This window comes from Lactuca virosa, chromosome 3 (assembly GCF_052849685.1).
Source record: "Lactuca virosa cultivar CGN04683 chromosome 3, Lactuca_virosa_CGN04683_v6, whole genome shotgun sequence".
NCBI classification, from domain to species: domain Eukaryota; kingdom Viridiplantae; phylum Streptophyta; class Magnoliopsida; order Asterales; family Asteraceae; genus Lactuca; species Lactuca virosa.
Genome location: NC_136428.1, coordinates 404,232,306 through 404,376,484, shown reverse-complemented (window position 1 = coordinate 404,376,484; position 144,179 = coordinate 404,232,306).

The following is a 144,179-nucleotide window of genomic DNA, read 5'->3' as shown; positions in this document are numbered from 1 at the left end:
AAGGGTTTTCATAAAAAACATACCATACCTACTGGGAGTAACCATGGTTTTCATACCAAATATACTATACATATTGGTGATAGCCAGGGTTTTCCTACAAAGATTTTCGTACAGAATAAAACCTACAATACAATGGGTGGTAACCAGACATACAGACTAACATTTTGTTATACAACCATAGAATACGATAACGAACATACATTTTAGTCTTATGGTTTAAGACTACTTTTCATTACTAAAGAAAATATTGGATTTTCTTGAGAACATGCAAACATTTTACAGATTCACAGATAGGTTTTCAATACAAAATTATACTTATGAACGCACCAGCTTTAATGTTGATACTCTTTCGAAACTGCTTGTATTCTCAGGGAACCGGTAGACAGGTACACCCGCAGGTTTTTGAGAAGACGGAGCTTCTATAGTCGCGTCTTTTAATACTTTTTTTTATACTTTTGCTGTATACAAACTATGTATCGAACATATGTAAATATTTTACTTATTCAATGTAATGGTTTTGTTTACTTTGATTACTATGATGCAATTGTTGTGATACTGTACATGACGTCCTCCACCCCCGAACGTTTCCGCCGTTCCGGTTTGGGGGTGTGACAAATTCCATCTCCTAAATGCCCTTTTGAGGGCAACCTGAAAAGGACTTTGTTATTATTCCCAAAATCACACCAATTAGTTATGACATTGGACACCTATTTCCAACAACGCTATCATATTCCTAAAAACTGTATGACTAGAACTTCCTTCCGAGAGACTATTCCCTAGAAGAGCATATCATCTGATCATATTTCCCTCTAAGAGGCTATTCGTGATCATACATACTGTCACATCACAACTAAATATTCCCTCTGAGAGGCTATTCTCTAGTTGGACCGATCATCCTAACCAAACTTCCCTCCGAGAGGTTGTTCGTGGTCGTACATAACACAATTACATAGTCCATATAATAAGGGGTTCATGAAAACTTACTTGAATATTTGATAAGATCTATCCATACAATGAGCTAGGGGGCACAAAAACTTCTTAGAGCTACTACACACACACACACATATAGATATATATATATATACATACATACATACATACATACATACATACATACATACATACATACATACATACATACAAACGTACATACATACATACATACATGCATGCATACATACATACATATATACATACATGCATACATACATACATACATACATACATACATACATACATGCATACATACATACATACATACATACATACATACATGCATACATACATACATATATACATACATACATACATACATACATACATACATACATACATACATACATACATACATACATACATACATAACCTTAATTTAGCAATTAAGGTACAACACTTAACTTTCCTTCCTATCATAGTCTTGGTTAAATTACTCACCCTTTTGGTTAAAAGACCGTTTCGTTCTTCAAAACAACATACAAGACCTAAATCCATTACAAATTACCAAAAGTCAAACTGGTCAAAAAGTCAACAGTCAACGTGCCACGACCTAGAGGTTAGTTGTGTCGCGGTCATGCTACGACTAATTAATCATGAAGCTTCCTTAACTATCACGCTAGGATCAGTCCTTGGTTGCATCGTGGTTCCTTTGGCAGATCAAGGTTCATAACTTCATATCTTATTTTTCCTAATGACTTAATGGATAAAGTTTCCAACTTTATCCATTCGAAGGGCTAGATCTAACCAAATCTAAAATCCTAAGTCCATAATCTTGTGCATGGTTTCGAAATAACACATACACACCCATTTTTCTTCCTCATCAAGACCAGAAACATGACTTCTAATATTCCAGGGTTCTGGATGCTGGAGAATGGAAGAAACCCTAAGGCTAGCATTCCTTAAATATGACCTCAGGCGCGAGATATAGGGTTTTGAGCTAAGACGCCATCGTAACACGGTCCATATTTGACCGCGTCGTGATTTAATTGACGTAGCCACGCTTCGAACACCAAGCAACCGCGTCGTGACCCAACCCAAAGGCCAGAAACTAAAAATTAGGTGTTACAACTGGCCCCTACTTGACATTGATTTCATCCTAAAATTCGCCTTAACTATAATGCAGAAAACAATCCTTAATGTAAATCCTTCATGCTTTTCCCAAAGCTACTCACTGAATTGGTGTATCAACAAATGAGATCCCGAGACCACCCGAAACCAAATCAGTATTGTAATTTCAAACCGATCTATTTGAACTTACACAAACGATGCTAACCACTTTACCTAACAATGGCGGATAATTCAGTCACCTTGCAAATCCACTCAATACAGGAATCTCAACACCGCAACCATAAAACAACCTAAGCGGTAAACCGCACAAGCCCGGAAATCCATCGGACTGTGTGACTATTGCAAAAATTATCACCAAACGTTAACCGAAAACATAAAGAACATCAAATATAATAGACTAAATTTGTGATATTTATCAATCTATGATAAAAATGCAACATTTCATATTCCAAAATATAAGTAAAATCAGTCAAATCGTTCGAAAACTATAAAAATATGTGCTCGAAAGTAGTGTTGTTCCGTATAAATAATAACATATTCCGAAAGTAAACGCCTCCTTTATTCTGAAAATATAAATTTCATAAAAATATGACTTCGTATGGAGAAGTTATGGATTTTCTAAGTTATTAATTCAACCCTACGACAAGGTAGCGTCGTAATTAGCAATATGGAGATTGGTTGTGTTTTAGCCTATACACCAAAAGGGAGAATTGTATTACTCCTCGATATAAGGCCAACAAGGTGAAGAATGAAAAAAATGAAGTCCATATGAGGAAATTATGATTTTTATAAAATCATTTAGAGTACCCTCATTTAGAAATATGGGATAAAAATAAATTCAGAATTAGTCAATACAATCTAAAAGAAAGTTATAGTACTCGTCGATAGCTATACATGGATATAAAGAACGTCAAAAACGGAGCTCGTATGCAAAGATTATGAATTTTTAAAAAATTCAGCAGGCGGCACGCGTGGAACGCTACGTGTGGCCTAACGATTAAGATCGGGGAGATTTCTCCTCCGTGGACCAGCGAGAAGACGACAAGTGTCAACATCTGGGTGGATCCAGTGCGCCGAAGCGCGGTGCACATCTTGTCTATACGTGACATGCTTACTTTTTTATTCACTATAAATAGTTCACAATTCTTCTTTTTTACATATTCAAAGATCACATAAATTGTGACTCTTGCTCCCATTATTTTTAGTTTATTTTCATTTAAATTCTATTTTCATTTTATATAATTTTAATTTTATTTTAATTTTTGAGTTTCCTCATTCCTCCCTAGCCCGATTAATCCCGAGTCTCTGACAACTTTTCGGCAAGAATCAATATCAATTAAAGCACGCTACAAGGGTGAGTTTCACGACCATTTTTCAAAGTTTTTCTCAAATTTTAGGGGGGGGGGGTACATGTCATTTATTGATTATATAAATATCATTCGTTATCAATATTTTATACATAGTTGTTATGCTACACAAAGTTTTAGAATATATTGTACCCTATCGTTACTCTGCTCAATTTTTATGAATATCATTATAACTAGTCGTTAATCTGCCCAACCTTTATGGATAGCACTGTAACTAGTCGTTACTCTGTGTAACACTCGGTTTCGAATTTCTTCATTATTCGGGGTCCTGGCCGATCATCTGTCATCATAATTCTTAGGGCCTTTGGGAAGAAAGGCTTATACCCATTTGGATGTGGAAAAATGTTGGTTATGTGATGAAAGGGTCTAGTTTGTACTTTAGAGCCCAAGGGTATCAGTAAAAGTAGTTGGTTCTAGCCTTTTATGAATATTGGATTTTGTTTCGGTTGGTTTTCAGGCTAAATAAAGTTGATAAAATTTTAGATCTTCTCGTTACCTTTCCGTAGATGTAAATAATGTCAAAATCGTAGTTAGAACGAAGAAGTTATGACCATTTGAAGTTTGTGTGGTTTTTAGCCAAGCTGAGTACGTTGGGCGTACAAGGAGGTGTACGCTGGGCGGACTTAGGGAATCCTGAGTATGCTGGGCGTATGCAATCAGTGCCCAATCCCTATTTTCATAGTTTGAGCCCTATTTAAGCTCCTTAACTCCCCAAACCCACTCCATTATCAGCCTCCACTCCTCTAGCACCCCTTCCATGATACCCTAACCCTAGTTGAGCCTTGTGTGATAAAAGAAGGTGTTTTTGAGTTCTTTGGAGTATGCATGGTGCACCTTGGAGAAGAAGGAACTTCTTGGAGAAGTTTTGGTTGCATTGGAGCTTGTAGATCTGGACTTTGTTCACCTTGATCTATCTTCTAGAGGTATAAAGTTTGAATCTTGATGATTCATGTGTTAGATCTAACTAGTTTTGGATGTTTTGATCTTTTGGTCATTTTAGTGCATAAAGTTCAGATCTTGGAAGTTTGTGACCTTCTTATGGATAAAGTTGGAAACTTTGTCCATCTAAACGTCATTTTGATTCAGATCTGAAAGTTGGAGACTTGTACTTAATGGCTTAAGTTGAAAAAAGATGATCTTTTGGGTCCCTTTGAGACTTAAAGACTAGATCTTGTTTATTGGGACCAATCTAGTGGATGAAGTTGGAAACTTTATCCATTATAAAGCTATTATGAACTATAAAAATATGATCTTGGCCCTTTCCATGCAAGAGTTGTGATGTCTTATTGAGTTAAGAACTAAGGGTTTTAGACATTAAGCACTTTATAACCATGAAAAGTCATAAAGTTGGAAACTTTATGACTTAGAACATCATCCTGGACTTGGATCTGAGTTTTGGATGTAAGAACTTAATGGAATAAGCTCTTAATGGAGTTTGGGACTTGTGAGGGTACGCCCAGCGTACCTCCGGAGTACGCCCCACATACACACCCTAAGTCGACTCGGTCGGGTTGAATCGGATGGGTTGACTCAGTTGACCTAGTTGGTTTGACCAGTTGACTTTGACAAGTTTATCAAGTGTGACCTTGAGGGTATTTTGGGATTTTGATTTTGATTGGTCACTTGGAGGAATAGGTGTCGGTTGGAGCTGAGATTCGGAGTCGGGACCTCATCAGCTTCAGTTCAGTTGGTGAGGTGATTTTTTCTCACTGTACTTATGGATATAAGGCACCAAGGTCGGCCCATTGGTTTGAGAATTTGATATTCGTTAATATGCTGAGTATGGATAGATAGGCATGCTAGATTTGATATGCTAGTCTGGTAGGCCAGTAGGACTACCTGTGATATTGTCTAATTATCTGTATATGATATTATCTGTTATATATCGACATATTGTATGGGTTGGGTTGAGGTTGTACTGCTCTGTGTTGTAGCCAACAAACCCTGGTGCTTACCAGATATGAGCTGAGGGCCAGGGCGGGCATGCCAAATTCATATGGAGGGCTCATGAGCATTCCAGATAGAAGTTGAGGGTCGGGAAGGGCATGCCAGACTTGTACTAAGGGCTAATCATTGGTATTCCAGACTGAGGACTGAGGGAGCAAGCCAGACATAAGTTGTGGGTCAGGGGGCAAGCCATACTTATGTTGTGGTTCGAGAGCAAGCCATATATGAGCTGTGGGCCTGATAGGCAAGCAAGACTCATACTATGGGCTCAAGGGGTAATCCTGTCTTTTAGCTGTGGACCCAATACATGCTGTTATTTGTATATGTTATTCTCTTGTGTGTTGGTACTTTGGGGGAAACTCACTAAGCTTTGTGCTTATAATTTTGTTTATGGTTTCAGGTTCTTCAACTGATTCGTTGCAAGGCGAAGGCGTGACCATATACATCCGTGGTTTTACAACAGATTGGATCTTGGGGGACTACGATTTGAAATCATGTTTTGGAAACAATGGTTTTGTAAACACTTTTATTAGTAACTGGGTTGTTTTGAAAAGTTTAAATTTGTTGAAATTTTTAGGATGTTACAAGTTGGTATTAGAGCCTTGGTTTGAGTGAATTGGAGGAACACTCGTGTGAATCCAATCTCAAACTAAGGAAAAGGGGTTTTAATAAGTAAAGGTTTTAAAAAAAATAACTTTCAAAGTTGTTTTCAAAATAACCGAAAGAGGATGTGATGTGTACGATCAGCCAGAGCCAGTAAGTTGACCCCAAATTACCACACCGTTATTTGATCTTGTGATATGTTAGAACAACATGCTAGTGATAGGCTATGGATCTTCAGGAATTGCATGATATAATTGCATGATTATATGATGCCTGATAGCCTAGGGTTCTTCTTTATATGAAATCGACATCATTAATGTAGTTGCTTTGTGTATGCATCACAGTTGTACATAACTAAGATTCTATAGCCTGATAATATTTGGTTTGGCTTTATTTCCTGTTCCTTGTTTGTTTGACGGATTAGAGTAGGACCAAGTATTCGATTGTCTATAGGATCCAGTGTTATGTATGGATAGCATACACGAGTGTTGTAGGGTTGGTGGAAGTCTCATGAGCGGGTACAGTGTATAGCGGGTCAGCTCAAGGAATGATTAGCCACTCTGGGGAGAGTGTGAGCAGGGAGAAGGTGCACCTGTGGTGCGGGGAGTTGAAGATCGAGGATTTTGCACCAGGATATGTCTGATTTTATTGCATTTTAGTGCTAATCGGCTTCTCTGCTCGAATGCTTCTTGCTTTGTGCTTTGTGGTACCCATGTTGATGGGAGTTAACCATCAAATGAATACATTAAATTATATGATATGAGGGTTAAATAATCTTAGTATAAAGGACTTGGACCTACTGCGCATCTCTTGTCTCAGACCAACCGTTGTAGGGGGGCTGAGTCCTTTAGCCGAAGGATTATTTAAGTCTGGTTGCATGTAATTGTATTTGTGAAGTGGTTAGCTGGCGTTGGTAGGGGTTCTTCAGCAGCTGATGGCTGAGGGGGTGTGGGTGAGTCCTAGGGTAGCCTAGGGAGTATTTAGTATGGTTGTTTCACCGATGAGCATGTTTCAGGAGTATTTTATGACTAGGACATAGAAGACCCGAAATAGTTCTTGAGGAAAGTATGGGTAGGTGTGGAAGGTAGTATTGTGCCCGTACTACTGGAAGCACAAGATCCATACTCAAATCGATGAGGGGTTCGGGAATTCTAAGGGCTGGTTGGGGAAGGTTGCATGGTTGGATACCATGAGTCGTGGCAGTGTTTTCGTTCCTGTCGAACTTTTGGTTGTGACTGCTAAGGCAGGAGGATGGTGTTGGATAAGGTGTCTAAGTCCATAACTATTTCTGGTATGTACTTGACCCGTCCCGACATGGTCCATTTGGGTTGCATGGCACCATGCAATTGGATAAACTAAAATGAGAGAAATAACACTTATGGTTTATTAATATATTATAAGTTCTAATATATTAATAATATTATTTAATTAGTTTCATCAAGACTTAATTTAGAATTAATTAAGTGATCAAAAGATAACTAATTAAATATATGGGTAGATTATGTAAATCTTCCATATCTTATATAGTGGGCTAAGAGGCTCCATGGATTATCAAGTTGGGTTCCACCCATAGGATGCTCCATGGATGCTCCATGGGAGTTACAAACCCATGGGTCATGGAAATGAAGAGTCATGACACATTAGGGTTTACATGGTGTAACCCTAGATGTGTCAACACTATATAAGAAACCCATTCTCCACCAAAATCGGCAACACATAAGAAACAAGAGGGCTAGGCCGATTTTAGAAGTGTGTATTCTCTCTAAAGTCATTCCAAAAGCATTTGGTGTTGTGTGAAGCATTTGAGGCATCACACTTGGGGTGCTAGGCTCACAAGGTTTCAAGGATCATAAGCAACAACAAGGTAAGTTATTCTATCTTTCATGCAAGTTAAAATTTGTTCCCCATGTATGCTAGATAGGAATATAACCTTGGAATTCAACTTTGCATGATAATTAGAAAAACATATATCCAAGGTTATTAGGGTTGCATGTACACTTAGGAAGTGTTAGAATGCTCAAAACCCATCAGTGGTATCAGAGCCAGGTTCGTTTGTTTTTTTTTTGTTGTGCAAACAGCTTGAAAAAAAATCGTTTTTCTGTTTTCTGCTCGTATGAAAGTTTGCACATTTGTTGCTGGAAATGGACTAGAAACATTACCCTAAACTGTTTTGATGTTTTAAAGCTTGTTTTAGATGGTGTAATGTTTATGCTAATCCATTTACAATGGCAATTATTAAAATTACAAGTTTTTTTTTTTAAGTGTAATTTTTGATTCTTGAAAGTGTTCATATTCATGTTCTTGAACTTATGAAGATTAGATGATCATAGGAATTGTTTGTAACCTTCATGGTAGTTTAATTAATGATCATAATGTGTTTTAATGGAGTCCATAACTTGTCCTCAAGTTATGGAAAACCAAAAGTCTCACTTTTATTAAAGCCATTAAAAGAACACAAGTGTTATAAAAATGAAGTGTCTTCATTTTTATTACTCAATTAATTCATAAGTTATAAGAAATGAAAAGTTTTGGAAGTTTACAAAACTTGCCCTCAAGTTTTGGAACATGTAAAGTCTTGATTAAAACTTTAGTTCCAACCCTTAGAATTTTAAAAGTTAAAATTCAACCCTTATACTTTATAATATTATAAGTTACTAATATATATATGTATAACGTCAAGTCGTCTTACCGCTAGTACGCCTCATTCACGAAGCCGGTCTATAAGGTTGTTGCCTATAAAATGGCAACTTAATGGGTGTCCACTCTCACCCACCGCTTCCTTGATCGGTGGAGGGTCGTTAGCCGAACGGGTGGGACAAGGACTTATAAATTCTCATTAAAAGTATGATGAATATTATAAAGTAACTAAATGCTTTTATTAAATTCCCAATCTTAGTTACTTTAGGAAAATGCGAATAAGGTGCTAATCCATGAAATTACACTTTACACTTTGTTTAAGTCGTTAGTGGAGCTCGTGTGGTTAACCGGCACACTAACTTGGACTTAACAAGGTAGGTAAAGGGTGACTTAAAGTTTATTATAGGTCGGTGGAGCTCGTGTGGTTAACCGGCACATCGATTGAGTAATAAACATTGAGTGTACCAAGTGATTTGCATGGTCACTTCACACCTCGTTTTGTGATCCTCGGTATCACAGTCACAAAACTTGGAGGGCACACTCGAGATTGAAACATGCCTTTGAAAAGTTCATTGAATCTCAAAAGAATCTAGGAATTTCTCAGAACCAATTAAAAACCTAATATTTATATTTCGTTTTTCATGGTGAATCGTCATTCACCTACCTTTCAAATATGTTATAGCTTGGATTACGACATACCTCTTCTAAGTTATAATATATTGTGATTGGATCCTAGCCTTAATATTATATTTGGGTGTTTTATTAAGGACTCTCTTAATATCTAAACTAATCTAGTTCTCTTCTTTCAGATGTCTTCAAACAATGCTGCTTCTGGCTCTAATCCTAATGGCTCCTTTACCCTTATGAACTTGTGTGGGAAAGTCACTTTTGATGGATCCAACTTCAATGAATGGATCAGAAACATCAGGATGATTACCCTCTACGAGGACAAAGAATATGTCCTTGACAAGGAGCTTAAGGAGATTGATGAGACACCTGCAACTCCCCAGGAGATCGCTGACTTCCGGGCACATGAAAGGGATGCTACAAAAATGGCATGCATCATGTTGGCTACCATGACAGTGGAACTCCAAAAGTCCTATGAGGACTTCTACCCTTTTGAAATGCACCAAGATCTGATGGAAAGATACCATCAAAGTGCACGACAAGAGAGGTATGAAATCATATGCTCTATCATAACAACCATGATGAAGGACGGGGAATCCGTCACGAGCCACATGCAGAAAATGCAAAGGTATGTGGATCGGTTGCTGAAGCTTAATGTGAACTTCCCTGAGGAGCTTGCAATAGATATCATTTTGCACTCCTTACCATCGTGCTATGATCAATTCCGCATGATATATCACATGAATAAGGAAGAGGTCACACTCAGCAAACTTCAGGGACTCCTCAAGACTGCAGAAACAGGTCTTAAGGGTAAGTCGGTTGTTAACACTCCTACTCCAAACTCCGCCCCGGTTTTGGCAATCGGGAAAGGTAGAGGGAAGAAGAGGAAGAGATCTTCGAAGGGTACCAAGGCTAGGACCCTTGATGGCTCTTCTTCAAGTGGCACCAAGAAAGGTTTTGTCACTCCTTCTTCTGACCCTAAAGAGGCTGAATGCTTCTATTGCCATGAAAAGTCACATTGGAAGCGGAACTGCCCAAAGTACCAGCAAGATGTGAAGGATGGGAAAGTTAAACCCAACTCTGCAGGTATTTACACTATCTTATCTAATAACTCACCCCATTCTAACTCTTGGGTCCTCGATACCGGTTGTGGTATTCATATCTGTTCTGATTTGCAGGGACTAAGAAGAAATGAGAATGTGGAGCATGGAAGAATAAACTTAATCATGGGGAATAGGAAAGCTTTACATGTCACCAAGATTGGAGTTTATACTTTATCGCTAAGTAGTGGGTTTAGTTTAGATTTGAATAAATGGTGTTATTCCCCAGAAATGGCAAGAAATATTATTTCCTTTCATGCATTGTATAAACAAGGTTTCACCTTTTCATTTGATAATGAAGTTGGTTCGATTAATGCTTTCTTTAATAATGTTCTTTATTTTAAAGCATTACCTTGTGATGGTGTGTATGAAACTGTATCTGTGGTTGATAACTTAGGAAATAATGTATTATGTATTGATTCTGTTAATGATAATAACTTGGATAAAGCATCATTATGGCATTGTCGTCTTGGACATATAAGCAAGAAACGCATAGGCCAACTCCAAAAGGATGGAGTATTGGAGTCATTTGACCTAAAGTCAGATGATAGTTGCGAATCATGCTTACTTGGAAAAATGACAAAGTCACCCTTCACAGGTTCTTGTGAGAGGGGTGAAGGTTTGTTGGATCTTATACACACGGATGTGTGTGGGCCCTTCAAACATGCCACAAGGGATGCTAATCGTTATTATTTGACTTTTACTGATGATTACAGTAGATATGGATATGTCTACTTAATCAAGCATAAGTCAGAGACTTTTGAGAGGTTTAAATAGTTTAAACAGGAAGTCGAGAATCAATTGGGCAGGAACATTAAGATGCTTCGATCCGATCGAGGTGGTGAGTATCTTAGTTCAGAGTTCCTCGACTATCTTAGGGAATGTGGGATTGTCTCACAATTGACACCTCCCAGGACACCGCAGTTGAATGGTGTAGCTGAGAGGCGTAATCAAACCTTGTTGGATATGGTTCGTTCCATGATGAGTCGAGCTTCGCTACCAATCTCATTTTGGGGGTATGCCTTAGAGACTGCCGCCTATATCCTTAATCTAGTTCCCACAAACAAAGTTGCCAAAACTCCTCATGAGATGTGGACTGGTAAAGTACCCAAACTAGACCACATTAAGATTTGGGGTTGCGAGGCTTTCGTGAGACGCGAGACTCATGATAAGCTCGAACCTCGAAGTGAGAGGTGTATTTTCATCGGCTACCCACAGAAATCCTTTGGTTACCTCTTCTACAGACCTAGTGAGAATGTGGTCTTTGTAGCTAGGAGGGCTTTCTTTCGAGAGAGAGAGAGTTCATAAGCCAAGGAGACAGTGGGAGGCAAGTTGACCTTGAAGAAATTCAAGAGTCAAGTGCTGAAGGAACTTCAAACCCTAGCACTCAACTTGAGGAGGAAACTTCTGTTGAGCCAATTGACAAGTCTATACCTCTGAGGCGTTCCACAAGGGTTAGGAATGCACCTGAGCATTACTATGGATTCCATATTACTGTGGAAGGTGATACACTTATCAGTGATGAGACACTGATAGGTCTAGATGAACCTAACAGTTACGCGGAAGCCATGGCAGGCCCTGAGTCAGCCAAGTGGAAAGAGGCAATGGACAGTGAGATACAGTCCATGTATGACAATCAAGTTTGGAACTTGGTTGAGAATGTACCAGGTCGTAAGACTGTAGGGTGCAAATGGATCTTCAAGAAGAAGACCGACATGGATGGTAATGTACACACTTATAAGGCACGACTGGTTGCAAAGGGTTTCTCACAAACTCCGGGAGTTGATTATGATGAGACCTTTTCTCCAGTGGCCAAGATTAAGTCTATTAGGGTTCTGTTAGCCATAGCCGCATTTCATGACTATGAAATATGGCAAATGGATGTCAAAACCGCTTTCCTTAATGGAAAGTTGGCTGAGGATGTTTACATGAGTCAGCCAAAGGGTTTTGTCAACACAGAGTACCCTAATAGAGTGTGTAAGCTTGAGAAATCCATTTATGGGTTAAAGCAAGCACCTCGCAGATGGAATCTTTGCTTTGATGAGAAAGTCAAGGAATTTGGCTTTTCTAGGAGTGAAGATGAATCTTGTGTATATGTCAAGGCTAGTGGGAGTATAGTTAGGTTTTTGGTATTGTATGTGGATGACATACTACTCATAGGAAATGACATCCCAACTCTGCAGGAAGTTAAGTCCTGGCTTGGGAAGTGTTTCTCTATGAAGGACCTAGGAGAAGCTGCCTATATTCTAGGGATAAGGATCTTGAGAGACCGAAGTAAAAGACTAATTGGACTTAGTCAGAGTACTTACTTGGATAAGGTGTTGAAGAAATTCGGCATGCAGGACTCCAAGAAAGGAGAGTTACCCATCCAGAGTAATGCTAGATTGAGTAAGACACAAAGCCCTAGTACTGAGGCTGAGATAGCAGAAATGAGTCGAATACCTTATGCTTCGGCTGTAGGATCGATCATGTATGCTATGACGTGTACTCGACCTGATGTAGCCTTTGCTTTGAGCATGGTTAGCAGGTATCAGGAGAACCCTGGCAAGGCACACTGGACTGCGGTAAAGAATATCCTCAAGTACCTACGGAGGACTAAGGACTGGGTCCTTACCCTCGGTGGGAGTGAAGACTTGACAGTTGTAGGGTATAGTAATGCTAGCTTTCAGACTGATAGGGATAATTTCCTCTCTCAGTCAGGCTGGGTCTTTACCTTAAATGGAGGAGCAATTTCTTGGAAGAGTTCCAAGCAAGAGACAGTGGCTGATTCAACTTGCGAATCAGAGTATATAGCAGCTAGCGAGGCAGCAAAGGAGGCGATATGGCTGAAGAACTTCATTGGAGACCTTGGAGTTGTACCAGCTATTAAAGAGCCAATGGAAATTTTCTGTGATAGTGAAAGTGCAGTTGCCTTAGCCAAGGAACCAAGGGATCACGGGAGATCCAGACACATCGACAGAAAATACCATTTCATCAGACATCGAATAGAAGAAGGACTCCTCGTGGCAAAGAGGGTATCATCGGATGAGAATCCAGCAGATCCCCTCACGAAGGGACTGACTCGGGTTAAGCATCTTCAGCATGCTCAGAGCATAGGGCCGAAGGATGATATTAGATTTAGTAGTTAGATAACCTTGAAATTTGTAAAGTGTAATTGACATTAGATGATGAATAAAAGGTGTTTTATTTATGAGTAAAGTGTTGCTATCTCTTGTCGATCGTTTACTATATTTATTTTGCATGTTTTGACTTCCAGAATAATTATGTTTGGGATATCATATTATTCGAACCTCCATAGTCGGTCATATGTCGGAAGTAGGTATGAATCAAGACTGTCATGATTGGTTGCAGAGGTCTAAGTTGTTGGACATGGCTACAACACTCATGAGTGCTCATAAGTTCTGAGCATTGGACTCAACCCACGCTCACTGGAATCACTTCATGGAATTTATCTCGAGTGATCATGAGACGGTAATATCATATAAGTCTTCAAACCTAGATATATGATTTGTTACTTATGATTTGGTTATGCATTGATTGTACGAAAACGCATTGGTAACTCGATGTTATAAAACGTGCTCTCGTGTATAATTCAATGAGTAGTAGAACAAACATATGAGTCGAAGTTTATCTGTTCCTTCTTGGATTAGAAGCTGATATCTGGGCCCCTCGATGTTTTTGTTTTGACCTATGCACCGGGCCCGGTCAGAACTAAGTTGATGTGTTCAATTGAGTTCTATGTCAAACAAGTCGGAAATCGGGAAACAAACTGCTGGACACAAAGTAAGACACTGTTCCATGTATTTGTCCGGCTGATATCTAGAACAGAGGATTATATGATCACTTATCTTAAATGGCGTATCATCATCTTCTCAGTTCTGAGAGACCTTGAAAGAGCTACGATTGTCGATCGGTTCCTGAAGTATTGCAGTTATAGTTATTAGACTTATCCAAGTGGGAGACTGTTGGATAAGGTGTCTAAGTCCATAACTATTTCTGGTATGTACTTGACCCGACCCGGCATGGTCCATTTGGGTTGCATGGCACCATGCAATTGGATAAACTAAAATGAGAGAAATAACACTTATGGTTTATTAATATATTATATAGTGGGCTAAGAGGCTCCATGGATTATCAGGTTGGGTTCCACCCATAGGATGCTCCATGGATGCTCCATGGGAGTTACAAACCCATGGGTCATGGAAATGAAGAGTCATGACACATTAGGGTTTACATGGTGTAACCCTAGATGTGTCAACACTATATAAGAAACCCATTCTCCACCAAAATCGGCAACACATAAGAAACAAGAGGGCTAGGCCGATTTTAGAAGTGTGTATTCTCTCTAAAGTCATTCCAAAAGCATTTGGTGTTGTGTGAAGCATTTGAGGCATCACACTTGGGGTGCTAGGCTCACAAGGTTTCAAGGATCATAAGCAACAACAAGGTAAGTTATTCTATCTTTCATGCAAGTTAAAATTTGTTCCCCATGTATGCTAGATAGGAATATAACCTTGGAATTCAACTTTGCATGATAATTAGACAAACATAGATCCAAGCTTATTAGGGTTGCATGTACACTTAGGAAGTGTTAGAATGCTCAAAACCCATCAGTGGTATCAGAGCCAGGTTCGTTTGTTGTTTTTTTTTTGTGCAAACAGCTTGAAAAAAAATCGTTTTTCTGTTTTCTGCTCGTATGAAAGTTTGCACATTTGTTGCTGGAAATGGACTAGAAACATTACCCTAAACTGTTTTGATGTTTTAAAGCTTGTTTTAGATGGTGTAATGTTTATGCTAATCCATTTACAATGGCAATTATTAAAATTACAAGTTTTTTTTTAAGTGTAATTTTTGATTCTTGAAAGTGTTCATATTCATGTTCTTGAACTTATGAAGATTAGATGATCATAGGAATTGTTTGTAACCTTCATGGTAGTTTAATTCATGATCATAATGTGTTTTAATGGAGTCCATAACTTGTCCTCAAGTTATGGAAAACCAAAAGTCTCACTTTTATTAAAGCCATTAAAAGAACACAAGAGTTGTAAAAATGAAGAGTCTTCATTTTTATTACTCAATTAATTCATAAGTTATAAGAAATGAAAAGTTTTGGAAGTTTACAAAACTTGCCCTCAAGTTTTGGAACATGTAAAGTCTTGATTAAAACTTTAGTTCCAACCCTTAGAATTTTAAAAGTTAAAATTCAACCCTTATACTTTATAATATTATAAGTTACTAATATATATATATATGTATAACGTCAAGTCGTCTTACCGCTAGTACGCCTCATTCACGAAGCCGGTCTATAAGGTTGTTGCCTATAAAATGGCAACTTAATGGGTGTCCACTCTCACCCACCGCTTCCTTGATCGGTGGAGGATTAATTTAGAATTAATTAAGTGATCAAAAGATAACTAATTAAATATATGGGTAGATTATGTAAATCTTCCATATCTTATATAGTGGGCTAAGAGGCTCCATGGATTATCAAGTTGGGTTCCACCCATAGGATGCTCCATGGATGCTCCATGGGAGTTACAAACCCATGGGGCATGGAAATGAAGAGTCATGACACATTAGGGTTTACATGGTGTAACCCTAGATGTGTCAACACTATATAAGAAACCCATTCTCCACCAAAAATTGGCAACACATAAGAAACAAGAGGGCTAGGCCGATTTTAGAAGTGTGTATTCTCTCTAAAGTCATTCCAAAAGCATTTGGTGTTTTGTGAAGCATTTGAGGCATCACACTTGGGGTGCTAGGCTCACAAGGTTTCAAGGATCATAAGCAACAACAAGGTAAGTTATTCTATCTTTCATGCAAGTTAAAATTTGTTCCCCATGTATGCTAGATATGAATATAACCTTGGAATTTAACTTTGCATGATAATTAGAAAAACATAGATCCAAGGTTATTAGGGTTGCATGTACACTTAGGAAGTGTTAGAATGCTCAAAACCCATCAGATGGTTTTGGTGTTTGTTTTGGGCCCCAGTGGTTCTATCGATTTGGGTTGTTTGGTGAAACCTAGTGAGCTTATTGGTTTGTGGCCTCGGAGATTGTACTCGAGGTCGGGTATTCGAGTCGCGGGACTCAAGAAGGGGGAAGTGATCATAATCGGCTTGGGTTTTGCAGCTAGAAGTGGGATGGTTGATTGATGGATTGGGATATTGTTATCCGTGTCTAGGGTTATTTCCTTCCAGTTATTCCGAGTTCAGAGGAAAAGTAAGCAGGCTCAAAATTTCCAGAGTTAGGAAGTGTAACGCCCCGACTCTCAGGTATTAATTTTCATAAATTACAAGGTCTACTCGACGAGTTGGATGCCCTGACTCATCGAGTAGGAGCGGGTTTGGCCACGTGTTAAGTGACCGACTCGACGAGTAGGAGCTGAGGGATGAAACCCTAATTTCTGAGGTTTTTCACCCTATTTAAAGGATCATTAGCCTCCTTTAGCCCTTTACATACTCTTGAAAGTCAAGCAAACCCTAATTCATGTGTGTGCTCCATTCTTGTGTATTTTAAGCTTTGGAAGGTGGATCTTAGTGAGAAAAGCTTAGAGAAACAAGTGGCTAGAAGCAAGGAGCGTGTGGGGATCTGAAATCTACCTCAGTTAGCATCTTCTGAAGGTATCAAGTCGTTACCTTGACCTTATTTCCTATAGCATATTAGGAAGCTGTTCTTGGGTATGAGTTAAGATCTGAAGTTGCAACTTCAGATCTGAACACTCTTTGGTCTCTAAGTCCATAAAGCTTCCAGCTTTAGCAAGTATGAACTTCTCATTAGGTGTAAAACTCCATTAAAAGCTTGGTTTTGACATTATAAGTCTTTAGAGCCTTGCATGCATGTAAAGTTTGCAACTTTACGTGATAAACATGCCGTAGGAAGCTGGATCTGCAATATGGAACCTTAAAATGGCTTAAAAAGCATCTGAATGGATAATAGACTGAAGGGACTCGACGAGTTGCATGGCCAACTCGGCAAGTCCGATGAAGATTCTCGTGCAAGGACTTCTACACGGACTCGGCGAGTCAGTCGGGTGACTCGGCGAGTCAAGTAGGGTTTTCCCGACTTTTGGACACGCATAGACTCGACGAGTTGGTAGGAAACTCGGCGAGTTAGTGAGGGTTTTATGACCTTCTGAACTCTTAAGGAACTCGACGAGTTGCTAGCTGCACTCGACGAGTTGGGTCAACATGGACCGTTCACTTTGACTTGGACCAAGGGTTAACCAGTTTGACCTCTGGGGGTGTTTTGGTAATTTGGAAATTTATGGAAATGGTTTTATGCTAACTATTGGTGGTGGAGTTCGTGTCGGTGATTCGAGTGTTGAGCTTATCACTTCAGTGCGACATTTGTGACGTGAGTTATCCTCATTATATCAACAGGGTCTAAGGCACCAATGCCGACCCTTATCGGATTTGTATCCGGGTTTATTGCCTGATATGCTTATTGATATGTTTATGGCGTTTGTATTTTGGGGGTAACTCACTAAGCCTTCGAGCTTACATTTATCGATTATTGTTTCAGGTACTGATGATGATCGCGGGAAGGCGAAGGCATGATCATACCACTCCTCACACTCTATGATTTTATGTTTTGATTCTGGGATACTCTGAAAATATACTATTTTGAAAACAAGTTTTGTAATAATCATGGGTTTTGAAATGTTTTAAAAAGTTTAAATTTGGCATGATTTTTATGGATGTTACAAGTTAGTATCAGAGCGTTGGTTTGAGTGAATTGGAGGAAACACTCGCATGTCTCCAATCTCAAACTAAGGACAAGAGCTTAAAAACAATTTTCTTAAAATGTTTTCAAAATAATAAAGGAGGATGCAAGTATACGATCAGTCGGAGCTCGCGGATAGACCCCAGAATACCTTACAGATTATTTGATTATGTGATATGTTAGAACAACATGCTAGTACTAGGCTAGGGATCATCAGGAATTGCATGATAGAATTGCCTGATTATATGATGCATGTTAGCCTAGGGTTTCCTTATATGAAATTGACATCATTATTGTAGTTGCTTAGTGTATGCATCACGACCGTACATAATTAAGATCTTATAGCCTGAGAATGTTTGGTTTGGCCTCATTTCATGTTCTTGTCTGATTAAGGGATTAGGGTAGGATCAGGTATTCGAAAGTCTATAGGGTCCAGCGTTATGTATGGTTAGCATACACGAGTGCTGCAAGGTTGGTGGAAGTTTCTTGGATGGGTAGGTTGTTTGGTATGAGTCCGCCGATTATGAGATATATAGCATTCCTCTAGGAGTGAGGACTGAGTGCATGCCATGCTTATGTATAGTTTTAGGGCATTGTGATGATACTTGAGACAAATATGGGTAGGTGTGGAAGGTAGTATGGGCCCGTACTACTAAAAGCATAGGACCTATACGCGTAGCAAGGAAGTCACAACCCCTAGGGTTTTGATTGGGAGTTGGTTCCCAGATTGTTATGTGGAATATTTGATATCTTTTTGGTATGTTTATAGGATGGTGGTTACACGAAGATTCGTGACTGGATCCGGGTCAGGATCAGGAGAGGGCGGACAGGAGGCACCGACAGCGCCCGAGACTATCGGCCATATGAGATGGATGACAGGATCTGGGAGATCCTGCATGATAAGGTTTCTGCTATGTTCCGGCCTCAGTTGGCGGAGATGTTTAGGTCTATCAAGACCGCTATGGTGGAGTATTTCGATGATCGCTATGCAGCCCAAACTGAGGCGGTTGTCGTTGCAGCTACAGCGGCTGTATCGACGGCAGGGTTGGGAGCCGGTTGGGCTTTTCAGTATCTGGACTTCGACAACACGAAGGCCCCTACCTTTGATGGGACTCAGGACCCCATCAAAGCCATGAGGTGGATGTCTGACGTGGAGGGGTGTTTCTTCATGTGCGTATGTCCTACTGACCAGAAGGTCAGATGTGCCCTGAACTTGCTGAGGTCCGGGGCAAAGGACTAGTAGAGGCTGATTACTGGGTCTTACACTGATGATCAGAGAGCTGCGGTTACTTGGGAGCAATTCAGGGATATGTTCCGCGCTCGCTACATCCCACGGGTCGAGCGGGAACGGTTAGCTCAGGAGTTGTTGGAGCTGAGACAGGATGGTGAGATGGTGACGGAGATCACCCGTATGTTCACGGAGAGGGCGATGTTCTGCCCGGAGTTTGCTTCTGAGCAGGCTCAAATGACACGTTATCTGATCATGCTAAACACTGACATCCGTCAGTTTGTGGCGACCCAGGGTTGTGATACGCTTCTGGATCTATAGGGGGGCGCTAGGAAGCGTGAGTTTGAGATTGAGCTACAGATGAGGGAGCAGCGGCAGGCCCCGACACAGTCACACCCGACGCCGAAGTGGTCTAAGACCGCTGATTCCAGACGAGGGGGACAGCAGGGCCGCACTTGTGGCAAGTGCGGGAAGGGTCAATCGAGGGTCTGCAGGTTTAGCAGTGCGTGCCGAAAATGCGGCATGGAGGGGCCTTATGCGAAGGGTTGTCGTCATACGGCCCCGGTTTAGGATATGAAGAACTGCTACCACTGTCATCAAGTTGGTCACGTGAAGACCAACTGTCCTCAGCTCGCAGCCAGGCCAGCGCAGGCTCCACCACCGACTACTTTGAGGATTACTGACGTGAGTCAGGGTCGAGCCGTGCCTCCGAGGGCCCAGGGACGCGCCTTCCAGCTGACACAATAGGAGGCCAGAGCAGCACTGGATGTGGTTGCTGGTATGTTTCTATCCCTTATCTTATTGATTATATCTGTTTTATGCTTATATGTTTGTACCTGTGATTAGGTACGTTTTTAGTCAACTCTTTACCTTCTTTGGTATTATTTGACTCGGGGGCGAGTCGGTCGTTTGTTTCTCAGATTTTCAGTAGGGAGTTCGGATTGTCAGTAGGAGAGTTAGAGTGTCCGTTGCGAGTCTCCATCGCCAACGAACACGAGATTTCTGCTTCTTCGGTCTATCGGGGTTGCGTATTGGAAATTTTCAGAGTATCTTTTCTGATAAACCTGATTCTGTTTCCCATGGGGGATGCGTGTGTGATCGTGGGTATGGACTGGCTTAGTCGTTTCGGTGCCATGATCGACTGCGAGGGTCAGCGAGTTGTAGTTCGAACCCCAAGTAGGGGAGAACTGATTTTTTATGGCGAGGGCACCAGGTTGGGATCAGGGTTTTGTTCAGATGCCAGGGCTCGGCAGTTCAATCGAGGGTCTGCAGGTTTAGCAGTGCGTGCCGAAAATGCGGCATGGAGGGGCCTTATGCGAAGGGTTGTCGTCATACGGCCCCGGTTTAGGATATGAAGAACTGCTACCACTGTCATCAAGTTGGTCACGTGAAGACCAACTGTCCTCAGCTCGCAGCCAGGCCAGCGCAGGCTCCACCACCGACTACTTTGAGGATTACTGACGTGAGTCAGGGTCGAGCCGTGCCTCCGAGGGCCCAGGGACGCGCCTTCCAGCTGACACAATAGGAGGCCAGAGCAGCACTGGATGTGGTTGCTGGTATGTTTCTATCCCTTATCTTATTGATTATATCTGTTTTATGCTTATATGTTTGTACCTGTGATTAGGTACGTTTTTAGTCAACTCTTTACCTTCTTTGGTATTATTTGACTCGGGGGCGAGTCGGTCGTTTGTTTCTCAGATTTTCAGTAGGGAGTTCGGATTGTCAGTAGGAGAGTTAGAGTGTCCGTTGCGAGTCTCCATCGCCAACGAACACGAGATTTCTGCTTCTTCGGTCTATCGGGGTTGCGTATTGGAAATTTTCAGAGTATCTTTTCTGATAAACCTGATTCTGTTTCCCATGGGGGATGCGTGTGTGATCGTGGGTATGGACTGGCTTAGTCGTTTCGGTGCCATGATCGACTGCGAGGGTCAGCGAGTTGTAGTTCGAACCCCAAGTAGGGGAGAACTGATTTTTTATGGCGAGGGCACCAGGTTGGGATCAGGGTTTTGTTCAGATGCCAGGGCTCGGCAGTTCATTCAGCATGGGTGTGCGGGTTATCTAGCGTATGTGGTAGATACACGGGCCAGAGATCAGGTTTCAGTTTCAGAGGTTCCAGTGGTCAGGGAGTTTGATGATGTGTTCCCGGAGGAATTACCCGGAGTGCCTCCGGAGAGGCAGGTCGAGTTTAGGATTGACCTAGTGCCAGGTGCGGCCCCTATCGCCAAGGCCCCGTACCGGTTGGCACCGCCGGAGATGCAGGAGCTGTCATCACAGCTGCAGGAACTGTTGGGAAAGCAGTTCATTCGTCCGAGCAGTTTCCCATGGGGAGCACCGATACTCTTCGCCGGGAAGAAGGATGGTTCACACTGGATATGAATTGATTACCGGGAGTTGAACAAGTAAATGGTGAAAAACCGTTATCCACTCCTGAGGATAGAAGATCTTTTCGATCAGTTGCACGGTGCATATTGGTTTTCCAAGATAGACTTGAGGTCTGGGTATCATCAGGTCAGGGTCAGAGAGGAGGACGTGGAGAAGATCGCGTTCTGAACTTGTTATGGACATTATGAGTTCGTGGTGGTGTCGTTTGGGCTCACCAACGCGCGAGCAGTGTTTATGGACCAGATGAATCGGGTCTGCAGACCGATGGTCGATCGCTCGGTCATAGTATTCATCGATGATATCTTGGTGTATTCCAAGACCGAGAGCAGCATGAGGAGCATCAGCGAGAGTTATTGGGAGTTCTGAGGTGGGAACGGCTTTATGCAAAGTTCTCGAAGTGTGAATTTTGGTTACGAGAGGTCCTGTTTCTGGGACACCTCGTTAACCAGGAGAGGATTTTGGTCGATCGGGCCAAAATCGAGGTGATTATGCAGTGGGAGGTTCCGAAATCTCCCTCGGACATCAGGAGCTTCTTGGGATTAGCAGAGTACTACCGGAGATTCATACATGATTTCTCCAAGATTGCAGTACCTCTCACTCGTTTGACGAGGAAGGGGGTGGATTTTCGGTGGGGCCCCGAGCAGGACAGGGAGTTTGAGACACTCAGACAGCGACTATGTGAGGCTCCAGTCTTGACTCTTCTGGAGGGATTTGAGGATTTTGTGGTGTTCTGTGATGTATCCATCACGGGACAAGGAGCGGTCCTCATGCAGAGGGGACGGGTGATAGCCTAGGCATCGCGGCAGTTGAAGCCGCATGAGACGAGATACCTTACTCATGATCTGGAGTTGGGAGTGGTGGTATTTGTTGGATTAATGTCTAAGTCCATAACTATATTTGGTATGTACTTAACCCGACCCGGTATGGTCCATTTGAGTTGCACTTCACCGGCACAATTTATATGGATAGTCTTTTGAGAATAGTATATTTATGATTTATATTAATATATTATAAGTTCTAATATATTAATATGGAATCATATTATTTAATTAGTATTGATCAAGAATTAATTTAGAATTAATTAAGTGATCAAAAAGAACTAATTAAATATGGACTCTTATATATATGGAATAGGCCAAGTTCATTTAGGTTGGGCTAAGCTTTCATGGATGGTCCATGGAGCTTTTTGATGGGTTTTGAGCATTCTAACACTCCTATCGTGTACATGCAACCCTAGAAACCTTGGATCTATGTTTGACTAAGATACATGCAAATAATTATTTTTCCAAGGTTCTTATCCTAACTAGCATGGCATGGGATACTTGAATCAAATAAGACTAGTAGAATTACATACCTTGTAGTAGTAGTTGTTTGCTTGGAGTTTGAGAGCCTAGCACCAATAATGTGGATGCCTCAAATGGAAGTCACAAATCACCACAAACTTGGAAACTTGAGAGAATAGTCACAAACTTCTTGAAATTGGCCCTCTTGGTTTACACACATCAACTAGTACAATTTCAAGAACCAAAGCCTCCTTTATATAGTGTGGTGGATTAGGGTTACATCCATGTAAACCCTAATACCCATGTCTTTTCATTTCCATGAGATCCATGGGTTAAAGCTCCATGGAGTATCCATGGACTTTCCATGCAAGCCTAGCCCATTCCAAATAAGCATTAGCCCACACTATATAAATACAAGAGCCCATATTTAATTAGTCATACTTTTGATCTCTAAATTAATTCTAAATTAATTATAGATCAATACTAATTAAATAATATGATTTTATATTAATATATTAGGACTTATAATATATTAATAAATCATAACTTATACTATTCTCAAAGGATTATCCACAAATTGTTCGGGTGAAGTGTAACCCAAATGGACCATGCCGGGTCGGGTCAAGTACATACCAAATATAGTTATGGACTTAGACACTATATCCAACAGTCTCCCACTTGGATAAGTCTAATAACTATAGTTGCAAGTATGACTTCAGGAACCGATCAGCAATTGTAGCTCTTTAAACTCTGTTGAACTATGAAGCGTCATTTTAGATAAGTGATCATATAATCCTCTGTTCTAGATATCAGCCGGAAAAATACATGGAACATGGTCTTGCTTATTGTCCAGCATTTGTTTCCCGATTTCCGATTTGTTTGACATAGAACTTAACTGAACACATCAATTTTGTTCTGACCGGGCCCGGTACATAGGTCAAAACAAAATCATCGAAGGGCCCAGATATCGCTTCTAATCCTAGAAGGAACAGATAAACTTCGACTCATATGTTTGCTCTACTACTTGTTGAACTACACACAAAGTCACGGTTTATAACATCGAGTTACCAATGCGTTTTCATGCAATCAATGCATAACCAACTCATAGGCAACAAATCATATCTCTAGGTTTGAAGACTTATATGATATTACCGTCTCACGATCACTCGAGATAAATTCCATGAAGTGATACAAGTGAGCGTGGGTTGAATCCAATACTCAGAACTTATGAGCACTCATGAGTGCTGTAGCCCCGCTTTGTCTAACATCTTAGACCTCTACAAGCCAACCCATGACAGTCTTGATTCATATCCACTTCCAACATATGACCGACCGTGGAGAGTTTGAATAATATGATATAAACCATAACATAATTATTTTGGAATTCAAAACATGCAAAAAGAAATAATAGTAAACGATTGACAAGAGATAGCAACACTTTACTCATAAATAACAACTTTTATTTATCATCAAATGTCAATTACATTTTACAAATTTCAAGATTATCTCACTACGAAAACTAATATCATCCTTCAGCCCAATGCTCCGAGCATGCTGGAGATGCTTAGCCCGAGTCAGTCCCTTCGTGAGGGGATCTGCTGGGTTCTCATCCGATGATACCCTCTTTGCCACGAGGATTCCTTCTTCTATTTGATGTCTGATGAAGTGATATTTTCTGTCAATGTGTCTGGATCTCCCATGATCTCTTGGTTCCTTGGCTAAGGCAACCGCACTATTGCTGTCACAGAAAATCTCCATTGGCTCCTTTATAGCTGGTACAACTCCAAGGTCTCCGATGAAGTTCTTTAGCCATAAAGCCTCCTTTGCTGCCTCGCTTGCTGCTATATACTCTGATTCACAAGTGGAATCAGCCACTGTCTCCTGCTTGGAACTTTTCCAAGTAATTGCCCCTCCGTTTAGAGTAAAGACCCTGCCCGACTGAGAGCGGAAATTATCCCTGTCAGTCTGAAAGCTAGCATCATTGTACCCTACAACTCTCAAGTCCTCACTGCCACCGAGGGTAAGGACCCAGTCTTTAGTCCTCCGTATGTACTTGAGGATATTCTTTACCACAGTCCAGTGTGCCTTGCCAGGGTTCCCCTGATACCTGCTAACCATACTCAAAGCAAAGGCTACATCAGGTCAAGTACACGTCATAGGATACATGATCGATCCTACAGCTGAAGCATAAGGTATTCGACTCATTTCTGCTATCTCAGCCTCAGTACTAGGGCTTTGTGTCTTACTCAATCTGGCGTTACTCTGGATGGGTAACTCTCCTTTCTTGGAGTTATGCATGTTGAACCTTTTCAACACTTTGTCCACATAGGTGCTTTGACTAAGTCCAATTAGTCTTTTACTCCTGTTTCTCAAAATCCTTATCCCTAGGATATAGGAAGCTTCTCCAAGGTCCTTCATAGCGAAACACTTCCCAAGCCAGGACTTTACTTCCTGCAGGGTTGGGATGTCATTTCCTATGAGTAGTATGTCATCCACATACAATACCAAAAAGCTGACTATACTCCCACTAGCCTTGATATAGACACAAGATTCATCTTCACTCCTTGAAAAGCCAAATTCTTTTACTTTCTCATCAAAGCAAAGATTCCATCTGCGAGGTGCATGTTTTAATCCATAAATGGATTTGTCGAGCTTACACACTCTACTGGGGTACTTTGTACTGACAAAACCCTCTGGCTGAAGCATGTAAACATCTTCAGCCAACTTTCCATTAAGGAAAGCGGTTTTGACATCCATTTGCCATATTTCATAATCATGAAATGCACCAATGGCTAACAGAACCCTAATAGACTTAATCTTGGCAACTGGTGAAAAGGTCTCATCATAATCAACTCCCGGAGTTTGAGAATAACCCTTTGCAACCAGTCGTGCCTTATAAGTGTGTACATTACCATCCATGTCGGTCTTCTTCTTGAAGATCCATTTGCACCCAACTATCTTACGATCTGGTACATTGTCAACCAAGTTCCAAACTTGATTGTCATACATGGACTGTATCTCGCTATCCATAGCCTCTTTCCATTTAGCAGCCTCAGGGCCTGCCATGGCTTCCGTGTAGCTGTTAGGCTCATCCAGATTTTCCAGTGTGTTATCACTGATAAGTGTCTCACCTTCTACAGTAATATGGAAACCATAATAATGCTCTGGTGCAGTCCTAACTCTGGTGGAACACCTCAGAGGTATAGATTCTTCAGTCTGCTCAACAGGAGTTTCCTCCTCAGGTTGAGTGCTAGGGTTTGAGGTTCCTTCACCACTTGACTCTTGAATTTCCTCAAGGTCAATTTGCCTCCCACTGTCTCCTTGGCTCATGAATTCTCTCTCTCGAAAGAATCCTCTTCTTGCTACAAAGACCACATTATCATTGGGTCTATAGAAGATGTAACCAAAGGATTTCTGTGGGTAGCCGATGAAAATACACCTTTCGCTTTGGGGTTCGAGCTTATCGTGAGTCTCGCGTCTCACGAAAGCCTCGCAACCCCAAATCTTGATGTGGTCTAGATTGGGAACTTTTCCAGTCCACAAATCGTGAGGTGTTTTGGCAACCTTCTTTGTAGGGACTAGATTAAGGATATGGGCGGCAGTCTCTAAGGCATACCCCCAAAATGAGATTGGTAGCGAAGCTCGACTCATCATGGAACGAACCATGTCCAACAAGGTCCGATTGTGCCTCTCATCTACACCATTCAACTGTGGTGTCCTAGGAGGTGTCAATTGTGAGACAATCCCACATTCCTTAAGATGGTCAAGGAACTCAGTACTAAGATACTCACGACCACTGTCGGATCGAAGCATCTTAATGTTCCTGCCCAACTGATTCTCCACTTCTTGCCCAAACTCTTTGAATTTCTCAAAGGTTTCTGACTTATGCTTGATTAGGTAGACATATCCATATCTACTAAAATCATCAGTAAAAGTCACATAGAACCGATTAGCATCTCTTGTGGCGGTTCTGAAGGGTCCACACACATCCGTGCGTATGAGCTCCAACAAACCTTCACCCATAGCACAAGTGCCAGTAAAAGGTGACTTTGTCATTTTACCAAGCAAACAAGATTCACAACTATCATCTGACTTTAGGTCAAATGACTCCAAGACTCCATCCTTTTGGAGTTGGCCTATGCGTTTCTTGCTTACATGTCCAAGACGACAATGCCATAAGGATGCTTTATCTAAGCTATTGGAAGAGTTAATACACAATACATTATTTCCTAGATTATCTACAACAGATACAGTTTCATACACGCCATCACAAGGTAATGCTTTAAAATAAAGAACATTATTAAAGAAAGCATCAATACTACCATTATTATTATCAGAATAAATGGTAAAACCTTGTTTATACAATGCATGAAAGGAAATAACATTTCTTGCCATTTCTGGCGAATAATAACATTTATTCAAATCTAATGTAAACCCACTATTTAGCACTAAGGAATAAACTCCTATCTTGGTGACAGGTGAAGCTTTCATGTTTCCCATGATCAAGTTTATCTTTCCCTGCTCCACATTCTCACTTCTTTTTAGTCCCTGCAAATCACAACATATGTGAATACCACAACCTGTATCAAGGACCCAAGACTTAGAATGAGGTGAGTTATTAGACAAAATAGTGTATATACCTGCATGGTTGGGTTTTACTTTCCCATCCTTCAAATCTTGCTGGTACTTTGGGCAGTTTCGCTTCCAGTGTGACTTTTCATGGCAATAGAAGCATTCAGCCTCATTAGGGTTAGCAGAAGGAGTGACAAAACCTTTCTTGGTTTTGCTTGAAGAGGAGCCTTCAAGTGTCTTACCCTTGGTACCCTTAGAAGGGTTCTTTCTCTTCTTCCCTTTACCATGCCCGATTGCCAAGACATTGGCCGCAGTTGGAGTCCTTGAAGTTTGCTGAGGGTGACTTCTTCCTTGTTCATGTGATATGCCATGCATAATTGATCATAACACGATGGCAAGGAGTGCAAAATGATGTCCATTGCTAACTCCTCAGGGAAGTTCACATTCAGCTTCAGTAAACGGTCCACATACCTTTGCATTTTCTGCATGTGGCCCGTGATGGGTTCACCATCCTTCATTCGGGTTGTTATCATGGAGGAGATTATTTCATATCGCTCTTGACGAGCACTTTGATGGTAGCGGTCCATCAAGTCCTGGTGCATCTCAAAAGGATAATAGTCCTCATAGGACTTTTGGAGCTCGGCTGTCATGGTGGCCATCATGATGCATGCCACTTTTGTAACATCTCTTTTATGTACCTCATATTCAGCAAGCTCTTCAGGAGTAGCAGTTGGCTCGGGTACCTTCAGCTCCTTGTCGAGAACATATTCTTTGTTCTCATACCGAGTGACCATCCTGATGTTTCTGATCCAATCTGTAAAGTTGGACCCATCAAAGATGACTCTCCCACAAATATTCATGAGAGAGAAGGAGCTAGTAGGGTTTGAGCCAGAAGCATTGTTATTGGAAGACATCTGAAAAGAAGAGGGAATAAATTAGATTAGGTATAGAGATAGTCCTTAACAAAACACCCAAATGTAATATTAAGGCTTGGACCCAACACAATATTTTATAACTTAGAAGAGGGATGCCGTAATCTAAGCTATAAGATATTTGAAGGTAGGTGAATGACGATTCACCAATTTCCACCATGAAAAACGAAATATTTAATTAGGTTTTAATTGGTTTAGAAACTCCTAGATTCTTTGAGATTCATTGAACTTTCTTCAATGGCATGTTTCAATCTCGAGTGTGCCCTTCAAGTTTTGTGACTGGGATGCCGAGGATCACAAAACAAGGTGTGAAGTAACCATGCAAATTACTTGGTACCCTTAATGTATTACCCCTCAATCGATGTGTCGGTTAACCACACACGCTCCATCAATACTATGATAAACATTAAGTCACCCTTTACCTACCTTGTTAAGTTCAAGTTAGTGTGCCGGTTAACCACACACGCTCCACTAACGACTTAAACAAAGTGTAAAGTGTAATTTCATGGATTAGCACCTTATTCACATTTTCCTAAAATAACTAAGATTGGGAATTCAATAAAGTTTAGTTACTTTAGTATTATCATTATACTTTTAATGAGAATTTATAAGTCCTTGTCCTACCCGTTCGACTAACGACCCTCCACCGATCAAGGAAGCGGTGGGTGAGAGTGGATACCCATTAAGTTGCCATTTTATAGGCAACAACCTTATACCCCCCTTATAGACCGGCTTCGTGAATGAGGCGTACTAGCGGTAAGACAACTTGATCTTATACATATATAAATATTATTAAACTTATAATATTATAAAGTATAAGGGTTGAATTATAATTTTAAAATTCTAGGGGTTGGAACTAAAGTTTTTAATATGACTTTACATGTTCCAAAACTTGAGGGCAAGTTTTGTAAACTTTCAAAACTTTTCATTTCTCATAACTTATGAGTTAATGGTTATTAAAAATGAAGACTCTTCATTTTTTGTAACCTATGTGTTCTTTTAATGGTTATTTATAAATGTGACTTTTGGTTATCCATAACTTAAGAACTAGTTATGGACTCCATTAAAACACATAAAGATCAAGAATTAATCTAATCAATTATTAGCACATAATTTCTATAATCTTCTAAACTCATATGTTTATGAATGTTCATATCAAAAATTTCAAGAATCGTAAGAACATATACAAAATTTGAAATTTTGATACGAGCTTTTGAACAAAACTTCGATTTTCAAGTTTTTTTTTTTTTGCATCAAGTATCAAATAAACAAACCAGGCTCTAATACCACTGATGGGTTTTTGAGCATTCTAACACTCCTATGGTGTACATGCAACCCTAGAAACCTTGGATCTATGTTTGACTAAGATACATGAAAATAATTATTTTTCCAAGGTTCTTATCCTAACTAGCATGGCATGGGATACTTGAATCAAATAAGACTAGTAGAATTACTTACCTTGTAGTAGTAGTTGATTGCTTGGAGTTTGAGAGCCTAGCACCAATAATGTGGATGCCTCAAATGGAAGTCACAAATCACCACAAACTTGGAAACTTGAGAGAATAGTCACAAACTTCTTGAAATCGGCCCTCTTGGTTTACACACATCAACTAGTATAATTTCAAGAACCAAAGGCTCCTTTATATAGTGTGGTGGATTAGGGTTACATCCATGTAAACCCTAATACCCATGTCTTTTCATTTCCATGAGATCCATGGGTTAAAGCTCCATGGAGTATCCATGGACTTTCCATACAAGCCTAGCCCATTCCAAATAAGCATTAGCCCACACTATATAAATACAAGAGCCCATATTTAATTAGTCACACTTTTGATCTCTAAATTAATTATAGATCAATACTAATTAAATAATATGATTTTATATTATTATATTAGGACTTATAATATATTAATAAATCATAACTTATACTATTCTCAAACGATTATCCATAAATTGTTCGGGTGAAGTGCAACCCAAATGGACCATGCCGGGTCGGGTCAAGTACATACCAAATATAGTTATGGACTTAGACACTATATCCAACACTTTTAACCCATGGATCCTATGTAAATGAAAGGTCATGGGTATTAGGGTTTACATGGATGTAACCCTAATCCTCCATAATATATAAAGGGGTCCTTGGCTCACAAAATTGGTACAAGTGTGTGAAAATAAGAGTGGGCCGATTTTAGTATGCATACATATTCTCTCAAGTTCTTCCAAGGTGCTTTGGTGATTTGTGATTCCATTTGAGGCTTCCACACTATTGGGGCTAAGCTCTTAAAGCTTGAAGACATCAAGCTACATCAGAAGGTATGTCATCTAACTAGAACTTTGTAGTATAGGTGCTTCATAATATGCTAGTCAGGATGAACCTTGGAATAGTTAATATTTGCATGTATCATAGAGAAAACATAGATCCAAGGTTTATAGGGTTGCATGTACACCATAGGAGTGTTAGAATGCTCAAAACCCAACAGTGGTATCAGAGCCATGGGTTGTTTTCTGTTATATTGATGCAAATGTTTTATTTTCAAGTTGGAAAAAAAAGGAAAAAAAACATGATGTTTGTCAAATTTTAAGATAATTACTTGTTTTTGTGAAAAACTAATTATTTGTAAAATTTGAATCATTTGCTATATGAGTTGAATTAGGTCAAATTTAGTAAAAGATAAAATGATTTGATTATTTTATTACTTTTAAAAGTTTGATCTAAAGAGTTTTTTGAAACCTCCATTAGTTATGGATATGAAAAGGTTTTAAAAAAAATTGATTCAAAGTTTTTTATGGAGTTACAAAACTTGTTCTTAATGTTTTAAAGAATTCCATAACTTGTTCTTAAGTTATGGAATCCAAAAGTTTTCAAGAGTTACAAAACTTGCCCTTAAGTTTTGGAATTTGGAAAAAGTTTTTTTATGATAAAAAAAAGAATTGAATTCTAAAACTCTTGGGTTCATAACTTAAACAATTAATTAAATGGTTTTAATTTTGAATTTAATAATTGGAATTATGATGTTTTTATTGAATAATTCAATTAACTCTTATGGACTTTATTAATAGATAATTAAAGTGTTTAATTAAAAGAGAATTAATAATTCCATAATGACATGGTTTAAATTTAATTAAATTAAGAGTATAGTTTAATTAATAGATTAAACCACCAAGTATTTTAAATGTCTAAAATACACCCTTATACTATTATAATATTAAAAGTTTAATATATTATATGTATAAGAGCAATTCGTCTTACCATTAGTAGGCCTCATTCACGAAGCCGGTCTATAAGGGGGGTATAAGGTTACTACCTATAAAATGGCAGTTTAATGAGTGTCCACTCTCACCCACCGCTTCCTTGACTGGTGGAGGGTCGTTAGCCGAACAGGTAGGACAAGGACTATAATTCTCCCTTAATTAAAAGTATTAATGATAAATACTAAGTAACTAAACCTTTTATTAATTCCCAATCTTAGTTACTTAGGAAAATGTGAATAAGGTGCTAATCCATGAAATTACACTTTGCACTTTGTTTAAACCGTTAGTGGAGCGTGTGTGGTTAACCGGCACACTAACCTGGATTTAACAAAGTAGGCAAAGGGTAACTTAATATTTATCATAGTATCGGTGGAGCTCGTGTGGTTAACCGACACATCGATTGAGGGGTAAATATTAAGGGTACCAAGTATATTTGCATGGTTACTTCACACCTTGTTTTGTAATCCTCGGCATCCCAGTCACAAAACCTGAAGGGCACACTCGAGATTAAAACATGCCATTGAAAATTTCAATGAATCTCAAAAGAATCTAGGAGTTTCAAAACCAATTAAAACCTAATAATACATTTCGTTTATCTTGGTGGAAATTGGTGAATCGTCATTCACCTACCTTCAAATATTTTATAGCTTGGATTACGACATCCCTCTTCCAAGTTATAAAATAGTTTGTTGGGTCCTAGCCTTAATATGTCATATTGGGTGTTATATTAAGGACTTAAATCAACTTTACGTGAATTTCTCCCATTGTTGATGTCTGGTTTAGACAAAAATGATCTTCCCAAACCAAGCTTTCCTAATGAATATGACTTCCCGAGTTTGGCTCATGGAAGTCATACTTCTCTTCCTCCACCTCCTCCAATTATTCTCCCTAACCCAAAAGTTCAAGGTCACTCAAGCCCTAATGGCAAGCAAGGTCTATGTGTGATCACATCTTAGAGATGAAGTCACATATTGACAAGCCGGTAGAGTTGGGTGTCAAAGTCTTGAGAAAGTTGGATGTTCAATCACTTTCTAAGTCACATAGTGAGTTCCTTTGGGACTACTATGAAACAGACTATGACATGAACCTTAATGATCATATCTATTTGCTTGGTGCTGCTGAATCCGCAATGATTTGGAACGATAGTAAAGCAAATTTGATTAGAAGATCAACGTCCCAAAAACTTTATGGACAGTGGCAATGATGACACTGGAAATCCGGAAAACACATTCTCTTCCCAATGGAAAGGGATTGGCCATAGTCAACCCGATTGACCAAATGGTAAAGAGAAAGGCTAAGTCTGAGATAGTCCCATTACCAAAGGGTCCATATGTTTATTTTGCCAAAGGAAGAGGCGTTGATTGCAAAGCTGCCAAATTTACCTAAGGATGTTAAAGTCAATAAGTTTGATTCTACATCAGGTAGAGCCCATTATCTAACTCTGTTAAGTTCTATTCTGAGATCCTCATTACATGATGTGTGACTGGGTCACATGTTGATGTTTTAAGAATCAAAGAATAGAGAGAAATCTTAAAGGAAGTATATGCTGATTCTGATCGCGAAGGTGGATTTCGATCGCATCAGAATTTTGAGCAGTTGCTTAAGAAGTTATGATATATTGCTAAGGAATAGATAACAACAATTTTCCATGTGGATTGTAAGGATAAGTTTTTCCGCAAAGTTTTAAAATAAAAGAAAATTGTTTAATTTTATTTATTTGAAGTATCCTTACAATGGCATTTGTGGAAAATTGTTGCTTATATGAATCCACTGATAGCAATATTGGAAAATGGATTTGATTCTTTCATTTGTGGTAGTGTCTAAATTTACCAAATCAGGAAAGTTCCTCATCACCCAAGTTTCAATTGGACCGAAACTTGGAATCATGCAAGTTGAATAGTATGATGAATGAGAACTTTCAAGCATTGGAAAATCAAGACTAATTAGTTGTTCACATGGATGTGTGAGTCAAGTGAAGGACTAAAGGGATCGAGTACACATTCTTGTGCACTGGTCATGTCCACCACAAAGCTCGTTAAGACTATTTGATTTACTAAAGTTTAGTAAATATGGTTATACTTACAAGTTTAAGTATAATTCTGAAACATTGGAAAAGTCTCAATGTATGGCAGAACGAATGGGAAGAATCAAATTAGGCAGAAAGATAAAAGTTTCTCAAATCTGAAAAGATGGGAGAGTACTTTAGTATCATGTTTGTGATCATCTTAATGATTTAGAAATCATATCACAATTAGTCCTCTAAAGGTCATCTTAGTGCATTCTTATGACTAAGTAGAGGAGTCATGAATTGTTGAAATGGTTAGATCAGGAAGATGAGTCATACTTCGTTCCAAAACAATTCTTAGAGTCATACTCCAAGATTGTAACTTGAGTGACATATCTTAAAGAAAGGTTTAAAACACTTGTCAAATGTAAGAGTAAAAGTGTCCTACTCTTGTACATTTGAAATTGGTAAGTTGTGATGTTTTGGATAAAACAAAGACCAACTAAGGCCAATTGTGTGAAGTGTTTGTCTTGATAAAGAATTTGCACTATCTCTTGAATATTTGGCAAGATAGTCTTACATCTCAAGAGGATAGTGGGAGTCTTAAAGATCCTAAAAAGAATTTCAAGAACTAATCAAGAATAAAACCTGAGGTTCTTCACTAGCATACGACTTGAGGTTTATAACCTATCATGTAGACATATTCTGTGCCCATTCCAGTTAAAGTTGGCTTTGCATAGGAGTTCTGAAAGTTCTCAATTGGTTGCATAACAACTTGGAAGCAATGGCAGGCCCTATACTGCCAGGTGGCAAGAAGTTAAGATTGCATAAGTTCAGTCCATATGAGTTTGGATTTGTCATTATCCTTGTCTTGTGACTATGGTTTTGACGATTCACATGGATAAGAACACATACACCATAAAATCTAAGGGTCCTAAGGTTTCTCTCCGATTCATGAAAATGATGGTGAGGAAACACTTCCACCAAGTAGATTTGAAGCAGATGGCAAAAGGTCTAAACAATTGAGACTATGATTACGGCATCCCTTTTCATAGTTCTGAAATTTTTTAGACACACATGCATGCTATCTAAGGAAAGGTGTATGATTTTGATAAAGTTTTATCAAAGCATCTCGTATCAGAAATCTGAACTTTGGTAAGAAAGTCCATAAAGTATTGATTTCTAGAAGTCCAGCTGATTTCTGAGTACATGTCAAAGCTAGTGGGAGCATAAGTGTTATGCTAATAATCATCATGTTAGTGGGAGCATGATAATTATTGTTAGTGTTGCAAGTTAGCAATGTTAATTATAGAAAACAAAAGTTTCAATTCGTGAGGCTGCAGGGATTGAAAAAGTGGTTTTGCTATAATTAAGAGAGAGGATATACTTCATTTCAGTTCTAAAGGCTTAGATAATATATATATGAATTCCATGTTGGATTGGTTCAACTTAAGGAAATTCTATATATTGCGTTCTCAAAATTCGATTATGATTACGGTATCCCTCTTCATAGTCAAATTTTGAAAACATGGCAAATAAAAATATTGTAGCAAAAGACTGGTCTAGAATCATGTCTTTATGTGAGACATCATGAATCATGTACCATTTGCTTTGGGTACAGGATCGATTGCATGTGCTATAATATTTGTCATTTCTAAATTTTTCCAAATGCCCAGAGGCATTAAGAAGGGAAAAGGTCTAGAATTGGATATGACTAAAATGATTAAGCAATTGTCGAGGACAATCTGAGGTTTACCAAAGATTGGTTGCTCAGGGACAGTTGGAAGTATAGTGCTAATTTTGGAAGGACCATATTGACATATTCTGAAAAGAGGCATCTCTTATTCAGAAGTGATAGTCAAAATGAGAATATGGAGTTGTCTCCATAGGTGGAAGTTATCTGTGTAAGATTAGAAAACTTAATGCAAGAAGCATGTCCAAAGCAATGTACTTTGAATATGAGACTTAGTTTCCATGGAGTTGATCTCCATTGGAATACCTTATAATTACTGTTGACAAGTTTTTGTGACTGTGTACATATTCATTACAGGAGGGTCAGTGCATATAAGTTTAAAATCTAAACAGATTTCGATAAATGATAGGAATTTGAAATTCTCACATTTTTCGATAAGGATTTGGGAGTGTGAAATTAGAATCATTGAAATTATGTTCAATTGGTTTATTTCACAAAGTAAGGATCATAGACAAACATAGAGTGCATACTTGGTGTATGGCAAAGCTATTGTTTAAGAAAAACATAGTGTACATGCTTGGAGCATGGGACAACTAGTGTTTTTAATTCAAGTATAAAGTTGATAAAACCGAAACAATGAATAATGAGTAATCAGTATGGTGATAAATAAAAGTGTTTATTTATATTCATAGGGTTTGATACCATATTTGATTCATTTATTCTTGTGTTTCACTTTGCATGTTTTGACTTCCAGAATAACTAAGTCGCTCTTCCTGAATGATTAAGTTATTCAAACCATCCACAGTCGGTCATATGTTGGAAGTAGATAGGAATCAAGACTGTCATGGGTTGGTTTGTAGAGGTCCAAGTTGGTGGACAAAGTGGTGCTACAACACTCATGAGTGCTCATAAGTTCTGAGTATTGCATTCAACCCGCGCTCATTTGAATCACTTCATGGATTTTATCACGAGTGATCATGAGACGATAATATCTTATATTCTTCAAACCTAGAGATATGAGTTGTTACTATGAGTTGGTTATACATTGATTGCACGAAAACGCATTTGGTAACTCGATGTTATAAAACGTGCCTTTTGTGTATGATTCAACAAGTACTAGAACAAGCCATATGAGTCGAAGTTTATCCATTCCTTTTACCTTCGGGATAAAAGCGACATCTGTGGGCCCCTCGATGATTTAGGGATGACACATGTGAGTGCTTGGCCAAGCCAGGACTGATTTGATTTGTTCAATCAGTCAGTCATCATAAATCGAAAATCGGGAAACAACAAATGGACTGAGAGAATGATTATAATCCATGTCTCAGTCCATATGATATCTATAATGGAGGAATATATGATCCCTTATCTAATGGACAAGTCATTGATAAGGTCAGAGTTCGACAACGGCTTTAAGAGCTACGATTGCCAGTTAGGTTTTGAAGTCATACTCAATAATAGTTTTAGACATATCCAAGTGGGAGACTGTTGGATTAATGTCTAAGTCTATAACTATATTTGGTATGTACTTGACCCGACCCGGCATGGTCCATTTGGGTTGCACTTCACCGGCACAATTTATATGGATAGTCTTTTGAGAATAGTATATTTATGATTTATATTAATATATTATAAGTTCTAATATATTAATATGGAATCATATTATTTAATTAGTATTGATCAAGAATTAATTTAGAATTAATTAAGTGATCAAAAAGAACTAATTAAATATGGACTCTTATATATATGGAATGGGCCAAGTTCATTTAGGTTGGGCTAAGCTTTCATGGATGGTCCATGGAGCTTTTAACCCATGGATCCTATGTAAATGAAAGGTCATGGGTATTAGGGTTTACATGGATGTAACCCTAATCCTCCATAATATATAAAGGGGTCCTTGGCTCACAAAATTGGTACAAGTGTGTGAAAATAAGAGTGGGCCGATTTTAGTGTGCATACATATTCTCTCGAGTTCTTCCAAGGTGTTTTGGTGATTTGTGATTCCATTTGAGGCTTCCACACTATTGGGGCTAAGATCTTAAAGCTTGAAGACATCAAGCTACATCAGAAGGTATGTCATCTAACTAGAACTTTGTAGTATAGGTGCTTCATAATATGCTAGTTAGGATGAACCTTGGAATAGTTAATATTTGCATGTATAATAGAGAAAACATAGATCCAAGGTTTATAGGGTTGCATGTACACCATAGGAGTGTTAGAATGCTCAAAACCCAACAGTATTCACTCTCAAGATTTGGAGACATTACCTCTATGGGGTCCGATGTACCATATACACGAATCACAAGGGCATGAGACACATCATGGATCAGCCGAACCTGAATATGAGGCAGCGCAGGTGGCTGGATGTAGTCAAGGACTACGATTGTGAGATTCTTTACCTCCCCGGTAAAGCGAATGTGATGGCGGATGCTCTGAGCCGCAAGTCAGGTGGGTCTTCCACCCCAACAATGTGTATGAGGATAGCAGTGGATTCTCTGCTTATGGGCTTGATCAGGGAAGCCCATGCTGAGGGTATGCGTCAGGAGAACTGGAAACTCGAGAGGATCAGGGATGAGAACACCCGGTTTGTGCAGGATAGTCGGGGATCATTGACCCGTTGCGGTTGGGTATGGGTTCCGATGTATGGTGGGTTCAGACAGGCTATGTTGGAGGAGGCTGATAAGTCTCGCTTCTCTATTCACCCGGGGGCCACCAAGATGTATCGGGACTTGCGATTGAGTTACTGGTGGCCGTGCATGAAGCGAGAAATCGCTTGGTACGTCGAGAGGTGCTTGACCTGTAGGATGGTCAAGGTCGAGCACCAGAGGCCGAATGGAAAGCTGCAGCCTCTGGAGATTCAAATGTGGAAATAGGAGCAGATCACGATGGACTTCATCACCAAGCTGCCGAGGACGGCAAAGGGGTTCGATGCTATCTGGGTCATCGTGGATCGATTGACCAAGATTGCTCATTTTCTGCCCATTCGGGAGGGCTCATCGGCCGAGAAGCTGGCCGATGTGTATAGACGCGAGATTGTGGCTCGCCATGGGGTTCCGATCTCTATCCTCTCAGACCGTGATGTTCGGTTTACCTCCCGATTTTAGCAGAAGTTCCACGAGGAACTGGGCACACGGCTGCATTTTAGTACAACCTATCATCCACAAACGGACGGCCAGAGTGAGCGGACGATACAGACTCTTGAGGATATGTTGAGAGCGTGCGTTATTGACTTTGGTGGGAGATGGGACTCCTACCTACCACTTTCAGAGTTCTCCTACAACAACAGCTTTCACTCCAGCATTGGTGCTCCACCGTATGAGCTGTTATATGGGCGGAGGTGTTGCACCCCAGTCTGTTGGGGTGAGGTCGGTCACAGGGTGATGGGACGGACTGAGGTAGTCCTACAGACTACCGATATGATTCAGCATATTAGACAGTGGCTGCAGACCGCACAGAGTCGGTAGAAGAGCTACGCTAACCGACGCCGATCTGACTTGGAGTTTTAGGTTGGTGATATGGTACTCCTGAAGGTCTCACCCTTGAAGGATGTGATCCGCTTTAGGAAGAAGGGGAAATTGGGTCCCCAATACATTGGACCGTTTCGGATTATTTCCAAGGTTTGCAAGGTGGCATATAGACTCGAGTTACCAGAGGAGCTTAGTCAGATCCATAGTACCTTCCACCTTTCGCAATTGCGGAAGTGTGTTTTGGATGAGGAGGCGGTGGTGTCATTAGGCGATATTCAGGTCGATGAGCGCCTGAATTATGTCGAGAGGCCGATAGCAGTTCTGGAAAGGAAAGTGAAGGTTCTACGGAACAAGGAAGTACCTTTGGTAAAGGTACAATGGGAGCACTGGAGGGGATCCGAGTGGACTTGGGAGCTGGAGGCTGAGATGCAGGAGCATTATCCATAGTTGTTCACCGCAGCAGACTTCCAGGACGAAGTCTAGTTCAAGTGGGGGAGAATTGTAACGCCCCGACTCTCAGGTATTAATTTTGTGGCTTTAATTTTCAAAAATTGCAAGGTCTACTCCACGAGTTGGATGCCCTGACTCGTCGAGTAGGAGCGGGTTTGGCCACGTGTTAAGTGACCGACTCGTCGAGTCCAAGATAGGACTCGACGAGTAGGAGCTGGGGGAGGAAACCCTAATTTCCGGGGTTTTGCACCCTATTTATAGGATCATTAGCCTCCTTTAGCCCCTTACAGCCTCTTGAGAGTCTAGCAAACCCTAATCCAATTGTGTGCTCCATTCTTGTGTATTTTAAGATTTGGAAGGTGGACCTTAGCGAGAAAAGCTTGGAGAAACAAGTAGCTAGAAGCAAGGAGCGTGTGGGGATCTGAAATCTACCTCAGTTAGCATCTTTTGAAGGTATCAAGTCGTTACCTTGACCTCATTTCCTTCTAGATCTCATTTGGCTAAAGATTGGGCTTTTCTAGCATATTAGGAAGCTATTCTTGGGTATAAGCTAAGATCTGAAGTTGCAACTTCAGATATAAACTCTCTTTGGTCTCTAAGTCTATAAAGCTTCCAGCTTTAGCAAGTATGAACCTCTCCTTAGGTGTAAAACTCCATTACAAGCTTGGTTTTGACATTATAAGTCTTTAGAGCCTTGCATGCACATAAAGTTTGCAACTTTACGTGATAAACATGCCTTGGGAAGCTGGATCTGCAACACAGAACCTTAGAATGGCTTAAAAAACATCTGAATGGATAATGGACTGAAGTGACTCGGCGAGTTGCATGGCCAACTCGGCGAGTCTGATGAAGATTGTCGTGCAAGGAATTCTGCATGGACTCGACGAGTCATATAGGGTTTTCCCGACTTTTGGACACGCATAGACTCGACGAGTAGGTAGGAAACTCAGCGTGTCAGTGAGGGTTTTATGACCTTCTGAACTCTTAAGGAACTCGACGAGTTGCTAGCCGCACTCGACGAGTTGGGTCAACATGAACCGTTGACTTTGACTTGGACCAAGGGTTGACTAGTTTGACCTCTGGGGTATTTTGGTAATTTGGAAATTTATGGAAATGGTTTTATGGTAACTATAGGTGGTGGAGTTTGTGCCGGTGATTCGACAGTTGAGCTTATCACTTCAGTGCGACATTTGTGAGGTGAGTTATCCTCAGAATATCAACAGGGTCTAAGGCACCAACGTCGGCCCTTATCGGATTTGTATCCGGGTTTATTGCATGATATGCTTATTGATTTACATCCTGGTAGTTAGGATGGTGTTATGCTTAGTTACCTGGTTAGGTCGGTATCTTGGTTTTAGGATGTTGCTATGATTGATGATCTGTTAGATCGGTTTTATTGTTATATATGCTAGCGTATGATATTATGTGCACATGTTGTTTGATTCGGGTTAAGTTGAGGCAGACCTGCTTTGTGCTAAAGGCCAACATACCCAGGGCGGGCCGGATAGACTACAGGCCCAGGAGGGCATGTCAGTGAGACTGAAGGCCCGGCGAGCGGTCGGGATAGGCTGTAGGCCCTGCGAGGCGGTCCAGACGTGCCGAAGGATCGGACAACGGTTCAGATAGACTGAAGGCCTGTGAGGCGGTCCAGTCAGGCTGAAGGATCATTATGCATGTTGTTTGTTTATATGTTATTGATATGTTTATGGCTTTGGTATTTTGGGGGTAACTCACTAAGCCTTCGAGCTTACATTTATCGATTATTGTTTCAGGTACTTCTGACGATCGCGGGAAGGCCAAGGCATGATCGTACCGCTCCTCACACTCTATGATTTTATGTTTTGATTCTGGGATACTCTGACAATATACTATTTTGAAATCAAGTTTTGTAATAATCATGGGTTTTGAAATGTTATAAAAAGTTTAAATTTGGCATTATTTTTATGGATGTTACAGGAAGGGTAGTATTTGCTTAATTTGGGTTGAGTTACAAGTTCGTTGAGTTTTGATATGATTTCAGTGCCAGTGGGCGGTAGTGCGAGACCTAAGTGGGGGAGAAGTGGAATTCTCGGGTCGAGTATTTTAGTCGTTGAGGGATCTACCAGTTCGTTGTTTTGAATTGTTGTATTCAGATTAGTTGAGCAGATGTTGATCGAGGGGTCTTTTCCAGAAGCGGTTATGTTCAGTTCCATGTGGGTCTTGATTCTCTGTTTCGAGTCTCAGTGTGTCTTTGACCACTGGTTGTGGGGTTCATCATTCATTGGAGGTCCTTTTGAAGGTTTAATTGTGTTAGCCGAGATTCAGTGGTCGGGTCCCTTGGTCCTTGGGTATGGTTACCCTCAATGGTGGAGAAAGCACTTGTTTCATAGCAGAATCAGGTTTTGGTAACCTTCAGGATCACCTTGGAAGTCTTCACGAGCTAATTGCGTAGTGGTGGAGTTCGTTCATTCTCAATGAAGGATGGGATTTTGTTTCAACTGCTTGTGAGGATGTTCATTGTTATTAGTTTAGGTGTTATTTCGATTATCTCTGGTATTTCTTCTCTCTTGGATGGGATTATGGGTTCCCTAATAATTTGCATGGTTCTTTTGGGTGATAGTTTTCGAATTGGACCAAGAGTGCGGCCATTATCTTATTCTCGGGTCGTGTGCGACCATGTTTCGTGAGGTATTGCTTAGTAGAAATTTTGTGATACTCAGTTGGCGTTTGTGAGGGAGTTGATTAGGCCCCTTCAAGGTAATGGAATGAGGGGGGGTATCTTCAGGCCCAGAGTGTTGTGCGAATGATGCGATGACAACAGTGTCGGTGTGTTATCGGGAGCATTACAGACATGGGTTGAGGGCCAGGGAGGGCATACCAGACTCATGTTGTGGGCTCAGAGGCATTCCAAACCTATGATGAGGACCTTATGGGGCATTCCAATCATAGGCTATGGGCCTAGTGATCATGGTTATTCATTTCTTCTGCTTGTAGCACTTTCGATGTTGACGCGTTGATGGGAGTCAGACGAGTCACAAATCTGTTGGCTAGATAAAGGGAGCATTAAGGGTTATGGGGAGTATCAGTCAGGTATCATAAAGTCTCTGTGGGATGTATGCATTATATTTTCGGTTGTTCGCAAGCTATTATTAAGGTTTTGATTTTCAAGATTGGAAATTGCTTATGAGGTCGCAAATCATAGAGCTCTTTATGATGTACCGAGTGGTTGTTTAGGTGGGGGTAAACCTGAGCCGATAGGAATGGTTGTAACGAATAAATTTTTGGTTGATTCTGGGTGAAGTTCGCATATGGGTTAAGAGATCTATATGTCAAGGCAATAGCTGGAGGGTAATGACATAGTAGAGAGTCAAGGATTATTGAGGTATTAGTACATCATATGGGTTGGTTCTGGGTGAAGTTCGCAATCGATATGTTTTGAGGATCATTTCTTTATGTTTCTAGTAGTGTCTCCAGTCAGGGACTGGGGGTAGATTTATAATTGGATGCTCATCGGTTTTAAGGAAGGGTCTACAAGAAGATATTTTGAGGCACCATTTCCGAGTGGGCTTTTGGTGAAAACTCGCGTTGGGAATCGCGAGTGTATCCATGCAAGGTCTGTATTCAGGAAAGATGTGGGTTAAGAGATCTATATGTCAAGGCAATAGCTGGAGGGTTCAAGATTTAGTTTATGTGTTTGTGCTCCAGTATGGTTCTACCTTTGTGAAGGTCAGGCAAGTGATGAGGTTTCAGGCTCATAGTAGCAGTGTATCGATTCGACAATTGAGGACGTCATTACTTTGTATCTCGTTGTGTTCATGGAATCGTCATCATCAGGATTTGAATAGATATATTGATGAATAAGTGTCATGCCTTTTGACTTAGCAACTGGGCAGGAATCCAGTATTTTGGATAGTTGGTAGACAAGTTGGGATCAGGGAGGTCTCAACTGCTTTTGGAAAGCAGTTAGAAGGCAACACGATGTTTGGGTAGTATTAGCAATCTGCGATTCGTGTGGGCAGAGTAGCTTGTTGTTTGGCAAAGGCTAAGTCATTTGCATTTTGGATTATCTGAGCTTTTTGTCAAGCATAAGTGTTCTACAGCGATAATTGGTCTGCAATTCTATTTTCTTGTGGAATCTGAATGGTAGTGGTTTAGTGTGGGCGGTCTGCCAGAAAGTCAGTGTTGGATTAGGTGTCTAAGCTCGTAACTATTTTGGTATGTACTTGACCCGATTATGAGCATGGTCCTTTTGGGTTGCCTTCACCTTAGCAACTGATAGGATGACTTATGGAGAAAGAGGATTAATTATGATTTATTAATATATTATGTGAATAATATATTAAAAGAGAAATCATGTTGGTTAATTAATATTGATCAAGAATTAATTTTGAACTAATTTAGTGATAAAAAAAGATTAATTAAATCAAGGGGACTGATACTGTAATTATAAGATAATCGCAATTGGGCAGATGGATCACCTTGGAATAAAGGTTGGACGAATTCTATGGGAAGCCCATAAGGAATTCGTCCAAGGGATATTCTAGAAGGAGTCTGTGGGTTGCTTAAGGCTTAAGCAGTCATATTAGGGTTTCCACCTAAAAACCTTAGCAGCCACAAATATAAATAGACCCCTAACATAAGTATTTCGGCCTTATGCTTCTTGATGTTTCCCTAACCGATTTCCTCCCCTCTCGTAAGTCATCTTGTTGCTAGTGGTGCTCGTGACTCCATTTGAGGTGCAACATTTGAGGCACTAGGCTTTTAGAAGTCAAGATCAAGAAGGATTGTGATTCTTATTGCTACATAACAATCAAGGTAATGTTTCTAACCCTAATCATATGTCAATTTCAAATTATATGCTAGTCCATAGGGTTATTGCTTTGGTATTCAATGTTATATGTTCAAATTAGAAAAACCTAGATCAAAGCAATTAGGGTTGCATGTACACCATGGGAATGATGTTATGCTCATAACCCAACAGGGGTATCAGAGCCCAGGTCGCTTTTCTTGTTGAATAGATGAAAAAGTGAACTGCCAAAGGATCAAAAAAATTGAAATTTGCTGTCTGACAGGTCCGACTCGGCGAGTCCATCAGTGGACTCGGTGAGTTACATGAACTCGGCGAGTCGAAGGTTCTGTTGCCGAGAATTTCGATTTTCTGGCCAGATTTTGATGAAGATAACTACCAAAACTCATTTTTCTTGCCTAAAATCGATTTTTTATGAATGGTATGGTTATCCTTATCAAAATTAATAGATTTGGTTAAATATGGATAATATAGGATTATTTTGATTCAAATATTTAACCTAGTAGGTTGAAAAGTTTCAAATTACACCCTTTAGGTTTTGTAGTTTAAATTTGAAATTAAAAGTTTTAGTTTTTGAAATTTAAATAGTTAAACCCTAATATTTTGAAAGGTTTCAAAATTTGTCCTCAAGTTTTGGTACTTAAAATTTAATTAAAAGGTATTAATTTTGAAATATTAAATTCTAGAACCCTAGTATTTTGAAAAGTTCAAATTACACCATTATGGTTTTATTAATTTCATTAAGAGTTTAATTAAAAGAGATAATTAATAAATCCATAATTATATGGTTTAAGATTAATCAAATTAAAAGTTTAATAAATATATATATATATATATATATATATATATATATATATATATATATATATATATGTGTGTGTGTGTGTTAGTATTACTGTTAGTCGGCCTCATTCACGAAGCTGGTCTATAAGGGGTGTTTATGGAAGCGGCCTGTAAAATGACCGTCATTGGGTATCCACTCTTACCCACCGCACTCTTGACTAGTGGAGGGTCGTTAGCCGAACGGGTAGGATAGGACACAAACCTTCCATTATAAGTATAATGAAATACGAAGTAACTAAACACTTATAAATTCCCAAATCCTAGTTACTTTAGGAAAAATGTGGAGTTGGTGCTAATCTATGAAATTGCACATTGCACCTAGTTGATTGTTAGTGGAGCGTGTGTGGTTAACCGGCACACTAATATGGGACCAATGAAGGATGGCAATGGGTAGCTCGTAGATTATCATAGATCAATGGAGCGTGTGTGGTTAACCGGCACGTTGATTAGGTGATTGACATCTTCGAGAGTACTAAGCTAATTTGCATGATTATCCACACCTTGTTTGTGATCCTCGGCATCCCAATCACAAACATGAAGAGCATAATCGAGATTAAACACACCATTGAAAAGTTCAATGAATCTCAAAATATCTAGGAGTTTCAATTCATTTAAAACCTAATTTTTCATTTCGTTTTTCATTGTGGATCTTATGTGTATGGAACATCATTTAAAACCTAATCGTCATTTACCTACCTTTAAATATTCTGCAACTGGATTACGGCATCCCTCTTCCGAGTTGTAGAATATTGTGTTGGGTCCTAGCCTTAATATTTCATTTGGGTTTATATTAAGGATCCAATCAAGTAACTTGAATTTCTCTCGTTTTGTATATGTCAAATTCTAACAACTATGGTCTTCCTGAATCCTTTGGAAAAAGTTTTCCAGATGAAGATGATGTTCCACGATTGGATTGTGGAAATGGAAATCATGCTTCACTTCCTCCACCTCCTCTAATAGTTCTCCCTGACCCACGTGTTTGAAGACTTGAAAAGTTCAAGGTCACTCAAGCCCTATTGGCAAGCAAACACGAAGATGGAAAGTAATATGTGCTCACGTCCTAGAGATGAAGTTGCACATTGACAAGTTGGAAATGTTGGGTTTCGAAATCTCAAGGAAGTTGGATGTTGAATTGGTTATTCAATCACTTCCTAAGTCGTATAGTGAGTTCATTGATGATTACTATATGAAAGACCACGACGTGACCCTCATTGATCTTACCTTTTTGCTTATTGTTGTTCAATCAGCAATGATTTGGCGCACTGGTAAAGAACATTTGACTAGTGGATAAACCTCCCAAACTTCCATGGACATAGGCAATGGTAACGATAGTCCAAAAAGGATTTTTTCTTAGGGGAAGAAATTTGTCATGGTCAAAAAGTTCGACCATAAGAGAAAGGCAAATTCTGAGATTGTCCCTTGTGCCATTCCCAAAGAGTTTGTGTGTTTCTACTGCCAAGAGAAGGGGCATTGGTTACGAAGCTTCCCTAACTACCTGAGAGATCTAAAAGATGGGAGAGTCAAGATTTATGACTCTGCTTCAGGATCGAAGAAAAGAAAGGAAGCTTAAAAGAAGAGTGAGCTGATTCTGATCACAAAGAAATGGATTTTGATAGCATGGTTTGAAGATCGGGTTTTTGAGCTATTGTTTAAGAGTTAGCATAGATTGCTTAGAAATGTTTAGGAACATAGTTTTCATTTGTAATTGCATGGTAAGGATAAGCTTTTCTGCACTTTTATAAATAAAATAAATTTTATCTTATTTATATATCCTTGCAATGCCATTTGTGAAAATTGATGTTTGTATGTTTCTATTGTTAGCAATATTGAAATGGATGTGATTCTTTATTATGTTATTTGTGGTAATGTCGGAAATTTACCAAATAAGGAATGATTCTCATCACCCAAGTTTCAATTGGAGAGAAACTTGGAATCATACAACTTGTTTTGTGTAATGAATGAGAACCTTCGTATTTGGGAAATTTTGACTAATTCCTTGTTCACATAAGTATGTCAAGTGAAGGACTAGGGGATCTAGTACGCATTGTTGTGCACTAGGCCAGGTCCACCACAAAGAACGATAAGAATATTCGTCATGATTTGCTAAAAGTTTAGTAAATGTGGTTATTCTTAGAATATTAAGTATGATTCTGAATCATTGGAAAAATTTTAATGAAAAGCAGAACGAATAAAAAGAATCAATTAGGCAGAAAGATAAAAGTTTCTCCAATCTGAAGAGATGGGAGAGTACTTAAGTATTGTGTTTTATGATTAACTTAGTGATTATGAAACCGTATCACAATTGATCCTCTAAGGACACCTTAGTGCACTAGTATGGCTAAGAAGAGGAATTAGAAATTGTTGAAATGGTTTAATCAAAAGGTGAATCATACTTCCTTCCAAAATCAAGTCTTAGAGTCGTACTCCAGGATTGTGACTTAAATCAAGTCTTAGAGTCATACTCCAAGATTGTGACTTGAGTGACATCATCTTAAGAAGGTTTATAACACTCATCAAAAGTGGAGTAGAAATGTTTCTTACTCTCGCACATTTGAAATTGGTAAGTTGTGATGTCTTGAATAAGACAAAGACCAACTAAGATCAATTGTGTAAAGTGTCAGTCTTGATAAGAATCCGCACTAACTCTTGAATATTTGTTTGTCAAGAAATGATTATTGACAAGAGAATCTTATATCTGAATAGGTCAGTGGGAGTCTTAAAGATCTTGAAAAAGATTTCAAGAACTAATCAAGAGTTAACCTATTGTTTTACAGTAGCACACGACTTGAGGATTGTAACCTATCGTGTTGACGTATTCTTCTTTCTGTGCTATTCCAGTTATGTTGAATATGCGTGTGAGTTATATGAGTTCTCATTTTATTGCATAAAGCAAAGCACCTTGATCAATGGAAAGTACATTCATCTGTAAGGGTGATCTGCTAAACAACTTGGAAGCAATGGTAAGACCTTGTGCTACCAGGTGGCAAGAAATTAAAATTGAACAAGTTCAGTCCATATGAGTTTGGATTTGTCACAACCTTGTCTTATGATTATGGTTATGACAAATTCACATGGAGAGGAACACATACACCATAAGATCTAAGTGATAAGGTTTCTCTCCGCTTCATGAAAATGATTATGAGGAAAAGCTTTCACTAGGAAGATTTTAAGGAGATAGAGATTGTGTAAATTGCATACTCAAATTCGATTATGATTACGACATCCCTCTTCATAGTTTGAATTGTGAGATTTGGCAATTAGTCTGAATATTTGGGACTTATTGATATAAGTTCTGAAATAGTTTAGACACACATATGAGCTTTCTAATAAAAGGTGTATGAACTTAGATAAAGTATTATGGAAGCATCTCATATCAGAAATACGAACTTTTGTTAAGGAAGTCAATAAGTATTGATTTCTAGAAGTAAAAATGATTTCTAAATACATGGTAAAGCTAGTGGGAGCATAAGTGTTATGTTGGTAAGGAAATAATTATCATGTTAGTGGGAGCATGATTATTATGTTAAGTGTTGCAAGATAGCAATATTAATTATAGAAAACAAAAGTTTCAATTCGCAAAGTTGCAGAGGTTGAAAAGGTTTTTTTGCTATAATTAAGGGAGAGAATATTATACTTCATTTCAAATCTAAAAGCTTAGATTGAGAAATTTGAATCAAATTTAGTCAAAGGACATATATAAATGTTATGTTGAAAAGATTCAACATAAGAAAATTCTATATATGGAAATATTATAGCAAGAGACTGGGAAAGTACCGTGTCTTTATGTAAGACATTATGTATCGTATCCCATAGGCTTCGGGTATAGGATCGATTGCATATGCTGTAATATTCAACCGTTCTGTCTATTCCAAATGCCCAGGGTGTTAAGAGGGAAAAGGACAAGAATCAGATATGACTAAAGTAAATTAAACAACTGTCAAGTACAATCTAAGGTTCGCCAAGGATTGGTCACTTGTGGGCAGTTAGAATTATAATATTGGACGGAACTTATCGACATTATTATGAATAGATAGGATTCTGTTTAGAATGAGTTGTCATATGTCAAAAATGGAAATGTTTCCATAATGGGAGTTGGATATTAAGAATCTATGTAGATTAGAAACTTTTATGCAAGAAGGATGTTCAAAGGAATGTACTTTGAATTTGAGACTTCATATCTATGGAGTTGTCTTGTAACAATCTCCAATAGAGCACTTTGTAATTTCAATGGTAAAGTCTTGGTGACTTTGGAGCTATGACATTACAAAAGGATCATTGCATAAAATGTTAGAATCTAACATATTCTACTAGTAGCAAGAATTTGGTATTCTTACACTTGTGATAAGGATTGGGAATTGTGAAATGAGCGTAATTGGAAATGTGTTCAATTGATCTATTTCACAAAGTAAGGACCATAGGTAAACATAGTGTGCACGCTTGGAGCATGGGATAACTATTGTTTTTCAATTCAAGTGTTAAGTTGATTATCCGAAACATTATACAATGGATAATATGTAATCGATATGGTGATTAAATAAATGGTGTTTTATATATACTCAAAAGCTTGAGACCATATTGGATTTGATTATTCTTGTGTTTCACTTCGCATGTTTTGACTTCCCGAATAATAAGATTATTCAAACCATCCACAGTCGATAATACTTTGGAAGTAGGTAATGAGGTAAGACTGTCATGAATCCGACTGCAGATTGTCGAAAGCGTTTTAGACATAGCAAAAGTCTGCTGCAGTGTTCATGAGTGCTCCTGAAATAAGATTTGAGTATTGGATTAAACCCACACTTACTTGAATCACTTCATGGATTTTATTACGAGCGATTAGTGAGACGATAATATCTTATATTCTTGAAACGAAGACATGTGAGTTGTAGTTTGCAAGTCGGTTGCACATTGACATTTGTAAATGCACCAGTAACTTGGGGCTATAAAACAAATTGTTGTGTGTGATTTGATGAGTAAGTACAAGCGAGCATTTGAGTCGAAGTTTATCCGTTCCTTTTACCCTAAGAGGGATAAAAGCGATATCTGTGGGCCCCTCGATGATTTAGTGATGATACCCTAAGCGCTTGGCCAAGCTTGGACTAAGTTGATGTGTTCAATTCTAGTCTGTTGTCAGTCGTCATAAATCGGAAATCAGGAAACAACACATAGACAGAGAGAATGATTATAATCCACGTATCATGTCTATACGATATCCAGAATGGAGGAGTATATAATCCCTTATCTAAAGGACGCGTTGCTGATAAGATTAGAGTTTGACAACGGCTTTTGAAAGCTATGATTGCTAATCAGGTTCTGAAGTCGTACTTGCAAAATAATTATTAGACTTATCCAAGTGCAAGACTGTTGGATTAGGTGTCTAAGCCCATAACTATTTTGGTATGTACTTGACCCGATTATGAACGTGGTCCTTTTGGGTTGCCTTCACATTAGCAACTGATAGGATGAATTATGGAGAAAGAGGATTAACTATGATTTATTAATATATTATGTGAATAATATATTAAAAGAGAAATCATATTGTTTAATTAATATTGATCAAGAATTAATTTAGAATCAATTTTGTGATCAAAAGAGATTAATTAAATCAAGGGGACTGATACTGTAATTATAAGATAAGTGCAATTGGGCTGATGGATCACCTTGGAATAAAGGTTAGACAAATTCTATAGGAAGCCCATAAGGAATTCGTCCAAGGGATATTCTAGAAGGAGTTCATGGGTTGCTTAAGGCTTAAGCAGTCATATTACGGTTTCCACCTAAAAACCCTAGCAGCCACAAGTATAAATAGACCCCCTTACATAAGGATTTCGGCCTTATGCTTCTTGATGTTGCCCTAGCCGATTTCCTCCCCTCTCCTAAGTCATCTTGTTGCTAGTGGTGTTTGTGACTCCATTAGAGGTGCAACATTTGAGGCACTAGGCTTTCAGAAATCAAGATCAAGAAGGATTGTGATTGTTATTGCTACATTACAATCAAGGTAATGTTTCTAACCCTAATCATATGTCAATTTCGAATTATATGCTAGTTCATAGGGTTATTGCTTTGGTATTCAATATTGTATGTTCAAATTAGAAAAACCTAGATCAAAGCAATTAGGGTTGCATGTACACCATAGGAATGATGTTATGCTCATAACCCAACAGTCAGACCATATCGAGACTTCAGATTTCAGATTGAATAGGGGTGGCTATTTTGCAAGGGATTATGGTCGGGTGGTGAGAGGATTCGTTTGTGTTCGGGTTGGAGAGCCCTGCTAGGGTTGGTTTAAGCTGCCTTAAGATGGTAATGGTATGTTCAAGGTTATAGTTATATCCCTCGGGTCATTGAGCGTGCCAAGGATGGCAAGGACTGATTTCGAGGACGAAATCGAATTTAAGTGGGGCAGAGTTGTAACACTCGGTTTCGAATTTCTTCATTATCCGGGGCCATGGACGATCATCTGTCATCATAAGGCTAATGGCCTTTGGGAAGAAAGGCTTATACCCATTTGAATGTGGGAAATGTTGGTTATATGATGAAAGGGTCCGGTTTGTACTTTAGATCCCAGGGGTATCAATAAAGGCATTCGGTTGGTTTTCAGGCTAAATAAAGTTTGTTGAAGTGTAGAGCTTCTCGTCACCTTTCCGTGGATACAAAGAACGTTAAAATCGGAGTTAGAATGAAGAAGTTATGACCGTTTGAAGTTTGGGTAGTTTTAGGCCAAGCGGAGTACGTTGGACGTACAAGGAAGTGTACGTTGGGCGTACTTAGAGAATCATGAGTATGTTGGGCATACACAATCAGTGCCAAACCCTATTTTCGTGGTTTGATTCCTATTTAAGCTCCTTAACTCCCCCAAACCTACTCCATGCTCAGCCTCCACCCCTCTAACACCCCTTCAATGATACCCTAACCCTAGTTGAGCCTTGTATGATAAAAGAAGGTGTTTTTGAGTTCTTTGGAGTATGCATGGTGCACCTTGGAGAAGAAGGAACTTCTTGGAGAAGTGTTGGTTTCATTGGAGCTTGTAGATCTGGACTTTGTTCACCTTGATCTATCTTCTGGAGGTATAAAGTTTGAATCTTGATGATGCATGTGTTAGATCTAACTAGTGCATAAAGTTTAGATCTTGGAAGTTTGTGACCTTGTTATGGATAAAGTTGGAAACTTTATCCATTTAAACATCATTTTGATTCAGATCTGAAAGTTGGTGACTTGTACTTAATGGATTAAGTTGAAAAAGATGATCTTTTGGGTCCCTTTGACACTTAAAGACTAGATCTTGTTTATTGGGACCATTCTAGTGGATAAAGTTGGAAACTTTATCCATTATAAAGCTATTATGAACTATAATAATGTGATCTTGGCCTTTCTATCCCTTCCATGCAAAAGTTGTGATGTCTTTGAAGGGTTTTAAGCATTCTAACACTCCTATGGTATACATGCAACCCTAGAAACCTTGGATCTATGTTTTACTAAGATACATGCAAATTTGCTTTTCGAAGGTTCTTAACCTAACTAGCATGGCATGGGGAACTTTGAAACATAATAAGCTAGTAGAGTTACATAGCTTTTAGTAGTGCTTGATTGCTTGGAGTTTGAGAGCCTAGCACCAATAATGTGGATGCCTCAAATGGAAGTCACAAATCACCACAAACCTTGGAAACTTGAGAGAATAGTAGAACACTTCTAGAAATCGGCCACCCTTAGTTCTCACACACAAAACTAGTGCCAAATCAAGTGCCAAGGACTCCTTTATATAGTATGGTGGATTAGGGTTACATCCATGTAAACCCTAATACCCATGACCTTTCATTTCCATGAGATCCATGGGTTAAAGCTCCATGGACTTTCCATGCAAGCCTAGCCCATTCTTAATGAGCATTAGCCCATACTGTATAAATACAAGAGTCCATATTTAATTAGTTACCTTTTTTATCACCAAATTAATTCTAAATTAATTTTAGATCAATACTATTTAAATAATATGATTTCATATTAATATATTAGAACTTATAATATATTAATAAATCAAAACTTATACTATTCTCAAAAGATTATCCATATAAATTGTTCAGGTGAAGTGCAACCCAAATGGACCATGCCGGGTCGGGTCAAGTACATTTCAAATATAGTTATGGACTTAGACACCATATCCAACAGTCTTATTGGGTTAAGAACTTAGGGTTTTAGACATTAAGCACTTTATAACCATGAAAAGTCATAAAGTTGGAAACTTTATGACTTAGAACATCATCCTAGGCTTGGATCTGAGTTTTGGATGTAAGAACTTAATGGAATAAGCTCTTAATGGAGTTTGGGACTTGTGAGGGTACGCCCCGCGTACCTCTAGAGTACGCACCGCATACGCACCCTGAGTTGACTCGGTCGGGTTGACTCATATGGGTTGACTCAGTTGACCTAGTTGGTTTGACCAGTTGATATTAACAAGTTGACTTTGACAAGTTTGAACAAGTTTGACCTTGAGGGTATTTTGAGTATTTTGGGATATTGATTTTGATTGGTCACTTGGAGAAATATGTGTCGGTCGGAGCTGAGCTTCGGAGTCGAGACCTCATCAGTTTCAGTTCAGTTTGTGAGGTGAGTTTTCCTCCCTGTACTTATGGGTCTAAGGCACCAAGGCCGACCCATTGGTTTGAGAATTAGATATTCGTTGATATGCTGAGTATGGATAAATAGGCATGCTAGATATGATATGCTAGTCTGGTACGCCAGTAGGACTACCTATGATATTGTCTGATTATCTGTATATGATATTATCTGTTATATGTCAACATATTGTGTGGGTTGGGTTGAGGTTGTATTGCTCCGTTTTGTAGCCAACAAACCATGGAGCATACCAGATATGAGCTGAGGGCCAGGGCGGGCATGCCAGACTCATACTAAGGGCTCATGAGCATTCCAGGTACAAGCTGAGGGCCGGAAGGGCATGTCAGACATTCTACTGAGGTCTAATCATTGGTATTCCAATCCAAGGACTGAGGGAGCAAGCCAGACATAAGTTGTGGGCCCGAGGGCAAGCCAGACTTATGTTGTGGGATCGAGAGCAAGCCAGATATGAGTTGTGGGCCGGATAGGCAAGCCAGACTCATATTGTGGGCTCAAGGGGTAATCTTGTCTTTTAGTTGTGGACCCAATACATGCTATTATTTGTATATGTTATTCACTTGTGTGTTGGTACTTTGGGGGAAACTCACTAAGCTTTGTGCTTACAGTTTTGTTTATGGTTTCAGGTGCTTTAGTTGATTCGTGGCAAGGCAAAGGCGTGACCGTACACATCCTTGGATTTACAATAGATTGGATCTTGGGGGACTATGATTTGAAATCATGTTTTGTAAACAATGGTTTTGTAAACACTTTTATTAGTAAATGGGTTGTTTTGAAAATTTAAATTTGTTGAAATTTTTGGGATGTTACACCCTGCTCAACTTTTATGAATAGCATTGTATGTATTCGTTACTCTGCCCAACTTTTATAGGCATTGTAACCGGTGTTTACTCTACCCGTTTATTTAGAACAATATAATTATGTATATAAATATAATTATACAATAAAACATTTGAAAGGGGAAACGTCTTCAAATAAATAACTTGGGGTGCACCGAAAATATATATATATATATATATATATATATATATATATATATATATATATATATATATATATATACACAACAACAACGCACTAGAATCCTTTTTCCTACTTTAATGGCTAAACAAAACAGATGTTAAATGAGACAACAATTCATCACCTTAGTTAATTAATTTTAGCTAAAACTTCGTCTTGTAATCGTTAATCTTAAAAGAGTGGGAGAGTTATCTATAGATCTATACGGGGTAGACACCCCCACCTGCGGTTCCTAGCTACAACCATAGCAGTCAAGTCAAAACATGATTAAATGTATAAAGTTTTACGATGTCCGATGAAGCGTTGTGTGGGGGCACAATCTTACGTCAATAGCTCAATTATTGAAACTCATTGTAATATTGTCCATGAGCCTTATAGAAAGTAGAGAAAATACAACTAAATAGGGAAACATTTAATAGAAACAGTCGTATACACATACATTATTTCTACTACGAACAATAATAGAAACACAAAAAATGAAATAGTTCGTATATATGGTAAAATACAACTTTTGGTATCAAGTACCCTTTTTATAAAGATACTTTTTGTATAAAAATACATCAATATTGGAGTTTAAAAAACTTAAATACAACTAAATAAAGTAAGTATAAAAAGTATTTTCAAGATAAATTGTTTCAAACCTATGAGGTCACCAATATTATATTGACGTTTTCAAAACTGCATGTATTCCTAGGAAACCAAGAGATGAAACTTTATACTCCTTGAAGCAACTGTTGATCGATGGAACCACTGGAAGCTCGTTATTTTTATCATGTTTTATAATGCCTAAACGTTAAGGCACCGATTCTATTTAAATTCCTAGTGTTATAAAATATACTTTGATGTAATATTTATTCCATAATGCAAGTGATATTTGTGTTATATATATATATATATATATATATATATATATATATATATATATATATATATATATATATATATATATATATGATTTTGTACTGTTCAATGTATGTTCAATATCCGTGATCCAATATCGAACGTCGCACAACCCGACATTTTCGCCGCCAACCGGAGGTGTGACAAATTGGTATATTGGTATCAGAGCCATTGGCTATAGCGAACTAGTACTTTATTAGGAAATTACGAGTATAGCCTTGGGCTTATACTACGATTAGGTTTATCCCTTAAGCCTAATAATGAATAATTTTATTATTAATTGCACTACTGATTGACTACTTACAGGAGAGGTGTCAAGAACGGATTTGTCGCCGTGGGTTGCTGGATTATGAACGAATATATGCTAAAATGGTGCTGACCTGCTACTTTTCCTCCTTAGATGATCCTTACTTGATAATCTTGAAGTACAAAACATGAATTAATAAAAAACACAAACAAACTTCATATATAGAGTTATATAAAAAAAACTCAGATCGTCGATGAGAAAACACCTATATATAGATAACATACAACAAAACCCATAGAAACCCAAACTCAAGAGTTTAGGTCAAATACAATATTTGAGTTTAGCATAATATATGGGCCGAACCATAACTAGGCATACACTGCACACCTATGCTTAATTATGGTTTGACCAATATACAACTAAACATAGATATTGTAGTTGATAGACTAAATGCTCGAGAATTCCATAGAGCTTCAAACCACTACAAATCAAACCATTGATTCTAACAAGGATGAGGCTTAGGATCCACAAGATCATCGCACGAGTATGGTAGATCTTGGAGACAGAGAAACGATACCATTTCTAGAGAAAGATCAGGTTGTGCCACACTCTCTTGAGCCCAAGGATATCCATTTTCCGAAAGTTCCTTTGCCTCTATCTCCTTTAACCCTAACATGGAACCATACAATGAGGACGATTCCTCATAAACAACTGAAGAGCTAACTGTGTCATCATATGAGCCTTCCAACGACCCCTTCGATCCCTCCGAAGAGGATGATACCGCTAAGAAGGGAAGACGAATGCTAGGAGTATAAGGATGATGAGACTAGGAGTGACAGTGAACATGCTAAAGAAGAAGCCAAATAAGAGGTAGAAGAGATAGAACTCGTCAATACGGAGGAGACTCTGCTACCTATCCGTCCCCTTGAGACATCATGTAATCTTGCCATACTTATCATAACCAGTAATATCACGCCCACTAGATCCACACTGTCAACAATAAACTTTTGAAAGAAACACCACGTAGCTATCCAACAGTTTCCAGACACAAGTTACAGAGCAAAGGACAACCACCATAGAGGCTAGTGCCTATGCAACTGAGATAAGAGCGTACTCCATTCAATAACAACTCTTTGACCTAGTTTCTTCACTGGATATCGTCTTTGAGTTATGACTAGAATTATACAAAATATATCGTACAAACCAAACAACCTAAAACACGTCAAACACAACAAACATAAAAAAGATAAACGTATCAAAAATAATCATTCTCGTCATCATCGTCGTCACCCTGTTGTGTCCGCAATGGACCAACCCCATGTTATGACTACGAAAATAGCGGACAATCAACCCCATGTTAGCTAAGTGGTCTACCCAGAACACCAACTACCTACTATTTCCCATCTCAAACTCACGTTGACCCCTAAGAGAGTTTCAATGCGCCGAGCCAAATAACTATGATCAATTTCAGACTCCGACCCCCATTGTACCGCTATTGGAGCATATTTGGTCGCTACCTGCGACCACGATGCACTAGAAATCCTGAGGAAACAATAAAACTAATTAAATCAAACCAAAATTTTGTATGGGTAAAGAATGCACACCACACAGAAGCATAACACGCACCAAGAAGGTGCGCCACGCGCTCCAAGAACAACAAAGCGTTGTTCCGATTTAAACCCAAATTTCACCTAATTTTGATATACTGAAGCTTAGGGTTTTTCAATCGGTAGGTAAACAAATAGTATTTATGTTCAATTTAAGAAAATACAATGAGAAACCAACGGATATGAACAAAAACCCTAAATTACTGCCCTATTCGTAAAAGTCTGATTCGAAGCAATTTGGGTATGTGCTGCAGAAATTCAGATTAAGGGCTTGATAATCGGGTTACCTACAAAAGATTAATCCAATTAATTTCAAAGAATACGGATTAAAACAACAAAACCCACCAAATTTTTCATAATCCATAATTTTATTTAAACCCAAAACTATAAATCAAGCATATAGTGAGATAAAACGAGTAAAGATCAATTACCTTATAAGTAGTTTACCCCCGAAAATTGAAAAGGAGTCAAACAAATAAGAGAAACGTTGTATATTTGTATCCAAATTTAGAAAAGAAAACTGGATTCTTAAAGCATGGGGTACCGCATGAAGTTGGACACACATTATATCATTGATCTAGTGAAAATCCACAACGCGCCCACGTCTTGTGTGTCACATATTGTTCAGTTTCATGATTTTGACACTTTTTGCCCTGTTAACTCCATGTGTTTCCTGCTACACCCCAAGATCAATGTTACCTAAACACCCACCGTTTGTGTCGTAAGAGTATTAGTGTGTCAAGTGTTACAGGATGAAAAATGGATAGCAAGATACACACACTTACAACTTGTATAAGTGATTCCCGTTGATAATACAAAAGTATGGAATATGTATTCGTCTTCATTCCAACTAGCATCAGGATGTCCCAAGATCTCCTAAGAAATAGTAGGTTCTATTCGCACCCCAATTGGTGATTTTCCATTAGACACGCCACTTAAAGGATTATCTAAACGTTTTAAAAGTGTGAAGACCAACAAGAAGATTGGTTACTAAAGCACTAGTTGGTTGGATACTAATTAGGTCATCACCTAGACAATCCAACCCACCACATCTTTGCCCATCAGCTAGAAAACCCCCAAAAAACAGTTATAATCTATTCGTGAAACCTAGATGTCAGAAGAAACACATTGAGTAGAATAATATAAGCTTAAAATTCAATAATTTAAGTTATTAGGGTTTCGGAAAAATCCTTTTAAAAATTATAACTTATGATATCGATCCAACTAGCACATACATAGTATTATACTTTCTGTTATAGGATGAAACCATGTCAACACCAACATCAGGATTAGCACCAGTAGACTCACCGACCATTAAAATGATGATGAAGCAACATATCTTTGATGCTTTGCTAGCTTACGAAGCTAACAGAAGCAACACATCGACGTAAAGAGAAGAAGGGAATAACAAGCATGATGGTGACAAGAAAAGTCAAAGCACTTGCACCTATAAGGAGTTCATGAATAGCAAGCCTAGATCCTTCTATGGAAATGAAGGACTAGTTGGTTTAGCCCAGTGGATAAAGGGAATGGAATCAACCTTCCAAGGCAACTGTTGTGCTAAGGAATGTTGGGTAAATTATGCACTTGCACATTTATGGATGAAACCCTTATCTGGTGGAATGTATACATCAAAGCTTTAGGCATCAACACAACTTATGCAATTTCTTGGGGAGAAAACAAAAAAAATTCTTGTAGCAGAATTCTACCCCAAAGAGATGATGCATAAAACGGAGGAAGAACTTTGTCATCCAACCAGGAAAGGAAAGAAGTTAGCAGCTTATACCATGCTTTTTTACAAGCTCTCAACCATATTCCTGGATTTGATAGATTCAGAGAGCAAGAACATCGAAAGTTACATCAAGGGACTAGCCCTGCAACTTCAAAAGGTGGTAACCACTTTCCAAACCAACACGTACGGCGATGAGAAGAAGTTGGCTCTCAGCCTAACAGAACTGGCAGCCTATAGAGAAGCATCGATCAGACAAATTGATGTGAAAAATATCAAGACTAACAAAGTAAATATGATGGAGTTTTCAAAGGAAATTCAAGTCAGTCCTCATGGGAGGAGCAAAATATCAAGTAATCTCATATTACATCTCCCACTCCACTAAGACAGTATGCAGAAAATCTTCCGTTATGTAATGAGTGCCACTACCACCACATAGGTGGATGTAAAGAACTGTCTTGTAACAACTATAGTAGAAAGGGCCACGTCGTTCAGCCCTACAGACGCCTGACGCGTTCCGCAAACCAAGAAGCTGGTTCTGGTGGTAATCAGAACTGTTTTAAATGTGGAAAGTAGGGCCATTTCATAAGAGACTGATCGGTATCAAGGAAGCCCCGTTAGGAAATATCCATGGCAAAATACTCAAGATCAACACGAAGGGAACAACCCAGAACCTACCAAGGATAACTAGTATGTTCTTTGTTAAAAACTACCTGCTAGTTGTGTTGTTTAAACACCAAAAAGATTTTACAATCTTCTAAATTTAAATACCTACTAGGTCATAGAACCAAAAGACCTTGGTAGCATATGAGACACTCACTTACCTTCAATTACCATGAGTAGTTAACCCACTAGTGCTTAAAGGCATACCGATGGAGACGCTTTGCGAACTGAAGTATAAATCAAAGAATCACTTATCCAAGTATCGAAGACTAGGTTATATTGATCTCTGCTGGAATAATAACATAAGACAAAAAATTGGAATGTGAGAATAATGACCATTTGAAGAGATTTTCAAAAGGATGTCCAATGGTGTTCTTGGATTTCCTATTGGTGTAAATTAGGCAAACATTGGATTTCACCTCAAAAGAAAACCTTAGGAAGTCGACTCAGCTATCATAGACTGAGAAGATCACGTCATAAAATGTTTACTTCCGCTCATTTTTGTTTTCTCATAAAATTATGAGCCTAGAAACAATAATTCGACTGTTTACCCAATTAAGGAATATGTACAACTTGCATATGACTTTAGAGAGTCAATTCTTTAAACTATAACCTGAGAGATAGTATTAGTATTCTATACTTGATAAAGCATATGTTGTAAGTGTTGGGTTTTGAGAACTATAACATCCCTATGGTGCACATACAACCCTAATGCTTTGGATCTAAGTTTTCTCAAATTATACATGCAGTAAAATTATCCAAAGCATGAAACCTACAACTAGCATACAACTTTGATATTTGAAACATAAAAACTAGTTAGATGAATACATCTTTGTTGTAGCTTGTAGAACTTGACCTTTCAAGAGCTTAGCACCTCAAATGTGATGCCTCTAATAAGTCACAAATACCATAACCAAATGGAGGATAATGAGAGAGAGGCAAGGAGGCACACAAAAACGGATAGGGTTCTTCTTGGAACTCTTAGGCCCCTTTTTGATGATGCTAGGGGTTACACTTATAGTATGGAATTCCTAGGGTTTCACTTGTAAACCCTAATTCACTTCCTTGGGCCTTTAGTTCAATAATCCATATGATAAGCCCTTTGGACTAACTCTTCATGGACTCCCACATAAACTTAGTCCATCCTAATCAACATGGATCATTAGCCCAAACTATATGTATTACTGATTTACTTAATCAGTCCCCGTTAATTTAATCAGTCTCTTTTGATCACTATATTAATTCCAAATTAATTCTTGACCAATACGAATTAAAAAAATATGATTTATCAATTAATAGATTATTCTTATAATATATTAATAAATCACAAATAACCTCTTTCTCAAATATCCATTCTATCAAATTGCTCCGGTAAAGGCAACCCAAAAGGACCATGTTAATGTCGGGTCAAGTATATACCAATTATAGTTATGGGCTTAGACACCTAATCCAATAGTCTCCCACTTGGATAAGTCTAATAACTATTATTGCAAGTACGACTTCAGAATCCGATTAGCAACCGTAGCTCTCAAAAGCCGGTGTTGAACTCTGATCTTATCAGTAATGCGTCCTTTAGATAAGGGATCATATATTACTCCATTCTTTAAGATATCGTATGGACTGAGACATGGATTATAATCATTCTCTCTGTCCATGTGTTGTTTCCCGACTTCCAATTTATGATGACTGGTTAATTGAACAAATCAAATCAGTCCAGGCTTGGCCAAGCGCTTAGGGTGTCATCACTAAATCATCGAGGGGCCCACAAATATCGCTTTTATCCTCTTAGGGTAAAAGGAACGGATAAACTTCGACGCATATGCTTGCTCAGTTTACTAATCAAATCACACACATCAATACGTTTTATAACACCAAGTTACTGGTGCGTTTACGTATCATCAATGTGCAACAGACTCGTAAACTACAACTCATATATCTCTATTTCAAGAATATAAGATATTATCGTCTCATAATCACTCATGATAAAATACATGAAGTGATTCAGATGAGCGTGGGTTTTGTCCAATACTCAAATCTTATTACAAGAGTACTCATGAACACTGCAACAAACTTGTGCTATGTCTAAACACTTATAGAATCTACAGTCGGATTCATGACAATCTTACCTCATTACTTACTTCCAAAGTATGATTGACTGTGGATGTTTGAATAACCTAGTTATTCGGGAAGTAAAAACATGCGAAGTGAAACATAAGAATAATCAAATCCAATATGGTCTCAAAACTCTTGAATATAAATAAAACTTCATTAAGTAATCACCATATGGATTACACATTATTCATTGTATAATGTTTCGACTAATCAACTTAATACTTGAATTAAAACAATAGTTTTCCCATGCTCTAAGCATGCATACTATGTTTAGTTATGGTCCTTTCTTTGTGAAATAGATTAATTGAAAACATTTCCAATGTCGCTCATTTCACAATTCCAAATCGTAAGTGTAAGAATACGAAATTCTTGCCACTATTAGAATGTATTGTATTATAAACTATCATGCAATGATTCTTTTGTAATGTCAATGCACCAAAGTCATAGAGACTTGGAAAATGATATTACAACGTACTCCACTGGAGATTGTTACAAGACAATTCCCCATACACGAAGTCTCACATTCAAAGTACATTCCTTTGAACATCCTTCTTGCAAGAAAATTTCTAACTTACACATAGATTCCTAATATCCAACTCCCAATATGGAAACATTTCCAGATTTTCCATATGACAATCCATTCTTAATAGAGTCTGATCTAATCATAATTATGTCAATATGGTCCATCCATTACTATACTTCCAACTGTCCATAAGCAACCAATATTTTTCAAACCTTGGATTGTCCTTAACAGTTGTTTAACAAGTTTGGTCATATACGGTTCTGGTCCATTTTCCTTCTTAATGCCCTAGGCATTTGGAAAATTAGAACAAGTGAATATTATAGCATATGCAATCGATCCTATACCCAAGGCTTATGGGATACGATTCATAATGTCTTACATAAAGACATGATACTTTACCAGTCTCACTACAATATTTCCATATATAGAATTTCCAATGTTGAAGCATTTCAACATATCATTCATATATATTTCCATGACTAAGTTCCATTAATATTTAAATCTAATCTTTTAGATTTGAAATAAAGTATAAGTTCCTCTCCCTTAATTATAGCGAAACAACTTTTCAAACTCTGCAGCTTTGCAAAATTGCATTTGTTTCCTATAATTAGTATTGCTAACTTGCAACACTTAAGGTAATAATTGTTCTCCCACTAGCACAATAATTACTTCTTACTAGCATAACACTTATGCCCCCACTATCTTTGACATGTACCCAGAAATCAGCTGGACTTCTAGAAATCAATACTTATTGACTTTCTTACGAAAGTTCAGATTTCTGATACAAGATGCTTCGATAAGACTTTATCTAGGCTTCTCAAATTCATACACCTTTCTTTAGACAGCTCATATGTGTGTCTAAACTATTTCAGAACTCACAGTAGTAAGTTCTGAATGTACCAACTATTTGTCATTTCTCATAATTCGAACTATGAAGAGGGATGCCGTAATCTTACTCGAATTCGAGAACGCAATTAACACAACTGCCAACTCTTTGAAATCTACTTAGTGAAAGCGTTTCCTCACAATCATTTTCATGAAGCGGAGAGAAACCTTTTCCACTTAGATTTTAATGATGTATGTGTTCCTATCCATATGAATTTGTCATGACCATAATCACAAGACAAGGTTTGTGACAAATCCAAACTCATATGGACTGAACTTGTTTAATCTAAATTTCTTGCCATCTGGTAGCACAAGGGTCCTACCATTGCTTCCAAGTTATTGAGCAGCTCACCCCAACAGATCAATGTACTTTCCAGTTATCAAAGGTGCTTTGCCTTCTGCATTCAAATGAGAACTCATAGAACTCACATGCATAGTCAACTTAACTGAAATAGACACAGAAACAAGAATATGTCAACACGATAGGTTATAAACCTCAAGTCGCGTGCTAGTGATAACTAAAGGTTTATTCGTGATTAGTTCCTGAAACTATTCAAGACAATTAAGACTCCCACTGACCACTTGGCATATAAGATTCTCTGTCAAGGAAGATTTCTTGACAAACAAATATTCTAGAGTTAGTGTGGGTTCTTATCAAGAAAAACACTTCATATAATTGGTCTTGGTTGATCTTTGTTTTATTCAAAACATCTCAACTACCAATTTCAAATGTGCAAGGATAAGACACCTTTCACATTTCATGATGTGTTATAAACCTACTTAAGATTATGTCACTCAAGGCACAATCTTGGAGTATGAATCTAAGACTCGATTTCGGAACGAAGCATGACTCACCTTTTTGATTTAACCATTTCAACAATTCTTGATTCCTCTTCTTAGTCATGCAAGTTCACTAAGGTGTCCTTAGAGGATCAATTGAGATATGTTTCCATAATCATTAGGATGATCATAAAACACGATACTAAAGTTCTTTCCTTTCCTTTCAGATTGGAGAAACTTTTATCTTTCTGCCTAATTGATTCTTCTTATTTGTTCTGCTATAAATTGAAACTTTTCAAGGTATTAGAATTACCCTTAAACTTGTAACCATAACCATATTTACTGAACTTTCAGTAAATCATGACGAATATAGTTTATCATTCTTTGTGGTGAATCTGATCAGTTCACATCAATGTGTACTAGATCCTTTTTAACTTTCACTTGACTTACATACTTATGTAAATAAGGAATTAGTCCCAATTTTCCCAAGTACCAAGATTTTCATACATCACATGATTCAAGTCATATGATTCCAAGTTTCTATCCAAATGAAACTTGGGCGATGAGAATCTTTCCTTACTTAGAAAATTTGGACATTACCACAATTGATATAGCTAAGAATCAAACCATTTTCAACATTGCTATTAATGGAAACACATATAAACAACAATTTTCACAAATGTCATTGCAAGGAAACATAAAATAAGATAAAATCAAATTTTCATTATTTATTAGAAAGTGCGGAAAAACTTGTCCTTACAATGAAATTACAAATGAAACTATGTTGCTATCTATTCCTAAGCAATCTATCATAACTCTTAAGTAGCAGCTCAAAAAATCCGATCATCGAACCATCCGATCGAAACCCATCTCTTCGCGATAAGAATCAGATTATTCTTCCTTTAAGCTTCCTTTCTCTTTTTGGATCCTACAAAACATCAAAATGCAATCTTATCACATCATGTATTAAGAATCTAAAAATGGGAACTTAATAGAGTTAGATAGTAGACTTACCTGAAGTAAAGCCATACATCTTGACTTTGCCATCCTTGCGATCTTTTAGGTATATATGGCAGCTTCGCATCCAATGCCCCTTCTCTTGGCAATAGAAACAAACAGACTATTTCATAATGGTACAAGGGACAATATCATATTCAGCCTTTCTCTTTACCATCCGGTCAATGGAAGTTTGGGATGTAGATCTTCCAATCAAATTTGATTTACTAGTGCGCCAAATCATTGCTGATTCACCAGCAATAAGGAAATAGGTTAGATCAATAAGGGTCACGTCGTGGTCTGTCATATAGTATTCTTTAACGAACTCACTATATGACTCAGGAAGTGACTGAAGAACCAAGTCAACAACCAGTTTCCTTGGGAAGACGACACCCAACATTCCCAGCCTATCAATATGCAACTTCATCTCAAAGACGTGAGCACATACAAACATTCCATCTTTGTGTTTGCTTGCCAATAGGGCTTGAGTGACCTTGAACTTTTCAAGTTGACGAACATGTGGGTTAGGGAGAATAATTGGAGGAGGTGGAGGAAGTGAAGAATGATTTCCATTTTCAAGATCGAAGCGTGGAACATTATCTTCATGAGGGAAGTTATTTTCAAAAGATTCGGGAAGACCATAGTTGTAAGAATTAGACATCTACAATGGAGAAATTCAAGTTAATTGATTTAAGTCCTTAATATAACACCCAAAAGAAATATTAAGGCTAGGACCCAACACAATATTTGACAACTCGGAAGAGGGATGTCGTAATCCAATTGCAAAATATTTGAAGGTAGGTAAATGACGATTTACCAATATACACCATGAAAAAAGAAAGTGAACATTAGGTTTTAAATGAATTGAAATTCCTAGATTCTTTGAGATTCATTGAACTTTTCAATGGCAAGTTTAATCTCGATTACGTCCTTCAAGTTTGTGACTGTGATACCGAGGATCACAAACAAGGTGTGAATAACCATGAAAATTAGCTTGGTACTCTCGATGTTATTAATCACCTAATCAATATGCCGGTTAACCACACACGTTTCATTGATCAATGATAATTCACGAGCTACCCAATGCCATCCTTCATTAATCCCATAGTAGTGTGTCAGTTAACCACACACGCTCCACTAACGACCAATAAGGTTCAATGTGCAATTTCATGGGTTAGCATCAAATTCACATTTTTCCTAAAGTAACTAAGATTGGGAATTTATGAAACATTCAGTTACTTTATATTTCATTATTGTTTTAATGAGGATTTAAGTGTCCTATCAAACCCGTTCGGCTAACGTCCTTCCACTGGTCAAGGGTGCGGTGGGTAAGAGTGTATACCCAATGGCGGTCATTTTACAGGCCGCTTCCTTAAACACCCCTTATAGATCAGCTTCGTAAATGAGGCCTACTAACGATAAGACCGACTTTTAACTTATACATATATAATATATTAGACTATTACATTTATATAGTATAAGGGTGTATTTTATACATTTAAAATATTAGGTGGTTTAATCTATTAATAAATTAGACTTTTAATTTAATTAAACTTTAAACCATTCTATTGTGGATTTATTAATACTCTTTTAATTAATCTTTTAATTAATTATCAACAAAGCCATAATTAAAACCTTTTAATTTTTAATTTAGGTTATGGAAGCCAGGAGTTTTAGTATTTAATATTTCATAATTAAGACTTTTAATCAAATTTTAAATTCCAAAACTTGAGGGCAAGTTTTGAAACTCTTCAAAACCTGTTGGATTCCAAAACATGATGACAAGTTTTGTAACTTTTCAAGACCTTTTGAATTCGAAAACTTGATTGCAAGTTTTGTAACTCTTCAAAGTCATTTATATTAAATTTTAAACAAGTAAAATAATCATATAATTTAATATTTTACTAATTTGACCTAATCCAACTCATATAGCAAAATGATTCAAATCAAATTCTACAAATAATTCATTTTTCACAAAATCAAGTAATTATCTTAAAATTTGACAATCATCATAAAATTGGATAAGGATAATCATTACGTTATCATAAAAAAACGATTCTCATTAGTCAAAATAGTTTGTGGTAATGATCCTAACCCAATTCTGGCCAAAAAAACCCAAAAAATTGCAACCTGATGATTCAACTCATCGAGTTGGTTATTTGACTCATCGAGTTGGCTTGTATAATGCAAGACTCGTCGAGTCAGTTCATAGTACTCGTTGAGTCCACTGATCAGACAACAATTTTTCAACTTTTTCAACTTTGAACAATTAACCAATGCATCAGTATAACAGAAAACACCCATGGCTCTGATACCACTGTTGGGTTTTGAGCACTATAACATCCCTATGGTGTACATACAACCCTAATGCTTTGGATCTAAGTTTTCTCAAATTATACATGCAATAAAATTATCCAAATCATGAAACCTACAACAAGCATACAAATTTGATATTTGAAACATAAAAACTAGTTAGATGAATACCTCTTTGTTGTAGCTTGTAGAACTTGACCTTTCAAGAGCTTAGCACCTCAAATGCGATGCCTCTAATAATTCATAAGCACCATAAGAAAATAGAGGATAATGAGAGAGAGACTAGGAGGCACACAAAAACGGCTAGGGTTCTTCTTGGAACTCTTAGGGGACTTTTTTGGTGATGCTAGGGGTTACATTTATAGTGTGGAATTCCTAGGGTTTCACTTGTAAACCCTAATTCACTTCCTTGGGCCTTTAGTGCAATAATCCATATGATAAGCCCTTTGGACTAACTCTTCATGGACTCCCACATAAAATTAGTCCATCCTAATCAACATGGATCATTAGCCCAAACTATATGTATTACTGTTTTACTTAATCAATCCCTGTTAATTTATTCAGTCTCTTTTGATCACTATATTAATTCTAAATTAATTCTGGACTAATACCAATTAAATAATATGATTTCTCAATTAATATATTATTCTTATAATATATTAATAAATCACAAATAACCTCTTTCTCAAATATCCATCCTATCAAATTTCTCCGGTGAAGGCAACCCAAAAAGACCATGCTACTATCGGGTCAAATACATACCAATTATAGTTATGGGCTTAGACACCTAATCCAACAGTAAGGTTATAACTAGGATTCTATGACATTGAAATTCTGATTCCACCTTACTCTTTATTCCTCCTTGGTTTTGAGTCATAGTAAAATCATTTATCAGATCGTTTGCCTAACCTTGGACCATGTACAACTCACAAGATAAACACGCAAAATTTGAGATAACAAGATTACCTTCAACTTTAGGTAGTGTATATTGGTAAACAGTACAAGTTGAATTTTGGGGACGAAATTCTTTCAACGGGAGGAGAATGTGACAATTGCAAAAATTGTCACTAAACATTAACCACAAATGTAACGAACAAGAAATATAATAGACTAAATATCTGATATTTATCAATCTATGATAAAAAAAATACAAGATTTTCTATTCCAATATATAAAAGAAATTAGTCAAATCATTTGAAAACTATAAAATAGGTTCGCCAAAATTTGTGTTATTTTGTATAAATAATAACATATTCTGAAAGTACACTCCTCCCATATTCCAAAAATATAAATTCCATAAAAATATCACTTTGTCTGGAGAAGTTATGATTTTTCTAAGTTATTAGAAAAAAGGAGATTGTTTGTGTTTTAACCTACACACCAAAAAGGAGATTTGTAGTACTCCTCGATATAAGGCCAACAAGGCAAAGAACGCAAAAAAAACGGAGTCTATATGAGGAAGTTATGATTTTTATAAAATCATTTAGAGTACCTACATTTTAAAAAGATGGGCTAAAAATTAATTCAGAATTAGCCAATAAAATCTAAAGGAAAGTTGTAATAATCATCGATAGCTACGTATGGATACAAAGAACGTAAAAAATGAAGCTCATATACAAAATTTATCAATTTTATGAAATTTGGCGTGCGGCCTGACGATCAGATTCACAGAGATTTATCCTGTGTGATCCAGCGAAAAGACGACACATGTCGACACCTGGTGGAGCTAGCATACCAAAGCGTGAAGTGCATCTTGCCTATGTGCGGTGCGCTTAATTTTCCGACTACTATAAATAGTTCGCAATTCTACTTCTCTGCGCATTCAGAGATAACACAAATTGTGACTCTCCTCCCATTTTATTTTTAATTTATTTTGATTTTATTTTATTTTTATTTTTATTTTTGATTTTCCTTGTTCCTCCCGAGCCCCACTAATCCCGAGTCGCTGAAAGCTTTTTGGCAAGAATCAATATCAACTAAAGCACGCTAAAAGGGTGAGTTTCACGACCGTTTTTTCAAAGTTTTTTCCCAAATTATACAATAAAACATTTGAAAGGGGAAACGTCTTCAAAGAAATAACTAGGGGTGCGCCGAAAAGAAATAATATATATATTTATACGACAATGCACTAGAATCTTTTTTCCTACTTTAATGGCTAATAAAAACAGATGTTAAATGAGACAACAATTCATTACCATAGCTAATTAATTTTAGCTAAAACCTCATTCCGTAATCTTTAATCTTCATTAAGCGGGAGAGTTATGTACATATCAATACAGGGTAGACACCCCCACCTGCGGGTTCTAGCTATAACCATAGCGGTCAAGTCAAACCATGGATAACTGTCTAAACTTTTACGATGTACAGTGAAGCGTTGTGTGGGGGCACAATCTTACCTCAATAGCTCAATTATGGGAACTCATTGTAACATTGTCCAGGAGCCTTATAGAAAGTAATAATCATAATGGTTACAACCACGAATAGGGAACATTTAATAGCAACAGTAGTATACACATACATTATTTATTCTACGAATAATGACAGAAGCACAAAAATTAAAATAGTCCTTATACATGGTAAAATTTGTCTTTTGGTGTAGTTTTCTTTTTGAGCCTTCTTTGAGTTAGTTGTAGTTTTCTTGATTGGTACGTCAGAATCCGAAACTAACTTTCCTTTTTCGTTATCATCCTTGGATGAGACTTTCGTGGGTAGAGAATAATGAGGTTTTGGTTTTTCCATAGATTTCTTTAAAAGAGAAGGTTTTTTAACAAAGTTCCTTTTGGGTTTCTGTGGATTGCAAGAGTGACAGTGCGAACATTGACTGGGATTCGCATGCGAACGAGCTTTTGCTTTTTGATTGGAAGATTTTTCTTTGCGAACATAGTTGGAATTTTGGGATTGCCAAAATTGCTTCCTTTCATTGAGATTTCTCTAATATCTCATATTTCTTTGGCGTTTTTGCTCTGCAAGTTGCTCAGAGTACTTGTGAATGTTCGCCTTGGGTTTCGCTTTTTTTGCATGAGATTCGTTTATCACTACATTAGGTTCCCTCTTTTTCAAAGCTTGAGTGATTGTTTAGTGGTTCTGCTACATATCGTCCTTTCACTCTCCACGAAGTTCTTTCTGAGAGACCCTTTGTGTCGTCGGCAATGTCTATAGGAGCTGACCAAAAGTACTCAGCGCAACCATCTTTGTTGTCATCGTTGACGATGGACTTTAATTCAACAATTTGATTTTTATCCAGTCCTTTAGTAGCAAACACTTGATTAGGGATAGTTTGAGCTTTGGGAAAAACCGTTGCATTCGCTTTTAAAATTTCTGGTTTATTTGAGAAATACGAGCGAACTCAACAGAATTTTCAGAAATCAAAGCTTTCGCATGTTCAGTTTCATTTTTAACAAACTCTGAGCAGTCAATCTCATCCTCTACAGATATTTTGCTCATATCACTGTCCTCATCAAATTCATATGTACTTTCAACATTAATTTTGTTTTCTGAACATAATTTGGCATTCAATGAATCGAACTTCTAAATAGTATAAGATTTTATTTGCTTCTTATCATTTTCTTCCAAAATCTGTTTTAACATTTTTTTGTGGTCTTTGTACTTAATGTATGATTCAATTCTTTCCAGTCCTACCCTGTAAGCATCAGAAGTCTCGTCTGATGAGACGATAGATTCACACTTATAACAATCGGCGTCAACTTTGTCTTCCTTTACATCGAGAAATGGTAAAATCATCTTGTGAATTTTCTCACCAATCTCACAATCAAGGTGCAACTGAGTAATGTTAAAGTAAATCCTTTTAGCAATCAAACAAAAAATGTTACGTTGTTTTAAAAGCATCAAATTGTCTCGTTGCAAGTAAATTAATTGATCCCTATACTTAGACAAATCCGACTCGATCTTCTCAATCCACATTCGCCTCCCATCGCTTTTCGACGAAACCCTGCTGATTTGATAAGTTAGGTTAGAGTTTGTTAAACGGGTTTGTTTTAAACTATCACAAACGCTTGAAAAGGTAAATTTTAGGTCATTTAATTCATTCTCATATCTAGACACAGGTATATTTAGAGATTCAAGAATTAGATTTACCTTGTTGATCAACTGTTCGCACTCATTAATTTGTTCACCATCAGGTTTCGCTATGAAGCAGCTATCATCTCTTCTTCCACTCCCTGTAGCATACTCCTGCGTCTGTGACCCATCATTTTCCACCATCAAACACTTTTCTGCAAACCGTGAACTCTCCTCTTTCGCAATCAACGCCCTGCCTTGTATGGGCCTGAGAACCTCGTCCTCTTCAGAGTCTGTTGCCCAGACCTCAACTCCTCCAAACTCGTTTTCATCCATATTTTCCTGCATAATCAAAGCCGGCATAGAGTTATCAGCAACCTTTTTCTTCTTGATCTCCTCCAACTTTCGCATGTGGAAAGTCTCATCATCTTCTCCTTCTTTCTTCTCATTTAACCTTCTCAGCGTGCACTCCTTGGCCAAATGATTTTTTCCATGAGAATAGTTGCAATCATATCCGGAGTCACCCATGAGTTTCTTCTCTTTCTTGTCTTCATCCTTCTGTGAACCGTTCACATTTTCTTCTTTCACCTTTTCAGAGCTATAAGTGCCCTGCCAATTCTGGTTCTTGTTCCGGTTGAAGTTTTTCTTTGCGAATCTCTTGGGCTGAGAAACCATCATAGCAAACTCTTCTTTAGAGAGTTCGCATTCAAAAAGCTCAAAATCTGAATCGTCTTCTTCAGGTATCTTCTTACCCTTCGCAACAAGAGCCAACCAACCCATTCCAGAGACAACTTTCGCTTCGTTAGTCACTTCATCTTCATGTGACCTTACGATACCAACAAGCTTGGCAAGAGTATAGTTCTTGAACTGCTCGTGTGCCTTAATTGTAGACACCACTACCTTCCACTCTAATCGAATTCCGTTCATAAATGTGACTTTTTGTTCTATTAACTCTCTTCCAATTCCGTGTTTTGTCATTCTGCTCAAAAGATGATTATATCGATTGAAGGTTTGACTTAAATTCTCTTCAGCCTTTTGTGAAAAGGCACTAAACTCCGAAACCAAGAGCGTTTGATTTGAGTGCTCAAGATCTACATCTGAGTAGAGTTCCTTAAGTCGATCCCAGCTGGCCTTAGCAGTATCACATGAACTAACTAGACGAAAAGTACCATCCTGCAAAGCGAATCTAATGATTCTCTTTGCTTTAACGTTGTTGATTAGCTTCTCCTTCTCGTCCTGAGGAACATCCTTTACATCAAGGAGCAGCTGATTGTATTCCTTCTGAGTTTTGATTACCCTTCTGGTTCCAGTGTGAACAAAAGCACCCAGAGTGATAGCTTCCCAGATAAGATAACCATTGTCCTCCAGACCAAGAACATAATCTTCAAAGTGAAGAGCCCAAACATCATATTCATTTGGAAATAGGATAGGAATCCTTGTATTTGAACCAATGGCGCTAGTGTTGGATAAGGTGTCTAAGTCCATAACTATATGTGGTATGTACTTGACCCGACTTGGCATGGTCCATTTGGGTTGCATGGCATCGGAACAATTTGGATAGACTTTTGTGAGAAGAGGATATTTATGGTTTATTAATATATTATAAGTTCAAATATGTTAATATGAATTATTTAATTAGTATTGATCAATAATTAGTTTGGAATTAATTTTGTGATCAAAAGAGACTAATTAAATAAATGGGGATTGATTTGGTAAATCATTCATTCTTATATAGTGGGCTTATGATCCATGATCCTTAATGTTGGGCTAAACCCATGTGGTGACCCATGGATGCTCCATGGAGTCTAAAACCCATGGATCATAAGGAATGTGGAAAGGCATGAGTTACATGGTGTAACCTTAATGTGCACACTATATAAAGAAGCCTCATGTTAGTAAAATCGGACTTAAGTGATTCTAGTCAGGGCTAGCCGATTTTGGTGCATATCAATCTTCTCTCAAGTTATTCCAAGTTGTTGGTGGTGTTTTGTGAAGCATTTGAGGCATCACATTTGGGGTGCTAGGCTCACAAGGTCTTAAGGAATCCAAGCTACAAGAAAGGTATGTCATTCTACTAGTTTTTATATTACATATACCCCATGATATGCTACTTAGGATGAAACCTTGGAAAAATGAAAGTTTGCATGTATAATAGAGAAAACATAGATCCAAGGTTTCTAGGGTTGCATATACACCATAGGAGTGTTAGAATGCTCAAAACCCATCAGCTAGACAGATTGATTGAGTTGAAGTTAGAATCGCCATGCCGCATGATGATAAGATCTTTAAAACCTGTTAAGAATCAGACTTGTAAACTAAGACATTTTATAGGGTAATATCAAGATCATTGTATGCCGTCAAAAGTACAATAGAGACGACTAAACAAGATCCTATATTAACGGAAACCCTAAAAGCTCTTTAAACAGAAGAGATGTGTATAGATTACACAGCCTCCTGCTTTGATACCAATCGTTAGAATGTTAATCCTTGAAAAGATCGTTTAGATTCAAAACAAGTAATAACAAGAACACAACAATGATCCAAATAATGCTGAATGATTAAGTGTCACGCCTCAGAAGAACTCGACTAAGAATTGGTATTGTAGAGGCGTGATTAGGGTTACAATAATAATCAAAGCGTTAATGAATTACGGTGCATGCATGCACTATAAGTACTTTAACCCTAATAATAACTAGCGGATGGACAAGCCCATTCTGTGTTACAAAACATACACCATACAAGGCCCATAAGACGCAACATCTATACCCAACATATATGTATATATATATATATATATATATATATATATATATATATATATATATATATATATATATATATATATACATATATATATATATATATATTGTTATTGTACTCATAGTCCAACAACTCGATTCCATGAGGACAACTCTTGCTTCTATGAGAGAATAACCCTACTAGGCTACACGAGCTGCACCCGCGACCTGACCCGGTCTTGAATTCTTCGTGATGCTGGAAGGAAATCCAATACACCCTTAAAAAACATAACAAGAAGCTTCATATTCATGAGTACTCCAGCGAAATATTGCTTTCTTTTTCTTCTTGCAAAAAACTTGAACCAATAACCTCACATACTTGAAACACGGATTCTTCAGGCTCATAGTGCTGAAACTTAAAGTTAAGTTGTACTTTGAACCTCAAATCCAAACGTTCAATTCTCCCCCACTTAAGGTTCGAACTATTATCAACTATTGTCCACAACCATTACAGCCCTAAACTAACCCAACCAACACATGCCATCCATGTTTCTCAAGTTTATTCCTAAAAGGTTATGGGTTTCGAGCCTAGTTTAAGACTAAATTAGGACAACGAAAGCGACAACTTTTCTGGGCTATAGACTCGAAACTAGCAGATCTAACTCAAACAAATCGATGCAACTTTAAAGGACATAAAGCAAGTAAGCATACCTTCGTGTTCTTATTGGATTTCTTTGGTCTAGCCAGTTGATCAAACTTTAGAACCCAACGTAGAGTTCCTCGATATTGAATCTGGGACATCTGATCCTAACTTTGAGGGGGAGAATGTTTGGGTGCAAATTCACTCTTGGATGTCATGTGTGCTTACTCCTTTGTATGTGTGTAATGAGTTGTCTTTCCTTTATAAGGAAGTGAATGACACTCATTTTATCGAAGGAAGAACTTTGAGAGCATTAGTTTAGAGAGAGAAATATTGCAAACCCACTTGTACTCTTTCTAAGAAACTAATGAGAGCTAAACCCATATTTATTTACTCTTGTGTTCTTCATGTTCATGATTCTTGTATGATTCACTAAATCATTTCATATTTCGCATTTGTCATCATGATTTACACCATTACAATCAGTATCAGAGCGGGTGTTCTTGATTTGATCAAGAATTGAACCATGATGACATTCTAGATTTGGTGATTCTTCATTTGATTTTTGATTTTCGTGTTTTAGAGAGTTTTTGGATTCTAGAAATCGAATTCATGATTGATTCTATTCATATTTCAATTTTCTTCACTAGAATTCAGGTGATTTTTGCTTTCTCTCTCTAGAAAAATCATTCAAAATCACTTTCTCTCTGTAGAAAAACCCAAGATCTTATCGATTGATCAAAGATGGTGTACTTACGTTATGATTCTTGGGTTGTTATCATTGAAGATGTCAAATACAAAGTCAACGAAAATCAATTCTATGGATTATTGTTGAAAGGTAGCTTGATTTCATGGGATACTATGGTTTCTTATGGAGGTTTGAAGGATGATCATGGAAGATTCATTTTTCAACCACTTTCAAAGATTGGATGCTTGGTTGAAATCTCCTTGATCATGGTATCTTGGAGTGAAAATCAAAAGGAAGGAGAAGAAAGAAACTTGTTTAATAAGAAATACATTTTTCTTATTGAAAACCCAGGTGATCTTCATGCTCTTAAGTATGTTGAAGTTCAAGACTATGGAGTTCAATGTGATGTTCTTGATGTTCTTGAAGTTCATGACAAGTAGACTCAAGTTAATTCTCATGAGGATGAAAAAGTTTTTTTCTCAATTGGAGTTCAAACCGATGATATTTCGTGTTCTTGTGATTCGTTTGAAGGAATGATTCCTTATCGAAAGCCATTAATCCAAGAAATTCACAAATATCAAACTCCAAAAGATATAATCCAAACTTGTAAAGTTGAAGTTGCGGAAAATGGGTTTGTTCATGAATTCAAATCTTCAAGTTCCACGAAGATGAAAATGAAAAAGAAGAAGAATATCAAACGTCAAAACAAGCGGGTTTATTCAAAAAATCATTAAATGTTGTTGTGAAGCCGAAATCCATGAAGCAAATTTGGGTTCCAAAGCAAGAATCTCCATATGTTGCAATGAATTTGAAATCAAAACGCAAAAGATTTGATGGTTCTTATGAAGATGTTCTTAGATCGTTGAAGAACAGGAACAACGAGTAGTACAATACGCATTGTGGGTGGTACAATGTTCAAATTGGAGATTTTATCGTTCCAACAAAAGAACCAAGATCTTCAAAATTTGATTCGTTCGTTGCAAATGGAACTCGGATCATCAAAAAGGTATCACAAATTCTCAAATGGATTCCAAAACGTCCATGATTTCGATTCGTGTTTTGCTTTTTTTCTTTTTTGATCGTTTTGTCTCGTTGGATCAAATTCGTTTCTACCCCAATGATTGATCCAATTTTTTTTAGATCAAAATCCCAAAAATCAAAATCAAATTCAAATTTTTTTTCACTGTTCATTTGAATGTTACTGTTCATCGATTCAGCCCAATTTCAATTGTTCGTTACTATTCACGATCCATTCACTGTGACCAAAATGATAATTCGGTCACTGTTCATCGTGAGCCCAAATCTCGATATTTCAATTTATAAATCCATTGAGCCCAACTTGATATCAGTTCATTGTTCATTCTTTTAGTCTCGTTATCTTGCGTTCTCGGATTTCAGACTTTGATTCAACAAAGTCAAAAGTCAAAATTGATAAAATCGAAATTCGATTTGTTTTGAGTTGGTATCGATGTTTACTTGCTTGTTCGTTGATTGAGTTGAAGATGAAAGCAATCTTGAAATCCATTTCGATCGATGTTTATTTGTCTGATGGTGTTGTTAGATTTCTGAAAATATTTTTCGACTTCGTTTGATTGTAGTGTTCGTTTGAGTTTATTAGAAGTCGATTTTTTATGATAACTTCGACTGATTCAAAATTGTAGTTGTTTAGAATCGAATGTCTTGAACTTGCTGATGATCGAAAATTCATACTGAAAAGTCAAGAAATCGATTTGTGGTGTTGGAGTCGAAATTGATTTTGACTAATAAAACTTTGGAATTGGATATTGAAGTCGAATGTGTATTGGCTGATCTTGGACGTTAAATGCTTGAGAAGTCTGGAAATCGAATGGGTTCGACGATTCAATTTTGAAGGATGGTTGAAAACGAATTTGGAATAAACTAGTTTGGAGTCGTCGATGTCGGATGTTAGACGGATATTCGATTTTAAATATCGATGGATGGATATTCGATTGATGATGGTTGAAATATTTAAGGATCAAAATGGTTCGGTAATGGGGCACGAAGGTTAATCGAAGAATTGGAACAAGGATGTCGATTGGGAAGATTGAATAGATTTCGAACGCTTGGAGTCGATACTCGTTACAGATGGATGTCGATGGGCCTAAACTGAAATCGAAGATTGAGTATTGAGAATGAAGGGATGATGTCGATGGTTTATAAAAGCGAAGACAGAAAGAATTGATGATTGATTAAAAGCAAAGAGTTGATGGATTTTGAATCGTTGTCGAGGACCTTTACATATTTCGTTGTCGAGGACCCGTAAGTGCTTCGTTGTCGAGGACTCGTGGGTGCTTCGTTGTCAATGACCAAACATGCTTCGTTAACGAGGGTTCTTGTAATTGAAAGCGAAGGGTTGGAGCGATTGTCAATGTCAAATGGTTAACTGGTAACGAGAATTGGGGAAGAAAATAAACATTTTCGATTTGGGTCCCTGGGCTTTTAACGATTTGGCAGAAATGGTCCACATTCGAATTGATGAAAACAATTTGTGAAGAAGGAAGAAGTTCTCATTTCGTCCCCGCAGTTTGGAAATGTTGGTAGAAACTACCCAACTTCAAAATAGGACTAATTCTTGATCGCGTGAGCTCGTTGTATATTGAAGTCGGGATATCCAGTCCTATCTTTGAGGGGAAGAATGTTAGGGTGCAAAGTCACGCTTGGATGTAATTTGTGATTACCCTCTTGTATTGTGTAATGAGTTGTCTTTCCTATAAATAGGAAGTGAGTGACACTCATTTATGTAATGTTCATTTGGAGAGTTAGACTAGAGAGAGAATTGTACAAGACCTACTTTGTGTTGGATTAGTGTCTAAGCCCGTAACTATATTCGGTATGTACTTGACCCGGTTGTGCATGGTCCTTTTGGGTTGCTTTCACCAAAGCAACTGGACATGATGATTTATGGAGAGAGAGAGAGAGATAGAGTTTATTATGGTTTATTAATATATTATATGAATAATATATTAAAATAGAAATCATATAGTTTAATTAATATTGGTCAAGAATTAATTAAGAATTCATTTGTGGCTAAAAGAGATTAACAAAATAAGGGGGACTGGAACTGTCATTTATATGATAATTTATTTTGGGCTGTGAATCCTTATGGATATAAGGGGGGACGAAATCTAGAGTGGAAGCCCACTCTAATTTCGTCCATGGGGCCTTATTCTAGAAGGTTCTTGAAGCTTCTTAGGGCCTAAGTTATCCAATTAGGGTTTTAACTGAAACCCTAGCAGCTCAGCTATTTAACGAACCCCTAGGGCTCCAGATTTCGGTGACTGGAGAAACCCTAGAGTAACTATAGCTGAAATTATGCCTCTTCCTCCCTCTCTTCTAGATCATCTTCTTGATTTGCTGTTTGTAAGCCATTAGAGGTATTACACTTGTGATACTAAGCTCTTGAAGATTGAAGATTCTTGCAACTATTGAATGGTATCATCTAAACTTGTTTTATTTCAGATTTTTTGTTTCATAGTATGCTAGATTAGGGTTTGCAAGCTTTGGATAAATTTGCATGTACAATAGAGAAACCTAGATCCAAAGCTTTAGGGTTTTGCATGTGCACATAGGATGTTCTATTGCTCAAAACCCATCAGTGGTATCAGAGCCTTGCTTGGTTTCTATTGATTTTGATGCTTGGTATGTTTTTCCATTGCTTAAAATCATTTTTCATGCAATCTGCTTGACAGACTCGTCGAGCCTAATGAGGTACTCGACGAGTAGGATGAACACGGCGAGTCCTGTAAGGGGAACGGCGAGTCGGGCTGTCACAGACGGATTTTCAGGATTTTTGCTTATTTTGACTTAGGATAATTACCATAATTGTTTCTAATTAATAAAATACGAATATTATTGATTCCTTATGATTATCTTTGTCAAAATAAAAGATTTTTTTCGTTTAATTAGATAATTATTACCTTATTTGATAAATATTAATTATTTTAATTATTTGATCATTATCTTGCATGGAATTGGATTAGGTCAAAATTAGATAATCACCAAATTAATTGTTTATTTGTATTATTTGAATTTCGATCTAGATAGTTTTGAAATGTTTCAAAACTTTCCCTCAAGTTTTGAATTTGAATATTTGGATTAAAAGTTTAATTTTGAAATATTTAAATTCTACACCCTAGAATTTTACATGTTTAAAATTCACCATATACTATTATAATATTATAAGAATACTTATTATATATGTATAAGATAAATGCTAGTCTTACCGTTAGTACGCCTCATTCACGAAGCCGATCTCTAAGGGGGGTATAAGGTTGTTGCCTATAAAATGGCAGTTTAATGGGTGTCCACTCTCACCCACCGCTTCCTTGATTGGTGCAGGGTCGTTAGCCGAATGTGTGACAACCCGAAAATTTTTGCCTTGTAAGTCCAGCCAATCAATCGAGAGTCAGACTCATTTCTGCTATCTTTTAGCATTGTTTAGGGACTGTTTGAGTGTTCTAAGCCTAGTACATTCAATTTTTGGGTTTAAGGGTGAGTTAGCTTAACTTCATAGTATTGCATTCGGGCCAAACACTCCTTCAAGAGGAGTGTACGGCCGTACACATGGGTTTACGGCCGTATACCCATGGAGGCCGTGAACTCATGCCTTTAAGGAGGATAACCCTTCATTATTCCTCATTTCTTACACTTCTAACTCAAGAACTTCCAATTCTCTCTCAACTATCATCAAGAACACTCCTTCTAATCTTCAAAAGTGGTAAGTGATTCTTCCTTCTTTCTTGATATCCTCCTTAGTTTTGTAAACATCTCAGGATTCATCCATGAAAACATCTCTTTATGATAGATCTTAAAACATTCATCCATTTCACCAATAACACCAAGAACACACACTAGTTCTTGGTGGCCGTGAACCCCCTTCAAGCTTCCAAATCGTAAGTATCCTTTCCATATACTTAGTATACATTAGAAACTCTTGATTTACACCCTAGAAACAACCATTTTGCATGAACAACAATAGTGTACGGCCGTACACCCTTGCATGGCCGTACACACCTCAAGTCCCTCCAAAGTGAAAGCTTGGTTCATCCACTTGTTGTGCAATTGTCATACTAGCTTCCCCATGGATCAAACAACCCTTTAGCATGTTTTTCCCATGAGTGTACGGACGTACACTCCATGGCCGTACACCCCTTGGCCGTACACTCCCTAGCATGGCCGTAAACCTCCTTTGATCAATCACATGTGATTCTAACACTTAGTTTAAGTGTTTCATAGTCCCTAAGGGAGTTTCCTTGCATGTTAGTTGCTTTTAAACACTAATTGCATGCCTATATATGCCATTATATGTCATTTAGGACTCGTTTGTGTCTCGGGACTTCATTCGATGAACTTCTCATCCTTACGCGCATATTCGATTGAATCACCCACATAAGGTGAGTTTATACCCCTATAATCAATCTTTTAAATGTTTTAAATGCTTTTAAGGGGGGCAGTACAAGTTGAACACAATGATAATTATGTAAATGTTATATTTGATAAACCTCATTTTAAAGGATTGCTTATGTGTTTATAAGTGATCAAAACATTTCAAATTCTCTTTTAAAGTTATGTTACTTTATAGTTTATAAAACTCCATTTTCAAAAGTACAATCATAACTTAGAAGTTAATCGAGTATTTTCAAAAGTACAATAAAAACTCTTTTAGGTCGCGTTTTGTAACCAGAGACTCCTGGAGGGAGAGCGTGAGTTTGTGTATAGATCTATACGGGATTGACACCCCACACCTTGCTGCTAGCTACAGTGGGACTTGCAAGTCTACGGGTGACAAATGTCATACCATTTTTGACGCCTCTGGAGCGCCGTGTCTTATACTAGTAAAATCGAGTTTGGTTACAACCTCATCACATTTTAACCTGAATTAACAAATTGGTTTTAAGGTTGTCAGTACTTTAGTAGTCAGTTTAAAAGACTACTGCATACTTTCATTTTCCCATTACTTTCATATTGTGATTTTCTCACTTGAAAGGTTATGCAAACTATTTTCAAGTAAAGATAGTTATAAACTAGGGAAAACTTACATCATTACAAGCGACAAACAGAACAGTCGAGTTTTAGTACATTCAGTAGAAAGGGGCCTATAATGCTAACTTTATGATTCCTTAGTTTATACATTAGGGATATATATTAATCGGATCCGACAGGTAGTAGGATGTGTGCTTTCCGCTTCATTTCCTGTTCCTTGTTTGGTTGTGGGCTTAGAGCAGATTCACCCAGCTTACTATCTATTCGATCTTAGCTATATATATATATATATATATATATATATATATATATATATATATATATATATATATATATTCCGTATACACTAAGTAATCATAAGGAGTACCAGGTATGGGTCAGGTCATAGTACACTAATTCAATACATCGTTTTCTAGTACAAAACATACTTTTCAGATAGAACATTGAGTAAACTAAACTAGAAACTTATCCAGTAAAGGTTTAATCCATTTTATTAAACCAGTATAACTTAAAGGACCTTAGGTGGTTAATTCTATAATACCTTAGTTTATACATCAGGGTTATATATAATTAATACACGATAGGTAGTTGGATGTGTGCTTTCCGCCTTACTTCTTGTTCCTTGTTTGGTTGTGGGCTTAGTGCAGATTCACACAATTAACTATCCATTCAATATTAGATTATATATAGCTAATATAAACTAAGTGATTATAGAAGGAACTATTTTGGTTACCATTTTTACTAAAGGAAATAAGAGTTTTTCTTAAAGAATGTTTTCATCAAATATAAAGTAACTATTATAGTTAACTCCGTGATTACCAAGTGAATACGCCAGGGTTATATACAATAATGATCTAACAAACAATGGGATGTGTGCTTTCCGCCTCATTTCCTGTTCCTTGTTTGGTTGTGTGCCTAGGGCATATACACACAATCGATTGTTTGTTTACTCTGAGTTTTATATAACTTGTATCCGTTTGGTACTCATAGAAAGGATTGTAGAGTCATTTTTACTTATGTTTCATCATATCAGGAAATATAGGATTTTTTGGAGGAGTAGACGAACTTTTCTAAAAGAACGTACACTTACATTACATCACTAAAATCTTATGAACTCACCAGCTTAAATGCTTATCTACTCTTTCAAAATAACTTGTATTCTCAGGAAACTAGTAGACAGGTACACGCACTGGGATTCAGAAGATGGAGCATAGTGGCTTCATGCCTTGTTTTGTTATTTACTTTTGAAGTCTATCTTATGTGAACCACATACTTTTTAAACACTTTCTTTCTAATGAAATGGTTGTTTGTTACTTTGATTACTATGATGCATGTCTTGTGATAGTAAACATGACGTCCTCCGCCCCCGAACGTTTCCGTCATTCCGGTTTGGGGGTGTGACAGATTGGTATCAGAGCATTGTTTATAGTGAATTAAGTATATCAACCTATAAAAGATATACAACTATAAATACAATGGGGCCGAAGTGCTCTGGATAATAATATATTTTAAAAATATAACAATAGTTTATAAAAGTATACATTTTAACCCGATGATGGGTCTGGGAAGTTGTTACCCAGAGAAACAGCTGGTCCTTCGAAGAAATCTCGCAAAACCAAGAAGGATGTAACAATTACTCCTGAGAAACTAGTAAAGGAGCCAAAGAAAAAGAAATCACCAAAACAGACGAAGCCAGATGCACAAGTTTCGACTGTTGTGGTTGACCCGGTTGAGCCTGTTGATGATACTCAAGAAAAAGAAATAATGCCTTCAAAATCAGGTATTTTTCGAAGGGTAAAGAAAAAGTCTCGTCGATCACGAAAGCTTTCTGATGGTTCATTCAAGTCTTCTTCTATGGTTCGTAAACCATATTTGAATCATCAAGGCATTCTCATTCGTGAGGTTCCAACTCCTGTTTCTCCTTCTTCCCAGAAACGAAGAGCTGAAGATGTTGCTACCCATATTTCGAAGAAGAAGCTGAAGAAAAGAAAGATGGTTCTTCAAGCAGATTCATCCGAAGGGGAGAAGGTACCTGAAAGTCCTGAAGCTACAATTCTCCAATCTACATCTCTTCCTGAGAAGACTACGGTCATAACACCCGAAGTTTCGTTAACTGAATCAATTCCTGAGGAGGTTCGAACTTCAGACATCAATACACACGTATCTGATACGGATGTAAATGTCAATTTGGGTGAAGGAAATACGAATAAAGAACTTGTTGTTTCGACTAAGGTATTCATGCATCCTCTACTACTTTTGTTTCTTTACCACCAATCATTGTCCCTATCACGAACACTACCAATTCACCCACCTTTGAAACCATTCTCACCCAACCCATCACAACTTTGTTCTCATCGCAAACCACTGAGCCACTTCAAAATACGGAGGATATTGATGTTGACGAATGGGGTTTTGGGGGAACATTTGAAGAGATGGAATTTGACGAAGAAGAAGAAACTTACCCCGACAACATGTTAATGACAATGAAGCAATTCAAGATTTTGAATAAGAAGATGAATTCTATTATTCAATCTCAAGCTAATATGGTGGGAAGTCAATCTCTTTCGAGTTTGGAATTAGATGTTATGCTTAAAGCATTTGAAGCCAAAATGGTTAATAAAGTGTCTGGAATGCTTCAAGATTTTGAGTCTAAAATCTTGGAGAAGGTGGATCAAAGTGATAAGTGTAACGAGTTGCGGGTGAAGTCTCAGTCTTAAAACTTTGTGAGTGAAGTTAAAGACTTGCGAAGGGTGGCTAAAGAAAGACATGTCTTATTCATTAAAGGTGTGAAGCAAGTTCGCGAAGATGTCAATCTCAAGCTTCAAGAACTTCGTGAACACATGGTCAAAGAGATTGCTAGTGCTCAGAAAGACTATGATCTCTCAATCAAAAGGTGGATATAATTTGTGAGGCTGTCACAAAATATGTCAAGTTGTATGAAGGCTTGAGTCCTCAAGTTACTCAACTTTCAACAGATAGCAGTCGAAGCTTTGTAGAGCTTACTTCTTTGTTGAAGGAGTTAAAAGATTTGTCTACCACACCCGTTGCCTCTTCGATAATAACTCCAGAATTCTTGTCTCAGAAGTTTTCTCAGTTCGAGGCGGTGTTGCACAAACAGTTAGCTCCATTATCCAAGTTTTCCAGTTTACTACCAACAGATGCCCCACCTGTGGTCACAGGGGTGCAAGGGGGAGAGAAGAAGGTTGGTAATGCAAAAGTTAGTGAAGGTTCGCATGAAACTGTGAAAACTGTTGGGAAGATTTTTAAAACAACGATTCCGGTGTCGAAGCCAATTATCTCAACTGCTGGCCCTGTTACTTCGACAGTTCTGACGACAATGCCAATTTCAACGAAGCCAATTCCAAGACCAATTTCTAAAGGAATTGTGATTGGGGAAGGTGGCAGCAGTTCGAAGCCCAAGGAAGTTGTTGATAATTCATCTGTCAAAGATAAAGGAAAAACAATTGTGGTCGAAAAATCGAAAGAGGAGAAGAAAGATGAAACTGAAGCTGAGCTAGAGAAATTGAGGGTTGTACAAAGCATTCTAAGTCTTCGTGCAAGTGACCCACCTGGAATGAACAAGGGTGATCCAGCGAAGCATTACAACTATGAAACAATCAAAGCAAGAGTTGCATATAACCGTATGTATGCTTTTGAGAAGAAGCCAAAGCAGATCTATGCAGTTGTAAATACGGATATGAGACAACTGGATTTGCCAATCAACGAAATGATGTTCATCATGCCTCAGTACAAAATTGTTGAGAAGTTCGACAATGATGATGATTACACATACATGAAGCTTAGGTTTCATGCTGTGTTAGGGAAACTTCCAGAGGAAGTTTGGTTACTCGTGAAGATCAAGAAGGTGATTAGTATTCAGAAGGATGTTCTTTTCGAAGACATGATGCAAAACCTTCTATTTTACGTTGCAAGGGCGAATGGTCAGGAGTGTAATATCTCGATTGCTGATTTTCCATTAATGAACTTGTATGATCTTATACAAGTTGCATTACTTCTGAAAGACAAAGATGCTTCGTATCTTCGAGAGACTGATCCAGAAGTATTTCGTCTTGGTCTATCTCACATCAAAATATTCATAGATAACTACTATGAGCGTTTGGCCCAAACGGATGTGGAGTTAGCTACTGTGAAGGGGTTAGAAGTGAAAGTACCCATGGAACCAACGAAGACTCAACCTGAGTTGAAGAAGTATGCTGATGGGGAAATACGTTTGAAGCCTTTTGGCATGGTCTTCGCAGGAAAAGACAAAAATGGAAAAGTCAAGAGATTTATATTCCAAGCTTGCGAAGTTGAGAGATACACAACGTCCCAGTATACGAACTTCATTGTTCGTATGAATAGCTGCAAGAAGAATAACGAAGGCGACAAGAAAGAATTAAAGAAGATCATTTCTTGGTATTCTGAAATTCGAAGAGTGATGTTGTATACGATACAGATTCTTTTGAACTGAAGATGGTCGACATGATTACAAAGGGGGAGAATGTAACTAAGTCATAAGTTTATTTTACAAGGCATTTATGTAACAAAGCGTACTTGTTTAGTCCTTGTAATTTTTTGTGTGCTTTCATGTTTCCTATAAATAGGGACATTACTTAGAGTTAGATAAGAGTCTTTGTATGAACTTGTCTATTTTCTCTCTGTAACATTGAAAGCATAATAGAGATGAAACCAGATCATATTTACATCGTGTGTTCAATCTACATTCTGATTACTCTGATTTGATTCATACTTGATTCCACACTTCATCACATGTGGCACCAAGTTCAGCCATATTTCACCCTATAAATAGAACCTCTCCCACCCTCATTTTCTTCACACCTTTCCCATTCTTTTCTCTTTCTACACTCTCTCTAAACCTCCCAAAAACTCCCCTAGCGCTAGAAGAAAGCCCCGGAGTGCTCGACGGCTCCGAGAAGAAGAGCTTTTGGCTCGGAAATCCTGCCCCTGCAGAGCCCGGCTTCTAGCCAAACCCCCTCGTACGTAAGATACGCCTACCTAATTTTTAATATAGCTTTTATTTAAATATAGTAACGTTATTAGGACATGATAATAGTTATTTGAGCTATTATTATGGGTTATATAAGTGTCATTATAATATCTTTTTAACAACTCGCGGTACGGGGAATCTGGTTTAAAGGGTCGCATAGGGTTGTTGGATTTCAGAAGTGTTATATGCCAAAATGAACCTGCCCTCCAGCGTTTTATGTCTGGCCCATGTCTGTACATAGTGGTTGGAAAATATTGTTTAAACGCTTATATAATAATAATAATGCTAAGACTAATAATTAGTCACGATAAATATTAGACTAAAATTTAGCGATAATAATGCTAGGTTTCGTCGAAGGAAATAGAATTGTTAAAAGTGAAGCGTTGCCCGAGTTTGGAATCATCAATTTAAAAAGTGAGTGCATAGTTACTTTCATCTTACACATAGATATGAAGTATTTTACATAAATTACGTGTTATGTGTGCATATTATCTGTATACTTGTTATCTATGCTGGATGAACGATTTTATACATGTTTTAACTGATTTAAACTGTATATGTATCTAAAAAATATGTTGAGTAAAACATGGGTAGATGAATGATGAGGGATAAAAGTTGATATAGAGGAACATTGGCAGTATGGACATAGTGCCCTATAGGTGAACATTGGCAGCATTGGACTTAGTACCCTAGAGATGAGCATTGGCAGTTGCCCCACAATCTTTAGATGTTTTTGATCTACTCTAAACATCCTAGCAGCTGCGCTATAAGGATAGTATCGGTAGCCGCGCCTAATAGAGAAAATCGTAACACTGGCAGCTGCGCCCAAAGGACAATATCGGCAGCTGCGCTTAATAGTGAATGTCATAATTCTGGCAGTTGCGCCTAAATGATAATATTGGCAGTTATGCTTAATAGATAATATTGACAGCTGTGTCATTGACAACGATGGAATTCGTGCCTATTCCTTAGGACAATCCTTAGGAATTAATGAACGAGGAATAGCTGATTCTTAGGGTAGACCCTTAAGAATAAAGAAGATAATGGGGATGGGTAATTATGTTAATTGTTTGACGATTAAACATAATAATTATATTATTGTGGGTTGAAAACCCTATGTACTCACCAGGTTTCCCAATCTGACCCACTCAAGCTTATTTGTATCACAGGTGTCGATATGAAGCTACTTTACATTGAGGGATTTAAAGAGAGATGTAGATCACTAGTGTAAATGAATGCAAGTTCATTTTATGCTTATGTTTCTGTATTGACGATGACATCCCAAATGTTTTAAAATGGATAAAAATACATATTTTCGGAAATGCTTTGATAACATATTTACCATGTTTTTCTGGGAACAAATTCCGCAACATTTTTATTAAAAGAGGCACTCTGATTTTTATAAAGCATAAACAAAATTGGTATTTTCTGGCCGTGAAAATGGGGATGTCACAGTTGGTATCAGAGCATTAGTTTAAGCGAACTAGGAATAAGGATTTATTTCTAGACTTAAACTTAGAATGCTAAGCGATGATCGTGAGGAGTGTATCTAATATATTTTAGGAAGTACATCTGAATAGACACGGGCACTAGCTCATTTAGGGAAGATGTCTAAATTGCTTTTATGTGCTAAATGATTTGTGATGCTTTATGATGCTATCGTTTGATCGGATCTATGGTCTGTTGCCGACCGGATCTGGAAACCTTATGTGTTCAGATTTCTAAACGTTTAATTACGATATTGGAACTGGCATGTAATTTTTCGAAGTAATAAGGAGGAATACGCGTCTAAACCTTCCTCTATCTATATTTTCGTCTCGACACACCAAACGATTGCTTTGGTGTGCAAAACATCATGGTGAAGACTCGTAGTGAATTGAGTAAATGGAGGAAACGAGAAGGCTTACGATACTTAGTGGTACCTATCGGAAGATATCGTAAGAGTGATATCTTTCCTTTAGAACGTGTCTAAGAAATAATACGTCTAGTACGGGAGAAGTACACTTTCGATTAGCAGAAAGAAAGATTTTTTGTATAATCCATGAAGTTATCCCATCGTCTGACATTTCCATCACCAACCGAGTTGAAGCAGAATTGATGATTGAAGATACGCATAGAAGAAGTCCTAGTAGAGTCTAGGGAAAATTATATGATTGTTTGGACACATTTGTATGTGTTAAAATTGTTTTTGTGATAATGACTTGGAGAAAGCGAGTCAATACTTGGGACGAGTATGAGTAGGTGTGAATGGTGGTAGAGGCCTATACTACCGGAAGCAGAGGACTCGCACTTGGATCAAGGAAAGTCACAAGGTTACCAATGCACTAGTAATTGATTTCGTTTTGTTCATGTCTGTCGTTACCATCGTTTCGGTAATGACTAAGAAGATGATTATTAATCCGACCCCAGTGGTCATATCAAATTGAGTCCGACTACGATGAGTATGTTATGTGGTTAAGAGAACCAAGTTCGATGTAGCATCTGACTTAAGCCAGAAGATTGAAATAAAAGATAATCAAAGCGATCAGTAAAGGTATCGCGATAGTTGCTTGTAGCTCGAAATGATACATTTTAAGATGTGATTAGAACATGAAGGAAGGTATAGTCTGTTCTGGAATTTGACCCTAAGAGACCTGAGCCTAAGCGTTGCAACATGTGATGATAGGTCATTACAATATGACACATCAGTCCATTATAGTAATAAAAGAACTTTTCTTAAGTTTGTTAAGAAGAAGCAGTCTCCAGTAAGGATCGAGATTGTGACTTGAAGGTCATAATTTGGAGTCTGACGTGAGATAAGGAGCAGGTGCAAGATCGAGCACCGCCTGCAGTCAAGGAGTCGAAGAGTTAAATACTCGTTCGAAGCAACATAGAAGTTACGATTATTACCTAGGATGAAGAGTTAACGTAGGAAGTCATTATACAAGCCCTGTTTCGTTGATGATTCTAGGACGTAATCATCCTAAGGGGGAGATAATTTTAACGCCCGTACATCTGGGCTAGTCAAGTTAGACACAATGAGCATCAAAAATGAGTTTTTGATGGAATATTATTTAGAGGGATTAATCTTAACCATCTTTTAGAATATGTCACAAGTGTTCCGTACATATAAAGAATGCCGAAGTCCGAGTTATAACGAAGAAGTTATGGCCCGTCGAAGTTTCGCGACAAAACCGGCACGACACTACGCGAAGTAATAGTGAATTTACGATAGAGGACTTTTTGGCCTTAGTGATCTAAGCAAAAGTTGTAGTATACGTTAAACCGAGAGCGTGCATAAAAAGAACGCCCAAATCCGACTTCGTATGAGGAAGTTATGCTTTTTCTAAGATTTGGCCTAGCAGTGCACGACCCGAAACTCGAATTTTAGATCGAGTTGTTTTTGGCCAACGTAACCTAAATGAGAATTTAATATCTCATTAATAGGAACTCAATGACAAAAAGATAGACGAAAACGGAGTCCGTATGTAGAAGTTATGAATTTTACGCGGACATTTAACAGTGTAGTCACCTTCTACTGTTAAATTTAATATCGGTCGAGAATTAGCCGACGATGTCAAAAGGAAAGTTGTAGATCTTATTTTTACCTATGCGTGGATATAAAGAACGTCAAAAACGGAGCTCGTATGCGAAAGTTACGGATTTTAGATGTCGGAAGTGTGTTGTGCGAAAATGGGTGATGTGGCACAATCTTGACCATTACTTTCTCCCCAAGTCTTGCCACCAGATGGTGACATGTGGCACCAAGTTCAGCCATATTTCACCCTATAAATAGAACCTCTCTCACCCTCATTTTCTTCACACCTTTCCCATTCTTTCTTCTCTCTACACTCTCTCTAAACCTCCCAAAAACTCCCCTAGCGCTAGAAGAAAGCCCCGAAGCGCTCGACGGCTCCGAGAATAAGAGCTTTCGGCTCGGAAGTTCTACCCCTGTAGAGCACGGTTTCTAGCCAAACCCCCTCGTAGGTAAGATACGCCTGCCTAATTTTTAATATAGCTTTTATTTAAATATATTAACGTTATTAGGACCTTATAATAATTATTTGAGCTATTATTATGGGTTATATAAGTGTCGTTAGAATATCTTTTTAACCACTCGCGATACGGGAAATGTGGTTTGAAGGGCCGCCTGGGTTGTTGGATTTCAGAAGTGTTATATGCCAAAATGATCCTGCCCTCCGGTGTTTTATGTCTGGCCCCTATCTTTACATAGTGGTTGGAAAATATTGTTTAAACGTTTATATAATAATAATAATAATAATAATAAGACTAATAATTAGTCACGGTAAATATTAGACTAAAATCTAGTGGTAATAATACTAGGTTTCGTCGAAGGAAAATAGAATCGTTTAAAGTGAAGAGCTGCCCGAGTTTGGAATCATCACTTTAACAAGTGAGTGCATAGTTACTTTCATCTTACACATAGATATGAAGTATTTTATATAAATTACGTGTTATGTGTGCATATTATCTGTATACTTGTTATCTATGTTGGATGAACGATTTTATACACGTTTTAAATGATTTAAACTGTATATGTATCTACAAAATACGTTGGGTAAAACATGGGTAGATGAATGATGAGGGATAAAAGCTAATATAGAGGAACATTGGCAGTATGGACATAGTGCCCTATAGGTGAACATTGGCAGCATTGGACTTAGTACCCTATAGATGAGCATTGGCAGTTACGCCACAATCTTTAGATGTTTTTGATCTACTCTAAACATCCTAGCAGCTGCGCTCTAAGGATAGTATCGGCAGCTGCGCCTAATAGAGAACATCATAACACTGGCAGCTGCGCCCAAAGGACAATATCGGCAGCTGCGCTTAATAGAGAATGTCATAATTCTGGCAGCTGCGCCTAAATGATAATATCGGCAGTTGTGCTTAATAGATAATATTGACAGCTGTGTCATTGACAAAGATGGACTTCGTGCCTATTCCTTAGGACAATCCTTAGGAATGAATGAACGAGGAATAGCTGATTCTTAGGGTAGACCCTTAAGAATAAAGAAGATAATGGGGATGGGTAATTATGTTAATTGTTAACCGATTAAACATAATAATTATATTATTGTGGGTTGAAAACCGTATGTACTCACCAGGTTTACCAACCTGACCCACTCAAGCTTATTTGTATCACATGTGTCGATATGAAGCTACTTTACACTGAGGGATTTAAAAGAGATGTAGATCCCAAATGTTTTAAAATGAATGTAAGTTCTGTTTATGCTTATGTTTCTGTATTGATGATGACATCCCAAATGTTTTAAAATGGATAAAAATACATATTTTTGGAAATGCTTTGATAACCTATTTACCATGTTTTTCTGGGAACAAATTCCGCAACATTTTTATTAAAAAGGCACTCTGATTTTTATAAAGCATAAACAAAATCGGTCTTTTCTGGCCGTGAAATTGGGGATGTCACATTCTTATCTAATCAAACTTTGTCTCTTTTCTTTACAGATGTCTAACTCGAACAACAACAACGCTTCAGGCTCTCCCTCTTCAGGTTCATTCTCACTCATGAATTTGTGTGGGAGGGTGATTTTCGATGGGACCAATTTCAATGATTGGATCTGCAACATTAGAATGGTTACCCGCTACGAGGACAAGGAATATGTCCTCGACACTGCTACTCCAGAGGAGATTGCTGCCTTTGAGGCCCACGAGCGAGATGCTACGAAAGTCTATTGCATCATGCTCACGACTATGACTGCAGAACTCCAAAAGTCCTACGAGGACTACTATCCCAATGAGATGCACCAGACTGCCAGGCAGGAAATATACGATATCATCACTTCGATGATCACGACCAAGATGAGAGACGGAGAGTCTGTCACTGCTCATCTACAGAAAATGCAGAGATATGTTGACCGCCTGCTGAAGTTAAATGTTAACTTCGATGAAGAACTGGCGATTGATATTATTCTTCACTCACTGCCACCCTGCTTCAACCAGTTCCGGATGACCTACCACATGAACAAAGAGGAGGTCAGCTCGAGCAAGCTTCAAGGCTTGTTGAGGACTGCTGAGAGCAACCTCAAGGATAAATCTTCCGCATCAACTCCCGTTACAGCTGCCCCTGTCTTGGCTATTGGGCAGGGGAAGGGTAAGAAGATAAAGGCTCCTTCCAAGAGCCACCACAAGGGAAAGTCTCATGATGGCCCCTCTTCTAGTGGAACCAAGGCTGGCACCACTACACCCACCTCCAACCCGAAGGATGCAGAGTGCTACTACTGCCATGAGAAGGGGCATTGGAAACGAAGCTGCCCAAAGTATCTGCAGGACATCAAGGATGGAAAGATAAAACCATTATACGTAGGTATTTATACTATTCAATCTAATAATTCATCGCATGCTATTTCTTGGGTTCTTGATACAGGATGTGGTTTTCACATTTGTTCTTATTTGCAGGGCCTAAGAAGAAATAGGGATGTGGAGCATGGGGAGATAAACCTGGTCATGGGAAATAGAAGATCGTCGCCTATCACCAAGATTGGAGTTTACTATTTAGTGCTTAGTAGTAGGTTAGGATTAGAGTTGAATAATTGTTGCTATTCTCCAGAAATGGCAAGAAACATGATTTCTTTTCATGGTTTATATAAACAAGGATTTAGATTTTCGTTTGATAATGAAAATGGTTCTATTAATGCTTTTCTTAATGGTGTTTTCTATTTTGAAGCATTGCCTTGTAATGGAATATATGAAACTGTGATGGTTGTAGACGATTTAGGAAATGAGGTATTGTATGTCGATTCTTCCAATGATTTGGATAAAGCATGCTTGTGGCATTGTCGTCTTTGACATGTCAACAAGAAACGCATAGCCCAACTCCAAAAGGATGGAGTATTGGAGTCATTCGACCGTAGGGACGATGACGTGTTCGAGTCTTGTTTACTTGGAAAGATAACCAAGTCACCCTTCACTGGTACATGTTAAAGGGGTGAGGGTTTATTGGATCTCATACATACAGATGTGTGTGGGCCCTTTAGATCCACCACAAGGGATGCGATCCGCTTCTATGTGACTTTCACTGATGATTATAGCAAATATGGCTATATCTACTTAATCAAGCACAAGTCAGAAACCTTTGATAAGTTCAAAGAGTTTAAGCAGGAAGTGGAGAATCAGTTGGGCAGGAAAATCAAGATGCTTCGATCTGATCGAGGTGGAGAGTACCTTAGTCTTGAGTTCCACGACTACCTCAAGGAATGCGGAATCGTTTCGCAATTGACGCCACCTAGGACACCATAGTTGAATGGTGTAGCTGAGAGGCGTAATCGAACCTTGCTAGACATGGTTCATTCCATGATGAGTCGTGCTTCGCTACCTATCTCATTCTGGGGGTATGCCTTAGAGACTACCACCCATATCCTTAACCTAGTCCCTACAAAGAAGGTTGCCAAAACACCTCACGAGATGTGGACATGGAAAGCTCCCTCGTTGGCACATATCAAGGTTTGGGGTTGCGAGGCTTTCATAAGACGAGAGACTCACGACAAGCTCGAACCTCGTAGTGAGCGATGTATTTTCATCGGCTACCCGCAAAAGTCCTTTGGATATCTCTTCTATAGACCAAGTGACAATGTTGTCTTCGTTGCAAGGAGAGGGGTTTTCCGAGAGCGAGAACTCATAAGCCAAGGAGACAGTGGTATGCAAATCGATCTTGAAGAGCTTCAAGAATTGAACGATGAAGGAACCTCTAACATTGGCGCTCAACCTGAGGAGGAAACTCCTATTGAACCGATTGACGAGTCCTTACCTCTTAGACGTTCCAGTAGAGTTAGTGTTCCACCTGTGTCATATGGTTTTCATATAACAAGTGAGGGTGATACGTTTATTAGTTACTGTACACTAATAAATCTGGATGAACCTAACAGCTATAAGGAAACCATGGCAGGCCCGGAGTCTGCGAAATGGAAAGAGGCTATGGATAGCGAGATTCAGTCCGTGTACGACAACCAAGTCTGGGATTTGTTTGACAATGTGTCAGCTCGTAAGATGGTCGGGTGCAAATGGATCTTCAAGAAGAAGACCGACATGGGTGGAAATGTACACACTTATAAGGCGCGATTGGTTGCAAAGGGCTTTACTCAAACTCCAGAAGTTGATTATGATGAGACCTTCTCACCAGTTGCGAAGATAAAGTCTATTAGGGTGATGCTAGCCATTGCTGCATTTCATGGCTATGAAATATGGCAAATGGATGTCAAAACCGCTTTCCTTAATGGGAAGTTGGCTGAGGATGTTTACATGAGTCAGCCAGAGGTTTTTGTCGATGTGAAGCATCCTAATAGAGTTTGTAAGCTTGAGAAATCCATTTATGGATTCAAACAAGCATCTCGCAGATGGAATCTTTGTTTCGATGAGAAAGTCAAAGAGTTTGGCTTCCTGCGAAGCGAGGATGAATCATGTGTATATGTCAAGGCCAGTGGTAGTATAGTAAGCTTCCTCGTATTGTATGTCGATGACATACTACTCATATGAAACGACATCCCGACCCTGAAGGAAGTTAAGTCTTGGCTTGGGAAGTGTTTCGCCATGAAGGACCTCGGAGTGGCTGCCTATATTATGGTAATAAGGATAGTGAGAAATATGAGTAAATGACTAATAGAACTTAGTCATAATACTTACTTGGATAAAGTACTAAAGCATTTTAGTATGGAGAATTCTAAGAAAGGGGAGTGACCAATCCAGAGCAACGCCAAACTGAGTAAGACTCAGAGCCCGAGTACAGAGACCGAGATAGCAGATATGAGCCGAATACCTTACGCTTCCACAGTTAGCTCAATCATGTATGCTATGACTTGTACTCGCCCTGATGTGGCCTTCGCTTTGAGCATGGTCAGCAGATATTAGGGGAACCCTGGCAGAGCACATTGGACCATAGTCACGAATATTCTTATGTACCTTCGGAGGACCAAGGAATGGTTTCTAGTCCTCGGTGGGAGTGATGACGTAAGGGTGCGAGGGTATAGTGACGCCAGTTTTCAGACCGATCGGGACAACTACCATTCTCAGTCGTGCTGGGTCTTTACCCTGAACGGAGGAGCGGTGACTTGGAAAAGTTTCAAGCAGGAGACCGTAGCGGATTCAACGTGCGAATTAGAATACATAGCGGCGAGCGAAGCGTCAAAGGAGGCGATATGGTTGAAGAACTTCATTGGAGACCTTGGAGTTGTACCATCCATAAAGGATCCTATGGAGATATTCTGCGATAATGAAGGAGTGCTTGCCTTGACCAAGGAACCAAGGGATCATGGCAGGTCTCGAGATATCGACAGGAAATATCACTTTATTAGACATCGGGTAGAAGAGGGACTCCTCGTAGTGAAAAGGGTATCGTCAGAGAATAACCCAGCAGATCCCCTTACGAAGGGACTGAGTAGGGTCAAGCACTTGCAACACGCTAGGAGCATTGGGCTGAAGGACAATATTATTTTAGATTAGATAGCTTCAAAACATGTAATAGATAAATTGTAATTAACATTTGATGATTAAATAAATGTGTATTATTTATAATTAAAGTTATTGTCTTGTGTTAATCATTTACCTATTGTTTCACTTTGTATGTTTTGACTTCCTGAATAATAAGATTATTCGAACAGTCCACAGTCTCTCATACTTTGGAAGTAGGTATGAATGAAGATTGTCATGAATTGATTTGTAGGATGTCTAAAGTGTATTACACATAGCAAAAGTTTGCTACAACATTCATGAGTGCTTATGAACTAAGATTTAAGCATTGGATTAAACCCACGCTTGCTGGTATCGCTTCATGGAATTTATCACGAGTGATCGCAAGACGATAATATCATATAGTCTTTAAACCTAGATATATGGTTTATTGTTTGCAAGTTAGTTGTGCATTGATAATGCGTAAACGCATCAGTAACTTGATGTTATAAAACGCATTGTTGTGTACAATTTGATGAGTGAATAGCAAATGCATATAAGTCGAAGTTTATCTGTTCCCTTTATCCTAAGAGGGTAAAAGCGATATTTGGGCCCCTCGATGATTTGGTTTGACTTATGTGTCGGGCCCGGTAACGACTAAGTTGATGTGTTCAATTAATTTCTATGTCAGATGAATCAGAGATCGAGAAACAAACTGCTGGACAATAAGTATGATTATGTTCCATGTATTTTTCTACACGATATCTTCAACGGAGGATTATACGATCCCTTATCTAAAGGACAAGTTACTAATAAGATCAGAGTTCGACAGCGTCTTTGACAGCTACGATTGCTAATCGGATCCTAAAGTCGTACTTGCATTTATAGTTACTAGACTTATCCAAGTTGGAGACTGTTGGATTAGTGTCTAAGCCTGTAACTATATTTGGTATGTACTTGACCCGGCTGTGCATGGTCCTTTTGGGTTGCCTTCACCAAAGCAACTGGACAGGATGATTTATGGAGAGAGAGAGAGAGAGGTTATTATGGTTTATTAATATATGATATGAATAATATATTAAAAGAAAAATCATTTAGTTTAATTAATATTGGTCAAGAATTAATTAAGAAGTAATTTTGTGGCTAAAAGAGATTAATTAAATAAGGGGGACTGGAACTGTCAATTATATGATAATTGATTTTGGGTTGTGAATCCTTATGGGTATAAGGGGGGACGAAATCTAGAGTGGAAGCCCACTCTAATTTCTGTTGGATAAGGTGTCTAAGTCCATAACTATTTCTGGTATGTACTTGACCCGACCCGACATGGTCCATTTGGGTTGCATGGCATCATGCATTTGGATAGACTAAATGAGAGAAATAACACTTGTGATTTATTAATATATTATAAGTTCTAATATATTAATAATATTATTTAGTTAGTATTGATCAAGAATTAATCTAGAATTAATTAAGTGATCAAAAAGGAGACTAATTAAATATATGGGTTGATTGTGTAAATCATCCATACTTGTATAGTGAGCTAGATGCTCCATGGATTATCAAGTTGGGCTAAGGTCCATAGGATGCTCCATGGATGCTCCATGAAAGTTACAAACCCATGGGTCGTGGAAATGAAGAGCCATGTTACATTAGGGTTTACATGGTGTAACCCTAAGTGTAACACACTATATAAGGAACATAACATCAACCAAAATCGGCTACACTAAAAAGAATAGAAGGCAAGTCGAATTTAGAAGTGTTCTACGTTCTCTCAAAGTCATTCCAAAGCACTTGGTCTTGTGTGAAACATTTGAGGCATCACACTTGGGGTGCTAGGCTCTCAAGGTTTTTCAAGGAATCAAATCAACTACAAGGTATGTAATTCTAGCCATCTTTTATGTTTAAAGTTCCCCATGTATGCTAGATAGGATTATGAACCTTGGAAAAAGTATTTTACATGTATTTTAGACAAACATAGATCCAAGGTTTTCTAGGGTTGCATGTATACTTAGGAGTGTTAGAATGCTGAAAAACCCATCAGTGGTATCAGAGCCCAGGTTTGTTTGTTTGATACTTGATGCAAAATTGTGAAAAAAACTCGTTTTTATACATTCTGAAGCATGAACTCGCCGAGTCCATGGGGGGGCTCGACGACTCCATGAGTAAACTCATCCTACTTGTCAGGTAGGTACTTGCACTCGACAAGTAGGAGCCCCTGAGTGCAGTTTTTCGAGTTTTGCTGCTGGAAATGGACTAGAAACATTACCCTAAACTATTTTGGTGTTTTAAAACTTGTTTTAGATGGTGTAATGTTTGTTCAAATCCATCTATAATGGCTAATATCAAAATTACATGATTATATGTGTTCATATGTTCTCGAAATTTTGATATGATTATTCATGTTCTTATGAGTTCTTGATAGATCGTTGGAATTACTTGTTTAATGCTGAATTCATGATCTTTATGTGTTTTAATGGAGTCCATAACTTGTCCTGAAGTTATAGATAACCAAAAGTCACTTTGTATTAAATCCATTAGAAGAACACATAAGTTACAAAAATGAAGAGTCTTCATTTTAATAACTCATAAGTTATGAATTGAAAGGTTTTGTAAAGTTATAAAACTTACCCTCAAGTTTTGGAACATGTAAAGTCATCTAGTAAACTTTAGTTCCAAACCCTGGAATTTTAAAAGTTAAAATTCAACCCTTATACTTTATAATATTATATGTTTAATAATATATATATATATATATATATATATATATATATATATATATATATATGTATAAGATCAAGTCGTTTTACCGTTAGTAAGCCTCATTCACGAAGCCGGTCTATAAGGGGGGTATAAGGTTGTTGCCTATAAAATGGCAGCTTAATGGGTGTCAACTCTCACCCACCGCTTCCTTGACTGGTGAAGGGTCGTTAGCCGAACGGGTAGGACAATGACTTAAAATTCTCATTAAAAGTATAATGATTATTATAAAGTAACTAAATGTTTTTTTATAAATTCCCAATCTTAGTTACTTTAGGAAAATGTGAATAAGGTGCTAACCCATGAAATTACACTTTGCACTTTGATTAAGTCGTTAGTGGAGCGTGTGTGGTTAACCGGCACACTAACATGGACTTAACAAGGTAGGCAAAGGGTGACCTAAGGTTTTTCATAGGTCGGTGGAGCGCGTGTGGTTAACCGGCACATCGATTAAGTGAAAAAACATTAAGGGTACCAAGTAATTTGCATGGTTACTTCACACCTTGTTTTGTGATCCTCGGTATCCCAGTCACAAAACATGAAGGGCACACTCGAGATTGAAACATGCCATTGAAAAGTTCAATGAATCTCAAAAGAATCTAGGAGTTTCTAAAAAACCAAATAAAACCTAATAATTTATATATTTCATTTTTCATGGTGGAAATTGGTGAATCGTCATTCACCTACCTTTCAAATAATTTATATATTACGGCATCCCTCTTCTAAGTTATAATATATTGTGATTGGATCCTAGCCTTAATAATACATTTGGGTGTTTTATTAAGGACTATCTTTATATCTAAACTAAACTTGTCTTTTCTTCTTTTTCAAATGTCTTCCAACAATGCTGCTTCTGGCTCAAACCCTACCGGCTCCTTCTCTCTCATGAACCTTTGTGGGAGAGTCATCTTTGATGGATCCAACTTTACAAATTGGATCAGGAACATCAGGATGGTCACTCGGTATGAGAAAAAAGAATATGTTCTCGACAAGGAGCTTAAGGTACTCGAGCCGTCTGCTACTCCTGAGGAGTTTGCTGAATATGAGGCACATGTAAGAGATGCTACCAAAGTGGCATACATCATGATGGCCACTATGACAGCCGAGCTCCAAAAGTCCTATGAGGACTACTATCCTTTTGAGATGCACCAGGATTTGATGGACCCCTACCATCAGAGTGCTCGTCAAGAGCGATATGAAATCATCTCCTCCATGATAACAACCCGAATGAAGGATGGTGAACCCATCACGGGCCACATGCAGAAAATGAAAAGGTATGTGGACCGTTTGATGAATTCGGCATGACATACCACGTGAACAAGGAAGAAGTCACCCTCAGCAAACTTCAAGGACTCTTGAAGACCGTCGAAAGTGGTCTTAAAGGTAATTCGGTTGTTACCACTCCTACTCCTACTCCAAACTCCACACCTGTCTTGGCAATCGGGAAAGGTAGAGGGAAAAAGAGGAAGAACCCTTCGAAGGGTACCAAGGGTAGGACCCTTGATGGCTCCTCCTCAAGTGGAACCAAGAAAGGTTTTGTCACTCCTTCTTCTGACCTAAAAGTGGCTGAATGCTTCTATTGCCATGAAAAGGCGCACTAGAAGCGGAACTGCCCAAAGTACCAGCAAGATTTGAAGGATGGGAAAGTAAAACCCAACCATGCAGGTACTTAGACTATATTATCTAATAACTCACCCTATTCTAACTCCTGGGACCTTGATACCGGCTGTGGTATTCATATTTTTTCTGATTTGCAGGGAATAAGAAGAAGTGAGAATGTGGAGCATGGAAAGATAAACTTGATCATGGGGAATAGGAAAGCTTCACCTGTCACCAAGATTGGAGTTTATACTTTGTTGCTAAGTAGTGGGTTTACTTTAGATTTGAATAAATGTTGTTACTCGCCTGAAATGGCAAGAAATATTATTTCCTTTCATGCTTTGTACAAACAAGGGTTTACCTTTTCTTTTGATAATGAAGTTGGTGGAATAAATGCTTTCTTTAATAATGTGTTTTATTTTAAAGCATTACCTTGTGATGGTGTGTATGAAGCTGCGTCTGTTGTAGATAACTTAGGAAATAATGTGTTGTGTATTGATTCTACTAATGATAATAACTTGGATAAAGCATCATTATGGCATTGTCGTTTTGGACATGTAAGCAAGAAACGCATAGGCCAACTCCAAAAAGATGGAGTCTTGGAGTCATTTGACCTAAAGTCAGATGATAGTTGTGAATCATGCTTACTTGGAAAAATGACAAAGTCACCCTTCATAGGTTCGTGTGCTAGGGGTGGAGGTTTGTTGGATCTAGTTAACAGATGTGTGTGGACCCTTCAAAACTGCCACAAGGGATGCTAATCGTTATTATGTGACTTTTACAAATGATTATAGTAGATATGGATATGTCTACTTAATTAAGCATAAGTCAGAGACTTTCGAAAGTTTTAAAGAGTTTAAACAGGAAGTCGAGAATCAATTGGGCAGGAACATTAAGATGCTTCGATTCGATCATGGTGGTGAGTATCTTAGTACAGAGTTCCTCGCCTATCTTAGGGAATGTGGGATTGTCTCACAATTGACACCTCCCAGGACACCACAGTTGAATGGTGTAGCTGAGAGGCGTAATCGAACCTTTGGTGGACATGGTTCGTTCCATGATGAGTCGAGCTTAGCTACCAATCTCATTCTGGGGGTATGCCTTAGAGACTGCTGTCCATATTCTTAATTTGGTCCGTACAAAGAAAGTTGCCAAAACTCCTCATGAGATGTGGACTGGAAAAGTACCTAAACTAGACCACATCAAGATTTGGGGTTGTGAGGCTTTCGTGAGGCGCGAGACTCACGATAAGCTCGAACCTCGAAGCGAGAGGTGTATTTTCATCGGCTACCCACAGAAATCCTTTGGTTACCTCTTCTACAGACCTAGTGAAAATGTGGTCTTTGTAGCAAGGAGGGGTGTCTTGAGAAAGAGAGAGAGAGAGAGAGAGAGAGAGAGAGAGAGTTCATAAGCCAAGGAAACAGTGGGAGGCAAATTGACCTTGAAGAAATTCAAGAGTCAAGTGGTGAAGGAACCTCAAACCCTAGCAGTCGACTTGAGTAGGAAACTCCTGTTGATCCAATTTACAAGTCTGTACCACTAAGGCGTTCCATGAGAGTTAGGAATGCACCTGAGCATTACTATGGTTTCCATATTACTGCGGAAGGTGATACACTTATCAGTGATGAGACATTGGTAAGTCTGGATCAACCTAACAACTATGCGGAAGCCATGGCAGGCCTCGAGTCTGCTAAATGGAAAGAGGCAATGGACAGCGAGATACAGTCCATATATGACAATCAAGTTTGGAACTTGGTTGACAATGTACCAGGTCGTAAGACAGTTGGGTGCAAATGGATCTTCAAGAAGAAGACCGACATGGATGGTAATGTACACACTTATAAGGCGCGACTGGTTGCAAAGGGATTTTCTCAAACTCCAGGAATTGATTATGATGAGACCTTTTCACCAGTAGCCAAGATTAAGTCTATTAGGGTATTGTTAGCCATTGCTGCATTTCATGACTATGAAATATGGCAAATGGATGTCGAAACCGCTTTCCTTAATGGAACGTTAGCTGAGGATGTTTACATGTGTCAGCCAGAGGGTTTTGTCAGTACAGAGTACCCTAATAGAGTGTGTAAGCTTGATAAATCCATCTATGGATTGAAACAAGCACCTCGCAGATGGAATCTTTGTTTCGATGAGAAAGTCAAAGAGTTTGGCTTTTCGAGGAGTGAAGATGAATCTTTTGTATGTGTCAAGGCTAGTGGGAGTATAGTTAGCTTTTTGGTACTGTATGTGGATGACATACTACTCATAGGAAATGACATCCCAACCCTGCAGGAAGTGAAGTCCTGGCTTGGGAAGTGTTTCGCTATGAAAGACCTAGGAGAAGCTGCCTATATTCTAGGGATAAGGATTCTGAGAGACCGGAGTAAAAGACTAATTGGACTTAATCAGAGTACCTACTTGGATAAGGTGCTGAAGAGGTTCAGCATGCAAGATTCCAAAAGGGTAGAGTTACATATCCAGTGTAAGGCCAGATTGAGTAAGACTCAGGGCCCAAGTACCGAGGCTGAGATAGCAGAAATGAGTCGAGTACCTCATGCTTCTGTTGTAGGCTCGATCATATATGCTATGACTTTTACTCGTCCTGATGTGACCTTTTCCTTGAGCATGGTTAGCAGATATCAGGGGAACCCTGGCAAGGCTCACTGAACTTCGGTAAAGAACATTCTCAAGTACCTACGGAGGACTAAGGACTGGGTCCTTACCCTTGGTGGGAGTGATGACTTGAGAGTTGTAGGGTATAGTGATGCTAGCTTCCAGACTGATAGGGATAATTTCTGCTCTCAGTCGGGCTGGGTCTTTACCTTAAACGGAGGAGCAATTACTTGGAAAGTTCCAAGCAGGAGACAGTGGCTGATTCAACTTGCGAATCAGAGTATATAGCGGCAAACGAGGCAGCAAAGGAGGCAATATGGCTGAAGAACTTTATTGGAGACCTTGGAGTAGTACCAGCTATAAAGGAGCCTATGGACATTTTCTGTGATAGTGAAAGTGCAGTTGCCTTAGCCAAGGAACCAAGGGATCACGGGAGATCCAGACACATTGACAGAAAATACCATTTCATCAGACATCGAATAGAAGAAGGACTCCTCGTGGCAAAGAGGGTGTCATTGGATGAGAACCCAGCAGATCCCCTCACGAAGGGACTGAGTAGGGCTAAGCATCTCCAGCATGCAAGGAGCATAGGGCTGAAGGATGATATTAGTTTTAGTAGTTAGATAATTTTGAAATTTGTAAAGTGTAATTGACATTTGATGATGAATAAAAGTTGTGTTTATTTATGAGTAAAGTGTTGCTATCTTTTGTCAATCATTTACTATTATTTCTTTTGCATGTTTTGACTTCCAGAATATTTATGTTGTGTTTTACATATTATTCAAATTATCCACAGTCGGTCATATGTTGGAAGTAGATATGAATTAAGACTGTCATGAGTTGGTTGTAGAGGTCTAAGATGTTGGACATGGCCTCAATACTCATGAGTGCTCATAAGTACTGAGTATTGGATTCAACCCACGCTCGCTGGTATCACTTCATGGAATTTATCTCAAGTGATCGCGAGACGGTAATATCATATAATTCTTCAAACCTAGAGATATGACTTGTTGCCTATGAGTTAGTTATGCATTGATCGTACAAAAATGCATTGGTAACTCGATGTTATAAAATGTGGTTTTGTGTGTGATTCAACAAGTAGTAGAAAAAGTATATGAGTCGAAGTTTATCTGTTCCTTCTTGGATTAGAAGCGTTATCTGGCCCCTCGATGATTTTGTTTTGACCTATGTACCAGGCCTGGTCAGAACTAAGTTGATGTGTTCAATTAAGTTCTATGTCAAACAAATCGGAAATCGAGAAACAAACTGTTGGACAATAAGTAAGACATTCTTCCATGTATTTGTCCTGCTGATATCTAGAACAGAGGATTCTATGATCACTTATCTTAAATGGTGTATCATCATCTTCTCAGTTCCGAGAGACCTTGAAAAGAGCTACGATTGTTGATTGGTTCCTGAAGTCATAGTTGCAGTTATAGTTATTAGACTTATCCAAGTGGTAGACTGTTAGATAAGGTGTCTAAGTCCATAACTATTTCTGGTATGTACTTGACCCGACCCGACATGGTCCATTTGGGTTGCATGGCATCATGCATTTGGATAGACTAAATGAGAGAAATAACACTAGTGGTTTATTAATATATTATAAGTTCTAATATATTAATAATATTATTTAGTTAGTATTGATCAAGAATTAATCTAGAATTAATTAAGTGATCAAAAAGAGACTAATTAAATATATGGGTTGATTGTGTAAATCATCCATACTTTTATAGTGAGCTACATGCTCCATGGATTATAAACTTAGGCTAAGGTCCATAGGATGCTCCATGTATGCTCCATGGGAGTTCCAAACCCATGGGTCATGGAAATGAAGAGCCATGTTACATTAGGGTTTACATGGTGTAACCCTAAGTGTAACACACTATATAAGGAACATAACATCAACCAAAATCGGCTACACTAAAAAGAATAGAGGGCAAGTCGAATTTAGAAGTGTTCTACGTTCTCTCAAAGTCATTCCAAAGCACTTGGTCTTGTGTGAAACATTTGAGGCATCACACTTGGGGTGCTAGGCTCTCAAGGTTTTTCAAGGAATCAAATCAACTACAATGTATGTAATTCTAGCCATCTTTTATGTTTAAAGTTCCCCATGTATGCTAGATAGGATTATGAACCTTGGAAAAAGTATTTTGCATGTATTTTAGACAAACATAGATCCAAGGTTTTCTAGGGTTGCATGTACACTTAGGAGTGTTAGAATGCTGAAAACCCCATGAAATTCGTCCAAGGGGCCTTATTCCAGAAGGTTCTTGAAGCTGCTTAGAGCTTAAGTTATCCAATTAGGGTTTTGACTGAAACCCTAGTAGCTCAGCTATTTAAGGAACCCCTAGGGCTACAGATTTCAATGACTGGAGAAACCCTAGAGTTACTATAGCCAAAACTGTGCCTCCTCCTCCCTCTCTTCTAAATCATCTTCTTGCTTTGGTGTTTGTAAGCCATTAGAGGTATTACACTTGTGATACTAAGCTCTTGAAGATTGAAGATTCTTGCAACTATTGAACGATATCATCTAAACTTGTTTTATTTCAGAGTTTATTTTCATAGTTAGCTAGATTATGGTTTGCAAGCTTTGGATAAATTTGCGGGTATAATAGAGAAACCTAGATCCAAAGCTTTAGGGTTTTTCATGTGCACATAGGATGTTCTTTTGCTCAAAACGCATCACTTTGTATTTTATTTCTAGATCTAATGAGAGCTTATACCACATTTATTTACTCCTTGTGTTCATGATTCTTATAATAATTCACTAGATCTAATCAATTCCGCATTCGTCATCATAATCAACACCACTACAATCGCACCCAATACGTAAAAAGTTCACAGCTCTGAAAGCTCCTTGTATACCAGTAACATCAAGACTCGATTAAACGAATCTGCGATTGACCCCAACATGTAAAATGGTCTACCATGACGTGAGAACGGGCTCCGATGATTCTAGGGTTTTTCCTTAGGGTTTCGAAACTTTTGAGGTAGAATGGTATTATCTCATGTACCCAAAACCGGATTTTGACCCCTCTTTATATAGGAATGTGATTTGAAACCCTAAAGATAATTACCAAGTATATTTGTAATTATCTTGACTTTTCAAATCATTATGGAATATTCCAAATTCATTTATTTTCTTCTTAACTAATTAAACTATTAAGTGTTTAAAAAAACAAGTCCCTAATATAAATATGTTTTCAGAAATGCTTTATTTTGCTCTTGCGTGTAACTAGGGTTGTTCACTATTTGGATAAAACTGAATTGTTCAATTGGACTATTTGCTTCAAATAATTGGATTTTTGGATTGGTTTTCAACAAAACTGAACTATTATTTTGGATTTAATATTGGTTTTGGTTTATAAAATAAGAATCCAAAAGTCCAAGAAACCAAATAACAATTTATTATTTATTTATTTTTATAATATTTATAAATTTTTTATTAATTTTGTAATATATTTTTTTAGATAGGTTCAAAATGTTTCACCTAATACAAAACATATGCATGTATTTTATCTCAAAAGTTTTTTATCTATAAAATATTATACTATAATATACTTTTGTAGTAGTTGTTTCGGTTTTAATACCGAATTATAAAAACTGATCCAACCAAATTTTAATTGGATTAGATAGAATTGGATTTGAATTTAGTTTGGACTACTTGGATCAATGTTTTTAACACCGAAATCAATTTGGATTCACTTCATTGGATCGGATCAAACTGATCCATCCAAACGAACACCCTTACATGTAACCCAAAAGGAGACTGCTATTTATAGTAATATTACCGATTTTTATGGCCATGGGTACTAATCTCCATCAGCTCTCACTGGAACTTAGGCATCAATAATTGGCCAATCCAATACTTACTAGGAATAGCAGTGAATGGCAGTCCAATGCACCTACTGTACTTATAACAACATTGCTATAAACAGCCCTAATACTAGTTACTTCAAATTCCTTTTATCTTCATGATATGTTATTACGAACTAGATACATGGAACAAGGGTTGATCTCTTGGTTCAATATTATGTTTTCTGATATCGGCTTGTCGTGTGACTTTTCTTGACTAACTATCGAATCCAAACAACTCAGTCTCAGCTTGGCCAAGCACTTGTTGTCAAAACCAAATAAACAAGGAGACTAGACAATCCACTTCTCCATTTCTGGCAGAAGGATCAAATAAAATTTGACTATATAGGTTCATAATATTCCTCATGCAATATCTAGTCAAACCATGTATAGCTTCCAGTTACAAACGACATTGGGGAAAAACCAAGACGTAATAGATTGTAGGACAAAACCTCATTCATTTTTATTTGAAGAATAAGAAATATAGTTGTCTTAATTTACTCATGACATGATCCATGAAATAATGTTTAAGCGTGGTTACTCCAATACTTAAAATCTCTATTTTCAATTACTTACTAGTATTGGTCGCTAGCCTTTGTTATGTTTATATCGATGAACAATCTACCGATACTCCAGGACAACCTTAATTCAGTACTATCTTCCAAGAGTAGGATTGATTGTGGAAGTTATAAGAAAATATTATTTTGGAAATGGTTCTAAACATGCAAAAGAAGGAACACAGATAATCTGAACAAACATAGCAACTTATTATTAATAATAACCAAATCAAAATATCTAAAATGTTCCATAAAAAAGAACTACAAATTGTGTAATTAAACCATTTCACTCGCAAATCTAATGCCAATGGATCGAGTATGAGCATCATGCTTGATTTGTGACAATGGTTTGGTGAGCGGATGAACTTGATTATCTTCTAAAGGAACTCGACTCACAATAATGTCTCTATCTTCAGTTAGCTTCCTAATATAGTGGAACTTTTAGAGTATATATCTTGTACGCTTGTGATCTCAAGGTTCTTTAGCTAAAGCAATTGCACCCTCGTTATCATAGAAGATCGCAATTGGTTCAGCTATGCTTAGAACAACACCTAAATCGTTGATGAACTTCTTTAGCCATATTGCTTCCTTGGCTACTTCATTGGCCTTAATATGCTCTTTCTCTATAGTTGAGTCTACTATAGTCGCTTTCTTGGAACTCCTCTAAGTCACTGCTCCTCCATTTAACATGAATATAAAAACCAGACAGTGATCTAAAATTATCACTATCAGTTTGGATACTTGCATCCACATATCCTTTAACACTTATCTCTTCCTTACCACCATAGACCAAAAACATATATTTAGTCCTCCTAAGACACTTCATAATGTTTTTTACTACGATCCAATAAATTTCACTAGGATTGGCTTGATAACGACTCGCCATACTAATAGAGTATGAGACGTTTGGCCTTGTACATATCGAGCCATACATGATCGATCATATAGCCGAAGCATATGCGACTTGTAACATCCCAATTTTTGGATATAATTTAAAGCCTTATACATATGCATTTTAAGGGCTACTCGACGAGTTGGAAGGCTCCAACTCGTTGTGTATAGTTTTAAGAGGCCGCGTATATTCAGGGTCTACTCGACGATTTGGAAGGCCCAAATCGACGAGATGAAGGTTGAACATGAAAACACTAATTTTTAGGGTTTTCACCCTATTTAAAGACCTTATAACTAATTTGTGGCCTCCCTCATCGTCCCCTCAGTCCAGAGAAAACCCTAATTGTGCCTCTTATCCCATTTTGAGTGTTTGTGAGCTTAAAGGGTGTTATTTGGTGCGTTTCCTGAAGAAGCTTGAAGTGATTAGTGTATAGCTGAAGGAAGAGGTTGTAGATCCGACATTTACACTGTGGTAGCAACCATTTTGAGGTAAAAAGTCTTTACATTGACCTCTTATTTCTTAGATCTTCTCTTATGGAAGTTTAGCGGCTTTTTAGCCCATTTTGAAACCATTTTTGTAGTTGAGCATGATTTGAAGTTGTGACTTCAGATCTGGACACCTCAAGGCCTCCTTGGGCCTAAAGATTCAAGCTTTATCAAGATTTTGCCATCCTCCATGCCCTAAACCCCTTATTAAGCTTCATATGAGTGTTTTAACCCCTTATTACGTGGTATCTCAACCCTAGGGGATTAGATCTATAGTTTAGGGCTTTAGATCCGACTGGAAAGGACTGAATATGAAAAGGGTGAAGGAACTCGATGAGTTCCTTAGCCAACTCGACGAGTTGAGTCGGGTTCTCCCGCTTGTTGGATTCTAAATAAACTCGGCGAGTTGATGAGATAACTCGATGAGTTAGTTAGGGGTTTTCCCGGTTTTTCTGAACACTGAAGGAACTCGACTAGTTGCTAGATGCACTCGACGAGTTGAGGTCAACATGGGTTGTTGACCTTGACTGTTGACCTTGACCTAGACCAGGGTTGACCAAGTATGAATTCTGAGGGTATTTTGGTAATTCGGGATTTTGATGAGGTTAATCACTTGGTGATTGTAGGCAGCTAAGTTGGAGCTGTGAGTTGGCATTGATATTACCGGTGCAGCACTACTTGTGATGTGAGTTCTTCTCACTATCAACATGCTCTAAATCGCCAAGGCCGGCTCTTTTTGGATTGTATCCTGTTTATAGGATGATGCTATGTTTAGTGATTTGTTACATCGGTATTTGGGTACATAGGATAATGCTATGATTAGTGATTTGTAGATCTGTATGACTGCCTGCACATGCTAGCTAGCGTATGATATTTGTGTGTTGATTGTGTGATTACGGGTAGGTTGAGGCGGTCCTGCTTTGTGCTCTAGTCCAACATACCTAGGGCGGATAGACTGTAGCCCCATCAGGGCGTACTAGTCAGGCTGAATGCCCGGGAGGGCGGACCAGACATGCTGAAGGTTCTGAGAGTGGGCAAGATAGATTGAAGGCCCGGTGAGGGCGGTCCAGTCATACTGAAGACTCTGAGAGTGGGCCAGATAGACTGTAGGCCCGGTGAGGTCGGTCAGGTCATACTGAAGACTGTATATGCATGCTATTTGTTGTGATATTGTTCTATTTGTATGTCATTGGTATTTTGGGGGAACTCACTAAGCTTTTGGCTTACAGTTGTTGATTTTGTTTCAGGTACTTCGGATGATCGTGGAAAGGCAAAGGCTTGATCGTGTACCTCCTCACATTTTATGATTTTGATTTCTGGGATTCTCTGATATGAAACTATTTTGAAAACATTTTGTAATAACTAATGGTTTTTGGATGTTTGAAAAAGTTATAAATTGGCATGAATTTTATGGATGTTACAAGTTGGTATCAGAACCTTGGTTTGAGTGAATTGGAGGAACACTCGTGTGAATCCAGTCTCAAACTAAGGAAAAGATTTTCAAAATGATTTTCAAATGGTTTTCAAAGTACTAAAGGAGGATGTGATTTGTACGATCAGCCGGAGCCAGTAACTAGACTCCAAAATACCATACTGTTATTTATAATTGTGATATGTTAGAATAACATGCTAGTGATAGGATAGCGATCTTCAGGAATTGCATGACAGGATTGCCTGATATATGTTGCCTTATCTCTTGTAGAGCACTTGATTGATTGTTGTATGACTCTTACGTGCGTGAACTGGCTATTGAGTGAATACGCTAAGTCACATGCTACGTGGGTTAAATGATCTTAGGATAATGGATTTGGTCCTGCTGCACAGCTCTTGTCTGAGTCCAACCATTGTCCAATTAAATCTTTTAGTCTAAGATCGTTTAAGCTGTGTGGCATGTGATTGTATTCATGGAATAGTTATCTGGAACCAATGGAGGGTCGTGTGGCAGTTGGTGGTAGGATGGATTATATGGGGTCGGTCGTCCAATTGTGAGATATTTAGCCCTCCTCTGGGGGTGAGAACTGAGCACTCTTCTATGTTTATGAGTAGTGTTAGGGCGTTGTGATGATCCCTGGGACAAATACGGGTAGGTGTGGAAGGTAGTATGGGCCCGTACTACTGAAAGCACATGACCCGTACGCGTGCCAGAGAAGTCACAACCCCTAGGGCTTTGTTGGGAGTTGGTTCCCTGTTGTTTATATGGATTATCTGATATCTCCCTAGTTTATGTTCAGTATGGTGATGACGAGCCGATTTGAGGGGGGATCAAGATCAGGATCGGGAGCTAGCGGTCAGGATAGGCCGGTGTTGTCCGTTGATCAGGTGCGGGAGATGATTTTCGTAGAGGTTTCTTAGATTTTGCAAGAAGAATTGTCTGGTGTCGTGGATCAGGTCACTGCCAGTGTGATCGCCAAGCTCGAGGAGTTGGTTGCACCTTGCAGGCTGCGAGAGGTATTGTTGTTGAGTTGACCACTTGGAGAGTGCTGGATGTGGGGACACGACTAGGAAATAGGAGGAGGGATCTTTCAGCAGAAGATGAGGAATCTGAGGCTGCTGACCAGGGAACTGGAAGTTAGGAGGATCATGAGGTGTGTGGAAAGTGTGGGGGCACTCACAGATTTGCTTGTCACAAGTTTAGGTGTTTCAAGTGTGGAGAAAGAGGGCATGTGCAACTGGATTGTAAGAAGGATCAGATATGCTTTCACTGTCACCAGCCAGGTAATTTCATGTCCAGCTGTCCTACTTTGGGGGCGAAGGGAATTCGGGTTCCAATGATCATCGTTCCTCAGGAGGTCAAGGTCGAGCAGCAAGAAATCTCTGGTATGTAAATGGAACCCCTTTCTATAATAATTTTATGGTATAATTTTCCTTGATCAGTATTTGTTTCGTTAGGGAATCTTGTTGGGCATGGATAAGTAGTGTCTTCGGGTTAGTTCTCTATTTCAGCTAATCTATGTATTGTGAATCCTCATATGTATTTCCGCGTGAGTCGTTAGGGTGATGGAAGTGTCAGGGGAATTTTATTACCCCGAGGGATTGTAGATAGAAAGAGATCAGAGATTCATTTGAGGATGAGAAGTTAGAGTAAAGATTCGCCACTTCAGGGTAAGGGTTATAGTTTTAAGTCACCAGCATAAAGTACTTAAGGAGTTGGTCGCAGTGGCTAGCGACAGTATATCAGCGTCGGGGTACGCAAGCGGATTGATACGGCACGAGCACCGTAGTGATACGAGCTAGGGCCTCACTCTTGGGAATGGGAAAGCTAGGCATTGGATTGTAGTTGGGTTGCAAGCAAGGAAGGTATGTCTGGATCGAAAATCAGTAGTTGCTCATGTTCTGTAAGTAGTTATAATTTGGAAATTCAGAAGACTACAGCGGGGATTCATATTTCTCTTGAAGTTCGGTTGCTCCGTACCTGGAGGATTATTTTGCGTAGGTTATCCATTCCATGGTTAAGTGGGGTACTACCTAGTTGGATCGGTTAATTTATGTTTGGGTTTCACCACCAGTGAGTGGTGGTTAGTGTCTAAGTGGGGAGAATTGAGAATTCTTGGGTTGAGCGTCATCTGTTGAAGGTTTTGTCAGTTAATGTTCGGACTGCTGTTTTTAGAATTGTTGGGCAGGTGTTGGTCGGTGAACCTTTCCAAGAGCGGGAATGTTCAACTCCGGGTGGACTTGTGATTCTCTGGTTTAGATGCCAGGGTGCTCTAGACCATCAGTCGTTGAGTTCGTCTTTCAGCAGGAATCCTCTGAAGGATCAAGAGGCGACAGTTAAGAGCAAGGGATGTGTCACCAACCCTCATGTGCAGTGTGTTTATGTTCCCTCAGTCTCTAGAGTATATTTGCCCTCAATGGTGGAGTAGAATTTTGATTTGTAACGGACTTAGGTTTTGACAACCTTCGGGATCTCTTTGGAAGTCTTCGCGAGATAGTTTCGTGTTGATAGAATCTATTCCGTCTCAATCAAGTATGGGATCTTGTTACAATCCATCATGAGTTTAGGTGTTCCCTAAGTATGTGCATGATGGTGATTCTTTGTGTGTACCTGTGGGATGTTCAAGGTAGCATTAGGGTTTGCTTCGACTTATGTGCATGGTTAGGTTGGGATTATAGTCTGCGGATTGGATCAAGAGTTTGACCATCACCCTATTCTCGAGTCGTGTACTACCATGGCTTCGTAAACTTTTGTTTGGGTAGCAGCTTGTCCTATAAGTGAATCGTACATGGTAGGGTTGCAACATAGTGGTGCGCATTCAGTGTTGTGTGGGACGGTGATTAGGTCCCCGCAAGGCAGTGAATGGAGGAGAGTATCTTTACGATTCATGAGGATAGGAAAGCAACGTAATACCGATAAGGTCGGTATGAGATCAAGAGCATTCCAGCCATGGATTGTGGACCTGGTAGCGGTATTCCAATCATGGGTTGTAGGCCTAATGGTCATGATTGATCATTTAATCTCTTTGTGATACTCTTTGTATGGACACGTGGATGAAGATCGGAAGACCTATTAGACAGTTGGATTGGATAGGTAATGGTCAAGGGCCGTTGGGAGTATCAGTCAGGTATCAGATTGAATCTGTGAAATTTTTTCCCCGTATTCCTGTTTGTTCACAAGTTGTTGTTAGGAATCAGATGAAATGCAGAAGTTCTTGGTTTGATCATCTTCTTTCGTCGCTTCGAATGATGGTAATGGCATGGTAGAGAGTCAAAGGTATACTAAGGTTTTGGTGTACCAATCTGGATTCGGATTGGTAAAGGTTCTCTATCGACCTGTTTAAGGATCTTTTCTGCATGATATGTGGTATCTTCAGTTAGAAACTTGAGGTGGATTCATGGATGGCCATTTCGGGATGGCTTATAGTGGAAACTTGCGTTGGGAATCGCAAGTGTATCCGTGTGAGGCATGCATTCTGGAAGTCGGTGAGGTAAGTGTGGAATCTTTGGGTTTGTGGTGCGAGTCGTGAGTTTCTGGCGAACGGTATGATGTTATCGATGGTGAAATCGAGGCTTGTTGGGTTAGAATGTCCCTATCTTTCACGTTTTGGGAACCAGGTTAGATCTTTCTCCTGATTGTCTATGGCGACACATTGTATTTGGGAGGGTTAGGCCAAGATACCCGGTGCGGGCCGACTGTAAGTTGTAGGCACGGAGGCTCAGGAGGAGCGGTAGGGTTGAGGCGGTAGGCCAACAAACCCTAAGAATTTCAACTCGATGGTTGAATTGATTCGACATGTTGGTATTCCAACCTGAGGCTGATCGGTCCAGTCATGGGTATTCATGGTTATGAGCTGGCAGTGATGTGTAGATTGGTTCGGGGGTTAATAGAAAAATTACAAGTGGGCACAAGTAGTTTCATCTCCCAGTTTTCCTCCTGTTGTTCATTTTACGCCTGGAAATTTGGTCATTTGAATGAGCTTCTCTTGAAAGAGTATCTGATCTCTTGTTCCATTAAGAATTGTCGGCAACAGCGTATGATCTTTGATTCTGTTCTGGCAAGAACCTCGGGTTTCAGGATTTAGTAACCAGTTTAGGGAATAAGGGAAATGGAACTAGTGATGGTTGGTATGAGCGGAGGAGTCGTACCCCAATCTGATGAGGCAAGATTGGCCACAGGGTCATGGGGCAGGTCGTGGTGATCCGGCAGGCCAACGAGATTATTCAGCAGATCAGGCAGCAATTGCAGACTGCCCAGAGTCGCCAGAAGTGTTATACCGACCAGCGCCGGTCTAAGTGGGAACTCAGGTCGGTGACATGGTGTTACTGAAGGTCTCACCCTGGAAGGGTGTGATCCGCTTCAGGAAGAAGGGAAAGTTCGGTCCCCGATACATTAGGTCGTTTCGTATCATTGCCAACGTTGGCAAGGTGGTGTATATGTTGGATCTTCCGGAGCAGCCTAGCCAGACTCATAGCACTTTCCACGTTTCGCAATTGCGGAAGTGTATATTAGACGAGGATGCAATAGTGACATTGGATAACTTTCAGGTCGATAAACACCTAAATTACGTTAAGAAGACTGTGGCTGTCTTAGAAAGGGAGATAAAGTTCCTGCGCAACAAGGAGATACCTTTGGTAAAGATACAGTGGCAGCATCGGAAGGGATCCGAGTGGAGTTGAGAGCCGAAGTTCGAGATACGGGAGCATCATCCGGAATTGTTCACCGCAGCAGGCTTCGAGGACGAAGCCTAGTTCAAGTGGGGGAGAGTTGTAACATCCCAATTTTCGAATATAATTTAAAGCCTTATACATATGCATTTTCAGGGCTACTCGACGAGTTGGAAGGCTCCAAGTCGTTGTGTAGAGTTTTAAGAGGCCACGTATATTCAGGGTCTACTCGACGATTTGGAAGGCCCAAATCGACGAGTTGAAGGTTGAACATGAAAACACTAATTTTTAGGGTTTGCACCCTATTTAAAGACCTTATAACTCACTTGTGGCCTCCCTCATCGTCCCCTCAGTCCAGAAAAAAACCCTAATTGTGCCTCTTACCCCATTTTGAGTGTTTGTGAGCTTAAAGGGTGTTATTTGGTACGTTTCTTCAAGAAGCTTGAAGTGATTAGTGCATAGCTGAAGGAAGAGGTTGTAGATCCGACATTTACACTATGGTAGCAACCATTTTGAGGTAAAAAGTCTTTACCTTGACCTCTTATTTCTTAGATCTTCTCCTATGGAAGTTTAGTGCCTTTTCAGCGCATTTTGAAACCATTTTTGGAGTTGAGCATGATTTCAAGTTGTGACTTCAGATCTGGACACCTCAAGGACTCCTTGGGACTAAAGATTCAAGCTTTATCAAGCTTTGGCCATCCTCCTTGTCCTAAACCCCTTATTAAGCTTCATATGAGTGTTTTAACCCCTTTGATGCTACGCATGGACGTAAAGTTGGCAACTTTACATGGTATCTCAACCCTAGGGAACTAGATCTGTAGTTTGGGGCTTTCGATCGGACTGGAAAGGACTGAATATGAAAAGGCTGAAGGAACTCGACGAGTTGCTTATCCAACTCGACGAGTTGAGTCAGGTTCTCCCGCTTTCTGGATTCTGAATAAAATCGATGAGATGATGAGATAAATCGATGAGTTAGTTAGGGTTTTTCATGGTTTTTCTGAACACTGAAGGAACTCGACGAGTTGCTAGATGCACTCGATGAGTTGAGGTCAACATGGGTTGTTGACCTTGACCTAGACCAGGCTTGACCAAGTATGAATTGTGAGGGTATTTTGGTAATTCGGGATTTTGATGAGGTTAATCACTTGGTGATTGTAGGCAGCTGAGTTGGAGCTGTGAGTTGGGATTGATATTACCGGTGCAGCACTACTTGTGAGGTGAGTTCTTCTCACTATATCAATAGGTTCTAAAGCACCACCGGCCCTTTTTGGATTGTATCCTGGTTATGGGATGATTCTATGTTTAGTAATCTGTTAGATCTATATCGTGTTTATAGGATGATGTTATGTTTAGTGATTTGTTACATCGGTATTCGGGTATATAGGATGATACTATGATTAGTGATTTGTAGATCTGTATAACTGTCTGCACATGCTAGCTAGCGTATGATATTTATGTGTTGATTGTGTGATTACGGGTAGGTTGAGGCGGTCCTGCTTTGTGCTCTAGGCCAACATACCCAGGGCGGCCGGGATAGACTACAGCCCCATAAGGGTGTACTAGTCAGGCCGAAGGCCCGGAGAACGGTCCAGATAGGTTGAAGGCCCGGGAGGGCGGAGCAGACATGCTGAAGGTTCTGAGAGTGGTCCAGATAGACTGAAGGTCCGGTGAGGGCGGTCCAGTTATACTGAAGACTGTGAGTGTGGTCCAGATAGAGTGTAGGCCCGGTGAGGGCGGTCCGGTCATACTGAAGACTATATATGCATGTTGTTTGTTTTGATATTATTCTATTTGTATGGCGTTGGTATTTTTGGGTAACTCATTAATCTTCTGGCTTACAGTTGTTGATTTTGTTTCAGGTACTTCGTATGATCGTGGGAAGGCGAAGGCTTGATCGTGCACCTCCTCACATTTTATGATTTTGATTTCTGGGATTCTCTGATATGAAACTATTTTGAAAACATTTTGTAATAACTTATGGTTTTTGGATGTTTGAAAAAGTTTTAAATTGGCATGAATTTATGGATGTTACAGGACTCGAGTCATCCTGTCTAGTTCTTCACTAGTACTGGGACATTGGGTTTTACTCAAAACCGTTCCATGTTTTATAGGTACAAATCCTTTCTTAGAGTCTTCCATCTTGATTTTCTTCAAGATTTTATCTAAGTATGTATATTCGGGGAAAGTCCTATTATTCATCTAGATCTATCCCTATAGATCTTAATACCAAGTATGTAAAAAGCTTCTCCCAAGTCCTTCATAAAGAAACTCTTCCCAAGCCAAGCTTTTACACTATTCAGTGTTGGGATGTCAATTCCTATAAGAAGAATAACATCGACATATAAGACAAGAAATACAACTACTCTCCCACTAGATCTAACATATACACATTGTTCATCTTCATTTATTAATAAAGAAAACTCCTTGATTTTCTCATTGAAACAGATGTTCCACCTGCGAGGTGCTTTCTCAAGTCCATAAATGGACTTCTTAAGCTTGCATAACATATAAGGAAACTTGGACTGTAAAAAACCATATGGTTAAGCCACATAAACATCCTCATTTAGTTTTCTATTAAGGAACGTAGTTTTTACATCCATTTTCCACATTTCATAGTCATGAAATTCAGCTATGGGAAGTAGTCTCCTAATAGACTTAATCATAGATATTGGTTCGAAAGTTTCCTCATAGTCAATTCCTTGAGTCTGGGAATAACCTTTAGCAGCCATTCGAGCTTTATAAGTCTGCATTTTCCCATCCATGTCAGTCTTCCTTTGAAGACCTATCTACACCCAATGATTTTATGGCCAAGTGTAGGATCAAACAAGCTCCATACTTAGTTACAATACATAAATTTAATCTCTCTATCCATTGCCTCGTTCTATTTTATAGCCTATGGGCTCGCCATGGCTTCCTAATAGTTGTGCGGCTCATTATCGCCCAACAATTTGTCGTCCTCTTAAGTAATATGGAGTCCATAAAAATTTAGTGGATGATGTTCTCTATTATATATATGTGGTGGAGGTGGAGGTATATTAGATTCTTCAACAAGTTCTTCAACCTCTTGTTGAGGTCTAGTGGAAACTTCAGGTTCTCCATTGGTTGATTCTTGATTCTCATCAAGATCAATTGGACTCCTACTAGTTTCTTGTGATATGAACTCCATCTCACAAAAGACTTGTTGGATTAAGGTGTCTAAGGTCCTAACTAAGTTGGTATAATGTTTATGAAGAAAAGTAGTGTCCTTTTTGGGTTGCCCTCATAACCAAGAAATTTCTTAGATTGATTTTAGAGAGTGATAAATGTTTTATTAATCTATTATATGACTAATATATTAATTATAAATATTTATAATTAATTTGAATTAATTTTGGGTTAATTAGAATTAATTAAAAGATAAAGGACAATAGTTGTAATTGTCCAAAACTTGACCATAGGACAGGTTGCAGAACATTCCTATGGTTGACGGTTTGGAGGCTTCTCTTGGAGTCTTATGGAAGCTTTCATGTAGATAATTAAGCAACTAGATAATTACCTTGTTTGAAATAATATTATTTTATGTTCAGATTATGGTTTCTAGGTGTTTCCTAATCAGCTATAAATAGGGCCTTGCACTTTGGAATTTTCGGCCAATTCTATTAGACATACCAAATACGAAAATTTCCTACCTCTCCCCTCTCTCCTAAATCTTTTAGGGTTCTTGTTTTGTGGGTGTGAACCATTAGAGGCTTGCACACAATTGAAGCTACTTTTCAAGAGACTATTTGATTGATCAAAAGGGTTTGTTTACAATAACAAATTAGAGGTATGTTATCTCTTTGTGAATTTCGATTTACATTAGGGTTTAAAAATTTTGTTGTTCAATAGTATGTTGCTTTAATAGAGTTGTGACATAGAACAAATTAGGTTGCATGTACCCTTAAGAGTTTAAGGTATTTTCTGCATTATTACATGTAAAACCCATCAGTGGTATCAAAGCATTAGGTTTTCTAACAATTGAATGTGCATAAATTGAACTTGAACAATTGAAGGATAGCAGAATCAACATTCTGTTTCGTCGCCACGTCGTGGCCAATGTCTGATCTGCGTTTTTTTTTTCTTCTTCTGCCACAACGTGGAGATTTATCTGCCACATTGTGGGGGACCTCCTGTTCAATAAAATTTTTGAGATAATTAAGATTTTTTATTAGGATAATTACATTTGTAGATAATGTTTTAATTAGCTAAAATCTGAATATTTAAATTGGTAATTTGATCTCATAATATCTAGAATCTTTGAATTATCCTCTCGATTTAATAAAATTTAGTTATTTGATTAATTAAAAAGATTAATTTTGAAATCACTAATATAAATTTCTGAACTTTATTTTAAATGGTTAAAATACACCCTTATATTTATATATAATAAAAGTTTAATACTATATGTATAACATGAGTCAGTTGAATCGCTAATATGCCTCATTCACGAAGTCATGCTATAAAGAGGGTATAAGGAAGCGGCCTATAAAATGGTTGTTGAATGGGTGTTTATTCTCACCCACCGCTCTCCTATGTCGTGGAGGGTCGTTAGCAGAACGGGTTCAATACGAAATAACCTCATCAAAAGTATAATGTTATAAAGTAATAGAACCTTTTATAAAATTTCCCACTTTAGTTACTTTCATAAAAATGTGAAAGTGTATGCTAATCCATGAATACACACATCAATCTTTATGAGTCATTAGTGGAGTGTGTGTGTTTAACCAACACACTAATTAGGGACTATAAATTTGAAATGATGGCACAACTCAAAAAAATTATCATTAATTAAAGGAGCGTGAGTGGTTTACCGTCATGTTAATATGAGTTGATAAAAGACATTGAGGTTGTCAAGCGGGTTTACATGGTTATTAACATCTTGTTTGTGATCATCGGTATCCCAGTCACAAATTGAAGAGCATAATCGAGATTAAATGTGTCATTGATAAAGATTCAATGAATCTCAAATGATCTAGGAATTTTATATAGATTGAATTGGTAAAATGCATTACTACCTTAAATGAATTTGTGATTACATTACGGCATACTTTTTCTTAATTTCGAATTGCATTATTGGATCCTAGACTTGATTATTATTTTGGGTTAAAATATCAAGGATTGAATAAACTAACTAAAATATTGTCTTTATTTTCACTGAAATGTCTTCAAGTGGTGAACTTCCTCCTCCATCAAGTAACAACTTCACTCTAATATTAGTCCTTGCTAAGGAAAATCTTGTCGGTCCAAACTACATGGACTGGATGAGGAATCTGAAGATGATGCTTCGCTATGAGAACGAAGATTATGTTCTTACTACTTCAATTCCAGAAATCAACAAAGAAACTCCCACTCCTGAGGAGATTGCTGACTATGATCAGCACGTGGATGATGCCACAAAAGTAACTTGCATTATGATTGCAACTTTGGCACCTGAGCTCCAAAAGACTTATGAGGATTACTAGACATATGAACTTAACACGGCCTTGTCTCAAATGTTCCACAAGAAAGCAAGACAAGAGTGTTATTATATGGACAAGTTCCTAATGGCGTGCAAACTGAAAGAAGGGGAATCTTTGTGCGTTCATGTACTATAAAAGGGAAAGGCATGTGGAAATATTGGAAAAGCTTAATGTGAACTTTGATATGGATATTTCCATTGACATGGTGCTCAACTCTCGGCCCAGTAGTTATGATCAGTTCGTATTGACCTATCATTTGAACAATATAGAGACCACATTGATTGAGCTTCATAATCTGTTTCAAACGGATGAAGCATGAATGAAGAAGTCTCATTCCAACAGTCCTACAAGTGCCCCTGTCATGGTTGTCCAACAAAGCAAAGGAAAGAAGAGAAAGGCCCCTACCCGATCCAAATGGAAAGGGAAGTTCCATCTTGGAGAGTCCAGTGGAACAAAAGAAAACCCCAACTTCGACACCCCTACTGTTGCTGATCCAAAGGAAGGCGTGTGCTTTCATTGTGGCCAAAAGGGCCATTGGAGAAGAAGATGCCCTAAGTACTTGCATTAAGTGAAAGATGCCAAGGCCAAAGGAGTGGGATCTTTTTTTGGTACGTATTCTATTCAAATCAATAATACTATTATTTCAAATTCTTGGGATCTTGATACAGGATGTGGTCTCCACATTTATTTTGATATATAGGGACTAAAGGAAAGTGAAGAGGTCGAGCATGGGAAGCTGAACCTAATCATGGGGAACAAACGAATATTAACTGTTACCATGATTTGACTTATAAGCTTATGTTTGATAGTATTAGGGTTGATTTAGATAATTGTTGCTGCTCACCAGAAATGGCTCGAAACATTATTTGTTTTCATGCTTTATTTAGACAAAGATATCGTTATGGTTTTGATAATAATGATGGTACTATTTTAGTTTATTTTGATGGTGCACTTATTTTAAAAGCTTATTGTAAGTCCCTAATCTTGCCTGTGTATCAATCAGATCTGTTTGATGGTGCAGAATCCCAATCAAACGTATGATGCCAGATCACAATAAGAAGAGAAGGAGAAGGAGAATAATATGAATCTTGTATAGTATTGATTAGAATGAAGATCCGGATACAAGATTCACACACACTAACACACACTCTCTTCTCTCTCTCTTTCTCTCTCTAGAACACCTTGGGTTTCACACACTTAAGCTCCCCACTATTCTATGTGTTCATCAATCTATTCCTCACACCCTTACACTTATATTTATACATAAGAAACATGGGCTTGGTGAACATGGGTCGTAAATGGGTTTACGACCGTAAACATGTTTACGGCCGTAAACACAACCGTAAACACCCATTGGACCGTAAACAGGGTTTACGGCCGTAAACTTGTTTACGGCCGTAAACACCGAGCAGTTTACGGTTCCAGACATGAAATTACATTTTCCTAGAAAAGCAAAGTATAAACCATATTCTTGACCCAACAATCTCCCCCTTGGTTTATAGCTTTCTTTTCTTTTCTTAATTGACCCAACAAGCTCCCCCTAAAAAGTAGCTGGCTTTCTTGATAATCTTCATTTGGAGCTTTGGCTTCAGCTTTAATCTTCGAATTCTTCACAGCTTCAAGATGAACATAATGAATCTTCAATAATTGACTTCATCTTGAGCAGTTAGGCATTTCTTCAGAATTTGGCATTGAACGCACATTGGGTGAGGAGGCTTGACATACTGATTCTTGAAAGATAGCGCTTTCAGCTTGAGAATCTTTAGAGAGAACATCAGAGAGAACAAATCTTCTGGATCACTTCAGCAGGTTCATAAATAGCAGCAGACTGATTGAGGAGGCTTCAATGCAATCCGACATATAATCTTCAAGTGCAGCTTCACCTTGCTTCTGGAGTTGAAAGATTGAATGTTGAAAGAATAATCTTCATTTCTTGCTCCTTCGAATGAGAATTCTTCGATGCTAACGGACGAGGCTTTGGCTCAGAAATTTTCAACACAAACTCCATGAGTCTTATCTATACCTGAAATCACTTTTCAAGACAAAACAAAACTAAAAGAAAATTTAGCACACAATATTTTTGGGTTTTTCATATTTTCTGAACAATAAATAAAACAGAAATAACACTATTTTTTTTTTGGATATTTTTTATTTTCTGATTTTTGTTTGGTTTTTTTTTTAAATTTTTAATTCTCCCCTAATATTTAAATTAGAAGAAAACTATGAACAAATTTAACAAAAATAAAATGATATCTAACTTTAAGAATGATTTGGGATCAAAGTTTTTAGACAGCCTTTATCCACTTTTCGGTACCTTTTATCTTCACGTCTTTGTCTGGTCGATCGCCGGTATTGTGGTCCACTTAAACACGAAAAATTGTGACAATTTTAGGACATACTATTTGTTATAAGACAAGGTGAACCTAAGTTCCTAGATATTATTTCTTAGGGACCATTCAGCTGACGACGACCAGGGATATTGTTGTCCACCTAAATTGAGCAGCGAGATCTACAGACAATCTGTAAGTGTTCAATTGTTAATTGTACTGGAACATGTTTCCCGCTTCCTGATATGCCCCAGTAATCAAGAACTTCCAGAGTACTCCTTACATCGGGTGAGCAGACAATCATTAAGAGAGAAGATAGATTCAGATTATTGTTAATTATAATTTTAGAGGGATTGAGAAGTAGAAGGTTGCATATGCTGTGTACCAGGTCGGATTGTGAGTCACGCAAAGGAGACAGCATATGGCTAACAGATAGGAGGAATTGCATAGATAGAAGATGCAGAGAAATAGAATTGCATATGTTGTTGTCCAGGTCGGATCTCTTCCAATCACGCAAAGGATGCAACATATGACTGACAGATAAGAAGAGAAAGAAAACGATTTTCTACAGACCTAACTCATCGGAATTTACCAGTCGCCCCATCAATACCGGAATTAAGGACATAATCCGCACATCGAGGAAAAGTTAATCCACGGTTCCAAGTACGGGTTCATTTAATGTGACGAGTAGATTCCCATATATATCTCCCTGCTCAACCTATCCGAGCGTCGTACTGTCAGGCTAAACGGATCTAACTAGGTCAAGATTTGTCAAGTCTAATAACTTCTTAAGTTCAACTATGCCTAGTCAAGTCCCCTTAGAATCTTTCGTGCCTACCAGCACATCAAACCCAGAGCATAGACCCTTCAACTTTGGGTACGTTACGCAGACTCAGATTGCCTGTTATCACTTGATAATATCACTTCCCAAAACATCTCACTCAAACTCATTTCATAACCAACATATTTTTGGATTTTCTGATTTTCTAATTTTTGTTTTGTTTTTATTCTCCCCCTAAATTTGTGCATAGGAGAGAAACGAAAGTAAATGCGCAAATTTAAACTATCCTAAAACAAAAATTTGTCTTTAAAGCGAATCAGCTTAAGAAAAACTCAGGAGTATAGAGAGGAAAACTCAAACCGTAAGTCACCGATTGAATTTGCATCCAGAAGGTCTGAGAACAGCACGTGTAATCTCAGAACAGATCCGAAAATTCTTCATGTCATTAAGCACTAACCCCATGTGTGATCCCTTCTTTTCTTCCTTTCCCGCAAAGGACACATACTCCCAGACAATGTTCTGAGTGTTGTACAGTTGAGAGATGTCTCCTATCATGTGCCTGGAACAGCCACTACCAACAAACCAAAGTCTGATGATATGCCTCCATAGCTGCTCTGACACAGAGCGGGATCAGTTGGTCTTTGGAACCCAGTCCATTTTGAAACTGGGTCGACCTTTGTCATCCTTGCAGGGTACTCTCTCCCATGACATATCCTGTTTATCACAAACAGAAGATGAAGAAATATTAGAGTCATTAGTTGATTTGGGAGAGTGAGCCTTTGGAACCCATTTGTATTTGGGTTTAACCCATTTCTTTTTCGATCTGATGGGTGGTTCAGTACTTGATTTGGAACTTGAAGCCCATCTTCGAGATGACTTTAATTTTGGCTTCACGGGAGCATCTCTTGGATTTGGCTTCTTGGCCGGCATTCCCTTCTTGTAAGTCCCTATTCTTGCCTGTGTATCAATCAGATCCGTTTGATGGTGCAGAATCCCAATCAAACGGATGATGCCAGATCACAATAAGAAGAGAAGGAGAAGGAGAATAATATGAATCTTGTATAGTATTGATTAGAATGAAGATCCGGATACAAGATTCACACACACTAACACACACTCTCTTCTCTCTCTCTTTCTCTCTCTAGAACACCTTGGGTTTCACACACTTAAGCTCCCCACTATTCTATGTGTTCATCAATCTATTCCTCACACCCTTACACTTATATTTATACATAAGAAACATGGGCTTGGTGAACATGGGTCGTAAATGGGTTTACGACCGTAAACATGTTTACGGCCGTAAACACAACCGTAAACACCCATTGGACCGTAAACAGGGTTTACGGCCGTAAACTTGTTTACGGCCGTAAACACCGAGCAGTTTACGGTTCCAGACATAAAATTACATTTTCCTATAAAAGCAAAGTATAAACCATATTTTTGACCCAACAATCTCCCCCTTGGTTTATAGCTTTCTTTTCTTTTCTTAATTGACCCAACAAGCTCCCCCTAAAAAGTAGCTGGCTTTCTTGATAATCTTCATTGGGAGCTTTGGCTTCAGCTTTAATCTTCGAATTCTTCACAGCTTCAAGATGAACATAATGAATCTTCAATAATTGACTTCATCTTGAGCAGTTAGGCATTTCTTCAGAATTTGGTATTGAATGCACATTGGGTGAGGAGGCTTGACATACTGATTCTTGAAAGATAGCGCTTTCAGCTTGAGAATCTTTAGAGAGAACATCAGAGAGAACAAATCTTCTGGATCACTTCAGCAGGTTCATAAATAGCAGCAGACTGATTGAGGAGGCTTCAATGCAATCCGACATATAATCTTCAAGTGCAGCTTCACCTTGCTTCTGGAGTTGAAAGATTGAATGTTGAAAGAATAATCTTCATTTCTTGCTCCTTCGAATGAGAATTCTTCGATGCTAACGGACGAGGCTTTGGCTCAGAAATTTTCAACACAAACTCCATGAGTCTTATCTATACCTGAAATCACTTTTCAAGACAAAACAAAACTAAAAGAAAATTTAGCACACAATATTTTTGGGTTTTTCATATTTTCTGAACAATAAATAAAACAGAAATAACACTATTTTTTTTTGGATATTTTTTATTTTCTGATTTTTGTTTGGTTTTTTTTTAAATTTTTAATTCTCCCCTAATATTTAAATTAGAAGAAAACTATGAACAAATTTAACAAAAATAAAATGATATCTAACTTTAAGAATGATTTGGGATCAAAGTTTTTAGACAGCCTTTATCCACTTTTCGGTACCTTTTATCTTCACGTCTTTGTCTGGTCGATCGCCGGTATTGTGGTCCACTTAAACACGAAAAATTGTGACAATTTTAGGACATACTATTTGTTATAAGACAAGGTGAACCTAAGTTCCTAGATATTATTTCTTAGGGACCATTCAGCTGACGACGACCAGGGATATTGTTGTCCACCTAAATTGAGCAGCGAGATCTACAGACAATCTGTAAGTGTTCAATTGTTAATTGTACTGGAACATGTTTCCCGCTTCCTGATATGCCCCAGTAATCAAGAACTTCCAGAGTACTCCTTACATCGGGTGAGCAGACAATCATTAAGAGAGAAGATAGATTCAGATTATTGTTAATTATAATTTTAGAGGGATTGAGAAGTAGAAGGTTGCATATGCTGTGTACCAGGTCGGATTGTGAGTCACGCAAAGGAGACAGCATATGGCTAACAGATAGGAGGAATTGCATAGATAGAAGATGCAGAGAAATAGAATTGCATATGTTGTTGTCCAGGTCGGATCTCTTCCAATCACGCAAAGGATGCAACATATGACTGACAGATAAGAAGAGAAAGAAAACGATTTTCTACAGACCTAACTCATCGGAATTTACCAGTCGCCCCATCAATACCGGAATTAAGGACATAATCCGCACATCGAGGAAAAGTTAATCCACGGTTCCAAGTACGGGTTCATTTAATGTGACGAGTAGATTCCCATATATATCTCCCTGCTCAACCTATCCGAGCGTCGTACTGTCAGGCTAAACGGATCTAACTAGGTCAAGATTTGTCAAGTCTAATAATTTCTTAAGTTCAACTATGCCTAGTCAAGTCCCCTTAGAATCTTTCGTGCCTACCAGCACATCAAACCCAGAGCATAGACCCTTCAACTTTGGGTACGTTACGCAGACTCAGATTGCCTGTTATCACTTGATAATATCACTTCCCAAAACATCTCACTCAAACTCATTTCATAACCAACATATTTTTGGATTTTCTAATTTTCTAATTTTTTTTTTGTTTTTATTCTCCCCCTAAATTTGTGCATAGGAGAGAAACGAAAGTAAATGCGCAAATTTAAACTATCCTAAAACAAAAATTAGTCTTTAAAGCGAATCAGCTTAAGAAAAACTCAGGAGTATAGAGAGAAAAACTCAAACCGTAAGTCACCGATTGAATTTGCATCCAGAAGGTCTGAGAACAGCACGTGTAATCTCAGAACAGATCCGAAAATTCTTCATGTCATTAAGCACTAACCCCATGTGTGATCCCTTCTTTTCTTCCTTTCCCGCAAAGGACACATACTCCCAGACAATGTTCTGAGTGTTGTACAGTTGAGAGATGTCTCCTATCATGTGCCTGGAACAGCCACTACCAACAAACCAAAGTCTGATGATATGCCTCCATAGCTGCTCCGACACAGAGCGGGATCAGTTGGTCTTTGGAACCCAGTCCATTTTGAAATTGGGTCGACCTTTGTCATCCTTGCAGGGTACTCTCTCCCATGACATATCCTGTTTATCACAAACAGAAGATGAAGAAATATTAGAGTCATTAGTTGATTTGGGAGAGTGAGCCTTTGGAACCCATTTGTAGTTGGGTTTAACCCATTTCTTTTTCGATCTGATGGGTGGCTCAGTACTTGATTTGGAACTTGAAGCCCATCTTCGAGATGACTTTGATTTTGGCTTCACGGGAGCATCTCTTGGATTTGGCTTCTTGGCCGGCATTCCCTTCTTGTCCTTGTGGGTTTGATTCTTGACCTTCTGCGCGTTCCAGTCATCATGGTCTGAACGTGACCTTGAGGGGTTTCTTTTGAAGTATCTCCCTCTTGGCGCGTTCTGCCAGCCTTGTGCATAGTAGGGAACGTATGCGCGATTTGGACAGTTTCTGGCAATGTGTCCAGGTGTTCCGCAGTGAAAACATGTCTTTTTCTTCATTGTGAAGTTGTTTCTTCCTGCCCCTGGTGGCGTATCCTTGCCTTGTTTCTTATTGTTCCCACAAGCACAATTACAACAGGCACTCTGTTTCACTAGAATTGGTGGCCTGTATTTCTCAACAGCAGGTTGATCAGAAGCAACTGAGTTCGAAGCAACCGATTCAGAGTTCAAGGAGATGTTGGTTTGTTCAATGGTGTTCTCCTTGTTCTCATCCTCTACTACTTTACCTGCACATGTAACAGAAACATCAGGAGCATCAGGATTATCAACATTAATAATGCCCCCTGATACAAAACCAGTTGGTTTGCCATATTGAAGATGTGCCTCCCTGTCAATTTCTTCCTGTGTCGAAGGGATGGATGTGTAGTTATGATTGAAAGGTGGAGGAACACTATCATACCCTAGACCCTTGTTTTTATTATCTTTGAATTTTAATTGGGTTTCAAATAAGGAGTCAACTGTCTTACTTGACGCAGTATAATTTTTGAAACTAACATCAGTTTTTCCACACTTAATTTTCAAGGCGTCCAGTTCTTCGGTTACAGCATCAAGTTGTCTCTTAATATAGTCATAATTTTCACACTTGTTGCTGAATTCTTCCTGAAGCTTCCTAAAGTCCTTTATTTTTGTTTCTAACTGGGCCTTTTGGGGTTTCTGTCCTTTCCTGAGTTGATAACCTTCATATCTCAGGTCCTCAACTTCTCTTTTTAATAAATCATTATGTTCACGAAGAAGTTTAATCGTGGCTTCACATGATTGAGAACATGAAACTTCACATGATTGAGAACAAGAAGCTTCATTGACCGGAGGGTTTGTGGAACTCATTGTTTTTCGACAATTCAAAGCGTCAAGTTCTTCAATTACAGCAGCAAGACTAAGACGATTGAGATCTTTTGTCTTCTTGATGTCAGCCACGTTCATATCCCATGATTTCGGAAGTGCATTCAATAGCTTTTTGTTTATCTCAGATTTGGTCAAGAAGATCCCAGCTGTATTCATCTCAGTAGTGAGTGTGGTAAAACGCTGCAACTGAGCTTCCAGGGTTTCTCCAGGTATATAATCGAACATGTTGAAATTTTGTCTTAACATATCCTGTCTCTCTTTCATGTCTTCGTAGACCTCAAAAGCCTCTTAAAATTTTATTTTTTTTATTTTTTTTTTTATTATTTTTTTTTTTATTTTTTTTTAGCCAAAAATATAGCCTTAGAACTGAAAACGGGGTTTTTGGCCGAAAACGGGGTTTTATGGTCGAAAACGGGGTTTAAGGCCGGAAACGGGGTTTACGGCCGTAAACGGGGTTTACGGAGGAAAAACATGATTTTTCACCTTTTTTGCTCCAAAACTCGATCAAAAACTCGTTTTTATCAAAAACGCGAAGAACAAACCCCCCTTATTTTGCCACGATCTATCCAAAAACGCAAGAATCCTTTAAAAATAAGATCAAATAAGCTCCAGATCTGACAAAATTGACTGATACAATCTTTGCTCTGATACCAATTGTAAGTCCCTAATCTTGCCTGTGTATCAATCAGATCCGTTTGATGGTGCAGAATCCCAATCAAACGGATGATGCCAGATCACAATAAGAAGAGAAGGAGAAGGAGAATAATATGAATCTTGTATAGTATTGATTAGAATGAAGATCTGGATACAAGATTCACACACACTAACACACACTCTCTTCTCTCTCTCTTTCTCTCTCTAGAACACCTTGGGTTTCACACACTTAAGCTCCCCACTATTCTATGTGTTCATCAATCTATTCCTTACACCCTTACACTTATATTTATACATAAGAAACATGGGCTTGGTGAACATGGGTCGTAAATGGGTTTACGACCGTAAACATGTTTACGGCCATAAACACAACCGTAAACACCCATTGGACCGTAAACAGGGTTTACGGCCGTAAACTTGTTTACGGCCGTAAACACCGAGCAGTTTACGGTTCCAGACATAAAATTACATTTTCCTAGAAAAGCAAAGTATAAACCATATTTTTGACCCAACACTTATCCTTGTGATGGTATGTATGAAACTATTGTTTATGTGAATGAATTAGGCAACAAAGTGTAATATCGGTTATTCTAATAGTTTAGACAATTCATGCCTATGGAATTGTTGTCTTGGGCACATCAACAAGAAACGCATCGCCCAACGCCAAAAGGATGGAGTGTTGGAATCGTTTGACCTAAAACCAGACAATGAATGCGAGTCTTGTTTGTTGGGCAAGATTACTAAATCACATTTTAAAGGAACATGTGAAAGTGGTGAAGATTTTTTGGCCCTAATCCATACGGATGTGTGTGGAACATTCATATCTGCCATAAAGGATACAAATCACTACTACGATACATTTACTGGCGATTATAGTAGATATGGTTATCTTTACATGATCAAACATAAATCGGAAACTTTTGAAAGGTTAAAAGAGTTTAAGATCGAAGTAGAGAATCAATTAGGCAAAAAGATAAATATGTTACAATATGATAAAGGTGGTGAGTATCTTAGTATCGAGTTTAACGACTATCTGGAGGAATGTGGAATTGTTTCACAACTAAAAACTCCTAGGACACCACAACTAAATGGTATGGGTGATAGGCGTAATAGAACCTTACCTAATATGGTGCGTTCCATGATGAGTTTAGCTTCGCTTCCAATATCATTCTGGGGGTATGCCTTAGAAACAACCGCCCATATCCTCAATCTTGTTCTAACTAAGAAATTTGCCAAGACACCTCATGAAATATGAATAGGAAAACATCCCTAACTCGCGCATACAAAGTTATAGGGTTGTGAGGTTCTCGTTAGGCGAGAAACCTCAGACAAACTTGAACCCAAAGCCTAGAAGTGTTTTTTCATCGGTTATGCCCAAAAATCCTTTGGATACTTGTTTTACAAACCCAGTGACAACGTGGTGTTTGTAACTCAAATTGGATTTTTTCGCAAGAAAGAGCTCATTTCCAAATAGGGCAAGGGTAGCATGATTGATCTTGAAGAGATTTAAGAGTCATTCTATGAAGCAACTTTTGAAGATACTAGCTCTCTACCTGAGAATGAAACTATTTAGCCTATTGACAATTTGGTGCCCCTTCGTCGATCCAGTAGGGTTAGCATGCCACCTTCATTGTATGGTTTCCATATAACTGTAGAAGGTGATACATTTATCAGTGATGCAACACTCGTAAATTTGGATGATCCTACTAACTACAAGGAAGTGATGACAGGCCATGAGGCTGCTAAGTAGAAAGAGGAAATGGATAGCGAGATTCAATCCATATATGATAAGCAAAGTGTGGACCTTGGTTGATCAAGCACCTGGTCGAAAGACAGTGGGTAATAAAAGGATCTTCAAGAAGAAGACTGACATGGATGGTAATGTAAAGACTTGCAAAGCTAGGCTAGTTGCAAAAGGTTTTACTCAAACCCAAGGGATTAAATATGATGAGACTTTTTCACTCGTTGCCAAGATTAAGTCAATTAGGGTAATGTTTGCCATAGTTGCTCACTATGACTATGAAGTATGGTAAATTGATGTCAAAACTTCTTTCTTTAACGGGAAACTGGTTGAGGATGTTTACATGGCTCAACCAGAGGGTTTTGTACATGCAAAATTCCCTAATAAGGTGTGCAAGCTTGAGAAGTCCATCTATTAGATTTTCTAGAAGTGAAGATGAATCTTGCGTGTATGTCAAAGCTAGTGGGAGCATAGTAACTTTTCTAGTTTTGTATGTGGATGAGATACTCTTAATAGGAAATAGTATTCCAACCTTTCAAGAAGTCAAGTCTTGGCTTGGAAAATGTTATGATATGACAGATCTATGAGAAGCTACATATATTCTAAGTAAAATAATATACAGGAACATGCAGGAACGATTACTAGGATTAAGTCATAGTACATACTTGGATAAAATATTGAAAAGATTCCATATGGAAAATTCTAAGAAGGGAGACTTACCCATGCATCATATTGTTAAGTTGAGCAAGACTTAATGTCCAGGTAGTGATAAGCATATATATACTATGAGTCCGATTCTGTATGCTTCGGCTATAGGATCGATCATGTATGCTATGACATGTACTCGACCTGATGTGGCTTATGCTTTGATCATAGTTAGCAAATATCAGGGAAATACTTGTCACACCCCAAAACCGGAACGACGGAAACGTTCTGTGGTGGAGGACGTCATGCGTAGTATCACACAATTGTATCATAGCAAGCATAGTAAACAAAAACAGACATTGAATACATACATGAAAAAGGTTTACATTGTTTAATACATAGTTTTGTTCATATCAAAAGTAAAGACGCGACTCTAACGCTCCGTCTTCTCTGAACTCCTGGAAGTACCTGCCTACTAATTCCCTGAGAATACAAGCAGTTTTGAAATATATCAGCATAAAACTGGTGACTTCATAAGCATTTAGTTCTGGTGAAAGAAATGTTTCCTTGATCCCTTGAAAAGTATTTCCCAAGAAAATCCTGTATTTTCTTATAAAAGATGTTTGATTACCCATTCGTTATTCGCTTAATAGCCTGTTTATGTAAGGTTGAGTTATCCCAGGAAAATCCTATATTTTTCCTTAAAAGTTGATAGTTGGTTAACAATTCTGGAATGAAGTGTACAAGTATCTACCATACTTGTATCGTTAGATGTAGTTTCCTTGAAAAACCCAGTTTGCTCTGTGTGAGGTGTATTAGCCTTATTACATAAATAACACTAATAAATTAGGTATTGAACTAAATCCTAAGGGTATTATCAATACCCTCTACTAATCAAATCGGTTATTACTTTGAGGTTAGTTCACTTGTTTCATTATTACAAAAGTAAATTTTCGCTACCTAAGTTGTGAGTGTCCTAACCGTACTTAGACGTGATAAGGCACGTATCAGGGCCAGTATCTTTTTATGACTTTGTCACCCCTGAACCTAACGGTCCCGCTGTAGCTAGTAGCGAAGGTGCAGGATAGTTAGTCCCATATAGATCTATACACAATAGTCACGCTCTCCCTCCAAGAGATTCTGGTTACAAGGGTTAGTCCTACACTCTCGAATCCGATGGAGTGTTACCAAGGACGTGTCTCAAAACTTAGCCTAACAAATTTACAAGTAATAATACTGAAAATCCTGTTTATGTTCTGTATGAATCCTTTGCAAAATATCACATTTTATGACAAGATTCACAAGTTCCTTGCTTTAGTTTTGAAAAACTGTTTCTACGAGTTGATTTCTTAATCGTTTTGTAAAACTGTTTTTTGAGTTAATAGCATACTGAACATATAATTATTTTAAACAAAATAATATACTTGAGCACAAGTTTCCTTGTACTTTTGCTTGTATTCCCCCGTGAAATCATGAAAAACTAGGAAAAAGCGTAGGGGTATGAACTCACCGTTTGACGTAGGATCTGGGTGTATGATCGGTTATGAATGCTGAGTGTCAACCGATGTTTCGTATGCAAGTGGATCCTATTAACATGTGATAACACATATGTGTGTTAGAACTAGGGTGTTTCATGACTAAACATGACGGGAAACCACCCTAAAGACTTGGAAATGCTTGTCGGGACCCTATATGATCACACAAGGGAGGTGTACAGCTAAAACAGTGTGTGTGCGGCCAGGGTGTGCGGTCAGCATGTGTGTGTGGTTGCACACAGGAGTGTGCGGCCGTACAGGGGGCGTGTGCGGTCGTACATGGGAGTGTACGGCCGTACATAGGGGTGTGCGGCCGTACACTCTTCATTCATGCTCAAAATGTCGATTTTTGGGTGTTTCAAGGCCAATACCAAGTCCAACTAGCAAATGAAGGCCAAACTCTCACCTTGGAGAGTGTTTAAGATGTGTACGGCCACCTTATGAAGGTGTGCGGCCGTACACCTTCAAGTCACAAAGAATACGAAGAACATGATGAGTTTTAAGCTTAGATCAAGGTGTCTTACCACTATAACAAGCTGAATGATGGAGTAATTCACGTTCTTGAGGCCCTTAGAGTGTTCTTGGATGAAGTTTTTAGAGAGAGAAAGTAGAGTGCAGCCAAATGAAAGGAATGAATGAAGAGGGTCACCTTATATATAAGGGTGAGTGTGCGGCTGGAGGGTGGGTGTGCGGCCGCACACTCAGGTGTACGGCCGTACACTCCTCCCGAGAGGGTGTATGGCCCGGTTTTGTCTCTGTACGACTTGTTGACTCATTTCTAATCTCATTCTCGGCTGTACTCAAGCTTAGAACACTTAAACTAACTCTTAAACGGCGTTAAAAGGTAACGGAAATCAAGTTAAGTGTTGATAAAGTTGACCAAGTGTACAGAATAAAAGTTTCAGGTTGTCACATTATCCCCCCGTTAGAGGGAATTTCGTCCCGGAATTCAAACATAGAATACAAATCATGGATTAGAAAAGAGATGCGGATATTTCTGATTCATCTGATCTTCACGCTCCCAAGTGAATTCAGGTCCCCGCTTGGCATTCCAACGAACCTTCACTATCGGGATGCGACTTTGTTTTGTTCGTTTGATCTCTCTATCCATGATTTCGACTGGTTCTTCCACAAAGTTCAGATTCTCGTTAATCTCAATCTCGTCAAGAGGAATCGTAAGGGTTTCGTTGGATACGCATTTCTTAAGATTCGAAACGTGAAAGACAGGATGAATGTTGCTATGTTCTTGCGGTAAACGAAGTTTGTAGGCTACGGGACCGATCCTAGCGAGGATCTCGAATGGTCCTATGTATCTCGGATTTAGTTTCCCACGCTTTCCAAAGCGTATCATGCCTATCCAGGGTGAGACCTTCAACAGAACACGGTCTCCAACCTGGAACTCCAATGGTTTGCGTCGTTTATTGGCGTAGCTCTTTTGTCTATCTCGTGAGGCCTTAAGTCGTTCCCGGATTTGTACAATCTTTTCGGTGGTTTCGCGGATGATCTCTGGGCCAGTGTGAGTACTGTCAGGGACTTGCCCCTTGGCTAGCTGCGTGTCGCCCACCTCAGCCCAGCACAGAGGGGGATCTGCATTTACGGTCCCGGGGGTGGGGGGGCTTCGAACGGCGCAGCCTTGATGCTGGATAGGTCGTCGTTCGTTGCGAGAAGGTTCAACTAAGAGTAGTTGAGTGTCCCACGACGTATTTCCAATTGACCGGATAACCCTCTTACTTTGTCCATGTCCTTGGGGGTGGTACTCTTCGTATGAATACTTTCGGGTTTTTCGAAGAGTGATGAATTTTTGAAGTTCGCATCTAATTGTCGTTACGAGTGACGAGAGTTTTGCAATAACATGTTTTAAGACAACAGGGTTTGGTATAACATAGACTCAGTCGGACTAAACAGGATGTCGTCGTAGAATCGCACGTTAAGTTGGTTTGGAAGGATCGCTTTGTTAGAACATTAATGCCCCTGGGTGAATGTCTATGGTGTTTTCTGTGTTTGACTCGAAGTTAACAGGTACTACTAACACGAGGGTTCTGATGTTTTGAAGCTATGAACTTTCATGAAATGGTTCTGACTAGATTTTCCTATGATTGATTGGTGTACACAAACCAGGTATAACTACAACTGAACCTAAGGTATTCACTAAGCTATCATAATTTACTCATTAGAGATTTTAAATCTTATAAGAACATCGTGATTCAATTTGGACGAGGAAATAATCACGATTATGAGCAATTATTGGGGTTTTTCGGAAACGTACCAAAACACCGCGGTTTTCATTGATGTTTTCCTCATCACCTGAGGTCAGACTCTTCCTGTTTCCTCATTGTTCTTTTCTGTTGGGCAGTCTCTTTTGAAATGTCCCGCTTCGCCACATGCACCGCATACTTGAACTATGCTAGCATCGGTAGTGGAAGTGATGTGCTGAGTTGGGGTCTGTACGGAACAAGTTTCCTAGCCATCCTTAATCCTTGGACAATTTCTTTTGTAATGTCCGGGTTTACCACAATTATAGCAAACCTGACCCATCTGTATGCCTGGAATTGAGGTGTTTGGTTGTGCAGGTGCCCTGCAGTATCGCATGGTGTGTCCTCGCCTATTGCAGTTCTCACATCGAAGTTCGCGGCACTTTCCTTCGTGGTGGAAGTTGCATTTCTCGCAATTTGGAAGTTTTCCAGCATATTGTCGCGCTGGCGTTGGCACTGGTTGGGCGGATGTGGCGGTTATCTCGAGTTGTCGTTTCTTGGCAAGTTTCTGAGACGACTTATTCTTCCTCTCGGACCAAAATTTCCGTTTGGCGCTCTTAGGTTTGGGAGTTGGAATGTTCTTTTGGACAAGCCCTTGTTGATTTCCTGGTGTTTCGTTACAGCTTGGGGCGTGGAAGTCGTTCCCATTCCCATTTAGGTTGTTAGTGTTAAGAACAGCTAAGGCGGCTGCTACGGCTGTTGTGACAGCAGCTTGAAACGTAGCTGAGTCCATTTGGAGGATTGGTGCCTTACTGGTGGATTGGTTCTGCTTCTTCGGAGGCATGATCTGCTATATGTCAAGAAAATAGTTTGTGAGCAGCAATGGTTGCCTCTGGATGTATCCTAAATGTTTGTCTATGCATTGATATTTCCCGTTTTGCTAACTGACTCTCTTTGATTCGACCCACATCCCCATGATGTGGTCTTAGCAAGGATAGAAAATATTTGAGCACACAAAGTTCACATACAATAAACGTACGAACTCCTTGTTGTTCAGCTCATCGCGCTGGCTAAATAATTCTCACAATATCGTCGGCTCTAGACGATATGGAGATTTAGCTATATGGTTAGTTCCGGGGATCAAGTAGGTACGAGATTCAACTTGACACTCGGAAGAAATCCCTGGAATATCTTTGGGGAAGTTATCAGGAAGGTTGAAGACTTCGGGGATACTCTCGAGGTCTTTAACTTTTTGCGTCTCATCGACAACACGAGCCAGGAATGCATAACATTCCTTTCGTAGATGCTCCTAGGCTTTGACGCAGGAAATGATATGAAGGTTCGAACGATCTTATTACTGAAACCAGTGAGGACTCCGTCAGAGAGACGAATCGCTTTCTCAAAGCAAAGGACATTGGCACGATGTGAGGCTCATTCGTCCTATGCCGATTAGGACATTGAAGCTTTTCATGGATACTGATATGAAATCGATAGGGAAAATGAATGATCGTCTAAGGTAAGAGCACATCCTATGATACATGCTTTAACTGAAATACGATTGTTGTCATCATAATTGAAACTAAGATTACATATTTCGGAACGCAGGACCTAACAATAGGTCTAAGTCCTATTATCAAAGAGAAAATTTCGGCAATATGGAAGACAGAGATGTTTACGGAAAAAGGGCTACTCAGAACATAAACATGAAAGTTATTCCTTAGACCAGAAAGGAAGAACGAGTAGAGTGTTCCTCTATTGGCGACGGGTACTCCTCAAGTGAAACCCTAATTCGGCCAGCTGTCGCTCCACGTCAAGCAGGCGTCCTTCATACTCTGACTGGCGGGCTCGGAGCTCTATGACCTCGGCTCGGGTTGTAGCTAACTCTCACTGCAGAGCTTCATTGTCCCTCATAGTTCTCCCGTGAGCAACTTCAAGATTACGAATGTGGTTTGTGTTGGCATCCGAGTCTGCCTCAAGTTCCATAGTTCGCTAAAGGGTTGCCACACCTAGCTCCACATTGCGAGCCACTCGGCGTACCGGGATGGGAAGGGCCCTGTCCGTGGGGCCTCCTTCGTTTAAATTGTAGAAGTTGCGGTTTCCGTCGCATGGGAGGGGTTGGTCTTGCTCGTGACTCCACCTATTCAAACTTCGGACCCACATAGGAGTTGGACCTTGGAATCCAACTTGAGGGTTAGGATTTGGTATTGGGGTCACTTGAGGTAGGTTCTCGACTTCGGGTTCCGAGTCAGCCTCTTTAGGATATGGTTCGGCAAATTCATCGCCCAACGGAATTTCATGGTTTCCTTCTGACTCTGGCTCGATCCCTCCGCCATCTCCTTGGTTTGGAAAGTACGGGTCGCCAGGAAGATGGAATCTAGCCATGCTATCTACGCAAGGTGATGGTAAAGGGATGGCTAATAGGCATCGAATCTATAATACTTCCAATGTATTATAGTTACACGATTGATTCTCCTGGGTAAGTTTCCGGTTCGGTCGTTATTGCATCCTAAAATACTCCTATAGTATTTTAATCATTATGTTTGGTTCTAGAACTCTTCTGGTATCTAGGTAAGTTTTAGGCTTGCTGCAAAAACAAAGTCACTCCCAGGCACATGTTGGTCATGTCTCGAATGAATATAGTTGATCAGGCTATATTGACCCTAGACATGATTACATAACTGTCCAGGTTTAACCGCGATGCCCAACATCCAAATACTTTTACTTTATTATACTAGTGACACAGATTCTGGTACTCGTGTATACTTGTATACTTTGTTATAAAAATACTTATATTTTTGAAAGTATACTTTTAGTTTAGAGCACTTAGGCCCCTTAATGTTTATAGTTGTATACCATGTATGGTTCGGTATACTTAGTTCACTATAAACAATAGCTCTGATACCAATCTGTCACACCCCAAAACCGGAACGGCGGAAACGTTCTGGGGTGGAGGACGTCATGCGTAGTATCACACAATTGTATCATAGCAAGCATAGTAAACACAACCAGACATTGAATACATACATGAAAAAGGTTTACATTGTTTAATACATAGTTTTGTTCATATCAAAAGTAAAGACGCGACTCTAACGCTCCGTCTTCTCCGAACTCCTGGAAGTACCTGTCTACTAATTCCATGAGAATACAAGCAGTTTTGAAATATATCAGCATAAAACTGGTGATTTCATAAGCGTTTAGTTCTGGTGAAAGAAATATTTCTTTGATCCTTTGAAAAGTATTTCCCAAGAAAATCCTGTATTTTCTTATAAAAGATGTTTGATTACCCATTCGTTATTCGCTTAATAGCCTGTTTATGTAAGGTTGAGTTATCCCAGGAAAATCCTATATTTTTCCTTAAAAGTTGATAGTTGGTTAACAGTTCTGGAATGAAGTGTACAAGTATCTACCATACTTGTATCGTTAGATGTAGTTTCCTTGAAAAACCATGTTTGCTCTCTGTGAGGTGTATTAGCCTTATTACATAAATAAAACTAATAAAATAGGTAGTGAACTAAATCCTAAGGGTATTGTCAATACCCTCTAGTAATCAAATCAGTTATTACTTTGAGGTTAGTTCACTTGTTTCATTATTACAAAAGTAAATTTTCGCTACCTAAGTTGTGAGTGTCATAACCGTACTTAGACTGCATAAGGCACGTATCGGGGCCAGTATCTTTTTATGACTTTGTCACCCCTGAACCTAACAGTCCTGCTGTAGCTAGCAGCGAAGGTGCGGGATAGTCAGTCCCATATAGATCTATACACAATAGTCACGTTCTCCCTCCAAGAGATTCTGGTTCCAAGGGTTAGTCCTACACTCTCGAATCCGGTGGAGTGTTACCAAGGACGTGTCTCAAAACATAGCCTAACAAATTTACAAGTAATAATACTGAAAATCCTGTTTATGTTTTGTATGAATCCTTTGCAAAATATCACATTTTATGACAAGATTCACAAGTTCCTTGCTTTAGTTTTGAAAACTGTTTCTACGAGTTGATTTCTTAATCGTTTGGTAAAACTGTTTTCTGTGTTAAAAGCATACTGAACATATAATTATTTTAAACAAAATAATATACTTGAGCACAAGTTTCCTTGTACTTTTGCTTGTATTCCCCCCTGAAATCATGAAAAACTTGGAAAAAGCATAGGGGTATGAACTCACCGTTTGACGTAGGATCTGGGTGTATGATCGGATACGAATGCTGAGTGTCAACCGATGTTTTGTACGCAACTGGATCCTATTAACATGTGATAACACATATGTGTGTTAGAACTAGGGTGTTTCATGACTAAACATGACGGGAAACCACCCTAAAGACTTGGAAATGCTTGTCGGGACCCTATATGATCACACAAGGGAGGTGTACGGCCAAAAGAGTGTGTGTGCGGTCAGGGTGTGCGGTCAGCATGTGTGTGCGGTTGCACACATGAGTATGCGGCCGTACAGGGGACGTGTGCGGTCGTACATGGGAGTGTGCGGCCGTACATAGGGGTGTGTGTCCGTACACTCTTCATTCGTGCTCAAAATGTCGATTTTTGGGTGTTTCAAGGCCAATACCAAATCCAACAAGCAAATGAAGGCCAAACTCTCACCTTGGAGAGTGTTTAAGGTGTGTACGACCACCTTATGAAGGTGTGTGGCCGTACACCTTCAAGTGACGAAGAACACGAAGAACATGATGAGTTTTAAGCTTAGATTAAGGTGTCTTACCACTATAACAAGCTGAATGATAGAGTAATTCACGTTCTTGAGGCCCTTAGAGTGTTCTTGGATGAAGTTTTTAGAGAGAGAAAGTAGAGAGAGAAAGTAGAGTGCAGCCAAATGAAAGGAATGAATGAAGAGGGTCACCTTATATATATAAGGGTGAGTGTGCGGCTGGAGGGTGGGTGTGCGGCCGCACAGTCAGGTGTACGGCCGTACACTCCTCCCGAGAGGGTGTATGGCCCGATTTTGTCTCTATACGACTTGTTGACTCATTTCTAATCTCATTCCCGGCTGTACTTAAGCTTAGAACACTTAAACTAACTCTTAAACGGCATTAAAAGGTAACGGAAATCAAGTTAAGTGTTGATAAAGTTGACCAGGTGTACAGAATAAAAGTTTCGGGTTGTCACAATACTGGCTTAGCTCAGTGGACGACAGTGAAGCACATTATTAAGCATTTGCTTAAGGTGAGTGGGTATAGTGATGCCAGTTTTCAAACAGATTGAGATAACAGTTATTCTCAATCTGGCTGGGTTTTCTTACTAAATGGTGGAGCGGTAACTTGGAAAAGTTCCAAGCAACAAGCGGTGGCTGACTCTACTTGTGAATCAAAGTATATCGTAGCAAGCGAGACAACAAAGGAGGCCATGTGATTAAATAATTTTATTGGAGATCTTGGAGTTGTTCCATCAATCCAAGAACTAATGGATTTTTTCTGTGACAATGAGGGTGTGGTAGCTTTAACAAAAGAACCTAAAGATCACGGTAGATCTAGGAACATCGAGAGGAAATATCACTATATTAGACATAAGGGTGAAGAGGATTCACTCTTGGTGAATCGTGTATCATCTGAAGAGAATCTTGTTGATCCTCTCACGAAGGGTCTGACCAAGGTCAACCACTTTGAGCATGCTAGGAGCATTGGACAGATAGACGATATTAGATTTTAGATGTTAGTGTTGATTTTATTTTGAAACTATATAGCAATTAAAATTGTAATTGAATAATCATTAATTAAATATAGATTTATTTATATTCAATGTCTAGGATGCTATTTGTCAATTAATTTATAATTGTTTCGTTTTGCTTGTTTTACTTCCTGAATATTAAGTTATTCGAAGCACCACAATCGGTCATACTTTGGGAGTAACTATTTATTTAAGACTATCATGAATTGTTTGTAGATTGTCCATAGAGACTGGACATTGCATTGAGATTGCTGCGGAATTCATGAGTACTTAGAAATAGATATTTTCAGTATTGGTTAAACTCGTGCTTAGAGATCACTTCATGTATTTAATCACAAGTAATTCTAAGACGATAATATCCTCTATTCTTAAAACGGATATATGTAAGTCATATTTTATAAATCGGTTGTACATTGATTTACTCCAACGCGTCTCGTAACTAGGTGCTATAAAGTGTAATTCCATCTATGAATCGATGAGTAAAATTGTATGATTATATAGTTGAAGTTTATTCTTTCCTTTTTCCTTAAAAGGAAAAGTGATATCTTTGGGCCTCTCGGTGTTTTGATGTTGACATTATAGTGTTGGGCCCAACCAGGACAAAATTGATGTGTCCGGTTGGTAATCTAACGATGTCATCACAAAACGAGATAATGCAATGTTTGTATTTTAGTGTTATACATATAAATACAATTTCACTATATATACACATTTGGAAATTTAAACATTTTAGATTTTTATGGCTTTTATTTCTATTGACTAAACGAAAGATGTAAGTCAACAATTAAACTATTAAAGTCCTACTCTTTGTTTTTTAATTAATCTTATAATTAAATCAAATTGACTTTTATCTTTTAGTATAAGGGCTACTTTGTATGTGTTTTAAAATCAAAAAGGAATGAAGCAGCCAAAAATAAGGAACAAATTTATAATTCTGGAACTCGGGTTCCACGACTTGGGGAATGGGCAGCCACGTCGTGGGACACAAAAAACGAGACAATTATTAAATATAAATATATGTTTTCAGCAGCACACCACGACATGTCCAGGTAGAGACCACGACGTGGCGACGAGGCAGTCGTGATCCAGATTTATCATCCCCATGAACTACGACATGGCAGAGGACCAGGTACGATGTGGAAAAGAGGCAGAACGACCCAAAAGTCGTTTTATCAAGCATAAACATATTCGATTTTAACAAGGAAAATTTCTAGACTATTTTAAATGATTTAAACACAGAAATTCCACACTCACAAACCCTTTTTGGATTAGGTGTCTAAGCCCATAACTATAATTGGTATGTACTTGACCCAAGACTAGCATGGTCCATTTCGGGTTGCCTTCACCATAAAAATTTGATAGGATGGATTTTTGAGAAAGAGGTTATTTGTGATTTATTAATATATTATAAGTATAATATATTAAATTGAGAAATCATATTATTTAATTAGTATTGATCAAGAATTAATTTGGAATTAATTTAGTGATCAAAAGAGACTCAATAAATTAACGGGGACTGATTAAGTAAATCAGTGATACTTATAGTTTGGGTTAATGATCCATGTTGATTATGTAGACTAAATCTTTGTGGAGTCCATGAAGATTTAGTCCAAAGGGCTTATCATATGGATTATTGGATTAAAGGCACAAGGAAGTGGATTAGGGTTTACAAGTTTAAACTCTTGGAATTCTACACTATAAGAGTAACCCCTAACACCCTAAAATTGGGACTTATACATTCTAAGAGAAGCCTAGCCGTTTTTGGTGGTTCATAACCTCTCTCTCAAGTTCCTCCTTTTGTTCATGGTGTTTATGACTTGGTTGAGGCATCACACTTGAGGTGCTAAGCTCTTGAAAGGCCAAATTCTACAAGCTACAATATAGAGGTATTCATCTAACTTGTGTTTATGTTTCAATTACCAAAGTTGTATGCTAATTATAGGTTTCATGCTTTGGATAATTTTTGTTGCATGTATAACTAGAGAAAACTTAGATCCAAAGCATTAGGGTTCTATGTGCACCATAGGAGTGTTATGGTACATAAAACCCAACAACCCTAACATACAATCAAAGACAAAGTCTAAACTCAATACACCTGAGTTATCCAGACATTCTGATACCACTGATGGGTTTTGAGCCTAGTCAAAGACTAAATTGGGGCAACGGAAGTGACAACTTTTTGGATCTATACACTCGAAACTAGCAGATCCAAATCAAAGAAATCTATGCAACTTTAAAGGACATAAAACAAGTAATCATACATTTGTGTTCTTATTGGCTTTATTTGGTCTATCAAGTTGATCAAATTTGAGAACCCAACATAGAGTTCATCTCTTGTGATTGCACCCAATACGTAAAAACTTTACAGATCTGAGAGCTCCTTGAACACCAACATTAGCAATACTCGATTAAACGAATTTGCGATGGACCATGACGTGGCAAATGGTTGACCAGGACGTGGGAACGGTCTCTGGCGATTCTAGGGTTTTTCCTTAGGGTTCTAAACTTTTGAGGTAAAATGGTATTATCTCATGTACCCAAAACTGGATTTTTGAGCCCTCTTTATATAGGGAGGTGATTTGAAACCCTAAAGATAATTACCAAATATATTTGTAGTTATCTTGACTTTCCAAATCATTTTGGAATACTTAAAATTCATTTATTTTCTAGTTAATTAACAAACTATTAATTAATTAACAAAACAAGTCCTCAATATAAATATCTTTTCAGTTTTGCTTTATTTTGATCTTATGTGTAACCCAAAAGGACACTTTATTTATAGTAATATTATCGGTTTATTATGTCTATGGGCACTAAACTCCATCAAAAGGAACCACCTAGTTCTTAAGATAAATAACTCCTGAATGATCTTCTAATGTCTTGAGCCCCTCAACATAACATAAGTCCAAGCCAACAACAGGTCATCTGGTCGCACAACTTGCTCACGAGTTGACACACTATGAGAGGATCAAAGTCGGTCGAATCTTACCATTCCACATAAGCATCAACCGAATTATAAAAACCACCACAACGTAATCAAAATACACTGGCCACAAAGACAGGTGTTGGATCTCACACCACCCGTTCGGTTTAATAGAGATAATCATCTTTGATGTGCTCCAACTGATTGCGAAGAAGCATACACTATCTTATCCTCTTACTTACAATACCGATAGAATCATTCTTCTGACCACATAGGAACACCCTGATGTACATGCACGAGAAATTACCTTGTGTGTCTACCCATACTTTCCGCAACAACCACGACTTCTTGACCTCCTAGAAGTATCAATAGTCCTGAACTCCTTAGCTATCAATGGTGCCCAAATCTTCACCTGCGCACTATTCCATATTGAACCTTTAGTCGGA